Source organism: Pleurodeles waltl, chromosome 1_2, assembly GCF_031143425.1.
Source record: "Pleurodeles waltl isolate 20211129_DDA chromosome 1_2, aPleWal1.hap1.20221129, whole genome shotgun sequence".
Classification (NCBI taxonomy): Eukaryota; Metazoa; Chordata; class Amphibia; order Caudata; family Salamandridae; genus Pleurodeles; species Pleurodeles waltl.
The window spans coordinates 443,021,328-443,165,506 of NC_090437.1; positions in this window are offsets into that span (position 1 = coordinate 443,021,328).

Here is a 144,179-nt window from a genome sequence, read left to right on the forward strand (position 1 = left end):
TTTCATAGAGGTGACAACTATTGGCAATGAGCGGTGGAGAAGAATAGCCACCCTCCTCAGATGTTCCTTTAAGGTTCTTTTGGGGTCCACAGCTCACCGCAAGGGTCCAGAAGCTCTGAGATGAGCCTTGGGGCTGTGGACTACAACTCCCAGAATACACCTGGTGCAAACTCCTTTTTGGCCACTAGGCAGTGGTCAGCTGGTTGATTTCTTCAGGAGTTGGTGCAGGGGACTCTGGTTAGCAATTTTTTACCTGTAGCAAACAGGCAGTCCCTCCTTAAACCAGTTGAAGCCAGGCAAAGTCCTTCTTGTGGAGAATCCCAAGTGTGCAGTTGTGCAGTCCTTCTGAGTGCAGGTTCCAGGTGCAGGCCAGGAGCCCAGCAGGGCAGTCCTTCTTCTCCTTTGGTTCTTCCTTGTTGGAATCTGATGGGGATCTGAGGTGTGGGTGCAGGTCTGCCAGTTTTATCCTTGCTCCTGGGTGAAAAACAGGGGGGTCCTGATTCTCCAATCAGGTGCAGGGTCCTTCCCCCTGTGATGACCACTTCCTGGGAAGTGTGGCAAAAATCAATCCCAGGAGGCAACATTCTTCAAAAATCCATCATGGCCGAAAATGATTTTTGGAGGTTACATCTGGCTGAGCCCACCCACTGGTGTGGCTAAAAATCATAAACACACCCCTCTCCTGCCCTCTCCTAATCTAATCAATGGGGCACCTAGTTGTCTGGGGTTGCAAGATGTGGGGGTGTTGCTGGGTTGCTCCAAATGTCTTTCTCTGCCTTTGAAGACCAGTTTGGCAGCCCTCCCCCTTCCTGCCTCACCATCTGCTGAGGGGAAATTCCCTCCCACAGGCACATCTCTTTGTGTGAAGCAAGGCCACTTCACACCTCATCAAGGCAGCCTGGCCAATCAGAGCACAGCAGCAAAAACAATGCAGGGCTGAAATTGACAACTTTTCAGGTAAAGTTTAAAACTCTTTACCTGAACAAGTTATATTAAATCCCACAACTGGAAGTTGTGGGATTTATTATAACAATTAATTTGATACCAAACTCTTGGTATCTGTCATTTAAGGGGACTTTTAAAATTAAAATAAAGTCTCCCCATTCTAGCCTATGAAGGCCATTTACTACAATGAGGGAAAGACTAATTTGGCTGTTTTTACCTCACCAGGGCTTATAAAACTATTTTTATAAGGTCCCTACTTATAGTTACATGGCACCCAGCCCTAGGGGCACATAGGGCACACCTTAGGGGTGACTTATATGTAAAAATAAGGTAGTTTAAGACTTTGGAACTACTTTTAATTCCAAAGTCGAATTTGCATATAACTTTAATTTAAAAGCAGCCAGCAAGGCAGGCCTGCCTTTAAAATGACACTGGGCACCTCAGCAGTGCACCTATGGGTGCACTACCTATGCTGTGGTCCCTAAACCTACATGTCCTACCATATACTAGGGACTTATAGGTAGGTTGACTTAGCCAAGCCTAACTTGCATATTGATTTTACACAGAGCACAGGCCCTGGGACTGGTTAGCAGTACCCAGGGCACCATCAGAGTCAGGAAAACACCAGCAAAAAGTGGAAAATGGGGGCAAAAAGTTAGGGGGCCTCTGCAATCAGCCCTGTTTTCTCACACTGGTGGCATCAGTAATTCTGGGTCTGCTAACCCCAGTAATTTCCCATTTTGGACTATATGTTCACACAGATATTTTGGGTGCTTTTAGCAAACAAAGGGGCATATTTAAGTAAAGTGGCGCTGCACCTGGTGCAGGGCCACTTTCCTCCGCCCCATAGCGCCCCCTACCGCCACCATGTGTGTGCTGTATCTAGGATACGGCGCCCCATGGCACAGGGTAGGGGGCAATAGCGTCATTCTTATTGAAGCTAAAGATGTACTCTTCAGGAGTAGCGCCAAAATATTGGCGCTACTCCTGCAGAGTACATAGGGGCCCATTATAAATAATGGAAGCCCCCTTTTAACGGATGCTCTGAGCAGGCGTTAAAAGTGCCGTAAAAAATGATGCAAAGAAATCTGTTAAATTTTCTTGCACCATTTCCCCCACCATTTCCCCCCCCCTCCCCCAAGGGGGAAAGCCCCCTTGCATACGTTATGCCTGGCGCAGGCATAATGTAGCACAGAGGGGTACAAAGTGGAGCAAAGCATGCATTGCACCACTTTGTAAATTTGGCACGAGGATTTTGGCCTGGTTGGGCCACATTAGCATAAGAAAATGACGCTAATGTGGCGCTAGGGGCTTATAAATATGCCCGAAAATCTCCAGGTGAAAGGAACTTTCTCTACCTGGAAAAATATTTTCCAGGTGCAAGAAAACAAACGTACATGTTAATGCCCTTGTCACCAATATATATTCCTACGTACACACCACAGGTGTAAATATGTGGCTGTTGGAGTGCGCATGCCATGTTATATTTGCATAACTTTTTACTAGTACTTCTAGGATCTTTTATCAATGTCCTGAAAATCTGAATGCATGCAAATCTTAAGCAGAAACTCCAATGCATATATTTCCTACTTTCAATCTTTTGCTGCGACTTGGACCATTCACACAGTGAATCCCTCCCATAGGCCCACAATCATTGTGCTGTAAACACGATCCAGTCCAAGAGATCGATTCGATTCGTATCTATGAGCAGAAGGCAAATTTAATGCATATTACCCAATCAATGTCAGCTTCTCCTTTTATCTTCCATGGTAGCCTGAAAACTGATAAAACAATAATAGCTGAACATTATGTATCTAATGATAAAAATGATCAAATAACAGCATATCATTTTTCTGTGATTGCTGTTTCTTTGTAGCAGATTAGTGTGTAGCAGGACAAGCCAAAATGTGTGAATGAAGATAGATTATTCTCATGTGCACAAGCACAACAGATGTGCCTTTAATCCTTTTTGAAACATGACATATGGGAGGTTAAATACAGAAACACGCTGAACTATTTGCTTTTAACATGTTACTCAGCACGGGCATGGTAGATACATCTCGAATGAAAATCTAATTTAAAGAGAAAAAGTAGAGTATGCAGAGTGTTAGGGTATTTTAAATGCATGGTATACACATGTTCAAGAAGCCACTGAGCGAGAGGGAGAACACACAAATAAATACCACGTTTCTTCTTTGAAAGACACCAAATAGCGTGAGCTATGCCTGAGAGCCTACAAGCTCGTTTAGGGACACAAACGTTTGATCTCTAATTAATACCCAGGGATTCATTTAACTAGATTGGGATATTATCGCCAGATGCGAGACCTTATTTACTTCACCGCTTTGCAAAATGGATGTCGCCGTATGTAAACTATTTGCAAATAAGCTTGCTATTTATAATATCGCGCAGCCTATATCTGGCAGGCTGGCGGTAATCTATCACAATAGGCCCAGGCCGTCGGCCCTGTCTTCCATGATTCGCCGTCACGTGCGCAGATTAGTAAACCTACGCCTGACTGTTGCTGACACTAAAACCAAATAACATTTCCCAGCAATTCACCCGCAGTTTAGAAACACGCGTGCACAGTGCGTCAGGTCTAATATCCTGTTGGGAATCCGGGGCGCCGAGCAGAACACAAGCACACGCTGCAATTCGAGTGAACTGTCACCTCACATTTAGAGCGGCTTCCATTTTCACCACGGCCCTCGCAGAGCAATTGCCCGGCCTTCAGTGGATCTGGCAGTATCAATCACATTACGCTTGCAATAAAGCGGGTGCACGGCTGCTTAGCTCCGCGCGATGGCCTACCTGGCATTAGCGGATGCTGGACATGATAAGCTCCCTCCGATGTTTTCCTATCAGAGATGTTTAATGAGAGGAATCAGCCAACAGAGGTACATGTTGTAAAGCCAGCTTTTCAAGCTGAGCAGCTTGATTCGAAAACAAAACTCTACTTGACGGCCTCATTACTTTTATAGAGGACTCAACGTACTGGCAGTAGTAACAATCATTTGGGATGAGGATTGGTGTTCGACAGAGACAAACTGACGTTATCAGTTTAAGGGTAGGTTGACTCGGCTACATGCTGTTGTGTAGGTGTAGAAATCACCCGGTTACTTACGGATAATCTTCGAAGCTCCGAGTCTTCCTCGTCACAGTCCTCACCATCTGAGCCCTGCGCTTGGCCCCAGAGAGAGTATCTTTTACCCAAGTAAAGTGAAAAAATACACAAGAACTACCATTTACGTCTACTTCCTGCTAAACTTTCCATTTCCTACACAGGAAGGAAAATGGATGACCATGACCTCTTCCTGTTTTCCCCAAGGTCCTTGGACCCCGCCCAGACCCTCAGACAATCTAACACAGGGAAAAGGGATTGGAAATTAGGACTGTGAGGAGGTGATTTCATTCTTCTCCATATTTCCTACTTCAGACTATACCACATGAACTAAAGCCAAGTTAATTAAACTTGTTACAGGGAACTAATGTATGAAAGGAACGAAACAACCACAACTTCTTGTTTTGAAACCTCTTTATTCTACATTTAATCACTCCTCTGTTTGACCCCCTATTTTTCAACAGAAGACAAAAACAAAATATATAACAAATTTATGTGCTGACAGCAGTCACAACATGATTATCAAAAACAGTAGAATGGTCCAAGTGGCAGCAATAGATTGTCTCTCAAGGATACTCTCTTGAAGACCGCCCCAGAAGCAGCCATCCCTCTGGTTGACTTTGATAGCTTCCTTGTCAAGTTATATGGGAACAGGTGCCCTGATTGTCCATCCTGACACACACAATCTGACCCTGAACTGGAACATCCCATGATTTAGTGCAGCCAATTTTCTCTTAGGCTCTCCCCTTGTGGCCAAAGACCTTCAACAGCAGAGTCTCCCCAAATCGCCTTCCAAATCCTGCTGCTGACATCCGTTGCTAGAACGACTGGGGTTGGGGGAAATACCCCTGTCCATGTTCCCCAGGTGAATCTACCAGTGTATTACTTGATGATTGTTTGAGGCCACTAGACCTAACTAATTAACGTTTCATAGTCTGTCGAGGATGGATTGCAACAAGCTAACAGATGTTGCACCAGAGGTTGCAGATAACTATGGGACCAGTGAATAACGAATGGGGCAGAGGCCATCTCCACCTGTGACCCCTGCCATTCTCTGACTTTCACACAAATCTTCTCTAATAATGCAGAAAGATGAAGGGTTAGCTTTTCCTCTCTTGACTGAGGAAGACCCATGTCTGTGAAAAAGTTGTTCTGCTAAATTGGTAGTCCTGAGATGTCAGAAAATGTGATTTCTTGAAGCTAATCTTCTATCCACAGGACTGCACCATCTGGCATTCTTGTTGAACAGTCATGATTGCCTTGGAAAGAGAAGACAGAGAAATTAATGAGTTGTCAAAATAAGGAAAAAGGTGAATTCCTTAAATACCCTTGGGTTGATGGTAGGCTGAATGGTTAAACAATGAACTGATACCATGACCCATGGTGCTGAAACACAGAAGTCTTTGAGAGTTTGGACGCATTGGGACATGTAAATAAGCGTCTATAGGTACAAAGATGCTAAGTTATCTCTCTGCAGCACAAGAGGTAGATGGATTGCAGTACCTTAAAACTGAATGAAACACAAGGGACGTAAGAGTTCACTTCTATCAGATCTAATAGACAATGGTAACTCCGTCAACTGTATCTTGACCAGAAAAAGAATGGAGTAACATTCCAGTTTTTGTTCTGCATCCAGAACTGGAACAACGTTTAATTTCAGAAGTAGCTTCTAAACTTGCAAAAGAGTCTGTAGGTGGAACAAAATGCGAGCACAGGAGTAAGTCTGAAATTGTCTGGAGGATAATCTAATAATTAAATCGTGTCTCCACAATGAACTGTTTGGACAGCCCATGAATCTGAAACCAAACCATCCCAAACTTTCACAAAGTTTTTCCAATGAACACCCTTTGGGGCATCTTTGAAAGACATTAAAGACAGATAGGATTTGGTAGTATTAGTTGTCAAGGAAGCAGCTCTGGACCAGGATTTGTCAGCGATAGGTGTTCCCCAGTCTCGTTCCCTATCTCAGAACCGCTGGCTCTAAACTATAGAAGCTGCAGAAGCACCAAAATCTTCTCTAGGACTAGAACCACAGCCCCTAAACAATGATCAACTTGTGCTATTACTTTTAGATCTTAAGTGGATGTCTATATAATTTCTTCCATTTGCCGAACAAACAGCTTTGTTTTAGAAAATGGATATGCAATAAAAGAGACTTTTATGTACTATCAGCTCTCCAAGATCTCATCAATAGCTGTATGTGTGCCACTAACGCAGATCCAGAGACTTCAGAAGTAGCACACAAGGAATCAAAAGACATACGAAGGAGGGATTTCTCATGCTGCTCTATTATGGATAAGATAGCGATGCAAATACCTCCCTGTTGTAAACAATTTTACAGAGTCTGAAAATCTCCCAAATGAGGTTGCACCATATTTGTTGCGTACATATTCACATGCACAGAAAAATTCAGGACTGCATAGGAATGTCTTACTGGAATCACAGCTTTACAAAGCCGGCCATCAGTGAGGTCAGCTTTTCAAGATGATGGAATTCTTCATTGAACCCCTGTAACGGATATTGTCAAGATAGGAATCTTGGACAGTTCTGCATTCTGACCTCTTGTCATTTGCGGGAAACCAGCTTTTAGAGGATGTTGTGCAAAGAGAGTTCTTAAGTGTCATTCCTTTCAAATCTGTCTTTTGAATATAAAGGCTCCTGGTGGCATTGGGGGTCTGCCTTAGGCTTCCATCTTGGTTGTTTGGCAACTGGCTCCTTAGTCTACAAGACAGCTGCTAGTGCTTTATCAAGCATAGCCTGCAAAAGCACCGTACTAGGCAGCTCTAAGAAAACATCAGCAGCATTTTCTTCAACTTCTCCACCAGGAGAATTAAGTTGAGTGATTTGCTGATGCTTTCTTTTTTGGTCCTATGAGTTTAAGAGTATCCAGGAATGCAACAAAGTTTTCAATGGCCACCAGCCTTGGGATCCCCCCATTACAAAGTCAGGTGGATGGCAGCAGCTCCACGCTAAGGACGAAGCAAAGTAATTAAAGGCGCCATGCCCTAACAGGCCGCTGTGCAGGCCATTTCCAAAAGGAGCATGATACAGGCATGTCGTGCTCCCTTGGGCAACTGCTGCTCTGTCCACATACAAAAATTGGAAAAAGATCACTGAAACAGATCCAACAATAAGGCGTTAAGATAAATAAAAGGAGATAATACGACTTACATAAACAACTGAGTCAGTTCTCCATCCTCGAGGCAGGAATCACAAAAACAGGAAGAAGTCATGGTGTCCTTTTTGGCCACAGGGAAGTGGTCAGCTGGTTGATTTCTTCAGGAGTTGGTGCAGGGGACTCTGGTTAGCAAGTTTTCACCTGTAGCAAACAGGGAGTCCCTCCTTGAACCAGTTGAAGCCAGGCAAAGTCCTTCTTGTGGTGAATCCCAAGTGTGCAGCTGGTGCAGTCCTTCTGAGTGCAGGTGCAGGCCAGGGGCCCAGCAAGGCAGTCCTTCTTCTCCTCTGGTTCTTCCTTGTTGGAATCTGATGGGGATCTAAGGTGTGGGTGCAGGTCTGCCAGTTTTATCCTTGCTCCTGGGTGAAAAACAGGGGGATCATGATTCTCCAATCAGGTGCAGGGTCCTTCCCCCTGTGAGGATCACTTCCTTAGTTCCTCAGTAGGAGATGGAAGATTTATCAATAAGCAAACAGGATCAGTAGTTCTTTTTGTGTATTTTATTTACTTTACGTGGATGGGTGAAACTCTGGCCCAGATCTACAAGAAAGTGGCGCATCGGTTCCGGTGCACCACATTTTTTTCACCACCCTTGCCCCACCTAACAACATTGTGATTGTGCTGTATTTACAAAACGGTGCACCATGGTGCTCATTTCCACAATAGTATCATAATTTATGAGGCTATTGTGGCGCTTTGGTGGATTAGTACCATAAATTATGGTGCTAGTGCAGCAAAGCGCTATGGGGGCCCATAGGTTAAAATGGGCCTGTCACTTTAACTCCTGCCCCAAACAGGCTTGGGAACGCTCTCCTTGTATACATTATACCTTGTGCAGGTATAATGTGGTGCAAGTGGCGTAATGCTAGCATTGCACCACTTTGTAAATATGGCACAGGGAAATGGCCTCATTAACACCACATTAGTGTAAAAAAAAGTGATGCTAGTGAAGCACAAGGAGGCAATAGGGCCTAGTAAATCTGGCCCTCTGTCTGGGGCGGGGCCCGGAATTATACGATAAGAACTGGACCGACCAAGGAAAATGGATGAGGAGCTAACGAACTGTAGTGGAAATCTGCATGCCACATAAAAAACACAAAGATTATATCTTCTCATCTACATGTGCGCTTTATGATGTAGGTTTTGCACACACCAGCTCATAAGGCAGAATTAGGTCATTTTAAGTAACTCAGTTAGAGTTATCTCTTCCACTTGGCACACCTCTGAAAACACACTTGCATAGTCACACACAAAGACATATATACGCACTCATTTTACATCTATTTACTTCGAAGTTTTGTACTGCACTGCTTGTCACCTAAGCCACTTGGCGATCCTGCACCAGGAAAGAAGAAATACAATAAAAACGTAAAGTTTTAACAAAATAGAGTTATAGCCAAGATAGATGCATAGAATGAGCCTAGATCTTTAATTTTTCAAGAGCGCTCAAACTTGTATTGGTGATTAAGTCTAATGTACAAGAACTTCACAAAGCCTTTCTGAAAACAATAGCATAGACACAGTCTAGAAACCTGTCATTTCTAGAGGCAAGCACGTGCACAAAACATGTTCACAATACACCTGGAAATTTAGATAGCTTCTAATGTCAGGCTTGTTTGAAATATTCTATAAAATGTCTAGCTGGGAAGAGGCATTAGGGGCGTGTCCCCTACTCTGATGAACACTGGTGGGGTTTGGATAGTGTACGAGACACTGTTTCTTTGCTTTAATGAGCACTGATTATGAAGGGTACCAGCAGCCTGAATATTTATCTGTCCTTTGAATGACTTTTTTACTGTCTCATGTAACTATGTGCAATGTGTTTCGGTACAGGGGCCATATAACTGTGGGCTTTGCTGACTTAGGGCAGAGACAAGTGTCTGTTCAATGCTTCTGCAGTGCGCAAAGTGAATTCTTTCAACCCAATACTTCTCTGAGTTGGTGGTTTATTTTCAGACCATTGAGCTCAGAAGTGAGCAAGGTCTGCCTCTTTCTGTATTGTGCTGTCTGAAAATAAAGCACAAACTCCGAAAAATATCGGGTTAGCTGAGTTCACTTTATGGACTACAGGCACATAAAAAGTTAATGTCATTTTCTGGATGCGTGAAACCATCTTGCGTCAATGAGATGCAAGGTGGGCGTTCCCGTCCAAAAAATGACTCAAAGCCCCTAGCGCCTTATTTAGCCTCCCAAGCAAAAAAGGTACACGGGTGGGAGGCGGGCCTAAATAATGGTGCTAAGTCTGCTTAGCGCCATTATTTAACACCTGGGTCATGGCAGGCGTTAGGGGACCTGTGGACTCATTTCCGTGGTCAAACACCATGGAAAGAGCCCACAGGTGCCCACTCCAAACCCCCACCCACACCAGAGGGTGAGGGGACCCCATCCCAGGTAAGAAGGGTAAGTAGAGGTAAGTATTTTAAGATTTTTTTGTAAGTGCCATTGAGGCCCCTGAAATGGGCCCCCCTACATGGCACTGGGTGCAGTGGCCATGCCCAGGGGACTCTTGTCCCCTGTGCTGGCCATTGGGGTGGTGGACATGACTCTTCTCTTTTGTGAGACAGGAGTCATGTGGTATGGATGGTTTTGCATCAGGAAATGACGCTATGCTGGTTAAAGGCATTTTTTGCCTCTAACCAGCATAGTGTCATTTTTTGGAGCAAAACCCCCTTCCCCGATACCGCCAGCCCCACCCGGCTAACGTAATTTTCCCAGATGCTAGCCCATCCTTTGTGTCGGCGTGCGGGATTCTATAAATTTGGCACCCGACTGGCACTCTGGAATGATGCAAGCTGGCACTATACTTTTTGACGCAAAACTGCGTTTGCGCAGTTTTGCATCAAAAAGTATAAATATGGGCCTAGGTGTTTTTTTATTACAGTAACCTTGTGATAGAATAATACCCAAATGGACTTCCTGTTATGCAAGTAAACATAAGTAAAAAAAACACAGATTGCTATGGGACGATTTGCATCATTAGACTAAAATTGTTTCTCTTTCAAAGCCAGATTGAAGTGAAACACGATTTTATGGTTATAGGAAGCTGACGTGGTCTGCGGTGGGTACCTAACGTACTTACACCTTATACCAGTTACAGGTATCCCCTATTAGTGTAGTGTAGGCAGTGTCTAGAAGCCAGGCTCTCCAGAGGTAGCTGTGGATGAGCAGCCAGCTTTATCTTGGAGACATGCAAAGCTCATGCAATACCACCGTAGTCACAGAGCACTAATACACATGAAAGAAAACACTCAGTGTTACAAAAAATAAAGGTACTTTATTTTAGTGACACAATTACCAAAAAGTACCAGTGAGGCAACCCTCCAATAGGAGGTAAGTAACACACTAGATATGTACACTAGTAGTCAGCAATAGGCAGAGAAAGTGATAGAAAACAGTCAAATGCAAATAGACAATAGTGACCATAGGGGGAGCCCAAACCATATGCTAAAAAAATGGAATGCGAATGCAAGGCCCCCACCTAGGTAAGTGGAATGTGTAGAGGGGAGCTAGGAGTACTAGGAATCCCCAAAGGTAAGTACCACAGTGGCCGCTAGCAACCAGGAAAAAAGGAGTAAGTTACTGGATTTTCCCCAAACCACTCAAAAGGAAGGAAAAGAAGAAAATGCAACACCCAGGCAAGACTGCAAGAAACAAAAGGTGGACTCCTGAAAAGGAAGACCTGTGAAAGAAGGGGACCAAGTCCAGAAGTAACAGAAGAGTCAAGGGGGAGCAGGAGCTACTACCCACCCAGCTGTGGTTGCAGGAGTTGTTCAATGGTAGGACGAAGATGGTCAGGAATGCAGCCCTGAAGCAGGTGAAGAGTTCCTGGAGGATGGAGTCGATGTCCCACGCCAGATGGATGATTGCAGTCGGTCAGAGGCGAGGAAGAGCCACCAACAAGCCTTGGTGAAGGCAGACGTAACGATGAAGCAAAGGTGGATCTGCTGTGGACTAGCAAGGACCAAGAGGATGCAACCTACAGGGGGAGTCCTAAGGGGACCCTCAGTAAGGTAGAGAGTCCACAGAAGAACAGGCAGTCCTCACAGGAGACACACTGGATGAGGAACCAGGAGCTGCAGAGGAGCCCACGCAGCACAACTGGAGAAGGGTCCCACGCCGCAGGAGAAGCACGCAAAGGACTGCTGGGGGCAGGGGCTACAAGGAGCCTGAAGATCCCTTTGAGGAGATGCCAACAAGTCTTGGTAGCTGCAAGTGACGTGGTGTATGGGGTACTGTCCTGCATGGGAAGGCAAGGTCTTTCCTCCGCTAAAGTTAGACAGCTGGCAGAGAGGACCAAGAGGACTACTCCAGACCAACACCCGTGATGCAGGATTCACACAGCTTAGAATGAGAGGAGTTCCACGCAGCCGGTCGTCATTACAGTTGGTGCCTGCAGATGCAGGGGAGAGACTCCTTCACTCCAAGGGAGATTCCTTCTTCCTCCTCATGCAGACTGAAGACTTGCTGCCCTCAGAGGATGTACAGCTGGGAAAATTCTGCAGAAGCTGGAAGGAGTCGTGGAAACAATGTTACAAACAGAGTCTTCATTATGGATGCAGAGTGTCAGTTCCAGGTGGGTCCAGTCACGGTTCCAGTGGCTAGAATTCGAATTAGAGGTTGCAGAGGAGTCCTGCTGGAGTCTTGCAGGCTGAATCTGACGACCCACCCAAGAGAGAGAGCCTAAATAGCACTGAAAGGAGGATTGGACACCTTGCCAGGTGACCACCTACCAGGAGGCAGCTCTGACGTCACCTGCCTGACCTGGCCAATCATATGCTTCCAGGGGTCCCTGCCAACCTTGGATTCAAGGTGGCTGAACACAGGAACCGTCTGGAGGAGCTCTAGGTACCATCCCTGGGGTGGTGATGGACAGGGAGTGGTCACTCCCCTTTCCATTGTCCAGTTTCGCATCAGAGCAGGAACTGGAGGTCCCTGAACCGGTGTAGACTTCAAAGCATACCAGTGGGTTGGGAGGCTACCCCTCCCAAGCCATGTAACACATATTTCCAATACTGGCCTACCTTAGGAGTGACTTACAGTGACCTGGTGCAGTGACGTGTAGTGAAAAGGGTTCATGCACCCTTTCACACAGGCTGCAATGGCAGGCCTGCAGATACACTTTGCATGGGCTCCCCAGGGGTGGCTAATACATGATGCAGCCCATGGGGATTCCCCTGCTACCCATGCCCTGGGTACCTGGGTAGAGTTAGAAATGGGGTCTTTGGTTAGCAGTCAGGTTGCCCCCTGTCCAAGAAAGGACCCTCACTCTAGTCAGGATAATGTAAAACACACTTACATAAGCCCTGCTTACCCCCTTGGCAGCTTGACACAAGCAGTCAGTCTTATCTTAGAAGCAAAGTGTAAAGTATTTGTACCAACATACACAGTAATACAGTGAAACACTACAAAATGAACGCCACATTCAGAAAAATAGGTCATATTTATCTAAATCAAACAAGACCAAAATGACAAAAATCCAACATACACAAGTTAAGATCTGAATTTTCAAAAGAATAAGAGCCTTCCTCCATGGAAAACAATGAAAAATATGACTTTGTACAAAGTCCCTGGTTAGCGTAAAAAATAAAGTCACACGGGTGAGCGTGTGTCGGAAAATGCAGCGATGCATCGATTCCTTCCTCACAAGGGAAGCCGTCCGTCATTTCTTCTCTGGTTGGGTCGGTGATGCGTCGTTTCTTCTCCCTCACAAGAGAGTGATGCATCGATTTCCCGCCTGGGCGGCACGGATCCGTGCAGAGTCGGGTTGACTTTGACGTCCAGGGTGATGCATGGAAAATCCTGCCGCAGGGTGTAAGAAAACCGCACTGTGTGGGGTTTGCGTCTTATCAGCAGCCGCAAGCAGGTGTTGTGCATCGTTTTTCCAGCTGCGATGAGTCGATCTCCCAGCCGTGATGCAGGTGAAGCATCGATTTTAGCTGCGAAGCCGGTGGAGCGTCGTTTATCAGCCACAGTGCAGATGGTGCATCGTAAATTTCCCCGCACAGCGCTTTGTGCATGGATTTTCAGCTCTTATCCGCCAACTTGACCTTTCAAGGGCCTAGGGACTGGATAGGATACCACTTGGCAGGGCAAGAGTCTCAGCAGAGAGTTCAGGTGTTAGCAGAGGAAGTCTTTGATAGCTCTGAGGCTTCAAGACAGGAGGCAAGCTCACCTCAAGCCCTTGGAGATTCTTCACAAGCAGGAATGCACAACAGAATCCAGTCTTTGTCCCCTTTCACAGGCAGATGCAGCAACTGCAGGATATACCAACAAAGCACAGTCACAGGCAGGGGCAGCACTTCTTCTCAGCTCTTCAGCGCTTCCTCTTGGCAGAGGTTCCTCTTGGTCCAGAAGCGATCTATTTTTCAGGCGTTTTGGGTCTAATACTTATACCCCTTTCTCCCTTTGAAGTGGGCCTACTTCAAAGGAAAGTCTCTGTTGTTCACAAGATCCTGCATTGCCCAGGTCAGGCCCCATTCACAAACCAGGGGGTTGAAGAATGCATTGTGAGAGGGCAGGCACATCCCATTCAGGTGTGAGTGACCACTCCTCCCTCCTCTCCTAGCACAGATGGCTCATCAGGATGTGCAGGCTACACCCCAGCTCCCTTTGTGTCACTGTCTACAGGAGAGGTGCAAACAGGCCAACTGTTAAACTGACCCAGACAGGGAATCCACAAACAGGTAGAGTCACAGAATGGTTTAAGCAAGAAAATGCCCTCTTTCTTAAAGTGGTAGTTTCAAACTAACAATCTAAAAACCAACTTCACTAAAAGCTGTATTTTTAAATTGTGAGTTCAGAGACCCTAAACTCCATATTTCTAAAGCTCTCAAAGGGAATCTGCACTTTAAAGTTATTTCAAGACAGCCCCCATGTTAACCTATGAGAGAGATGGGCCTTGCGACAGCAAGACTGAATTTAGCAGTATTTTACTGTTAGGACATGTAATACACAGCAGTACAAGTCCCACCTTTAACATACAGTACACCCTTCCTATGAGACTACCAAGGGCCTACCTTAGGGGTGCCTTACATGTATAAAAAGGGAAGGTTTAGGCCTGGCAAATTGGTACACTTGTCATGTCGAATTTGCAGTTTGAAACTGCACACACACACTTCAGTGGCAGGTCTGAGCTATGTTTACAGGGCTACTAGTGTGGGTGACACAACCAGTGCCGCAGTCCCACTAGTAGCATTCGATTTACAAGCCCTGGGCACCTCTAGTGCACTTTACTAGGGACTTACTAGTAAATCAAATATGCCAATCATGGATAAGCCAATTTACAAATACATTTGACATAGGAGCACTTGCACTTTGGCACTGGTTAGCAATGGTAAAGTGCCCAGAGGTTCAAAAACAGCAAAAACAGTCCAGCACACATCAACAACCTGGGAAGCAGAGGCAAAAAGTTAGGGGAGACCATATCAAGGATGCCAAGTCTAACAGGTACCATATACTAGGCACTTACATGGGGGCACCAGTATGAGATATTAAAAAGGGAAGCATGGGGGGGTCAAGATGGCGGCCGTGTCAGACGCTTGAAACCGAGCTCCGATTTGGGCCCTTGCAATCATCCTGTCTGATGCTTCCACAGCACCAGCCTCACAGTATAAATGTTAGCAGAAGCGACCTGGAGGTGCCCGGAGCGGTTGGTGCGGTATACAGTGATTCGAGCGGCGGCCGGGACCATTGGGGGAGCTGGACTGAGAGGCGGAGCGACGCTGCAGAGGGATCAGTGCCGCAGAGACGTAGCGGAGTGCTGTGGCGGCTGTTCGGGCGTTCTTCCACCTGTCAGCACCGCCTTACGCGTGCTGCTGGAGAAGGAGGCCATGAAGAATGAGGAGTGCGTTTTGCGGGCCTTGGGACCGCTGGGCACTTTAGGTGGTTGCTTTGGCTGCAGGGGCCGTTCCCCCCCTTTGTCCCCCAGGCCTTGCCCTACAATATTGATGTGTGACCGGTTACGGGGGACCATCCCCAAGGCATATCGCACCCAGGAAGTAAAGGGTGGCAGTGAATAAAGATCCATGAGGCTGTGCCTGGTGACTGCATATTGTTGAGTCTGATTGGAGGAGGCAGAGACAACTCACAAGGAGGTACCATTGCTGGGAAGCCCAGAGATACTGCTCTAAGGGGGTCATTCTGACCCTGGCGGTAAAATCCGCCAGGGCCAACGACCGCGGGAGCACCGCCAACAGGCTGGCGGTGCTCCCTTGGGCATTCTGACCGCGGCGGTACAGCCGCGGTCAGAAACGGAAAACGGGCGGTGTACCGCCGGTTTTCCGCTGCCCTGGGGAATCCTCCATGGATTCTGACCCCCATACCGGTTTTGGCCGCCAGGCACAGGATGGCGGTATGGGGTGTCGTGGGGCCCCTGCCATGCAGACACTGAAAATCGCGACGGGTGCAACTGCACCCGTCGTACCCCTTCCACTCCGCCGGCTCCATTCGGAGCCGGCATCCTCATTGAAGGGTGTTTCCCGCTGGGCTGGCGGCCGGCCTTCTGGTGGTCGCCCGCCAGCCCAGCGGGAAACCCAGAATACCCACGGCGGTCTTTTGACCGAGCAGCGGTATTCTGGCGGTTCCAGCCAGGCCGGCGGCTTCTGCCGCCGGCCGGGGTCAGAATGACCCCCTAAGTGTGGTGAGCCCCACTGACTATCTGCATTTGAGCACTCAAGGGGTGAACAGAAGCGTACTGCACAATAATACCGATACACTGAATAAACCTGCGCCTGATTATTGACTGATTGAGGGATGCTTGCCCCTGGAGCCGGGGATGGTACTGGTTTTCTAGGGTATTCATGTGGAACTGAGGTTACTCATATAACTAGCAAGAGGATATTGGCCCATGTGGCAGCGGTGAGTCGTGTGGTCTTTTTGACACGGCGGTGGAGTGGAGAGCACATTGGGTGTAGGCAGCCCACCCCGCAGGAGTGACATACTGTGCTGATAGAATGATGGGGAAATCTAAGACACGTAAGCCCTAGAAGATTTGCAGGCAATCATGGACACTAAACTGTCTCTCGAAAACAGAATAGACACGGTCTCCCAAGACTTTAACCTACTCAGAGTGGATCATCACACCCTGGCAGAGAGGGTTGGGGTGACGGAAACCACCCTAGGCATTGTGGATCCTATTGTATCCGAAAACCAGAGGCAGATACAACGATTTGATTTGGAGGTGAAAGCCCTACAGAGACGCGCTGAGGATGCTGAAGGAAGATCTCGCCGAAACAATGTGCAGTTTCTGGGGTTTCCAGAGAGAGTGGAGGGGCACAGTGCAGAATTGTTCCTGGAGCAATGGCTCATCAAAGAGGTGCTGAATGGCACAGCACCAAAATTATTTTCTGTGGAAAGGGCACACAGAATTCCGGGTAAGAAGCCGGCTCCGGGGCCACCACCCTGTCCGCTAATTGCATGTTTTCTCAACTTCTCAACTACAGAGACCTTGACACGATACTGCAATACTTTCTAAATAATGGCCTGATAAGACATGAGGGGCTTCCATTACGGCCCATCCAGACTTTACAGCAGAGGTGGATGCCAGCGCTACTCCTACATGAAGATAAAACAGCCTCTCTGTAAACACAATTTCAAATACGCCCTGATGTTCCCTGCTAAGCTGCTAAGCTCCAGGTGATCGCGAAGGACCGCACTTATGTCTTTACTATGCCAGCTGATGCCTGCACGTCGATGCATGCCAAGGGTATTGCCCAGCCATCAGAGGAAGATGGATAACATGGAGAATGGCTGAGCTCGCCGGCTCGCAGGAGACCCAAGAGGAGATCAAAGGCGCAGTCTACGAAAACACAAGCAGCTGCAGAGAGGGCAAGGTTACCGAGGGACACAACGCTGCACACTCAAAATTCTTTCACTCTGCTCCGGCCCACCTCACAGGAGCAAACAGACTCGGACTCTGGTGGATCTGACTCGACCATCACAGGTGTGACGAAAGGACCGGCGATTACACCCATGACTGCAGATGAGCTTTAATAACTGAACAGTCACTTCTGGATCCTGTGGTGATCTGATATGGGACTCTGGCTGTTTTTGTGGTGCCATGATGTGTGTTCTGGCTCAAGAGGCATGAGGATAGGTATGCCACTCAATTGGCCTTTGGCTGGAATCCATGACACCGTAATGGTTTTTGGCTTTGTGTGCTGGTAGAGGTTTCTTTTTGTTCCACAGAGTCAAAGAGTCCTCATGGTAATGTGGCTGTGGCTGATGGATGCATTATTATGAATATCTTTTATCCTGCAATAGGGGCCCTAAAAAACGGGCTTCCAAAGACAGTTACCATGCTCCCCCAGGTGGTATCCAAATGGACAAAGTATTTTTGCAATCGACTTATGTTTTCTTTTTTGTTATTATTGGAGGTGACTAGAGATGTGCAAGCGCGTCACCATTTTTGAGGGTTGCGGGTGTTATTGGGGAGTTCAACATGTTTAAATGGGTCACAACGCATGCTCACACAATTGCCAGGCAGATATTTTCTTCAAGGTTGCAGTTGCGTACCCTCTCCGGGGTTAGACACAAGATAAAACAAGCACAAATGGATTGCTTACTGTGTTACAGGTTCACACAAACCGTACAATATGCAGGAATATAATATCATAACATGGAACGTGCGCGGGATGGCTGCGCTGGGTAAGAGGCATCGTATATACACTTACCTCAAACCAGAGAGGGTACATTTTGCCATACTACAGGAAATGCACTTGCTGAGTGTTGATTTGTAGATTCTGAGGAAACGCTGGCGGGGACAGATATATGGTACGTCTTTCTCAGCATACGGGAGGGGAGTACTTGTGTGGATAGCTCCTGGGGTGCCATACGTTCAGCATACACACAGGATAGATGAGGGGGGCAGATATATAGTGTTAGATGGACAGCTCAATGGTAGACCATTAACTATAGTGGAGGTCTATGCCCCCAATAGCGTCTTAAGTGAATTCCTTTAAGTGTTGACCCCTGCGCTGTTGACTGACCCTGCTGTGCCTTCCATTTGGGGTGGGGACTTTAATTGTGTCCCAGATGTACTGGTGGATCATTCAGCATTGCAGGGTGCAATGAGTAGACTTACTCTAATTTGTTAACAGCCAGGGCTGGGGACATCGGGATGTATGACATGTGGCACATGGGTCACCCGACACACAGGGAGTATTCCTTCTACTCCTCACTACACAAAATACATACTAGAATAGACTTGTTGTGGGGAACTCCAACTGTGTGTTCTTTGATTAAGGATTTGGGGTACCTTGCTGAGATGTTGTCCGATCACTCCCCATTGCTGCTGACTAAAATGGGGTAGAAAACGTTCCATAATACCCACCTGGCATCTACGAAGGGAAGCACTGTTGGATCATCCCTTTAGAGAGGAATTAAACACTTGTATTAAGCAATATTGGGAATTAAATAATGGGTCCACTGACTTGAGGGCTATAAAGTGGATTGCATATAAAGTTGTGGTGAGGGGACATTGTCTCTCGGCCTCCTGGGGGGCGCAGCGGTCTCTGCATGTTGAGATTGCCACGCTTGAAAAAGATATGCAAGCCTTGGAAATAGCAGTTGCACAGAATAGGGCGACATTTGAATCCCTTCGTGCCAAGTGCGAGATGTACGAGGAGGTGGATCAACGCCTCCGTCGTCATGATTATAATTATCATCTCATGCAATTACAGGCAGAGGTTGACAGATCGGGGAGGCTTTTGGCATGGTTGTTGTGAGAAGACCAGCAACACACCCCAATTGGGGCTATACGTCTGATTGATGGAACTATGGTCACTTCGCAAGAAGCAATTAACAATGCTTTCAAGGAATATTATATGGGGCTGTATCGTGGGCAAGCGATTTGCGACACTCAGCGATTGGAGGCCTTCCTTTGTGGAGCGCCCTTCCTGAAGTTATCAGCAATGAATATGGCAGCACTGGATGAACCCCTCAAATTAGAGGAAATTAGTGGAGCGATAGCACAAATATCCCGCAATAAAACCCCAGGCGTGGATGGCCTGCTGGTCGAATACTATGCCACTTATGCGCAACACTTGTCGCGGAATTTGTTGTCAGTGTTTGAAGAAGCATGGACCTGCGGGTTACTTCCACTATCTCAGAGAGAGGCGCTGATTGTCGTGCTCCCCAAACCTAGCCGTGATCCCATGGATGTGAAGTCCTATAAGCCGTTGTCGCCTCTTAATCTAGACTGCAAAATTTTAGGCAAGATGTTAGCAAAAAAACTCACCCCTCTAATGCACACTTTGATTCATGAAGATCAAAATGGCTTCATGCCACGGTGGAACACGTTCTTGAATATCCGTAGACTATTAAGCATAATTGGCGATACTCCGACAGAGGCATATGGAAACGTGGCAATGTCATTGGATATAGAGAAGTCATTTGACACATTAGGCTGGGACTTTTTGTTTGCCAGCCTAGATCGCATGGGATTCGGTCAGGGTTTCATGCGATTGGTGCAGACCTTGTATGCTGAGCCCACGGCTAGGGTAAAAACGGGAGGAGTAATATCATACAGCTTCACTATTGGTAAAGGGACGAGACAGGGGTGCCCACTATCACCTCTGATATTTGCCATTGCAATGGAGCCGCTTGCAGTTCGGTTGCGTGCGTTGGCCGAGCAGTGGGGGATATATCAGATAGGGACACACCATATTATTTCATTATATGCTGATGATGCATTAATTTTCTCGGACAACGGTTGGGCCACACTGCCTGCAGTGATGTCCTTATACATACTGAGAGGTCTCGGGGTTGAGGGTCAACTGGTCTAAATCTTGCCTGTTTCCCTTAGTCGACCTGCCTGCGAGGATGAGGGAGGCGCTTCCTCCGGGAAGGCTGAGGTGGTGTTTGGACACTTTTAAATACTTGGGATTACAAATATACCACAAAACTGAAGACTTGAGAGATGAAAATCTGAGACACGCGATTGACTCTATGAAGGGCTCACTTTGGTTTTGGTGCTCGCTTCCTCTTTCTCCCCTGGGTAGAGTGGCAGTGGCAAACATGCTGGTCCTCCCTCGGCTCCTTTTTTACTTCGCCGCATTGCCCTTAGTTGTACCTAGGAGTTTTTTCTGTGAACTGAACAGATTATTGTTGGGACTTATCTGTGGGAATGATAGGCCCGAGGTGGCACTCACCACTCTGCAGCGCCCGCTGCGCGAGGAAGGGCTCTCCATACTCACCCCTCATTCCCCTGGACCAGATACCGGGAGGTACACAACTGCTCAAAGCTCACTCCCTAACACCATGGGTGGAAGCAGGGATAGAGACAGTGGGGGATTGCTTTGACTATGATGTTCTGATGTCTTTTGAAACTATTAGGGACCTTGCCTCGGTGGGATCGGGTCACTTTATGTCGTACTATACTATATGTCATTTGATTAAAAAAGCATGGGTGGGGGGAGACCAGGAGCCCGTAACTTCTCCCACACTACACTTTTTGCTTTCAGATAGTGGCCTAGCAAAAGTAAATATATAAAGCTCTAACTAAAGTGGATGAGGATAGTCTTGAGGCAGCAAGGCAGAGATGAAATGCAGTTCTCCCTATACCTCTGACCCCTGAGACATGGTCTGTGGCCCTTCAACAGGTGCAGTGAGTATCATGAAATCCTAGGTTCCGTTATACCCAGTTTAACTTTGTGCACCAGACATATCTATCCCCATCTCGTACTCAGCGCATGTACCCTACATCTAATCCGGCAAGCCCCGATGTGGACATCAAGCAGCACACTTTTCCCATATGGTGTGGGATTGTAGGCCCCTCAGAAAGTTTGGCATGATATAGTGACAGATATCACTGACATTACGGAACATGCGTTCCCATTGGAACCAGAATCTTGTCTTTTAGAGATATGAATCAGAGCCAAGCAACATATATACATTCACAGGTTTGCTGACTTGGCATTCATTAGTTACAAACGATTGATTGGTATGAACTGGAAGGCGTCCAGGGTGCCAGAACTGCATAAATGTCATGCTATGACATTGCGATGGGCACGAACGGAGATACGAGTGTTATGAGCCTTGCGGGATAAGGGACAGGCACGCACAGGCTATGACACTTGGGAGGAGCTTGTTACTAAGCTGGAAATTAAAAATGACGAACGCCCGCCGTGACTCACGGAGTTAGGGGAGCCATATCTGTATGGTATTAAGCTCTGGAGTTTTCCTGTGATAAGGGGGGGGGGCGCATTGGGAGGGTGGGAGGGACCTTTGTTTACATGAATGTGTTGGTAATGAGCGCACATGAATGACACCAAAATTGATTTTGCCTAATTGTTCGGACCTCCATCTGTGACCAGTAGAGAATTGGACTAGATATACGTAGCTCCATGCTTGTAATATGTTATGAAAACTAAGCCAATGGGTGAGAGGTGAAACAGGCTGGACCCATACAGAGCATTCAGGGGTGACACATGATATCGCAATGAACTATGTAGCTATCGCTTGCCTATATTGCTTGTTGTCTACTGATAAATCTGTACTATGAATCAGCGAATAGATGCTCTGTTAACCTATGGAATATGGTATGCATTGACCCAGTTTCTGTATTTGTGACTGACAATATGTGTTGGAATTAATGAAATAGATATAAAAAAAAAAAAGGGAAGCATGGGCCCACTTTGCAAGTATATGCCAAAGCATACATTACGCATAGAGTATACATTATGCATACAGTGGTTGCCAACCTTTTGACTTCTGTGGTCCTCCCCTTAATTGATACTGGAACTCGGGGACCCCCACTGAATAATTATTGGAATTCGGGGACCCCCTCTGAGTCATTACTTCATTACTGAATGCTGGGGACCTAGTGTGTTAACATTACTGAATTTTCTAAGCATCGCAGACCCCCTAAGGAGGCTCCACGGGCCCCCAGGAGTCCCCAGACCACAGCCTGGGAACCGCTGTGCTAGTAAATATGGAAAGGTAAAGTAAACAAAGCTCCTTTTCATATTTTCCCTGGGCTAAGGGGAGAGAGGTAAAATAAGACTTCAACAAGCCAAACAAAATTGATTTAATGCAACAGTTCTGTCAGTCTCTGTATCTCGCAGAAGCACTACCTTCCGCGGTCTCTGCTTTGCCTTTTAATTTCTCCATCATGTATCATAGTAGTGCATGAATATTGTTTGGAAAAGAAACATAGACAGGTTTTGTGAGAAAGTGGGTTATTTGTTTAGGTTGATGTTAGCCAATCACAAGTAATAATGGTGCTGTTCTTGCTAGGTCCAGTAAAGGTTTCAGTAATTTTAACCTAAGCTTATCTCCTTGTAGCTATGGCACAGAACAGGTAGGCTTAACTCAGGAAAATGTGTAAAGCATTTAGAAGTACCAAATCAGTTAAAAAGTCAAAAACACAAGACAATAGAAATCACCATTCTATTTGTAGAAATAGAGAATATTTTATTAAGTAAAATCACACCAAACAACACAAATCCAACAAGAAGACTCTATGATATTAACTTTTTAGGGGCATATTTACAAGAAGGTGGTGCATCAGCTATAATGTGCCACTTTTCTTGTGCCTACCTAATGTCCCCATCATAGCGCCATGTTTACAATAGGGCGCACCATGCTGCACGTTAGCACAATAGCATCAACATTTTTTGACAAAAATGATGGTGCTAGTCCAGCAGTGTGTGGGGAGGCCTATTGGAAACAATGGGAGTGTCACTTTAATGCTTGCCTTGGGCAGGCATTAAAAATGATGGGAAAAATGGCGCAGTGAAATCTTGCAAATTCCACCATGCCATTTTTCTGGGCCTCCTAACGGGGGACTGACCTCCTTGCATACATTATGCCTGGTGCAGACATAATGTGGTGCAAGGGGTTACAAAGTGGTGCAATGCTTGCATTGCACCCCTTTGTAAATCTGGTGTGGGGAAAAGACCTCCTTGATGCCTCCTTAGTGTAGAAAAAAATTATGCCAGGGAGGCACAAGGAGGCGCTAGGAGCTTGTAACTATGCCCCTTAAAGTTTTAAATAAAAATAGTGCCAAAAAGCATTATGCTCCAACTACGGTCATCTGGTTGCGATTGGCAGGTACCTAAGCATGAGTTAAGTCTGACTGAGATGCAGTGCAGGTTAGATACAGAGACCAGGCTCATCCCGGTCGGATGTTGTACCTTCTGGCTTAGTAATGGAAGTCAAAAATCCAAGGCAAGGCAAGACAGCAGGCTCTGGCTGAGGTGGGCTTCCAAGGCTTTATATATATATGAATATATATATATATGTGTGTGTGTGTATTATCTAGTGGCAATCACCACCAGGTACTTATAGTTGGGACATATTTCTATAGAAAAAGCTGTTTTTTACTTACCTATATCGTTGATGCCACTTGATGAATCTTCACAAAAATATCCAATAAAATTTGATAGTCGGATGAGCTGCTCTCTGGAAAGTTTTGGGGTGATCTGTCAAGTGAGGGCTAAGATAAAGGGGGGTGAAAATTAGAGTCTTTCCCATGTTAATTCCCATAGGAAAAATTGAACAGCAATAGTGTCAAAACCACTGGACGGAATTACACCAAATTTAGCAGAAAGGTAGCTCTTGGTCCAGAAAGAGCCCTTTTTGTTATTTGGTGTTAATCAGTTCAGTAGTTTTTGAGAAATTAAAGAAAATCCAAATTTGTACATATATGGACGTGAAGGATTTGCGACCCCTCCCGATCTCATGCTGAGATCTGATTGCCTGTTAACACTTTAACAAGGAAGTGTTCCAAGCCATGTTAGGACTTGACTTGAGCCGAGACTCAGACAATAATGTAAAAAAAAAAAAAAGAGGCCAGTATACAGACACCCTGACCCTTAGCTCTGGTAATGTAGTCCCAGAAGTAGCATCTCCATAGCTAAAAAGCATTTTTTTTTAGCTTTATGACGGGAGTTGCAGCAGATCCATATATCTGCTGGGAAAAAAAACAAAGCACAGGCTCCCACGCTTCGTCTTCTTTAAGCCCCCAGATGAACCAAGTCCTGGGAGCATTGTTTATTTGTAACTGGGGGCCGCCAGACCCCAAGTAGCCTCGAGGACTGCCACCTCCCTCGGGCGATGCAGAAAATATGTGTGGGGGGCTGCATGGCCCCCCAGCACCATGGGGACAACTACCTCCCCAGGGCTTTAATCAACATTAATGCGGGGAGGCCACCCGCCACCCCCGCACCCTGGGGACCACTACCTCCCTGGGCTATGATAAAAATAATGATAGGGGGACCGTTTGGGACCCTGGTAGCCCCTGGGACCACCACCTCCTGGGGGCATTGTTCACAGGAGGCATTGCTAATTACCCCACAAATTACTGCACTCATGACATCTTTGATAACATCATTGGTAATATCAATGTAATTTGCAGTAACATTTTCGATTAAAAAACTGTGCATGGCGAAGGTACGAGTTATAGTTACCTTAGGGCATGAGTTACAGTTACTTGAGATAACTCTAACTATAAAAGGTGAATTTCTATTGTTTTGTACATTTGAAATGTGAGCCTAACTATAACGTCCCTGTAACCTTTTTTTTTCATATATATATATATATATATATATATATATATATAGCTTTTTAATATATATATATATATATATATATATATATATATATATATATATAGTTTTTTCATATATATATATATATATACATACATATACACATATATTCATATTAATCATCAAAGCAGGTCACTCACTAATGGAGAATTGCTATATTCAAAGTTTATTCGCCATAGAACACTAAAACACAAAGAAGAACTTTGACAAATGCATTTTGGTGCTCAGCCTTTATCACTGTCAAGGCGACCGGCGTCCTCTTCCCATTTAAATACACAAATCAATTTCATTGGGCAGCAGAGACAGTTCATAGTCAACACACTCAGCAAACTGGCCATCAGTGGCCCATAATGATACAGTGGCGACCATCTTAACATACAGAAATTTCTTCCCATTCAATCAATCAATCAGTTCATTTGTAGAGCGCGCACTGTCACCCCTGAGGGTCTGTGGTCACTTTTGTGCCTTGTCTCCATGGAAAAGCCAGGTCTTGAGCTTTTTCCTGAACACTGTCAGGATTGGTGCTGTTTGGAGGTGGGAGTTCCAGGTCTTGGCGGTGGTGTAGGACAATAATCGGCCTCTGGCTGCGGCAGAAGCAGGGTGTGTGTGTGAATGCCAGAGTGGTGGAGTACAGGTGTCTTCTGGGCTGGTGGAAGTTTATGTGGTCCTTGTTCATGCAGTGCTTGTAAGCGTGCATGAGGGTTTTGAACAGGCATCTCTTCTGGATGGGGAGCCAGTGGAGCTATCTGCGGTGGGGGATGATGTGGGTCAGTTTTTGTAGCTCCAGGATGAGCCTGGCTGAGGTGTTCTGAATTGTCTGGAATGTTCCTAGGAGTTGAGTATGCAGTCTGGTGTAGAGAGCGTTGCAGTAGTCAAGGCAGCTGGAGAGGAGGACCTGTGTAACCGTTTTTCTGGAGTTGATGGGGATCAACCTGAAGATCTTGTAGAGCATACAGAGGGTGTAAAAGCATGCGAGGTGACTGTGTTGATTTAGTGTTTCATTGTCAATTGGCTGTTCAAGATTATGCTGAGGTTGTGTGCCTGGGTTGTTGGTGTCAGCGTGGGTCTGAGTTCCACTGGCCACCAGCTGCAATCACAGGTGCCAGGGCTTTTTCCAAATATCAGTACTTCGGTTTTGCTGGAGTTAAGCTTAAGGCAGCTGTCTCCCATCCAATTGCTTACACCCGTCATGGCCCTGCAGAAGTTGATTTTGGAGTTTGTTGAGTATTCAGTGAAGGAGAGGATGAGTTAAGTGTCATCAGCATAGGAAATTATGTTGAGGCCGTGGGATCTGACGATGTCCTGGAGAGGGGTCGTGTAGAGGTTGAACAGGGAGAGACTGAGGGAGGATCCCTGAGGAATGCTGCTGGTTATGTCTTTGGGTCCGGAGGGGAAGGGCGGCAGTCGGATGCTCTGCGTTCGTCCAGATGATCCATTTAAGGGTGTTTTTTCCGCTATGCAGATGGAGTGGAGTCCGTTGATGTGGATGTGGTGGGAAATGGTGTCAAACACCGCTGAAAGGTAGAGGAGGATCAGGGCCATTGCTTCTCTGTGGTTGAGGAGAGCTCTTATGTCATCTGTGGTGGTGATAAGCACGGTCTCCATGCTGTAGTGCATGGAATCTAGATTTAAATGAGTTCTGGAATTGGTTGAGTTTTAGGTATTCAGTGAGTTGTTTGTTGATGGCCTTCTTAAGTACTTTGGCGGAGAAAGGGAGGATGGCAATTGGTTGGTAGTTTTTGAGGTTGCTGGGGTTGACTGAGGGCTTATTCAGGAGTGCTCTGACCTCTACGTGTTTCCATTTATCTTGGAAAGTTGCTGTGGAGATGGAGATGTACTGATAGGGTTGGCAGCGAGGTTGAAGATATAGTGGGGGCAGGGGTGAGTCAAGGTTCTGGGGAAGATGGACGACATGATGGTTGTGGTGGTCTTGGTAGTGAGAGGGGTCTAGGTGGTGAGCGTTTGGTTGGCGTTGCTCCCCGTTCATGAGACTAAGGGTACGGGGTTGAAGTTGTTGTAGATTGTGGTTGTCTTACTGTAGAAGTAGTCCAAGAGGAAGTCACAGAGTACCTGGGGAGGTTGAATGGTATTCTTTGTGGCAGGAGGGTTGGTGAAGTCCTTGACGATCTTGAAGAGTTCGTTAGCGTGGTTGGCCACTGAGTAGATGCGGTTGATGATGGCTGCTTTGATGTGTAGGTGGTATTCGCTGAGGGCTGTCTTGTATGTGGCTTTGTCGGAGGGGTCTTTGGAAGCTCGCCATTGTTTCTCGAGTTGGTAGCAACTGTGGTTGCCAGTTTTGAGCTCTGGGGTTGTGGGGGTTGATCTCTGCCTGTGAAGGTGAAGTGGATGACGTCGTGGTTGGTCTAGGTGAGCTCTGTGGTGTGGGTGAACTTGATTCTGTTTCTGGAGCTGAAGATGACATTGAGTATGTGCCTGGCTTTGTGCGTGGATGTGGTGACTAATTGGGTGAATCTGATGTTATTGAGGTTTTCAAGGAGGGTGGCAGTGTTGGTGTTTTTGGGGTTGTCGATGTGGAAGTTGAGATCGCTGAGCAGGGTGTAGTGCAGGGAGTCTGTGGCTGGGGGGTGATGAGGTTGGGGATGGCATCGCAGAAAACTGGACGGGGTCACGGTGGTCGGTAGATGAGGGTGCCTCTTAATGTGGTCTTGGTGTCTATATGTAGTTGGAAATTGAGGTGTTCCATGAGGGGTGTGGGGTCATTATTGGTCATGATGCAATGGATGGTGTCCTTGAAGATTATGGCAATTCCTCCACCGTGTTTGTTTGCACGGTCTTTGTGGAGCATCTTGTAGCCACTGGGGGTTGCAACTGTGATGTCGGGGTTCGCGGTTGGGCTGTACCAAGTTTTTGTGATGAATGCCACGTCGGGGGCGATGATGGAGATGGTGTCCCAGACCTCTATGGAGTGCCTGCAGAGGGAGCAGGCATTGAGCAGGATGCAGGGTCTTGTGCAAGCCAGAAGTCTTGTGTGGCAGACGTAGCCAGAAAAGTGGCACTTGAAAGGTCCTTTGGTTGAGTGTGGCGAGGCAGTGAAGCAGTTGTTGTTCTGGCATACGGGTCTAGGGCCAGGAGATCCTTGGCAGTGTAGCAGAGGAAGGTGGAAGGGCCAGGGGTCCTGGCACTGGGTGCAGTCCCAGTGCGGATGGGCGCAGATGGGCTTGACTTTGGTGCACCTTCAGCACGACAGCGGTGCACCCTCTGCACATGGCTGCACAGCTGCCTTCATAAGTAGTCCTTGGGTTGGGTGAGAATGTGCAGGAGACAAGGGACATGGTGGGAGAGAAGGCAGAAGCAGGAAGCAGGGAGGTATACTGAGGGCGATCAACTTAGCTTAAAGGATAAAAACCTAGAATAAAACAAAACCAAGGTAACTAAAACAAAACCATTAAAACTTAAAACAAAAAAACTAAGAGGCAGATTTAAGGACAGCGCAGCACCACTTTCCTTGCACCCCTTAGCGCCCCCCCTACCGCCACCATGTGTGTGCGCCGTATCTAAGTACGGCGCAACATGGCGCAGGGTAGGGGGCAATAACGTCAACATTTTTGATGCTATTGATGTACTGTTCAGTATTAGTGCCAACATTTCGACGTTAACCCAGAACAGTGCATGGGGGCCCATTGTAAACAATGATGTGCCCCCTTTTAATGTCTGCTCTGAGCAGGAGTTAAAAGTGCTGAAAAAAATGACGCAAAGAAATATCTTAGATTTCTTTCGCCATTTTTCCGACCCCCAGCGGGGAAAAGCTCCCTTTGCATACATTATGCATGGCGCATGCATAATGAAGCGCAAAGGGTTGCAAAGTGCCGCGATGCATGCATTGCGCTACTTTGTAAATTTGGCACATGGAATAGGCCACATTAGTGTCACCTTAGCATAACAAATGACTCTAAGGCAGCGCTAAAGTGGCGCTAGGCCCTCTTAAATCTGGGCCTAAGTCCCCAAGGTCAAGCACCTGCACAGCTGGGAGCGCACTCAGGGCTGGGAATACCTTGAGTGTTTCTCCCGTGAGATGGACAGCAGGCAAGCAGCAGGCTTGAGCTGGGGGACTCAGAGGTCGGAAGCAGAGTCTCTGGAACAGGGAGCCAGGCGGGGGAGTGCCACAAAGACTAGGGGTCAATATGCTACTGATGGAGCCACGCAGCAGGCTCCATAAGTAGTCTTGGGGGTCGGTGGGGCTGTGCGGGAGGCGGGGGATGGGGTGGGAGAAAAAGCTGGAGCAAGAAGCAGAGCAGCAAACTGAGGACTAGGGACCAAGCTTAAAGGATAAAAACCAAGAATAAAAAAAGACCAAGGTAATCAAAACAAAACCATTAAAACTCAAAACTAAAAAACGAAGGGGCAAATTTATAAAAAGTGGCGCATCATGTCATGATGCACCACTTTTCTTGCACCCCCGCAATGGCACCACGTGTGTGCCGTATGTATGATATTTTTCACCCTGGCCCACGTTAGGGAGCTAGCGTCAGAAATGTTGCCATTAGTTTGGGGCTTTGCAGGATTAGCGCCAAAAATATTGACACTAATCCTGCAAAGTGAACGGAGGCCCATTGAAAACAATAGGGGCCTTATTTTAACAACTGCCTTAGGCAGGCGTTAAAAATTACACTAGAAATGGCGCAGCGGAACCTCAGAGATTCCACTGCTCCATTTTTCTGGGCCTCCTAACACTGGAACGCCTCCTTGCTTACATTATGCCTGGTGCAGGCATAATGTGGCACAAGGGTTTACAAGGTAGTGCAATGCATGCTTTGCGCCACTTTGTAAATATGGTGCTCTATTTTTGCCAAAATAATGCAACATCAGCATAAAAAAAAATGACACTAATGTGGCACAAGGTGGCGCTAGGGCCTTCTTGAATCTGGCCCTAGGTCCCTAAGAACAAGCACCTATGCAGCTGGGAGTGCACTCAGGGCCGGGAAGACCTTGAGTGCCATTCCAGTGGGACAGACAGCAGGCAAGCAGCAGGCTTGAGCAGGGTGCTCAGAGGTCAGAAGCCAAGTCTCTGAAATGAGGAGCCAGGCAAGGAGCGGCACAGAGACCAGGGGTGAATGGGCTACTGATGGAGTTGCTCAGCAGCCTCCATAAGGTCCATAAGTAGGGGACGGGCAGGGCTGTGCGGAAGGTGAGGGACGGGCGGGAGAAAAGGCTGGAGCGAGAAGCAGGGCGGCAAACTGAGGGTGGAGTGACTAAGCTTAAATGATAAAAACCAAGAATAAAGCAAAATCAAGGTAACCAAAACAAAACCCTTAAAACTTAAAACTAAAAAAGTAAGGGGCAGATTTAAGGAAAGTGGTGCTGCACCAAGTGCAGTACCACTTTACTTGTGTAGCAACACTTTCCTTGTGTCCCTTAGCACCCCCCTACCACCACCATGTGTGCGCCATATCTAAGATATGGTGCACCATGGCACAGGGTAGGGGGCAATAGCATCAAAATGTTTGACGCTGTTAGTGTACTGTTCAGGGTTAGTGCCAAAATGTTGACGCTAACCCTGAACAGTACATAGGGCCCACTATAAACAATGGTATGCCCCTTTTAATACCTGCTCTGAGCAGGCATTAAAAGTGCAGAAACAAATGATGCAAATAAATCTTTAAGATTTCTTTATGCCATTTTTTTCAGCCCCCTAACTCCCCCTTCACATACATTATGCATGGTGCATGCATAATGTAGCGCAAAGGGTTACAAAGTGGTGCAATGCATGCATTGCGGCACTTTGTAAATATGGCGCAGGAAAAAAGGGAGGGGGAAGCAGGATGGCAAACTGAGGGTGAGCAACTACGTTTAAAGGATAAAAAACAAAAATAAAACAAAACCAAGGTAACCAAAACAAAACCCTTAAAACTAAAGACTAAGGCCCATATTTATACTTTTTTAGCGCTGCAATTGCGTCATTTTCTGACGCAAAAACGGCGCAAACTAGCAATTGTATTTTGTAAGTTTGTGCCATTTTTGCATCAAAAAGCGGCGCAAATGCGGCGCAAAAAAAGTATAAATATGGGCCTATGGGCCTCATTACGAGGCTGGCGGTCCAAGGACCGTCAGCCTTGTGGTGACGGTCGTACCCCCGCAGCTGTGGCGGTCCGACTGCCACATTACAACCCTGGCTGGCGGACCTGCCAGGAGACCTCCATTCCCGCCAGGAACATTGTTCCCGATGGGGTGACGGCGGTCTGATTTGTACTCAGCATGGGGACGCCGAACTCAGCACTGCCTGGCTGATTATACCTCACTTTACCATCAGCCTTTTTATGGAGGGCATCTCTCCATGGAAATTCTCATGGTAAGGGTGTGCCGGTGGCCCCCGTGCCCAGCACCCTCGGAATGCACACTGTTTGCTTTACAGGCAGTGCGCATTCTGAAGGTACTGTGTGCTATGATATTGCCCTCCACTCCCTTATGAAGCTGAGTGAGAACACATTTTACAATGTTCCTGCCAGTCAACCAAGTGGGAACATTGTAACACGCTTGGGGGGAACGGCACCGCCATGGTGGTGGCATCCTCCCTGCAAGTTTGTCGGTCCTGTGGTGGGACCGCCAAACTCATTATTTGTCCCTAATTACCCAAGGACAAGCACCTATACATCTGGGAGTGCACTCAGGGCCGGGGAGACCTTAAGTGCTTCTCCAGTGAGACGGACAGCAGGTGAGCAGCAGTAGAGCAGCAGTTGGATCAGAGGTTGAAAGCCAAGTCCCTGGAACTAGGACCCAGGTGGAGGAGTGGCACAGAGACCTGGGGTGAATGGGTTACTGATGAAGCCGCGCAGCAGCCTGCATAAGTGGGGATGGGTGGGGCTCTGCGGGAGGTGGGGGAAAGGGCAAGAGAAAAGGTGGGAGTGGGAAGCAGGGTGGAGAACTGAGGGGAAGGGACTAAGCTTAAAGGATAAAAAACAACAAAAAAAACAAAACCAAGGTAACCAAAACAGAACCCTTAAAACTAAAAAACTAAGGGCCATATTTAAGAAAATTGGCACTGCACATAGTGCAGCGCCACTTTTCTTGGACCCCTTAGCGCCCCCTAACACCACCATGTGTCTAAAATATGGTGCACCATGGCAATAGTTAGGGGACTAGCACCAGAATTCTTGATGCTAGTCCAAAGCTTTGCTGGATTAGCATCAAAATTGTTTACTCTAATCCTGCAAAGCACTCAGAGGCCCATTGTAACCAATGGGAGCATCCTTTTAACTTCTGCTCTGAACAGGCATTAAAAGTGGCAAAACAAATGACACAAAGAAATCTCTTAGATATCTTTGTGCCATTTTTTGGCCCCCTTAACAGGGAATGCCCCCTTTGCATACATTATGCCTGGCGCAGGCATAATGTAGCACAAGGGGTTACAAAGTGGTGCAATGCATGCATTGTGCCACTTTGTAAATTTGGTGTGACGTTTTTGGCCTGCTAATGCCACATTAGCATAAAACAATGACGCTAATGTGGTGTTAGAATGTTGTTAGGGGCTTTTAAATATGCCCCTAAGTCCCCAAGGACAAACACCTATGCAGGTGGGAGCGCACTCAGGGCTGGGGAGACCATAAGTGGCACTCCAGTGAGATGGACAGCAGGTGAGCAGCAGACTCGGGCAGGTGGCTCAGAGGTCAGAAGCAGAGTCCTTGGAATGAGGAGCCAAGCAGGGGAGCAGCACACAGATCAGGGGTCAATGGGCTATCCATTGAGAAACTTATTTTACCATTGGATACCCTCAATAATTCTCATGAAATCCATTGTGTCCTTTATATAGGAACTTAAGTCCTTGATGAAGGGAAACAAGGAAAAATCAAGAAATATTGAAGCATTTTCCAAGAGACTTCCCTTGGATGACACAATCAGACGTAAGCCAACAGTGGTCAATTCCATTCTGCACGCCAAAAGCCAGCAAACCCCACAGCCTGCCGCCAGGCAGCAGAGAAGTTGCATTCCCCTCAGAGGTAACAGCTGTTAATGCAGCGTTACATTGGTAGAGAACAGGAGGATGATGTTTTATGGCTGATTCCACACACCTTTACAACATTCTCAAAAAGAACTGGAAGATTTTACAGACCAACCAGGTGATAGGTCCAAGCCTGCCATCCGCACCGTGGGTTACCTATAGGAAAAGCACCTCTCTCAAGGATTTGTTGATCCATAGCCATTATAGTGACATCACAAAAGAGAAACCTAGGACCACAGTATTTTTTCCCCACAGGGCATGAGTTATAGATATTTGAAATAACTCTAACTATAAAAGCTGAATTTCTGTGGTTTTCTGCATGTAAAATCTGTAACCTAATTATAATTTACCTGGAACATTTGTTTTTTTAGTGAATTTCTACGTTTAAAAAAAATCTTTTTCCTAACTAAAACATATCTATAACCTTTGTTTTTTCCAGGGAATATCTTGGTTTTTTAACATTAAATAAGATGAGTGAGGGGGGAACGCAGGGCCTGGGATTGTTCTGCCCCACTTAAGCTTGCTGCTTATGCCCCCCTCCTCCTTGCAATCCATTATCCAAGTCAACACCCCTGCTCTCTCATTACAGCTCTGTGTGGCCATTGTTCTGCCACTGCCCTTCCCGCCTACCCTGAATAATTAGCTTGCTGCCCCATCCACCTCCTCCCTACCCTCTGTCGTCCGAGTCCATGCACCAGCACCCCTCTCCCCTGCCATGTATGGTCCGATGTTCTATCACTGCCCTCCATTTAGGTTCATGTCCCTACGCACTCCTCCTGCCTTCCATTGCACAATTTATTGCCCTCCTGCTTAACCTCTGTGCTTTGGGGAACTGTAGGGTGGGAAGGGGGAGGGGGCAGGGAAAACCCATAAAGGAAACATTTCTTAGTGGCACAAGGGTGGTCATGGGGAAAGCATTTGGGAGTGAAGGGAGAGGGAGTGGTTGTAATATGTGCACCTTCTCCTCTGTCTGATGATGCCAATGCACACAAAGAGAGAGAGAAAGAGAGGGAGGGTGGGAGGGAGAGAGAAAGATAGGGTAGATAAGGGTCAATACATACCTCCCATAGACACATATCAACATGTACATCTCTGACATAACCCATCATGGCAGGGCATGCCATTACAATTGCACTCCAAGTTTGCTACTACCTATTGGCCAAGGCAATCTGTAATGATAATTGAACTACAGATTTGCACACAAGTTGACAATGTGACATCATGAAAGTTGTGACTCTGCATAGCAGCATTGTAATTGCCAGGGCTATGCAATACATGACATGTGAACACAATGGTAAAACATCAGGGACCTCCCAGGGGACTACCCACATGTAGTACCACCCCATTGTTGAAAAAGCAAGTCCAGACAATGATGGGTTCTAAAACAGATATTGCTGTGCAATCTGCCCTCATTTTATCACATGTAGCAGTATTCCATTGTTGTTTCCCTGCACATTTCCTACACTCTGAAGTTAACATATGACTACATAGTCAGCTATCATGGCAATACTCCTGTCCCATTGAGGCCCTTCATGATACCAGCCCCATAATAAGTCAATGGCAGCTACAGTACAATATCCAGATTGTTTCACTTTTTGCAGAAGACAACTACTGATGGGATTGCACTCACACCTCTGATACACTGATGCAGATGGATTGTGCTGGTTAGACACAATGCTTAGGGTGTCCAAACCCACCCAACCATGGAAAGTCTGAATAGTACATCCCCTGACAGAATAGAATTGTCTTACAACAATGATAGTGAGCCTGCCAGGGTGACTGATACCCATGGTCAATTTGGATGTACCAATGATCACAAGCACATCTTGCCAGTAGTAAGCCACCCAATCCTAACCAAGGCCTGTCATGTTTGTGGTAACAGTCAGTACTTTCCCCCTTGTGGCTGCTGTGCTCCCTCAAGCGCAATCCACCTCAGGATAGGCCACCGCCAAAATACAGGCCATTAGGGGTGTCAGAGTCTGATGGGCACCCCTCCCTCATTGGGAGAATGTCCCCAGCTGGGCCTCTGCTGTCTTCTGGGCCCAGCATCCCAGGTCCACCCACCGCTTGCAACAAATGGGTGCTCTGCCTGATATGGACCCCCAGGGTTCACACTTGCTTGGCGATGGTACGCCAAATCCCCTTCTTCTGAAGGGGCGCTGACCTGCATGGGTGACACAGACAGAAGGAAAAAGTCATGTAGAGTGGCACCATAGCAACAGCAGTGGACTACAAACATCAAACACACGACATGCCCACACAAACCTATTGTCACTATACAAACGCTTGTACTCCATGGACCCTGCATGCATCCACTCCTTGTCCAGTGTGACAACACCTTTCACCCTCACACATACCCATATCACACAGGATGATGGCATCAGGCTCACCTGCTCCTCTGGTGCCCCATACAGCTGTCCATTCAGGGGTAGGACCACGTCCACAAGTTTCTCCAGCTCCGCCTGGGTGAATGCTGGGGCCCTATCACCTGCAGCACATGGCATGGTGGCTCCCTGAGACAGTACACATAAGCTCATGTCGGGGAGGTCTTGCTTGCAGGAGTGTCAGGAGTCAAGCAAGCTAGGTGGCAGAAAATGGCAGTCACGGCTAGCGCATAAATGACTGTCACCACCTGAGGTGATCACCATTGGCCCCAGTCTCCCATAGGCAGCAATGTAATTGTAATTGTAATTGTAATCGTATTTATATAGCGCTTACTACCCCTGACGAGGCGTCGAAGCGCTTTTCGATGAGTAGCACGCTACTCCGGTACCCAACAAGAATTAGTGATGCATTAGTATAATTTAATAAGGAGTACAGTTTTAGTATTATTATGAGTTAATTTGAGTTGCGGATATGAGAGTTTGTTAGTTAGATTGACTGGAGTAATGGAGGGGTGGAGGAGGAAAGAAATCCAGAAGTGTTAATTGGGAGTTTGTCCTTCATTTGCTCAATCCAAAGGCTTGAGATGAATAAAAGGGGGGCGGAGGGGAAAGAGGATGTGGAAGGGTTAGGGAGAGCATAGTAGCAGGGTGAGATGAATGCAGGAGAATTTAGTAGGGTTGTGTGGGAGGTCACAGAGGTAGAGTGAGGTTTGGTGAGTTAGATGTGGGGGTGGAGGGATGAGCTTAGGCAGAGATATTTAGGAGATGGAAGTGGTCGAAGGGATTTGGGATGAGTCCGAGTGAGAATGGAGGATAGTTTGATAGAGACATGACATAAGAGCGATGAGTAGATAAGTGTGATAAAAAGAGAGCAGAAATTCATAGAAACATGCCAGGCACAGAAACAACATATACACATATATATATATATTTATACACACACACACACATGACTATACACACACATCTGCACATACAATACATAATTAGAAACATGGGTAAAAAATACTTAGTCGTCCATCCATCATCCTGGTAAAAAGGCGGGAACTCCCCCACCTACCTCGAGGGTAGACGGGGCGTGGCCCAGCGGGCGGAGCCCACAGGTGCTCCACAAAGGGAGAAACCCTCCACTCTGTGTCTCCAGCAGAGGAAGACAGAAACCGCGCGTCCCAGTCAGACACAGACCACGCTCCAGCACATCATCAGCTCACCTCCAGGAAGGATTCCAGATCCCCTCCGCCATGGGATCTCTGAGCGCACAGCCCCGCCCCGCCCCATCCCTGCTAAGCCCAAGAGCCAGGGTGGGCCGTCCTTTCCAGAAGGTGAGCTTCAACCGCGGCATCTGCCGCGTCCACATTGTACACTAGGGTACGTGATGGGCCACGGGGGCAAAACGTCTTCAGCAACCTTGTGTGCCCCCGGCAATGTCATTGCCACTAGTGCGTCCCCGCGGAGATGTCCTCGCGCCCCTGCGCATCAACAACACACCACGCGAGTCGGCGGCAAACGCAGTGGGGTCGCCTTGGAAAGCTGTCCATCATTCTGGCAAGAGGCGGGAATTCCCCTACCTACTTCGAGGGTTGACGGGGCGTGGCTCAGCGGGCGGAGCTTACAGGTGCTTCATAAAGGGAGAACCTTCTACTCTGTGTCTCCAGGAGAGGAAGATAGAAACCGCGCGTCACAGTCAGATACAGATTACGCTCCAGTACATCATCAGTTCACCTCCAGGAAGGATTCTGGATCTTCCTCTGCTATGGGATCTCTGAGCGCACAGCCTTGCTTTATCTTTGCCAAGCCCGAGAGTTAGGGTGGCTTGTCCTTTCCAGAAGCTGAGCTTCGACTGCGGCACCTGCTACGTTTATATTGGTAAGTGCTTCCTTTGAGGTTTAGTTTCTGTAAAATGAGCATCGTGGCCTACACAACCGGAGTATTTTCTACGAGTATGTCAGTAAGAGTTACCTAGCATGTTTTATATACCCTGTTTATATTGTACACTAGGGGTACGTGATGGGCCACGGGGTAAACGTCTCCAGCAACCTTGTGTGCCTTTGGCAATGTTATTGTTACTAGTGCGTCTTTGTGGAGATGTCCTCGTGCTTCTGCGCATCAACAACACACCACCGGAATCGGCGGTAAACGCAGTGGGGTCGTTTTGGAAAGCTGTTCGTCATCCTGGCGAGAGGCGGGAATTCCCTACCTACTTCGAGGGTGGACGGGGCGTGGCTCAGCGGGCGGAGCTTACAGGTGCTTCATAAAGGGAGAACCTTCTACTCTGTGTCTCCAGGAGAGGAAGATAGAACCCGCGCGTCACAGTCAGACACAGACCACGCTCCAGCACACCATCAGTTCACCTCCAGGAAGGACTCCAGATCTTCCTCTGCTATGGAATCTCTGAGCGCACAGCCGTGCTTCATCCTTGCCAAGCCCAAGAGCCAGGGTGGCTTGTCCTTTCCAGAGGCTGAGCTTCGACTGCGGCACCTGCTACGTTTATATTGGTGAGTGCTTCCTGTTGAGGTTTAGTTTCTGTAAATGAGCATCGTGGCCTACACAACCGGAGTATTTTCTACGAGTATGTCAGTAAGCGTTACCTAGCATGTTTTACACACCCTGTTTATATTGTACACTAGGGGTACGTGATGGGCCACGGGGTAAACGTCTCCAGCAACCTTGTGTGCCTTCGGCAATGTGATTGTTACTAGTGCGTCTTTGTGGATAAGTGTTTCTGCGCATCAACAACGCACCACCGGAAACGGCGGTAAACGCAGTGGGGTCGTTTTGGAAAGCCTTCCATCATCCTGGTAAGAGGCGGGAATTCCTTTACCTACTTCGAGGGTGGACGGGCGTGGCTCAGCGGGCGGAGCCTACAGGTGCTTTATAAAGGGGGATCTTTCTACTCTGTGTCTCCAGGAGAGGAAGATAGAACCCGCGCGTCACAGTCAGACACAGACTACGCTCCAGCACACCATCAGTTCACCTCCAGGAAGGACTCCAGATCTTCCTCTGCTATGGGGTAATTATGCTACATGCCCTTGCCTCAGGCTCATTCCAACTTACAGTGGGGTTGGCAGCAGGGATGTCGCAGCCCATGTTCAGTGTTGTGTTGAAAGATACACTGTCTGCTTTACTGATTACCGGGATAGCAACATCAGGTTCCCCCAGTGTGTGGATTTGCCTACTGTTAAGGCTGACCTCTATCATATGGGACATATCCCTCATGTTATAAGGCCCATAGATGGCACCCACATTGCTTTGGTCCCTCCCAGGGCCCATGAACAAGCCTATAGGGACAGGAAAAACTGCTACTCCATCAATGTACAGGTGCGGACCAGTACATCTCCCAAGTGATGGCCAAGTTTTCAGGATCTGTGCATGATTCCTTCCTTCTGGAGAACAGCAATGTCCCACACATGATGCCACAACTACAGAGAGAGAGAGCTTGGCTCATTAGTATGTATGCATCAGGATGTGTGTCACTGTAATGTCAACTGTCATCCCATTCTGCCCTGTGCCTATACCGGTATTGTGAGAGGTCCTACCTTTGTGCATGAAAAAAGCTAAGTACACTGTTCCATAAATAAAGAATATAGATACACAAAGGGCTAGAGATAGTCAGTAGTTAGGGAGAGCCCTCACACACACAATAGGATGTCAAGCTTCATCACTGGGCAGTCTCCTCGTCAGACCGGCGCTGCAATGCCTGACGGGCCACCCCTATTACAGGGGTGGTACTTAGCCAGAGGTCATCTACTAAAATAGATCAGACCTAGGATGAATATTGACTATCGGAGTATGTAAGAGAGAAGGAAAAAGTTAAAATTGGCCCAGAACCATCAGCATCACATTTAATAAGTCAGGGATAGGTTCAGGCCAAGATTAAAAGTAAAAAGGGGGGGAGTGCTGATGGGAATAATGTTCCACTGCACTTCACGCGAAGGAAATAGGTAGTGCCCTAAATCCTAAATAAATGTGGTCAACATGTTTCGCGTCCAAGTGGTCGTTATGATCACGTGATGCTTCTTCAGGACCGTTGCTACTACTTCTCCTATACTAATATGAAAAAATAAGTGCTGGATGGTCACTTACTTAATAAAGACTGCCCGTCAAAGTCAGTTGGTCAGCCAGTCGGCCATCCCATTGCAGAGTATGGACTTCATAGGAATGCGCAAGCCTCAAACCAAGGGAGCAAGTTTGAAGTCCCTGGTCTGCGGAGTAGACCTACCCTGGGCCGCGCTCCTGTAGACACACGGTCACTCTGACTATCCTAATCTTCGCTGGCTGCAGCCACCAGTGAGGTACCCTACCACGGAGGGGGAACACAAGGCGTATTATTGAAATAACTTTTCGGCCTACTGAAGGTCAGATTCAGGTGCCTCCACGTCTCTGGAGGTGCCCTCCTCTACACTCCACAAAAGGTATGCCAGATTATAGTTGCCTGCTGCATGCTACACAGTCTAGCCCTGACATGTCAGATTCCATTACTGGCTGATGAGGAAGAGGCATCAGGACCGGTGACTAATGGTGGTGACATGCAAAGTGATGAGGAGGCTAATGAGGAAGGTGCAGCTGATTCTAGAACTGAGCTGATCAATCACTACTTCCAGTAACATCCAGATATGTTGTGTGTGTATTGTTAGGTCCTTTATTTCCAAATTGCCTTCTGACAATGCTCCTCCTGGTCAGGTACATCAGTGGAGATGTTCAGTGTACCTATCCCTCGGTGTGACTTGTGGTTGGAGACAGATTGCCTATCAGGAGCTGTGTTACTGATGTCATCTCTCTGTCAATGCAAGTTGATAGGTTGACATTTCGTATGTTCAGACATATGGCATGTCATTTGTCCGGCAATCTCCTGTGCCGGATTTTTTCCAACTATAGATTGTGTAGTATATATCAATCTCTAGCCTAACTGTTGGCATTATCATTCATGGACACTGACCTTTCCTAACAGTAGTAAGTGTAGTTTTTACCCCATGTCAGATGTGAGCTACTGCGTAATTGTCATGTGATTACTGAGATTGTGGATGTTGCATTGTCTTCTGTTTTCCCCTGTGTTGTAGCCAATCCACACTGGCACGACAACAATGTACTACATATGTGCTGTGACTTCCACCATACATACTATCCTGATGTGAGTCCCTGTCTTGGTCTATTTTCTGCGGATCTACTCAGGTGTGTGGCTGGACTAGTGACTCCCTTGCCTGGATTTTGGAGCATGTCTCCATGTACTGTGTCGCCTTCAGGGAAAGCCCCCCTCTGCTTTTAATATAACAGACTTTTGGTGAAGGGGGATAAACACACATTACATTTTGGTAAAAAAATACATTCATACATGTAACAATAAAGACACGAAGGCAGTTCCTGTGTTCTATGGTGTTTATGGTGCACAATGTGTTGAACAGTTGATGAGTGGGGTCATGGTTGAAGTAATCATCAGAGTAGGTCGCCTAGCTGTAGGTAGTACAGGTCCAGTATCCAAGGGCCATGTGAAAATTGAGGCATGACATTGAATAGCCAACAGGGTGTCACAGTGGCACACAAGGTAGAATGTCCAGGAGAGGGTCACTTCTTGGCAGTGGGTTTAGTCTTGGCATCTGCTCCTGCAGGATGTCTGGATGGACAGCCATATTGACGGGGGAGGGTCCTCAGCTACATAGGGAAGCATGCCAATGGCCTGTGGTTTCTCTGGCAGGGCCTCCATTCCACTGCTGAGGCCGAGGCTGATGTTGATGGCTCTGTTAGTATCTGGCTAGTGGAAGGGGCCTGCTGGTGGGTGGAAGAAGCAGGCAGGATGGTGGTGAGCTGTTTGAGCACCCCTGCAATGGAGGCCATGGTGGCATTGTGTGTCTGCCACTGCTGCAAGACCTCCTGGTAGTATTCCCTCAGCAGCCTTTGGTTTTCCTCCAAAGTGGTGAGTATTTGGCCCATCTTGCCCTGGGATTGCTGGTATACTCCCAGGACTTTGGAGATGGTTTCCTGACCAGTCAAGTCCCTTGGGGGCCCCATCCCCTGGCCCACAGGTGCTCTCCCACAGCCCCTGGCCCCTGTGCCTGTGCCCCTGGCACGGTGTGTCTACTTCTGGTTATACCAAGACCTTCATTGTCTTGGGTGTGAGGGGTCAACTCAGGTCCCGGTACTGTGGGGCACACTACTGATTGACCAGGCTTTGGGACACAGGTTTGGGGACGAGGCTTTGGCTGTGATGTTGATGCCACTGGTTGGGGGGGATTGGATGTGGGCAGAGTGAGGCTGGGAGTGGTGGACTGACTAGGTCTCCCAGATGGGCCAGGTAAGTTGTCAATGTCCAGACACCCTGAGGCGTTGTCCTCACTGGGGCCTTCATCCTGGGTGGTGGTGTGGCATGCAGGGGAGGGGCTTTAAATGATTGTGTGTGAGATGTAGTGGACGATAGTATGTCTCGGGAGTGATAAGGTGGCGGGGTAGCATGCTGGACCAGAAGAATTAGTGCTTGGGGAGTGTTACTTACTTACTAGAGTCCAGTCCTCTGGGTATTCCAGTCAGGCCCCTAGGATGCAAGACCTTTTCCTCCCACGATAAGAACCCTGGGTCTTCATCACAGCAATTTGGTGCCTGGATGTCATGGAACACACCATCCCCTGTAGGTCGTTCCACCTCTTCAGAATGTCCTCCTTGTACGTGGATGGTTGCCCACTGAGTTGACCCTGTCAATGATTCTCTGCCATAACTTCATTTTCCTGGCTATGGATGTTTGCTGGACCTGTGCTCCAAGCAGTTGTGGCTCTACACTGACAATTTCATCGACCATGACCCTCAACTCATCGTCTGGGAAGTGTGGGTGTTTTTGACGGGACATGGTGGTTGTGCTGTGAGTGGGGGTGTGCGTAGTGTGCAACACTGCAGTGTAGGGTGCTTGGTGGGGTGGGGGGTGCTTGGTTGTGTGTGCTGGTTGGTGTTTGTGTGATGTAATGATGTGTGTCTTGTGTCAATGATGCAGCTGTGTGGTGTATGCTGAGTGTTGTGTGTATGGTGTACAAGTACAGTGTCTTTAGTTTGTGTGATCCTCACTGTCAGTGAATGTCGTGGAGGTGTGTTTTTGACCGCAGTAGTTTGCATTGCCAATGGTTTTCTGCCATGCAATGACCGCTGTGCTGATTTGTGGGTTGTAATCTGGAGGGCGGAATGTGGTCGGTGTGGTGGTGGAAATGCCTCTCTCCTGCCCTCGGTCATCCTGACAGTCTTGGATTTATGGCTGGATTTTGGCAGTGTTCAGTGTGTGACTTGTAATACAGCGGTCAGATTACCACCTCCAATACGATCTTTTGGCAGTCGCCACCGCTTCAGTTTTCGGTAAAGACCACCAAACTCATAATGAGGGCCTCACAGTTGCTCTACATAGTGTGTTGTTCTGCCAGTGCCCATCCCACCTGCCCTCCATGGTCAGCTTGCTGCTCCTGCCCCCTTGCTCCATGCCCTTCATTGTCCATGTGCAGACCACTATCCTGTGCCTCCTGCCTTGTCTGGTCCATTGTCGTGCCCCTGTCCCTACCCACTCCCTCTTGCTTGTTTATGGTCTGTTATGTTCTTGTCTGTCTGGTACAATCAGCTTGCTTTTTCCCCCTCTGCTCGCTGTTGTCCATGTGCTTGGCCCTGTCCTCTCCCTTTTGTTTTTCATGGTCCATTGTGCTGCACTGCATTCCCGCTTGCCCTGGGTGGTGTATTGTGCTGCTGTGACCCCTGATGTCTGCCCTGTTAGGTCAGTTTGGTGTACCTGCCCTCAATTATCCAAGTCCATGCCCCTACCCCATTTTTCATGCCTTTTTTGATCCAGCATACCATACTTTCCAATATTTTGAACTTGGTGGGAGGTTTTGAAAAAAAACTTGAGAATTGATTTTACCCTTTGAGTTACATTGAAAAAAGAGAAGATTTTAGGGGTGAAAGACAGATAAAATAAAGCCCTTTAAAAAAAAACTTGATTATATATTACACTTAGGGGAGAGGATGTGACGTTATGGCCAGAGCTGCAGACTTTGCAACTGGCGAATCAGGTTTGAGTTTCAGCGTCAGCTCGACATCCTGTAATTCTGGGCAAATCACTTAGGGCCTGATTCTAACTTTGGAGGACGGTGTTAAACCGTCCCAAAAGTGGCGGATATACCACCTACCGTATTACGAGTTCCATAGGATATAATGGACTCGTAATACGGTAGGTGGTATATCCGCCACTTTTGGGACGGTTTAACACCGTCCTCCAAAGTTAGAATCAGGCCCTTAATCTCCCCATGCCTAAAACCAAAATGGAAGTGTCCTTGTGTAATATAACTGATGCTCATGTAAAGCACTCCAGTACTTTGGGTGAAGTCTGTACTATAACTGTTTTGCAAGCGTCTGTCATTGGGCTATACTGGGCTACATTTGGGTGATATTTGGGCTACATTTCTTGCTCTTTTATCTCTGGTGGCCATCTTGAGAGACTAATTTGCTATGAAGCTCCCTAATTTCCTCACTTTCTGCAGTATTCTCAGTAGAAAATACTTTTAGTTTTCCACTTTCATTCCACCAAGATGGTGTTCAGATGTGCCACACTTTTGACATATATTCAGAATGTTAGCACACTAGATGTTCATCAGAACACTGTAGTAAAGCTGCTGATCAACAGTCTGCCGCTGGTGTTGAAAGTGCATGTTTCAGTCTGCATGTCAGAATGTTTTAATGAAACAGAGGAGGAAAATATTTGCGAACTCACTTAAAAGGTGTCCTAATTTTTCTTTCTATAGCACTAATCACAATTTCCATGACAAAATGGACCCCATCATTTTGTTCCTTTCTAAATTAAATGTTTTGCCTGCTCGATTCAATTAAGATGGCTTCAGATGTGCCACACTTTTGTCACAAGTAAGATTGTTAGAGCTCTAATTGTTCTTTTGAACTCTCTGGGAGCTGCAGTAGAACACAAGGGATCAACTTACAGGCTGCTCCTCTTGGATGTATATGTTTCACTGAGAATGTCAGACTTCATTCTCAAATGGCAGAGAAAAGTAGGGTGAATTTACAGAAAATATGCTTTCATTGGAGCACCTTCGTAACCTTTATGGGAAAATCATGAGGAAACTGTTTTTTCTCAAATATGATTCATGAAATTCCAGCATCAGGTTTTTTCACAGGGTAAAATCACCTTAGAACACAGCACAATTCGTAAAATAAGTATGGTACAATCAACTAATGATTTATATTGTAACTAAAATCTGTTATCACCATTTTTATGTTCTCCTTTTTGTGACCCTTAAAACCTGCCTTTCACTACAGTTCATTTCAATGGGGACCATGCCTCAGAGTCCTGTAAGTGCCCCCACAGCATTTTGTCCATGTTGTGGCCAGACAATTAAGGAAGGGTCAATTTGGGACCCCCATATATGCCCCTTGGCATCTGGGTGTGCTCACCCTGCCCACTTACATATTTTTTTAATTCATTTTCAGGACACAGGGACCAAGTGCCTGAGTCTTGTAATGGTTGTCTAAAAACATATTGCTTAGGTTGTCACCAGCCAATCAGAATTGACTGGCCTTCTTTAAATTGGCCAATCAGAGCATATCTCAACACCATCTGTCCAGATATCTACATTTATTGTTCCTTTAATATCTCAAAATGTACCTAATTGATTTACCCCAAATAACTAAAAGCCCAACCTGTGCAATGAGATCTACCTTTCTGCCAAATTTGATGTAATTCTGTTCAGCAGCTCAGGCTGTAGTCATCCGTGCTTCCCATGCCACTGGATTCAAGCTAGCCTGGCTGATGAGGGGTGAAACCCCGAAACCGGTCCCAGGATGCTTGTTTCCAGTCCAGGGAAGACCTGGCCTAGCAGTTCGGGCTGGACTGTTCCCATGGGGAACAGGGTCAAGACTGATTTGCATATGGCTGGGTCCAAACTGGAATGGCATGGGCAGCAAAAAAACGATGGATTTAGGCCCAGATCACTGTACTGGGGGTGAATGTTTGACAATGTTCAACATTCCGTCCATCACTTGTTGTTTTTGCTTTGTCGCCCTAAGTGGGAAGGGTATGCCCAGACGTGGGTCCCGTGCTTCCCATGCCACTGGATTCAAGCTAGCCTGGCTGATGAGGGGTGAAACCCCGAAACCGGTCCCAGGATGCTTGTTTCCAGTCCAGGGAAGACCTGGCCTAGCAGTTCGGGCTGGACTGTTCCCATGGGGAACAGGGTCAAGACTGATTTGCATATGGCTGGGTCCAAACTGGAATGGCATGGGCAGCAAAAAAACGATGGATTTAGGCCCAGATCACTGTACTGGGGGTGAATGTTTGACAATGTTCAACATTCCGTCCATCACTTGTTGTTTTTGCTTTGTCGCCCTAAGTGGGAAGGGTATGCCCAGACGTGGGTCCCGTGCTTCCCATGCCACTGGATTCAAGCTAGCCTGGATGATGAGGGGTGAAACCCCGAAACCGGTCCCAGGATGCTTGTTTCCAGTCCAGGGAAGACCTGGACTGTTCCCATGGGGAACAGGGTCAAGACTGATTTGCATATGGCTGGGTCCAAACTGGAATGGCATGGGCAGCAAAAAAACGATGGATTTAGGCCCAGATCACTGTACTGGGGGTGAATGTTTGACAATGTTCAACATTCCGTCCATCACTTGTTGTTTTTGCTTTGTCGCCCTAAGTGGGAAGGGTATGCCCAGACGTGGGTCCCGTGCTTCCCATGCCACTGGATTCAAGCTAGCCTGGCTGATGAGGGGTGAAACCCCGAAACCGGTCCCAGGATGCTTGTTTCCAGTCCAGGGAAGACCTGGCCTAGCAGTTCGGGCTGGACTGTTCCCATGGGGAACAGGGTCAAGACTGATTTGCATATGGCTGGGTCCAAACTGGAATGGCGTGGGCAGCAAAAAAACGATGGATTTAGGCCCAGATCACTGTACTGGGGGTGAATGTTTGACAATGTTCAACATTCCGTCCATCACTTGTTGTTTTTGCTTTGTCGCCCTAAGTGGGAAGGGTATGCCCAGACGTGGGTCTGCTTCTCATGCCACTGGATTCAAGCTAGCCTGGCTGATGAGGGGTGAAACCCCGAAACCGGTCCCAGGATGCTTGTTTCCAGTCCAGGGAAGACCTGGCCTAGCAGTTCGGGCTGGACTGTTCCCATGGGGAACAGGGTCAAGACTGATTTGCATATGGCTGGGTCCAAACTGGAATGGCATGGGCAGCAAAAAAACGATGGATTTAGGCCCAGATCACTGTACTGGGGGTGAATGTTTGACAATGTTCAACATTCCGTCCATCACTTGTTGTTTTTGCTTTGTCGCCCTAAGTGGGAAGGGTATGCCCAGACGTGGGTCCCGTGCTTCCCATGCCACTGGATTCAAGCTAGCCTGGCTGATGAGGGGTGAAACCCCGAAACCGGTCCCAGGATGCTTGTTTCCAGTCCAGGGAAGACCTGGCCTAGCAGTTCGGGCTGGACTGTTCCCATGGGGAACAGGGTCAAGACTGATTTGCAAATGGCTGGGTCCAAACTGGAATGGCATGGGCAGCAAAAAAACGATGGATTTAGGCCCAGATCACTGTACTGGGGGTGAATGTTTGACAATGTTCAACATTCCGTCCATCACTTGTTGTTTTTGCTTTGTCGCCCTAAGTGGGAAGGGTATGCCCAGACGTGGGTCCTGTGCTTCCCATGCCACTGGATTCAAGCTAGCCTGGCTGATGAGGGGTGAAACCCCGAAACCGGTCCCAGGATGCTTGTTTCCAGTCCAGGGAAGACCTGGCCTAGCAGTTCGGGCTGGACTGTTCCCATGGGGAACAGGGTCAAGACTGATTTGCATATGGCTGGGTCCAAACTGGAATGGCATGGGCAGCAAAAAAACGATGGATTTAGGCCCAGATCACTGTACTGGGGGTGAATGTTTGACAATGTTCAACATTCCGTCCATCACTTGTTGTTTTTGCCTCATCTCTAAAGACCCTATAGGAAAATGCATAGGGAGAATGTGTTTTGTGACCCTCCTTTTTACTCAGTCCCCGTCTTAGAAGTGGGGTCTCTGGTTGGCAGTCAGTTTACACCTTGTCCAAGTAGGAACTCTCACTCCAGTCAGGGTAAGGGAGTCACGCACCTAAAATAACTCCTGCTCACCCCCTTGGTAGCTTGGCACAAGCAGTCAGGCTTATCTCAGAGGTAATGTGTAAAGTATTTGTACATACACATAAAGTAACACAGTGTAACAAAACAAAAGGACTCCACACCAGTTTAGAAAAATAGCCAATATTTATCTAAATCAAACAAGTCCAAAACAACAAAAATCCAACATACGTAAGTAAAGATATCACTGTTTAAAATTAAAAGAGTCTTAATCCATGAAGGTCAATGGTTGCGTTGTTTTAGCACAAAAAACCTGTAAGAATCAAAAATAAAGCTGCAAGGGAGACAATGCGTCAGAAAGGCAAGTGATGTGATTCCTTACTCGCAAGTGAGGCCATGTGTTGATTCTTTCCCCGCCGGGCAGGCGATGCATCATTTCTTTTCCCACAGGAGGGTGATGCATCAATTTACGGACACACAGCCTCGTGTCCGTACATGTGGTAATGTTGAAGATTTGACACCCAGGGTCGATGTGTGGAAAATCCAGATGCATGGCAACCATGGAACCGTGCTTAGGCAGGCAATGCATTGATTTTTCACCCACGAGACAGGCGCTACGTCAATTTTTCAGCCATGGACAGCTGCTGCATCCATTTTTCATCCATTTTTCTGCTACAACGGCTCCAGTACATGGATCTGCACTCTGATTACCAGCATCTTTTTCAAAGTGTCCAGGGACTGGATTGCCACCACTTAGCAAGTCAGGACTCTCAGCAGAGGGCCCAGGCACTGGCAGATGAAGTCTTTGACGTCCTTGAGACTTCACAGCAGGAGGCAAGCTCAGTTTAGGCTCTTGGAGAACCTTGGAAAGTAGGATGTAGAAAGCAAAGTCCAGTCCTTTCACTCCCAGGTAGAAGCAGCTATACTTATACTCGTTTCTGTCTTTGAAGTAGGCAAAGGAATGTTTTTGCAGTGCACAAAACCCTGCCTCTCTCTGTCCTGGCCCCAGACACATTCTAGGGGTTTGAAGACTGCTTTGTGTAAAGATAGGCAAAGCCGTATTCAGGTGCAGGTGTCAGCTCCTCCCTCCACTCTAGCCCAGGAAGATACATCAGGATATGCAGGACACACCTCAGCTCCCTTTGTGAGACTGTCTAGAGTGAATTCACAAACTGCTCAACTGTCAGTCTCACCCAGACGTGTATTCCACAACCAGGAAGAGGCACAGAATGGTTAAGCAAGAAAATGCCCACTTTCTGAAAAGTAGAATTTTTAAATTTACAATCCAAAAGCCAACTTCACAAAAATATGTATTTTTAAGTTGTGAGTTCCAAGACCCCAAACTCCAGATCTCTATCTGTTCTCAATGGGAAACTGGGCTTAAAAATATTTCAAGGCAATCCCCACCTTGCAATAGTGAAAAACAAATTTAGCAGTATCACTATCAGAACATGTAAAACATATTAGTACATGTCTTACTTTTTAAATACACTGCACCGTGCCCATGGGGCTGCTTTGGGCCTACCTTAGGGGTGACTTACATGTAGAAAAAGGGAAGGTTTGGGCCTGGCAAGTGGGTACACTTGCCAGGTCGAATTGGCAGTTTGAAAACTGCATACACAGACCCTGTAGTGGCAGGTCTGAGACATGTTTACAGGGCTACTCGTGTGGGGGGCACAATCAGTGCTGCAGGCCCACTAATAACATTTGACTTACAGGCCATGGGCACCTCTAGTGCACTTTACTAGGGACATACTAGTAAATCAAATATGCCAATCATGGAGAAAACCAATTACCATCCTAATTTAGGCAGAAAGCACTTGCACTTTAGCACTGGTAAGCAGTGGTAAATTGCCCTGAGTCCTTAGGCCAGCAAAATCAAAGTTCTGCACAATCATAACAGGAGGTCAGAAGCCAAAAAGACAGGGGCAATGATGCCAATAGCTGACAGGTACCTGAATCGTTCAAGACAGCAGCTGAAGTAAGTGGCATGCTAATTTTGAAAAGATTTTAAGGATTTGTCAAACGTTGCCAAAGCTATTGGTCAAAAAACCCAACTTTTCCCATGGAAACAAGGGACCCGATTTAGAGTTTGGGGGACAGGGTTGCTCTGTCACAAATTTGATGGATATCCCGTCCGCCGTATGGCAATTCCATTATAGACTATGAAACTTGTAATACAGCCCTTTTACCTAACTAAAAACGAAAATTATATATATATATATATTCACTGAAGAAAACAAAGGTCACAGGGACGTTATAGTTAGGAAATAGAATAAAAAAAACAGAAATTCAGTTACAAAATCAAATGTGACAGGCACGTTATAGTTAGGCTCACATTTTAAACATACCGAACCATAAAAGTTCACCTGTTATTGTTGGAGATATCTCAAGTAAGTATGTGCTTCATTATGACTTTGGAAATCAAAACAGCTGACCGTCAAAGTCACGCTGGCCAGGAGACTGCCAGTCTTGAGACTGACATATTATAACTCCTAACAGTTCTCTGCCATAAATTGGGTGGAGAACCACCACCAGCCGCGGACTAGTGGAGGCTGTTCCGCAGGCACTGCCACGTCATCACAACACCGCCCGGCATATTACAACTTTGTAATCAGCGTGGTGGTGTTGTGGTGACAGGGCGGTGCCGGCGGAGCAGGCCCCGTTGACCCTGTTCCCTCTCGGACGACCACCGCGAGCAGGTAAGGTGATCATCTGTCAGGGGAGGGTGGTGGGGGGGTGTTGAGTGTTGCGTGCGTGAATGGGGGTGTGTATGAATGGAGGGGAGGGTGTTTGTGTGCATGTGTGTGCATGTATCTGTGTGAATGTGTGAATGCGTGTCAGCGAGGGGTTGTGGGTGTCGTGGACGCGTGTATGTGTGTGAATGTGTGTGCGTGGATTTGTGAGTGTGTGTGTGGTGTGTGCATGCTTGGATGGGGGTGCAGGGGTATGTATGGGATTCGAGGGTGGGGGAAGGTGGTGTCTATGGGGTTTGGGGAGAGGGAGGGGGGCCGTGGCTGTTTCGGGAGGTGGGGAGCCGCATACTGGTGGCAGGAATGTTAATTCCTTTCGCCAGTATCCTTTCCGCAAGGGATTTCCTGGCGGAAAGGAGACTCATAATACCGTCTGCGGTATAAGGTGGTCCGCCAGGCCGAAGGTGGTCACCTTCGGCCTGGCGGTCCCACCGCCTTAGCGGTACAGGGGCTGAACTGGCTGCTTTGTAGCTCATTCACTGCCGTGATCGTAATTTGGCAGTCCTGGCCTGCCACGCTGTTGGCAGTGTTACCATCGGGGTGGCAGAGCAGGACCACCAAACTCATAATGACCACCTATATCTTGAGCCCTAAGGTAACTATAACTCATGCCCCGTCATGCACAGTTTTCTGCTAAATAATGTTACTGCAACTGTTACATTAATAGTATCAATGATGTTATCAAAAATGTCATGAGTGATGTATTATGTGGAGGTAGTTAGCAGTGAATTTTGAACATCTGACTCGGGAGGTGGCGATCCCCGGGGCCTAAAAAGAAGTGCCCCTGCATTGTGTTTTATTAAAGCCCCGGGGAGGTGCTGGTCCCTGGGGCTGTGGGGGCTGGGCTTCCCCGGGATTCAATATGGCAATGTCCCAGGACCGGGATCACCCGGGGGCTTCATTAAAACAAGCGCTGGAGCACACATGGTTTTTTTAAATAATTTGTGGTGGGTCCAAGGATCTGCCATGACCCATAGAAAAAATGTAATAAAACTGCTTTTTTTCCTTGTGAGGGAGGGTCCCTCTGGGACCCCAGCACCATTTCTAAGGAGTCAGGGTGTCCCTACCCTGGCCCCTTTTCTTATTTTTAACATTTTTGTCTGAGAATCGTCTGTATCCAGTCACAAGGTGGCTTACAACACTTCCTTGTTGAAGTGTTACCAGCCAGTCAGATCTCAGCACAAAATCGGAAGGGTTTGCGTCCCTATATGGACAAATGTAGATTTTCCTAAATTTCACAAAAACTACTGAACGGATATACACCAAAGAACAAAAAAAGACGCTTTCTGAACCAAGAATTACGTTTCTGCCTAATTTGGTGTAGTTCCGTCCAGTGGTTCAGGAACTATTGCTGTTCAAAATCCCTATGGAAAAATGCATGGGGGGAAAAAGTGATTTGGGACCCTCCCTTTTTTCATCAAACGACATCAAAGTTATTAGCAAAACAAAAAAAAGCTTTTTCTATAGAAACTAGGTCCTAACTATAACTGCCAAGTGGCAACTACCTAGTGGCGATTGCCACTAGGTTATGTATAGTATATAGATAGTTATAGTTAAGACCATGTTTCCATAGAAAAAGCATTTTTTGACCTGCCTATATCTTTGGCACCGTTTTACAAATCTTCATGAAATTTTCTAAAAAGGTGGCCCAGTAATTCTTGAGGTGCACAGGAAGTTTTGGGATGATCCGTTAAGCGAAGGCAGAGAAAAAGAGGGCTATTGTTAATTCCCACAGGATCTATCAAGACATCTACAGACCGAACCACTGGACGGAATTACATCAAATTTGTCAGAAAGCTAGTTGCCAGTACATAGATTTTGCTTTTTGTTATTTGGTATACATGAGTTTAGTAGTTTAGGAGTGTTGGTAGCTTGGCAACGAGCGTCAAGGCTTAACTTAGGAGACAAAGTGTAAAGCATTCAAATATCACAAAACAGTAATTAAATAAAACACAGGAAACAGTTTAAAAATCCAAAACCAATTTATAAAAATAGCTTATATTTTTATCTTTAAAATGACACAAAAACGATTAAAATCGTTTCAGGGGAACCGGAGATATGAATTTTTAAAGTATTATTATTTTCTAGCGCTTAGAAACAAAAAGCGCCAATCGGGTCATCTGGTTGCACCGGGGCAAAGTCAAACTTTCAGGCCGACCGCGATGGAGCCCTGCTCGGCTACAAGTCGCGGGAGGCCTCGGTTAAAAAGTTACCTTCTGACTTAGTCTCTTTTTTGATGTTTTTCTTCCCCGGGACGAACCTGCCAGTTGAATCCGACCTCCTGGAGCCCTTGTCCGGATACGCGAAGTCGGTTTCCTCGGTGGTGATTTTTACCTTCGGACTTAGTCGTTTTTTCGAGATGAAAATCCTTCGACCGGGGTAAACCTGGATCTTGATCCGACGTCCATGGAGCCCTTCTCGGATACGATGGCTGGGAGGTCCCGGTCAACTTTTTACCTTCGGACTTAGTCTCTTTTTTGGATGTTTTTCTTTATCGGGACGAACCACGAAGTCAGGCCGGGTCGCGGTTGAGGCAAGCCGGCTAGAATTTCCGCGTCGGGTCGGTCACTTTATGGAGCTTTTTTTCAAAAATTCTCCAATCTTTTCCAAACTTCTGGGGCTTCACCCAGATGTTCTTTTAAGGTTCTTTTGGGGTCCACAGCTCACCCCAAGGGTCCAGAAGTTCTGTGATGGTCCTTGGGAAGTGCGGACTTCAACTCCCAGAATGCACCTGGCGCAAACTCCTTTTTGGCCACTGGACAGTGGTCAGCTGGTCACTTTTTCAGGAGTTGGTGCAGGGGACTCTGGATAGCAATTTTTCACCTGTAGCAAACAGGGAGTCCCTCCTTGAACCAGTTGAAGCCAGGCAAAGTCCTTCTTGTGGTGAAGCCCAAGTGTGCAGCTGGTGCAGTCCTTCTGAGTGCAGGTTCCAGGTGCAGGCCAGGGGTCCAGCAGGGCAGTCCTTCTTCTTCTGTTGTTCTTCCTTGTTGGATGTGGTAGGGAACTGAGGTGTGGGTGCAGGTCTGCCAGTTTTATCCTTGCTCCTGGGTGAAAAGCAGGGGGGTCCTGGTTCTCCAATCAGGTACAGGGTCCTTCCCCCTGTGATGGCCACTTCCTGGGAAGTGTGGCAAAAATCAACCCCAGGAGGCAACATTCTCTAAAAATCCATCATGGCTGAATCTGATTTTTGGAGGTTACATCTGTCTGAGCCTACCCACTGGTGTGGCTACAAATATTAAACACACTCCTCTCCTGCCCTCTCCTAATCTAATCAAGGGGGCACCTAGTTGTCTGGGGTTGCAGGATGTGGGGGTGTTGCTGGTTACTCCAAATGTCCTTCTCTGCCTTTGAAGACCAGTTTGGCAGCCCTCCCACTTCCTGCCTCACCATCTGCTGAGGGGAGATTCCTTCCCACAGGCACATTCCTTTGTGTGAAGCCAGGTCACTTCACACCTCATCAAGGCAGCTTGGCCAAGCTACTAGAGGCTGGCCAATCAGAGCACAGCAGCAAAAACAATGCAGGGCTGAAATTTGCAACTTTTCAGGTAAAGTTTAAAACTCTTTACCTGAACAAGTTATTTTAAATCCCACAACTTGAAGTTGTGGGATTTATTACAACAAATAATTTGATACCAAACTCTTGGTATGCATCATTTACTGAGACTTTAAAAATTAAAATTAAGTGTCCCCATTCTAGCCTATGAAGGCCATTTACTACAATGAGGGAAAAACGAATTTGGCTGTTTTTACCTCACCAGGGCTTTTAACACTATTTTTATAAGGTCCCTGCTTATAGTTACATGGTACCCAGCCCTAGGGGCACATAGGGCACACCTTAGGGGTGTCTTATATGTAAAAATAAGGTAGTTTAAGACTTTGGAACTACTTTTAATTCCAAAGTCGAATTTGCATATAACTTTAATTTAAAAGCTGCCAGCAAGGCAGGCCTTCCTTTAAAATGACACTGGGCACCTCAGCAGTGCACCCAGGTGCACTACCTATGCTGTGGTCCCTAAACCTACATGCCCTACCATATACTAGGGACTTATAGGTAGGTTAACTTAGCCAATTATAATTAGACTAATTTGCATATCCATTTTACACAGAGCACAGGCCCTGGGACTGGTTAGCAGTACCCAGGGCACCATCAGAGTCAGGAAAACACCAGCAAAAAGTGGAAAATGGGGGCAAAAAGTTAGGGGGCCTCTGCAATCAGCCCTGTTTTCCCACAACAAGCAGTCAGGCTTAACTTAGAAGGCAATGTGTAAAGCATTTGTGCAATAAATCCTACAATAACATAATATAGCACCACAAAAATACACCACACAGTGTTTAGAAAAACATATAATATTTATCTGGGTATTTGCAGGTCAAAACAATCAAAGATGCAATATGAATTTGTAAAGATATCACTAAAAAGTGATATGAAGTGTCTTAAGTCTTTAAAAAGTAAACAAAGTCTCTTTCAAGCACAAAGTACCTGGTTTGGAGTGGAAAATCTCTGCAGAGGGCCGCAGAAGAGGAGATGCGTGGAAAAGTGGTGTGTGCGTCGGTTACTCCCCTTCACACACAGACTTGTGTCGTTATTTTTCACACGGGGAGACATGCGTCGTTCTAGAGGAGGAAAAATGGTGTGTGCGTCGGTTGCGCCCCTTCACACACGGACTTGCGTCATTATTTTTCACTCGGGGAAGACGTGCGTTGTTTTCCGGCATGCGGACCGTCTCCTTCTAAGGATCGCGGGATTACCAGATGTCCCAGGGTCTGTGCGTGGATTCTTCGGCTTGTTATCCGGATGCGTGTCGTTCAGGGAGGCTGTGCGTGGAATTTTCTTTCTCATGGCAGGCGTCGCGTCGATTTCCCCTCTGGAAGTCGGGTGGTATTGTCCATGCGAGGCCGTGCGTCGAAGTTCCAGTCGCACCGCAGGTGTCGCGTCGAGAGGCGTCTTTCTGGATCGGCGTGCAGTGAATTTTTCACCGCGGAACAAGCTGTGCGTCGAAAAGTTCGGCGCATGAAGAGTCCAAATGAAAAAGAGAAGTCTTTTTTGTCCTGAGACTTCAGGGAACAGGAGGCAACCTCTATCCAAGCCCTTGGAGAGCACTTTTACAGCCAGACAAGAGTTCAGCAAGGCAGCAGGCCAACAGCAAGGCAGCAGTCCTTTGTAGAAAGCAGACAGGTGAGTCCTTTGAGCAGCCAGGCAGTTCTTCTTGGCAGGATGGAGGTTCTGGTTCAGGTTTCTTCTCCAGCAAGTGTCTGATAAGGTAGGGCAGAGGCCCTGTTTTATACTAAATTGTGCCTTTGAAGTGGGGGTGACTTCAAAGAGTGGCTAAGAAATGCACCAGGTCCCCTTTCAGTTCAATCCTGTCTGCCAGGGTCCCAGTAGGGGGTGTGGCAGTCCTTTGTGTGAGGGCAGGCCCTCCACCCTCCCAGCCCAGGAAGACCCATGGAAAATGTAGATGTATGCAAGTGAGGCTGAGTACCCTGTGTTTGGGGTGTGTCTGAGTGAATGCACAAGGAGCTGTCAACTAAACCTTGCCAGACGTGGATTGTAAGGCACAGAAAGATTTAAGTGCAAAGAAATGCTCACTTTCTAAAAGTGGCATTTCTAAAATAGTAATATTAAATCCGACTTCACCAGTCAGCAGGATTTTGTATTATCATTTTGGCCATACTAAATATGACCTTCCTGCTCCTTTCAGATCAGCAGCTGCCACTTCAACAAAGTATGAGGGCAGCCCCAATGTTAGCCTATGAAGGGAGCAGACCTCACAGTAGTGTAAAAACGAATTTAGGAGTTTTACACTACCAGGACATATAAACTACACAGGTACATGTCCTGCCTTTTACACACACAGCACCCCGCTCTAGGGGTTACCTAGGGCACACATTAAGGGTGACTTATATGTAGGAAAAGGGGAGTTTTAGGCTTTGCAAGTACTTTTAAATGCCAAGTCAAAGTGGCAGTGAAACTGCACACACAGGCCTTGCAATGGCAGGCCTGAGACAAGGTTAAGGGGCTACTGAAGTGGGTGGCACAACCAGTGCTGCAGGCCCACTAGTAGCATTTAATCTACAGGCCCTAGGCACATATAGTGCACTCTACTAGGGTCTTACAAGTAAATTAAATAGACAATCATGGATAAACCAACCAACAGTACAATTTACACAAAGAGCATATGCACTTTAGCACTGGTTAGCAGTGGTAAAGTGCCCAGAGTTCAAAAGCCAACAACAACAGGTCAGAAAAAATAGGAGGAAGGAGGCAAAAAGTTTGGGGATGACCCTGTCAAAAAGCCAGGTCCAACATGACCCCCCACCAGCCTAGAGCCAGGGGAGAACAATCACTATCCTAATGTACTTCCCTGTTTGAGGCGATAGAACAAGGACCAAGACCCACAACAGCAGGGGCATGCTCCAGTTCTTCGCCTTCCTGACTCCAATTGGATCCCTCTGTCTATACTCTCAGGGCCCACTAAGCCAACCCATGGGGAACCTTTCTCCTTACCTGCGGATACCATCTGTGCAGCACCTAACCTTATGTTGCTCACAGACGTATCCCAGGAGCAGGATAGTACCACCATGACCAACACAGTGGTGTTGCCCACTCTACCCCTGGGGTGTGACACTTGTCCCCTCCCCAGGGATAACTCTGTCCACCCGGACAGCAAGCCACAGTGGTTACTGACAGCTGTCAGGGGGGAGAGCCAGGCCCCAGGCCTCTCAAAGCTCTCCAACCACTGTGGCTGTGGAGAGTGGGGGACGGTAGCCCCAGGTGCTGGGCACCCTTTAACCACTCTCCCTTCCACCAGGTCAGGGATGAAAGCCTGAACCTGGTCCTCCCCTCTGAGGCTCTGTACCCTCCCTCCTGGACCGGTACCCCCAGAGTCCAACATGGTCAGGGTGCTTATAGAGGCCACCCCGCCCCATTCCTCCACCAGTGCACGGCTGTTAACCTGCAACTGACCCTCCAACCTGGGGTCTGTACCTTCAGGTTGGACTAGGGCCCGGGTGAGGCTTCCCTCCCCTGCCCTCCCTTCTGGGGTCCAGCACCCTCCAACTAGGAGTGGCCTCCTCAGAAGACAACATGGTAGGGGCACTGTTATCAGTAGCCCCTCCCTCCAGGTCTGGGGGGACACCCTGAACCTGGTCTTCCAGCCCAGGGTCTGTACCCTCAGACTGGATCACTGCTTGGCAACCCAGAACTTTCTGGGGGGCACACCTACCCCCCACCAGGTCAGAGTTTAACCTCTGAACCTGGCCATCCAACCCAGAGTCACCACCCTGAGGTTGAACAATTGCCTGGCACGGCAGGACTTCCTGGGGGGCACACTGACCCCCACCAGGTCAGAGTTTAACCTCTGAACCTGGCCATCCAACCCAGAGTCACCACACTAAGGCTGAACAATTGCCTGACACGCCAGGACTTCCTGGGGGCACACTGACCCCCCACAAGGGACACACCGTCCCCAAGGGCTACACAAGAGTCTGGTTGGCGCAGGTCTCCTGACCTCTGCCCATCTGGCAGAGTCTGGATCTCCCCTAAACCAGAAATGGTTTCACCTGGGTCATTCCTGGGGGGCTCTGCTCTCAGAGCTGACCCCTGACTCTCCAGGACCTCCACTGGGGTCCGCAACCCCCTCTCAACCCTCTGTCTGGACTTCTTCACCCCCTCACTAGGAGTGGTACTGCCAGACACCAGAACTGGTGGGATGCTGGCTACAGTCACCCCCCCCAAGTTCTTCTGACACTGCGGACCTCCCTCAACAGGTGGCCCTACGGTACAGGCTAGGCTTCCCTCCTGGCGTTCCCTCATGGAACCCTCTAGGACCTGGGACCTACCTGGGACACTACAATCCTCTACCACCTCACTTGGTTGGGAAACACCTAGACCACTCCCTTCAGGAGCACCCCCAAATGCCTCTTCAGACTCTCTGGTACTCACCCAGACGTCTGCCTCCATTGTAAGCTCCCTGGGGTCAGAGAACTCACACTTCACCTGGTGTTGGCGTAGCTCTGGAAAATAAGGACCATACATATGCTCTCTAGCAATTACATCACTCTGCCCTTCACATGTATTAACCACAGTACCCTTCACCCAACCATCCAGTGACTCAGCCTTGAAAAAGCACTCTACATCTACATCACCCTCCTGAGACTGGTGAGACAGTATCTGACTGTCCCTGACACTCAACCCATACTCTTTTGGGATGTCTCCACACTCTATATCCAGGACATTCACCAGGGGCGAACCCTTTTCCCTGTCACTCTCTTCTAGAGCCAGTAAAGTGTCCCTCCCCCCAGTAGCAATATGACTCCCTGTGCCAGTTCCCCAATCCTTCTCAGGGACCCTGTGCATACGGGAACTACCTCATACTCTTGAACTGCCTGGGGTGTGTCAACTCCCTTCTTCAAGTTGGGCACCACATCTCTGGGTTTGTGCCCTTCTTCTGCAGTACTGGATGCAAGATTTTTGCTGCCACCATCTGAACTGGACTCAGCCCATCCGGCCTCCAGTTTCAGCTCTTCACAGCTCAGCTCCTGAGCTGCAATCCTTTCTTTTTCCAGGGCTAAGGCTCTTGCTGCCTCAGCCCTTTCAATAAAGTCATCTAGCTCCTCCAGCGACTGCTCTGCCTCTAGGAGCCATTCATTTTTTACTGGTTCTCTTTCCTCATCTGAGTAGTCTTCCTCCTCATCTGAGCAGTCCTCCTCCTCATCTGAGGAGTCCTTAGTCATTTGGTTTTTTGCTGCCTCTTCTTCTGCCCATCTTTCTTCCCCCCAGGTTATGTAGGTATCTAGCAGTTCCATCTTAGTAGATCTCCTTGACATAGGAAGTCCCCATTTTCTGCAAAGCCTCCTTAGGTCAGCCTCAGTGAGGGATTCAGTAGGCACAAAGAATGACACACGGTAGATACCCATTCTCAATCTGATAAGGTATCACAGGCAAAAAACAAAATCCAAAGTCCAAAATATCAATAATATATCCAGGAGGGCATCAGAGAACAAAAAGCAAAAAGATGAAAAATCAAGTTGACCTTCAACTGTGGGTAGGTAGTGAAATACTTAGCTACTGTATGTCACTGCACAAATACAAGTCCTATCCTCACCGCTGATCACCAATTTTAGAAATGGGGTTTTTGGTTGGCAGTCAGGTTACCCCCTGTCCAAGCAAGAACCCTCACTCTAGTCAGGGTAAGTCACACACAATCCAAATTATCCTGTGCCCACGCTCTGGTGGCTTGGCACGAGCAGTCAGGCTTAACTTAGAAGGCAATGTGTAAAGCATTTGTGCAATAAATCATGCAATAACATAATATAGCACCACAAAAATACACCACACAGTGTTTAGAAAAATATATAATATTTATCTGGGTATTTGCAGGTCAAAATGATCAAAGATGCAATATGAATTTGTAAAGATATCACTAAAAAGTGATATGAAGTGTCTTAAGACTTTAAAAAGTAAACAAAGTCTCTTTCAAGCACAAAGTACCAGGTTTGGATTGGAAAATCTCCGCAGAGGGTCGCAGAAGAGGAGATGCGTGGAAAAATGGTGTGTGCGTCGGTTACGCCCCTTCACACACGGACTTGTGTCGTTATTATTCACGCGGGAGTTGTGCGTCGTTCTACGGGAGGAAAAATGGTGTGTGCGTCGGTTGCGCTCCTTCACACACGGACTTGCGTCGTTATTTTTCACTCGGGGAAGATGTGTGTCGTTTTCCGGCACGCGGACCGTCTCCTTCTATGGATCGCAGGATTACCAGATGTCCCAGGGTCTGTGCGTGGATTTTTCGGCTTGTTATCCGGATGCGCGTCGTTCCGGGAGGCTGTGCGTGGAATTTTCTTTCTCGCGGCAGGCGTCGCGTCGATTTCCCCTCTGGAAGTCAGGCGGCGTTGTCCATGCGAGGCCGTGCGTCGAAGTTCCAGTCGCACCGCAGGCGTCGCGCTGAGCGGCGTCTTTCTGGATGGGCGTGCAGTGAATTTTTCACCACGGAACAAGCTGTGCGTCGAAAAGTTCGGCGCATGAAGAGTCCAAATGAAAAAGAGAAGTATTTTTGGTCCTGAGACTTCAGGGAACAGGAGGCAAGCTCTATCCAAGCCCTTGGAGAGCACTTTTACAGCCAGACAAGAGTTCAGCAAGACAGCAGGCCAACACCAAGGCAGCAGTCTTTTATAGAAAGCAGACAGGTGAGTCCTTTGAGCAGCCAGGCAGTTCTTCTTGGCAGGATGTAGGTTCTGGTTCAGGTTATTTCTCCAGCAAGTGTCTGATGAGGTAGGGCAGAGGCCCTGTTTTATACTAAATTGTGCCTTTGAAGTGGGGGTGACCTCAAAGAGTGGCTAAGAAATGCACCAGGTCCCCTTTCAGTTCAATCCTGTCTGCCAGGGTCCCAGTAGGGGGTGTGGCAGTCCTTTGTGTGAGGGCAGGCCCTCCACCCTCGCAGCCCAGGAAGACCCATTCAAAATGCAGATGTATGCCAGTTAGGCTGAGTAGCCTGTGTTTAGGGTGTGTCTGAGTGAATGCACAAGGAGCTGTCAACTAAACCTAGCCAGACGTGGATTGTAAGGCACAGAAAGATTTAAGTGCAAAGAAATGCTCACTTTCTAAAAGTGGCATTTCTAGAATAGTAATATTAAATCCGACTTCACCAGTCAGCAGGATTTTGTATTACCATTCTGGCCATACTAAATATGACCTTCCTGCTCCTTTCAGATAAGCAGCTGCCACTTCAACAATGTATGAGGGCAGCCCCAATGTTAGCCTATGAAGGGAGCAGGCCTCACAGTAGTGTAAAAACGAATTTAGGAGTTTTACACTACCAGGACATATAAACTACACAGGTACATGTCCTGCCTTTTACCCACACAGCACCCTGCTCTAGGGGTTACCTAGGGCACACATTAGGGGTAACTTATTTGTAGGAAAAGGGGAGTTTTAGGCTTGGCAAGTACTTTTAAATGCCAAGTCAAAGTGGCAGTGAAACTGCACACACAGGCCTTGCAATGGCAGGCCTGAGACAAGGTTAAGGGGCTACTGAAGTGGGTGGCACAACCAGTGCTGCAGGCCCACTAGTAGCATTTAATCTACAGGCCCAAGGCACATATAGTGCACTCTACTAGGGTCTTACAAGTAAATTAAATAGCCAATCATGGATAAACCAACCAACAGTACAATTTACACAGAGAGCATATGCACTTTAGCACTGGTTAGCAGTGGTAAAGTGCCCAGAGTTCAAAAGCCAACAACAACAGGTCAGAAAAAATAGGAGGAAGGAGGCAAAAAGTTTGGGGATGACCCTGTCAAAAAGCCAGGTCCAACAAGGAGATATTTAAGGGCAAATAAATTTGCATATCTCTGGCTGTGATTAATCGAGGAATTTGCAAATTTTCACGATTACGGTTGCAAAAAGAAGCGTTGCAATTGGCTGACTGCAAACTGACTAGAAAGTTACAGCTTCCATTTTATTTCACAGGACACGGTCCCCGGGGGGGTGAAAATTGAAATTGAAAGTGGCAAAAGGGGTCAGGGTGAAGGTACCCTGACCCCAGGGGTGTGATATAGGTGTGTTTTTGGGGCAAATTATAAATGTAATAGAATTTTGCGTCACATTGTGTGATATTCATGAAAATTTGTGAATTTCCACTATTTATTTGCATGATATTCATGATTATGGAAAATTTTAAAGAAAAACCACAGACTAATTCATACACTAATTAATTCACTTATAGATGCTCTCAGAGGCTCATGGGTCCACTGACCCACTCAGACATCCACACACCTACTCACACATCCTCTGACAGAGACAGGCCCAGTGGCCAACCTGTGCTGCGCATGTCCAAAGGCCATGCGTGGGGCAGGGTTGGGTGCTTATAAGGACTTGGCTGCAAGGCCTGGCTGCAAGGCCAGGCTTTGAGATGAACCCTCGCTGCGCATTGCTGAAGTTTCGAATAATGTATTGTAAATAAAATTACTTTACTTTAAAAAAACCTAGAAATTCACTGAAAAAATAAAGGTTACAGGAACGCTACAGTTAGGTTCTGAATGTAATCATACAAAACCATAGAAATTCAACAGTTATAGTTAGAGTTCTTTCAAGCGACTATAACTCGTGCCCTAAGGTAACAAACATGAGTGCAGGGAAAAAGATGAAAACATTGCTCCCACAAGCAGGGAGTTGCTATTTAAAATAGCTCCCTGCTTGTGGGAGCAATGTCCGCTGTCGCAGGAGCCGGGAGCCGGCTGAGACTGTGGGGCCTTGAGGCTTCCCCCACGGTCCCCCAAAAGTAAAAAAAAAAAGAAACATATGAATTTCACCTTGAATATTATCTCATGAATACACTTGAGGAACAATCACATTAGCAAATTTACAGCACACCAGGTCACTGGGGGCATTTCTTTAAAGTCCTTTATGCAGCTGTAGTGTAGGAAATGCATTATACTTTTACCCAATAAGATAGCGCTTACTAATTAGCCAGTAGAAGGTACTCCAGTTGGGTAGACATTTGGCACATGAATGGTGGCCTCTTCTTAGATAAATATGCAAGGAAGGATTCACTCTGGCACGATGCTTATCTCACAGAAATGAAACCTCAATGGGAAGCACTTACACATATAAACAAAGCAGGTGTCCACATTGATTCTCCACTTCTGTAAAGTACTAATCATCCTAACTTCATGAGCATGGCCAAGAAAAAGCATGTGTGTTTTTTCCTCCATTTCCACCTTGAAAAGTTATCTGTAAGACTTGAGGGAGGTGTTTGCATTCTTGCCTTTTTCAAGCACATTATCTCATGTAGTGACTGTGATGAGTGGATTCTTTCTTGCCAACTGGTGCTAAGACCCAACCCCAATGTGCATGGCCAAAGGCCGTGTGCAACACAGGGTTGGATGGTTATAGGGGGTTGTCCAACCCCCGCTGTGCACGTCCAAAGGAAATGCATGATGCAGGTTGGGTGATTGTAGGGGGTTGGCTGCAGGGTCTGGCCTCCCGAAGGCCATGCACGGTTGTGGTTGAGTTAATGTATAGTAAAAGGTTACAAGGGCGTTATAGTTAGGCTTACATTTTAAAAGTACAAAACCATCAAAAATCACCTGTTAAAGTTAGAGTTACTCCAAGTATCAATAACTCATGCCCTAAGGTAACTATAACTCACCCCCTTGCCATGCACTGCTCATTACCCCACAAATTAGAGCCCTCATGTCATATTTTATTACACCATTGATAATATCAATGTAATATTTGAAGTAAAATTGTTCATGAAAAAACTATGTATGGTGGGATCATGTTTCCATAGAAAAAGCATTTTTGACTTCTCTGTACCTTTGGCACCATTTGACGAATCGTTATGAAAATTTCCATAAAGTGTTCTCAAGAATCTTGTTGTACATGGTAAGCTTTGGGATGATCCGTTGAGCAGGGCCAAGAAAAAGAGTGTTTGAAAAAAGGGCATTTCCCATGTTAATTCCCGTAGGAGGTAACACAACTGCAGCCTGAACCACTAGATGGAATTCACCAAATATGGCACCAAATTTGGCAAAAACGTAGCTTTTGGTATGCAGAGTACGCTTTCTGTTATTTGGTGTAAATCCATTCAGAAGCTTTTGAGATATTAAGAGAAAAAATATGGATATCTAGAGGTGCAAAGACTCCGCAAACCCTACCGATCTCATGCTGAGATATGATTGGCTGCCAACACTTCAACCAGGAAGTATTGGCAACCATCTTGGGACTTGGCTTCGGCCAAGTCTCACAAAAAAAATTTAAAATAAAGAAAAGGGGGCAAGGTAGGAATACCCTGACCCCCAGGTGTTTTTCTGTGGTCCAGAGGGACCCCACTAGGGATTAAAAAATAATTGTTTTTGCAATTTTGCTGCAAACCGTTGGTGGATCCACAAGTTTGTGTCAATATTGAAAAAAACAATGCTGTCTCCTGGCTTGTGCATCGATGAGCCCCCGGGTGAGCCAGGTGTAGGGGGCAAAGTTGATTATTTTATTTAACAATGAGCTCACTAGCAAGTTGGATTGCCTTGGTACAAAAGTGGTGTGGCACTGAGGGGTGGTCCTTGCCACCCCCACTGAACTTTGGTGTCTCCCAGGTCCATTGGTGCCAAGCAACATGCTGGAACGCTATAAAGTGTATAGGCAGCCCTGTAGTGTCTCTTCTTTTCAGACATTTCCCAGTGCTGCAAGCACCCAGGGATGTGTAGCTGTTTCGCTCCCACTGAGGAAGCCAGGCTAACTAATGCCACGTATTTTGGGGTTCATACCTCTTGCTTACAATCCACATTATTATATATATTCTGAAAAGGAAAAGCAATTTTTGTACTCATATTTTTCACTCGTGCAAAATCTTCTGTAAAGTGGACTAGAACAAATATTGCTCCATTTCCTGTTAAGGTGCAGACATCAGTTTAAAAAACATTTCTTCCAGTGGAAGGTTTATGTATAATAAAGCAAAAACAACTTTTGAGGCCACGGTAAAAAGCATAGCTATGTTTGTCATTATGTTGTTATTCTCATGGGCACGTTAAAAAGAAAAGGTACATTTCAGAACGCCCACTGTTCCCTACACATTAAATAAATTACAAAACAGAAATCAAGGCACATGCCACTACCATCGCTGACATTAAGTGCAAAGAACAGAAAAGAGTAATCGCCGGTTACAAAGTTCAATGCGCAGAGCACATGTTGCTGAGATTCTAATCCTAAAAGAGAAGTCTCCGACTTCCTTCCACCAAAGGTTGTTAAAACTAGTGTGATTCATTGAGATAATGATCTTCTATATGACTTACGTAATAAAAGACAATTTCCCTTTATGATACAAGCAATATAAATTGTGCACATATATCAGCGTTATTACTGTTATTATTATCAATGTCTCGCACACCCCAGATGCAACTTGAACAGTGATTTCCTTCTAGTGACTGGTCAGTGGATTATGTTAGACATTTGGGAATTCCAGACCTGCTACCTTTTCGTTAATGTTATGCAGCGAACCTTTACTAAAACCATCATCACAATGTTGGAATTATCCACTCAGACACCCATTTACACCCATACAGCCACTCTCGCAACCACCCACACACCCACAAAACACTCATATACCGACTCATCGACCCAAACAGGCACTCACACACCTACTCACCCACCCAAAAAACAAAAAAAACAGAGGTTACAGGGACATTATGGTCAGGAAATAAAATTAAAAAAACATTAGAAATTATTTAAAGAAACAAAGGCTACAGGGGCCGCACAGCCCCCTCCTCGATTGAATAGTGGTGGACTCTGGTGGATGGGGTCCCTGGGGCCCAAATCAGCCTGGGGAATGGGGGCATGCAACCCCTCTCCCCCATTGAATAGTGGTGAGCCCCAGGTGTGGGGTCCCCGGGGCTGAAATTGGCTGGGGAAGGGGGTCACAAGGACCTTCTCCCCCTTTGAATAGTGGTGGGTCCTAGGGGATTGGGTCCCTGGGGCCAAAATCGGTCCTAAGCTAGAGTACATGGTTCTCCCTTTAAATTGCTACAAGTATGCAAATGTACAAATCACCTGGAAGGTGCACCCGTTTGGCCCTGCACTGTCCACCTTAGTAGAATTCAAAGGTCTTCCCCCTTTTTCCAGGATGATGTACATCTTCCCAAAGGGCCCCCCAGAGCGTTCCCCACCGATTTGGGTGGCACATTCTTGATGCCAAGGAAAATGAGGACATTTCCACAAAACAAAGAAGCACTTACTGCATATAAATAAGAGAAAGGACCTCATTTTGGTGGAGTTTTACATCTTTCTAGTCTTGTTGGCCTCTTTATAGGAGGATTTATTTTATCACACAATTCTAGAAAAACAGGCACAAACAGGTACCAGGAACAATCATGTTGCCAAAATGCACACGAGGTCACAGGTGACATTTGCTTCTGGTACATTACACAGCTGTAGTGCAGAATGCATACTGGACATTTACTGAAGGAGGCAAAAAGAACTCCACTTGGGTATATATTTCATGGAAAGCTGTGGCCTCTTGCTGGATAAAAGGGTTGGTGAGGTTCCTAATGGCAGAGTCACTCACACAGCTACTGACACACCCACACAGACACACACACACCCACTCACAGACGCACTCAGAGACTCATGCAACCCCTCACAGACCCACTCAGACACACAAGCAACCACTCAAAGACCCTCTTAGACACTCATACACCCACTCACAGGCCCACTCAGAGGCTCACATACTCATTCACCGAGCCACTCAGAAACTCATGCACTCACTCACAGACCCACTCCGACACACATACCCACTCACAGACCGATTCAGACCTTAATGCACCCACTCACAGACCCACTCAGACACACACATACTCACGGACTTACACACTGACACACCCATTCAGAGAGACACTCTCACACCCACAGTCACACCCAGAGATACCCTCTCACACCTACTCTCACTCCCAGACAGAGACTCTCACACCCAATCTTATACCCACATAGAGCCTATCACACCCACTCTCACAACCTGACAGACACTCTCACCCAGAGACACCTTCTCACACCTATTATTACAGACAGGCCCTGAATGCCAGCTCCGGCTGTGCTTTACCAAAGGCCGGGGTTAGGTGGTTATGGGGGTTTGGCAACACCGCACTGGGCCGAAGGCCATGCCTGGCGGTGGTTGGATAATGTATAGTAATGAAAATGACTTTAGATTAAAACATCAAATGGAATTCACTGAAAAAATCAAAGGCTGCAAGAACGTTATTGTCAGGAAATAGAATAAAAAAAAACATAGAAATTCATTTAAAAAAACAAAGGTTGCAGGGACATTATAGTTAGGTTCTGAATTTACTTGCACAAAACCAGAGAAATTCAGCAGTTATAGTTAGAGTTCTTTCAAGTAACCATAACTCGTGGCCTACGGTAAGTATAACTCACGCCCCCGCCATGCACTGCTAATTACCACAGATATTACAGCACTCATGACCACTTAAATCACATTAATAAAAATATCAATTAAACACTAGCAGTCAAATTATTGTAAAAGAAACTGTGCATGGCTGATGCCGGAGTTATAGTTACCTTTGGCCACAAGTTATAGTTACTTGAAATAACTCTAACTCCAACTGCTGAATTTCTCTGGTTTTGTGAGAGTAAAGAGAACCTAAGTACAACATCCCTGTAATGTTTGAATTTTAAGTGACTAATATATATAGGAGCTGTTTTCTACTTACTTTTAGAGCTTGAATGCTGTACCCGTTTTTAGAACAGTCTACAAAAGAAGCTTAGATGATATCATCAATGATGTCAACGATGATGTCTTTTGAGATGTCATCAGTGATGTCATAAATGATATAATAGAACATGTCATAAATGATTTAATATGTGAGGTAATAAGCAGTGCATGATGGGGGCACACGTAATATTTAGTGTTGTTAACTATAACTGGTGAATTTATGTGTTTTATTTTAGTTCAAAACATTAATGTTGTCACTGACATATTCACCTAACTATAACACTTCTTTAACCTTTGTTTTTTCAGTGAATTTCTAGGGTATTTTTTAACCCGAAACTATGGTGGTCATTATGACATTGGCGGTGACTGTTAAAGTGGCGGTAATACCGCCATCAGGCTGGTGGTAATTACAGCCAAATTAAGACCATGGCGGTGATTACTCCCATAGACAGCCAATGTACCACACTATGCGCCAGGGCGTGAACACCACGCTCCATGCCGGTAGCCATCGACAGCCAGGCGGAAGACAAGGTACCACTCACCATATTATGACTCTGCAAACCACCACGATTTCCAGGGCGTTACCAACACCATCAAAAGCCTGGCAGAAACACATCACAGAATACCAAAGACCCACCAACAGAGACACAGAGAAGATCAACGCTGGCTTGGAACTGCAACTGCAAGTCTTTCCTATGCTCTTCTACGCCATGCTCCTCCTGGAACACCAATGCCGACAAAGACGATGACGGTGAGTACAGCTGCGTAGCGCACAAAGGAGGGAGGGAGGAAAAGGAGAGTGACAAACACATGCACAACACACGCCAGACACACACACACCATACACACAATCAGCTGCAGAGTCAAACCAATGGCACAGGACACAGAGCATAATAATACAAGGACTACAGGTCAGCAGCACATAAATTGTAATTGCAAGGCAACAGCCACCATATGAACCAATTTAAGAACAAAGATACATGAACAATTGTCCAGAAAGGGCCAATGCCTGCTCCAAAGTACATAAGGCCCACATGGCCACAGGGCACAGTCCAAGCCCCAACTTGATCCTGACTAACTCTGCACAAAACTGTGCAGGGGCACCATCTCGGAAGTAGACAAGCACCTCAGGGGAAGAGGGGTGGGGGCACCTCAGCTGAAGACAGGAACTTTCCCACTACTTCTGGAGGGGACTCCATGCCCATTTCCCAATGCTAGGGAGTGGAAGGTCACAGTCTCTGAGGTGGGGAACATGCCCACTGCTTCTGGAGGGGGCTCCATGCCCAGTTCCCAATCCTGGGGAGTGCAAGGTCACAGTCTCTGAGGTGGAGAACATGCCCACTGCTTCTGGAAGGGGCTCGATACCCATTTCCCAATGCTGGGCAGTGCAAGGTCTCAGTCTATGAGGTGGGGAACTTGCCCACTCCTTCTGGAGGGGGGTCCATGCGCATTTCCCAATACTGGGGAGTGCAAGGTCACAGTCTCTGAGGTGGGGAACATGCCCACTGCTTCTGGAGGGGGCTCCTAGTACAATAGTCCCTGGAGAGTAGCCTACATGCCCTCTGCTGGAGGTGATGGCTACATTGTCTCTGTTGGGGGAGGTGTCTCCTGGGTAGCCTCTGCTGGAGGTAAGGGCTGCATTATTTCTGCTGGGGGAGGTGTCTCCTGGGCAGCCTCTGCTGGAAGTGAGGGCTGCATTGTCTCTGCTGGAGGAGGTGTCTCCTGACAGCCTCTGCTGAAGGTGAGGGCTGCTGTGTCCCAGCTGGAGGTGAGGGCTTCTTGCCTGTCATTGGTGGTTGAGTGGGAATCTTTTCTGTCATTGGTGGTTGATTGGGAACCTTTTCTGTCACTGGTGGTTGAGTGGGACCCGCTGCTGTGATTGGTTGAGTGGGAACCTCTTCTGCCATTGGTGGTTGAGTTGGGACCTCTTCTGTCATTGGTGGTTGAGTGGAACCTCTTCTGTCATTGGTGGTTGAGTGGGAACCTTACCCCTCCTGGCTAGTGGAGTGGGATCCTTTCCTTTCCTGGATGGTGAAGGGGGATCCTTTCCTTTCCTGGCTGGTGGAGTGGGATTCTTCCCTTTCCTGGCTGGTGGAGTGGGATCCTTCCCTTTCCTGGCTGGTGGAGTGGGATTCTTCACTGTCTTGCCTCCATGACTAAGAGGTGTCTCCACTGTCCCCTTGGACTGTTTGGCTGAGTTGCTGGGCTGTGTCGTTGGGACCCTGCTCTTTTGGGCAGGATGGGGGGAAGGAGGAGGGAAGAGGTCAAGTTGGGCAAGGAAAAGCTTCTTAGGGACGGTGGGTGGGATGAGGGAGGAGGGATGGAAGTGGAGGTTGAGGGAGTGGTTGTTGGAGGAGTACGTCTGCTGGACTTGGGTTTAGGTGAATGGGCAGTGTGCTGATGTGAGGTGGATGGCTTTTGGGTGTCTGAGTGCCTGCATTTGCATCCTTTAAAAGGGGGGGACAGACAGGGTGGGAGAGGACACAGGGGATGGGTGGATGGATGTTGTGGAGGTGTCTGCTAGTGAGGTGTGTGTGCTGCTTGGTGTGGGGATGCTGGTGGTGGCTGTTGAAGCAGTGCATGCAGGTGTGAGTTTGGACATGACTGTGAGGGAGGTGGAGGAGGAGGGGGAGACAGTGAAAGCAGTGGATGTGGGTGGGTGTGTGTGAAACTCTCTGTTGTTTGTGTGAGCACTTGTGGACTGAAGTGTGGTGCCTGTGTTTGACTGTGCCACTCTTGTGTGATGTCTTGTGTGCATGCTCATCTGTATGTGTGCATGGGATGGGTTGGGGTTGAGGAGACTGAGACTGGGAAGTGGTAGTTGGAGGGGGGACAGTAGGAACAGGGAGAATGACTGCCATCAGAGAGGAGGCCAGAGCCTGAATCGATATCTGTTGGACCGCCAATCCACCGTGGATGCCCTCCATGAATGCACCTCATTGCTGCATCTGGGATGCCAGCCCCTGGATGGCATTCACAATGGTTGCTGCCCTACAGAGATGGATCTCAGAAGGTCAATAGCCTCTTCACTGAGGGCAGCAGGGCTCAATGGAGCAGGGCCTAAGGTGCCTAGGGCGAAGGAGATGCCCACCTTCCTGGGTGAGTGGACACAGGCAACTCGCTGAGGGGCTACTGGCAGGGCGGTGCTGGTACAGGGGTGGCGGCTGTACCTGTAGCTGGGGTTGTCACAGATGTGTCTGCCACCACCGTGGAACTTCCATCGTAGGAGGACTCGAGTCTGTGCTGTCACCTCCTGTCTCTGCCGTGGTGCTCCCCTCGCCCTCCATCCCGCTGGTTCCCTTGGCGGTGGTGGACTCTGCCTCCTGGGTCCTGTGGGATGCAGCTCCCTCTGTCACCGGTGCCCCTGCTCCTCCGTCAGATGATGCTAATGCACACATGGACAGAAGGAGAAAGGGGGGTGAGAGAGAGAAAGGGAGCACTGGGTCAATTACAGCACCAACACCACAGTTGGCATACACAGCACCGTCACACACAGGGATCAGGATTGAACACTATGCATTGCACTGGCATTGAATTGGCTAGATGCCACAGCAAGATGAGGGCCAAACACCGCCAACTATATACCTCCTGGGATCCACAAAGCCCTGACTGACATGGAATGCAAACGAGGTAGGTTACCTGCATTTGCCATACACCGATTACCCTTGAGCTGGATCACACTGCAATGTCTGTCATGGCATTAAGGGGCACCCACTAACTCACACCCACCTCCCGGATCCCATGCCACCTACCAATTATTGTAGTAATGCCCACTGTACTCACCCCCATGTGGCTGCTGTGATGCCCTCAAGCGCCCATCCAGCTCTGGGTAGGCCACCGCCAGTATGCGGGCCATCAGGAGGGTCAGGTTCCGACAGGCACCCCTTCCTCGTTGGGAGGCCATCCCCAGCTGAGCCTCCACGGCCTTCCGTGCCCAGTGTCTCAGGTCCTCCCACCGTTTCCTGCAGTGGGTGCTCTGCCTGTTATAGACCCCCAGGGTCCACACGTCCTTGGCGATAGCACACGAAAGTCCCTTCTTTTGATGGGCGCTGACCTGTAGAGATAATACAGACAGGAGGACAGCATTACACATAGAATCCAGCCTGTCCCACATATGGCCCACAAATCCCGTTTCCAAATCCATTGGCACACATATTGCCCGGCGCACACCATCTACAGTACCACCAGTCACCCCACCCACGTATGACACGATGCCTGCACACACATCTCCATGCAACCCTCCCACATGTATCGTGCTCAAGGTGTACTCACCTGTTGGTCTGGAGGCCCATACAGCTGTCCATACTAGGGCAGGACCCCATCCACCAAGTGCTCCAACTCCATTGAAGTGAATGCAGGGGCCCTTTCCCAATTCACACGGGCCATGGTAGGTTCCAGACACGGGTCACAGCAGCACACTCAGTGTAGGTGTTGTCCTGTGGCAAGTCAGGAATCAAGTGAGGTTATAGACAGAAAATGGTGGTCACGTCTGCGGCAGTGTACACCGTCACCACCGGCCCCCATTGGCCACTGTACTCCATAGAGCCCCATATTAGCCAATGAGGAATTGCACGGTGGTGCAAGACCGTCTTCCGCCATGACGCCCAATGTCAGCGGAGTTACCTCACTTCCACCTGTCCCTATACACAGGACAGGCAGTCGCCATTTCATGGTGGTGGACTACATACAGATCTTCTATAACTGCGTCTTTGCCGAAAATTGCACATACATTGCCATTTCCACTGTCCCATCACATTAATGCTGAATGCGCACTGAGGTGATGGTTCCATTGTTGAAATTGTGACAGCCTACTCACTCTTGTGTCCCTTAGATACCTACCACTGTGGATGAACAGGAGGAGGAGCCTGACCCCCATGTACAGACCCCTTGTGGACTTGGATACACTGGAGGACAGGCACATAATGCTCACCTATAGATTGGAAAGGGCCACAATCACAGAGCTGTGTGCTCAATTGGAGCCTGACCTGATATCAGCTATCCGTCATCCCACTGGGATCCCCCCTCTTGTGCAGGGTCGATCAGTGTTCCATTTCCTGCCAACAGGTTCTTTCCAAGTGACAGTGGGCTTGGCAGCAGGAATGTCACAGCCTATGTTCTCAGTCGTGCTGGCAAGGGTAGTGTCTGCCTTGGTGAAACACATGTGCAGCTACATTTTTCCTGGGTGGAAGATGTGGCCACTGTGAAAGTGGGATTCTATGCAATGGGACATATACACAATATTATTGGGGCAATTGATGGTACACATATTGCATTTGTCCTCCTCCCACCAGAATGAACAGGTGTTCAGGAATCGAAAGAGTTTCCACTCACTCAACGTGCAAATGGTGTGCTTGGCGGACCAGCATATCTCCCACGTCACTGCCAAGTATCCTGGGTGGGTGCATGACGCCCTTCGTTCTGAGGAATAGCAGCATCCCAAATGTGATGGCCCAACTACAGAGGCACAGGGTGTGGCTAATGGGTGAGCCAGAGTCCCCACCCACTGTATGTCAGTGTAAGTGTTATCCCCATAGCATTGTCTAAGGCTCCATTTTGTCCCTCAATACTTGCAGGTGACTCTGGCTACCCAAACCTATTGTGGCTCATGACCCCTTTGAGGAATGCCAGGACAGGGGCTGAGAACCATTATAATGATGCACATGGGCAAACCAGGAGAATAATCGAAAGGACCTTGGACCTCCTGAAGGCCAGGTTCAGATCCCTGCACCTGACAGGTGCATCCCTGTGCTACTCCCTGTGCTACTCACTTGAGAAGGTCTCCCAGATAGTAGTGGCAAGCTGCATGTTGCACAACCTGGACCTCAGACGACATGTGCCTTTTCTGCAGGAGGAGGGGACTGGAGATTACCCTGGGGCAGCAGTGGACCCTGAGGACAGTGAGGATGAGGAGGCAGAGGATGATGATAAGGACAACAGAACATCAGTTATACGTCAGTACTTCCAATGACACACAGGTGAGATAGTGGAACTGACCATTTCTCTGACTATTGACGTTTTCTGTGTGGCTGTAGCAAGAAGCCATCCACTTCCTTTGCATTTCAACTTACTCTAACCTATGGCTAGTCCTTTTACAGATGTTGGTGATCTGACAACAGTGTCCTGATGTGTTTACTACAGACAGCTACAGGTCATTATTTGTATGCTATCACAGTGTTCAGATCATTTGCACTAGATGTGACTGTTCCCATAAATGCACATTTTCAACACATAAAACTGTGTCACTGAAGTTGTGTTCAAGGGTGTTCATTGCAGTGCAATTAATTGACTGAAAGGTGCAATGGAATAGGGTCATAGTAGAGGAAAGTCCAGGGTATATTTCCAGTCAGTTTGTAGCACAGGTACAGAGCCCAAGGGGCCATAGAAGGGGAGCAAAGGCAGTTCAAAGTGGACAAGGTGACAGGGTGGGACACCAGGGGGACAACCAGGAGAGTCTAATTTCCTGGCAGTGGTCTTGGTCTTGGCAAGTGTCTCTGACTTTTGTCTGGGTCGCAGGGAAAATTTGCGGGGTGGTTCACCTTCTGCAGGGGGAGAGGTGCTGGTGGCCTGTGGGTCCTGTGGCAGGACCTCCTGCCCACTAGCTGTAGCGGAAGTGGAGGGCTGGTCAATAGACTGGCTAGTGGTAGGGGCCCGCTGGTGTGCTGTCGATTCGCTCATGATGTTGACCATGTCTGCCAGCACCCCTGATATGGAGATTACGGTAGTGTTGAGAGCCTGAAAGTCCTCCGTGATCTCCTGATGTTAATCCTCCTGCAGCCGCTTGTTCTCCTACATGTTGTTAAGGATCTGGCCCATCGTGTCCTGGGATTGTTCGTAGACCCCCAGGATCTTGGGGAGTGCCTCCTGGACAGTCAGTTCCCTGGGCCTATCCTTCCCCTGGCACACAGCGGTCCTCCCAGTGTCCCTGTTGCCCTGTGCCTGTGTCCCCTGAACAGTGTGCCCACTGACACTGGGCCCAGGTCCCTGATTGTCTTGTGGGCAAGGTGTGGACTAGGGTCCCTGTACAGGTGGGCACACTGTTGATTGATGTGTCCTGGGGACAGATGTGTGGGGATATTGGGTGGGTGCTGTGGTGTTGGATACTGATGGGGGAGGCTCTATGGTTGACTGGGAGTAGGCTGGGGTGACTGACTGACCAGTTGTTCCTGATGGGCCAGGTAGTTCATCCAGATCCTTAAGTCCAGAGTTACTGTCATCACTGTGGGCATCTTCTGTTGGGGCACTAGTTTGTCGTGGCACCTCCTCTCCGCTGACATTGTCTGGGGCACCTGTGGGGATGTAAGTGATGTATTATACTTCATGTCTGTAATATATTTTACATCCCTAGCTTCCCCTCTATCGTCGCTGTTGCCCTGCCACCTTTGTTTGTGTATGGTGATGTATTGTGGGATTGTTATTCCCGTATGCTGTGCATGCTTTTGTGATGGGTATCAATGCAACTCTGGGAGGGCTGTCCATGCATTGGTATAGCATGCAGGGCTTGTCATTGGGGTTAGTCATATGTGTAGGTGCAGTGTGTGGGATGGAGTGTAGTGATGGGAGTGAGGATGAGGGGGTGAGATAGCATGCAGGTATGAGGTGTGATAAGTAGTAAATGTTGACTTACCAGTGTCCAGTCCTCCCGCAACTCCAGTGAGTCCCTCAGGATGCAGTATTGAAAGACTTTCTCCTCCTATGCTGTGAGCTGTTGGGGAGGAGTTGGAGGACCACCGCCAGTCCTCTGGATGGCGAGCTGGTGCCTTGCTGCCAAGGAACGTACCTTCCCCATTAGGTCGTTCCACCTCTTCTTGATCTCGTCCCTTGTTCTTGAATACTGTCCCACGGCGTTCACCCTGTCCATGATTCTCTACCATAGCTCCATCTTCCTGGCAAATGATATTTGCTGTACCTGTGCTCCAAGCAGCTGTGGCTCTACTCTGACTATTTCCTCCAACATGACCCGCAACTCCTCATCTGTGAAACGGGGTGCCTTTGTGGGGACATGGGTGTTGTCTGGTGTGTATAAGTGTATGGGTGTTGGGTACTGTGGTTGGTGTTTGAAGTGGGGTGCATGAGGGATGTATGGGTGTATGTGGTGTGTGTGTCTAGTTGTCGCAGTGGTCTTGGTGTCAGTCTGGTGGCAATAATTTGTATTCGTAAAGGGTTGTGGGTAATGTGGGTGTGTGTTTTATAGTGCTGTGGGTGGGTGGATGTGGTGTGTGTATCAGTGTCAGGTATGTGTTTTTGGTACTGGCCAATTAGTACTTGGGTGCCCATGTTGAGCGCACCAGTGTGTACCGTCAATGGTTTACTGACATTAAATGTCCGCTGTGGTGATTTGTGGATCCTAATGTGGTGGGCGTTGTTTTGTTGGCATAATGGTATGGGTGTTCATAGCACCCTGATCTTTGGGCTGGCGGATTTTTGTATGTGGCAGTATTCTGTCGGTTTGGTGTGCGTGATAATTTGGCAAACTAATGTTTGCCTCCTTGGTGGTATGTTGGCGGCCGTCACCACGGCAGTAAGCGGGATATACCGCCAATGTCATGATGAGGGCCAATGTTTTTATCACACCTAACTATAACATTACTTAAACTTTTGTTTTTTCAGTGAATTTCCAGGTTTTAATTAATGTAAAGTAATATTTTATTAACAAATGTAAAGCCATTGCCTCATGCATGGCATTTGGCTGGGTGTGGCGGTGGTTTGGCAACAAAGAGCTAATGCTTTTTAAAGGGGAGGTGTCCTCATGCCCCCTCCTTGAACCTCATTAGGCCCTGCAGATTCCATCCTCAGGTTCTTTTATTTCGTTAATGGGGAGGGGGACCAAGTGGCCACCCTCTCCCAGCCTTACAAGTCTCAGGGGACCCCATCTCCCCCGGGGCTTTTTTATAAAAGGGAAGGCACATGACCCCCCTCACTGAGCCTTATTAAGCTGTTGGAACCCCATCCACCAGGTCTGTTTTTATTTAATTAAAGGGGAGGAGGGCTGCGTCGCACCCCTATCCCCGAATGCCTTATTTGGCCCCAGAGACCCCACCCCACCAGGCCACACTAAAATTAAAGTGGAGGAGGCCATGTGCCCCCCAAATGAGCCTTGTAAGGCTCTGGGGTCTCCATCCACCAGGGCCATTCCTAAACTTAAAGGGGAGTGGCTAAGTGGTCCCCCTTCCTGAGGACTCAATCCCCCAGGGTTATTTATTTTTGTTAAAGGGGAGGGGGATGTGTGCTCCCGCTCCCCGAACCTTGCTAAGCATTGTGGCCCTCATCACCAAGGAACATTACTCAAATATAGGGTAAGGGGACCTTTAGCCCGGCTTTGCGACCAACCCCTTATGGACAGTCACCCTCATGCCAGGCACTGTCTTCGGCCATGTGCAACACCTTTGGGCCACACTCTGATCCCAACTTTGCTGATCCTGGCACTTCAACTCCCTTGGACAAACATAGCTGAATATAAGGGGTGATCTTTTTATTATGGCAGAGCTACTGACTTTGTCAAAAGATCAGAACACCAAAATATAAAAAATGGGCCTAATGGCTTTATGGAAGGGTCAGAATAATATCCATTAATACTATGCACATGTATCATCTCTGTCAGAGAATGACCAATAATTATTATGAAATGCATATTTCATTAAATCACAAACAGTTAAATTTAAAAAAAGTGATTGTCATGAAAAATGTAATAGAGTTTTATTAAAAGAAAACCATTAACAGAGTTTTGAGTCTTACTTTTAACATTTTTCAAACTACAAAGTGCAGCCATAGAACCAACCACATAGGTACTATGTACTCCAGCAGAAGAGCATAGTACATTATGTAGCTCTCCTTGATAAGAGTAGTGAATAATAGCTGAAAATTAGCATCTCCTGCCTCTCATTTATTATTATTTTTTTTCATTTTTTTAAAAATATTCTGCAGGTCCTGATGCCCACCTAGGAAACCCAGATTTTTAAATTCTTTTTTGAGAACAGAAAGGCATGTTACCTCTCCTTCCTGAGCTTTTACAGGTCCTGGGAGACTCCATCTCTGGCCTCTTTTTTTTTTACAGGGGGTGTTTGTGGATCCCTTCCCTGAGCCTTTAAAGGCCCGGGGGGGGGCATTCCCTTGAGGCCGTAGTATTTTTAAATGGGAGGGGGGCCTGTGGCTACCTTCGCAGCACTTCTTAATCCTTTATGGCCATGAGGTCCAATTTAAATAATTAGGGGAGAGGGTGCATGACACCCCCTCCCGAAGCCACATTTAGCCCTGAGGATCATATTCCCTGGGGCCCAAAATATTTAATAAGAGGAAGGGGCCACGCAAGGTGACGCAAGGGAAATTCAAGCCCTTTAGTGAGATTTACTAAGCCACACAGAATCACCTCACATGGCTCTGCGTGGCATAGTAAATCTAGAGCAACACAAAGCAACACAAGTTGCTGCCTTGTGTTACTCTTCCCAGGGAAAACGTTCCATGGGTGGAGTGTGAGTGTTCCCTTGAGTCCATGAAGCTTAAACCCCAGGGTGGTGTACTAGATGGGTGAATTATTCCCTCCACAACTGAATCCCTTGATTCCCTGAAACTGGGGGAAGATACTACCCCATCTGCAGCTAAAACCCTTTGAGTCTATGATGATTACACCCAGTTTTGGAGTAACGGTTGGATAATACTAGACCCTCCACAGCTGGGCCCCATGTTCTCTGAAGCTGGCACTCTCCTCAGTATAATTGATGGGCTGTATCATTGGCCCTTCTACAGCCCATAAAGCTTGCAGTTGGTGGTGGTATACCAGGTGAGTGGAACTAACCCTCTGCTGCCAAACCCCTGTTGATTCTGTGAAGCTTGCACCCTCGGGCTTTTACCCACAGTACTAGCCACTCCACAGTCTGGCCCCTTAAGGCATTGATGCTTGCACCTGGTGGCAGTGGACAGGGCTGGAATAAATACCACCTCTGCTGATGGCACAATTGAGCTACCACTTCAGTCAATGAAGCTTGCACCTAGTGGTGGTGTCCCAAGTGTAACTATAGCTATTAAATTTCTTTGGTTTTGAGCGTGTAAAATCTGAACCTAACTATAGCGTCCCTCTAACTTCTGAATTTTTTAGTGAATTAAAAAAATAATTATTATATTTCCTAACTGTAGCAGTGCTGTAACCTTTGGCATTTTCAGTGAATTTCTAGGGTTTGAGTAATATTTAATTACATTATATTAATCTAACCCTACCACGGGTTAACGGCCATGGCCTGCGCCTAACACCCTGTAGGCACCGAACGACGCACAACATTCAGCAGTGCTCGACGGGGGTAGGCCGCAGGGTCTGGCCATATGTCAGGCCCTGCGACCTACCCCCTACAGGCACATAACTCAGCTCCACGCATGGCCTTTGCCCGTGCACAGAGGTGGGTCAGCCACGGGACCTGGCCTTTGGCCAGTTCCTGCAGCCAAGCCTCTGTACGCACCCAACCCCACGGCACACTTGGCCTTCGGCAGTGCATGGTGGAGGTTGACCACAGGGCAAGGCCTGTGGACAGGCCTTGCAGTCAACCCCCGCAGGCCCTCAACCCCACTCCATGCATGGCCATTGGCTGTGTGTGGAGGTAGGTCTGCTGCAGGGCCTGGCCTGCAGCCACTCCCTGCAGCCAACCTCCACAGGCACACATACCTGCACCTCGCCTTGCTCGACGATGGTTGGCTGCATATGGCCGACCCCTCCCATATGTAGGTAACACAGGAGGGAGTGAAGCAGCCCCCCTCCTCAGACCAATTATGACCTTGAAGAACCCTTCGCCCAAGGCAACCCAGTTTCTCAAAGGGGAGGGGGCTATGCAGCCCCTTTCCCCAGGTTGAATCCCGGGTGCAGGTACCCCATCCCCTGGGGCTCAGCCAGTTTACTAAAAGGAGAGATGACTATGTGGCCCCATCCCCGAGCTGATTTGGGCCCTGTGGACCCCATCTCTGGGGGTCCTGCCAATTACTGCAAAGAGGAGGGGGGCCACATGGCTCCCGTCTCTCTGCCTATTTTGGCCCCAGGGATCCCATCCGCCAGGGCCCTGCCAATTACTGAAAGGGCAGAGGGCCACATGGCCCCACCAGGCTGATTAGATCCCAGGGACCCCATCCCTTGGGGCCAGGCCAATTAGTGGAAGTGGAGGGGCCTGCAAAGGACCCTTCCCTGGGCTAATTTTGGCCCCAGGGCCCTTATTGCCTGGGGCCCAGCCAAAATGTAAAAAGAGAAAGGGGCCTCCTCTGGCTGATTTTTGTCCTGGGACCCCATCACACGGGGACCGGGCCACATGATGCTGGGTGTCCTGGCCCCACCCAGGACACCCAGTGTGCAGTGTTGGGGAACACTGGGGATCCTTAATGCCCTCATGGTCCCTGCCGGCTCTCCACCTGCAGCGGGGGCTGGCATTTCTTCTGCATGCAGAGAGCAGCACAAAATGCTGCTCCCTGCATGCGGGAGCAATTTTTTCATCTGTTCCTGCCCAAAACAAATTGGTGGTAGCGGTTTTCCTGCTTCTGCCCCTGAGAGTGGACTTATTGTTTGCTATCACTTGGGAGCTTTCAAAGCTCCTGCCAAGTGAAAGAAAAAATCTATGTCCTGTGGGTGGGCATCTCAGGACATGGGAAACTATCCCTGAGGGGTGGCGGTCCCCGGCGCCATTAATGGCTTCAGGAGCAGGGCCCCACAGCCCCAATCCTTTGTATTTGCAGGACCTGTTCCCTGGAAGTGGTGGTCCCCGGGACCAAAAATGGTCCAGGAGAAGGGCTGCCTGGCCCCCCTGTCCCTTTTGGCCCCAGGAAGATGGTGGTCCCTGGGGCCATAATGGGCCACTGAGGAGGGTCCGCGCTGTCCACTTACCTCTTAAAGATTGTACTTTCCATGGGGAGGTGGTGGTCTAAGGGGCCATAAACCCCATTTTTAGAGGGGCCCACATACCCCCCTCCCCTTAATAAACATTGTCCTGCCCTGGGAAGGTGGCGGTCCCTGGGGCTAAAATCAGCAATGGGGAGGGGGGTCCACATGCACCTCCCTCCCCAACACACGTATTTGAAACTGCCCCAGGGGCATATCCCACCCAGGGGCCAAGGTTTAAACAAGCACAGGAGACCATGCTTGCTTTTAAAAAAAAAAATTGCAGACATTCATGGAACCTCTGCGATTTTCAATGTCTGGACAGAAGTTGTTCTTTACAGCGTTGACAATTAGTTTTTCAAATGCTGACTGACTTGCAGTCTGGTACTGTAAGGTACACAAATCGCTCTGATTGAATGTCTGCTTTGCGTGAATAGTGACAATCGACACATTCATGTTTCCATGAGTAGCTTGTTGTAAAGAAATCATTTATTGCAATTTCCTTATTTTCTAACATATCTTGCATAAATGCAGTACAAATACACCTGTTTTTTTTCAGTGTGAACTAAATTGAACAGAGTTGTCAAAGTTTAACATAAAGGTTTCTCTTTGTTTTAAACCATGTTTTCAACCACCTGCTGTAGGTAGAATAGATCATTAACTACTTCAATAAAATAACATGAAACTCAGAAGTGTTAGAAAATGAAAAACCTACTACATTACTGAATTTATTCGTTTTTAGCATTTGCAAAGTTGTTGTAGTTTCCTATTTTTTTAAACAATGGGATATAAGTGAGATAAGGACCTAGATTCCTCGCAAACGATTGTGCTCTATCACACATGATGAGTCATCACTGACTTTGATCTCATCAAAATCAAGAAGTACAACCCTGTCAATGACCTCACCCTTGATAAAGCAACATAAGACATTCCTTCCTTAAAAACTGCATGACCTACATTTAGCATAGCCGCATCCAAACTTAATCCCTGAGATTTGTGAATGATGATAGAATAAGCCAAACACAGAGGAAACTATTGTCTTTTCACAAACAGATATTTTAACAGTAGAAATCTGGCAGTGCATCTTCCTATTTTCCTTTCTTTCTTCAATGTGATCAAATTTAATCAAAACATATTCATACTCTGTTTTGTTGTTGGTATATGTAGTGAAGTCTATCACATTCCCCATTGCACCATTCACTAATCCCTCCTCAACATTTATATTTTGTTGCAAAATTATTCTGCAATTTTTTACAGAGGTTTAGAGTCTTCTCCAACCATAAGTATGTGAAACTGTTTTCTCTATTGATTCCAGTTTCTTTACCGCTGATTGACACAGTGGTAAGTTTAAACCTTGATGTTCCATTTTTATCTTTACTAGTAAGAGTTACTATGTCACGTTTTTCTAAATGAAGCATTTCTAAGTTAAATTGTGCTCACTCGTCCAATGTTGCCATCAGGCACACAATCTGTACCTGAGTTTTCTTTCTTTTATTTGTCCTTGTTGCATCCTCAGTTTATTTTTTCTTCTGTTGAAAGACTGAATCACTGGGATAGCTGCCTTGAGTTTACTGGCACCCCCAGCTTAGCACAGACAACATCCAGGATAATCATTGGACAGGTTAGATTTTATTGCTTTTTGACAAAAGGTTTCCAGAACGTCTCATAACTACGTGGATCACATGTGATATATATATTTTAGCAATACAGTTAACATATTTCCATAGCTCCTCTATGGACAGGAAATCAGGAGACTTCCATTTCCTGCAAATCTCTTGCCTTGCAAGTAAAACTAGGTAAAAGACAAGCCTTGCTTTAATATCTTGTGCATCGATTACTGTTGCGTGATCTATACTAAAAAAGACCAGCTGAAGGCTTACCTGGACTTGATGGCTACTTATTTCACTGAGAGTCTTACTCACGGCATTCAAGTAAGATGACAGTAATGGACAGTCCATGAACATATGAAAGGCATGTGCTTCCAGTGATCCACATTTTGGACAGGAGGGGGCCTTGCCTTCCATTTGTGACAACTTGTTTGGTGTCAAGCCCTTTGAATGGTAAAAAGGTGATTCCTTTCAAGTGGTGCAGATTCTACTACAGAGTATAGAATACTTAAAGATACTTGCCACAGCGGGCCACGCCTGTCTCTGGTATGTGCTCCCTCCAGATGGAAGACGACACGAGCATCTCAAGGAGATCCTAGTACGAGGCTGCAAATTCTTTCTTTAAAGTTTCAGAGGTCTCTATCCTGCTCTACCATGTCCCCTCTATCTCCTCAACCCAAACCTTTGTTTTCCACCCAGAGTCTAATTGATAGTATTTGAATCTTGAAACATTTAACCCCAGTGGGTGATGTCATCTCCTCCCATCCCGTTAATTCTTCCCCATCTCACAAATCTCTCCAAAAAGCATAACCTGCTTGTTTCAGAGACATACTCAATGCATTATTTACAATTCCTGTGTCCTGGGGGAATCCCAGATTGGAGAAAAGGTTGCATGATAAGGAATACTAAGGATTGTCATAACACTCCACCAGGTCTTTAATGCAGCTATAAATACTTTCAACCTGACTCTCTTAAAGTACTTAGGGTCCCCAAACTTTTATAAAAAGTGACAACAACTAATACTTTCTAAGATAACCGCACATAGCGGGCCACCTGGTGTATTGTCTGGCTCAGTTCCTAACAGGTGAAAAAATTTAGGCAGGAAAGCATGACGATACATTTGAAAATCAGGAAGTGCCAGCCCTCCCTCTGTCAACTTCCTCCTAAGTTTCTTCCACAAAATACGAATACCCATAGATGCCAAAAGAAAGTTGCTGACTCTGCCCTGGATCTTGTTGATGTGTTTTTTGGGAAAAGTGAGAGGTATGGTATCAAATAAAAACAAAATTGTAGGTAATGTAACATTTTTCACCAAATTTACTCTTTTGAAGACGGCTAGGGGGAGATTATGCCATTTCTAAAAAAGTGTATCTAAATATTCACTGTCCTTCTTCAGGTTTACTTAGGGTATGTTTGCTAGACTATGAACAGTTTGGATCCTGAGCTATCTCATTTGGCTTTTAGTATCTTGGATCCCGCTTTCTTTCTCCAGTATCTTTTTCTCAGTTTTATACTCATTTATTTTTTATCCTGTGATCTCATCAAACTGCCTGCATATTCAATAACTTTAGTTAATGAGGAAAAAGCATCACTGGTGTATATGAGGATGTCATCTGCATATAAGGCCAACTTGACTTCAAAACCAGGGACATTGAAAGGAATGATAGAGGGATCTGACCTAATCGGCTGTGCAAAGGGCTCAGTATAGAGGTTGAATAAGAGTAGGGATAAAAGGTGTCCCTGCCTGGTACCCCTTGTTATGTTTAAACTATCTGATAGCCTCTCATTCACTAATACTCTCACTGTAAGTGATAGATATAAACTTAAGATTGTTTTAACCATCATATCAATAAATCCGAATTTCCTGAGGACTTTCCAGAGGTAGTTCCAATGAACTCTATCAAATGCCTTTGCTATGTTGAGGGCTGCCACCATAAGTGGAAACTGCAGGAAAAGGCAAAATCCATAGTATCGATCAAAGGATGGGTTAGCTCATTTATGTGCTGACCAGGAGTAAATCCCCTCTGATCTGGATGTATGATTGCCCTTGGTACACCTGCTATTCTACTGGCCAAAACTCTTGCAAAGATATTATGATCAGAATTTAACAAAGAAACTGGCCTATAGGTTTAAGCACTGGTGGGATCTTTTGCCGGCTTTAAAACCAAGACAATTGTAGCCTCTGAACAAGAGGGTGAGGCCTTTTCACCCTGGAGATAAATCATATTGAACGGAGCCTTCAGCATTTGCATTAGGACCTCCACCAAGATTTTGTATAGCTCAACTGGGATCCCATCGGGTCCAGCTGCCTTGGTGCCTTTTTATTTTATGATGTGGCTTTGAACCACCTCTTCAGTAATCTCCTTGTGAGGGAATCTACCTGCGCTTTGGTAACAACTGGGAGGTCCTTACCCATTAGCCGGTTCCTAATTTTCTCCCCATCTGGATGTATATCTTCTCTATATAACCAGCTCATATACTTTAAAACTTCCATTTACAATGTCTTTGTTAGTGCTTAGAACCTGACCGGTATCTGAATCCACTAATGAGCTGATAGCTTTCTGGTTGTATCTGTTTTTATCTTCCACACTTCCCCACTAGGAGAGAACTGCAATGCTCACCACATGCAAAATGCTGTAGTTTGCTCATATTCAATTTATCTTGTACTCTCTTATGCAGCTTGCATCTCTTCCAGTTCATGGCAAAGCACACCAAATTTAAATGGATCATTTATAGAGGTCATCTGTAATTCTGTCTCCTTCATTGCAGTTCTATGCTTGAGGCCCTTCTCTCAGCCTCTATTTTCCTGGTTCTACCTGGCAGAAAGTTTTATAATTATTCCCCTTATGTGTGTCTTAAATGTGCTCCAAATCATGGACTGACCTGCAGTTTCCTTATTTAATATGAAAAAGCCCTCTGTTTCCTTTGCCAGCTCTGAAAGCAGTATCTCATCTAAAACGAAAGTCCTATCTAATGTCCATCTTCTTGCATGTCACCTCCTAAGTAAACATAGCTTTAGGCATGCAGAGGAATGATCTGATGTTAGAGCCGGGGAGTGCATTACAGACTCAACATAATCATTTAACACCTGATCCATAAGAAAGTAGTCAAATATGGAATGATGACCATATTTTGTATCATAAAAAGTAAATCCTGTAGTCATCCCCGCTTACTTTGAGTTTTCATAATGTGTTGCATTATGAAGCTTGTGACTTCTTCTGTAGGAATGGAGATCTACCCCTGCGAAAAACAACAATTTGTTTTAGCTTATTATTCTCATTTTCACGTCTTCTAATATATTCTCATACTCCACATCTGCTGCCTGGCAGATATTTTCTGTCAACTCAGCGTACTGGAAATGTAACTATATATGTTAACATTTCCAATACTCAATAATGACTTTTAGTTTATTCATGACAAGTTTTTTGAAAACCGGTTGCCCTTTGACAGGAGTCAACTCTAGTAGGTCACCAAAAACTAATATGTGTTTACCATCAACTAAAACATTATAGTCAATTCTGAGGACCTCTTGAATCCTGAGATGAATGAAGGCTAACATAAGGTTGATACCATGCTAACCTCATCAATAATGAGAACTTTCAATTTCTCCAGAACTCTAGACACTTCATGATTCACATCACCAGATAACTTCAGATATCCTAGTTTATTGTCATGTTCCACAGGCAACATAATTAATCTGTGCAATATAATTCCTTTAATGTTGTGAGCAGCTAATCCAGTAGGAGCAGCCACAACACATGATAGCCCACATCAAGTTTTTCTCTGAACAAATGTAGTCAGCACTTTAATTAGAAAACATTTCCCTGTACTTGTCTGACCACTAACATAGAGAAGGGTATGCTTGAATGTTTTGCAAGTACATTCAGACTTATCATGTAGCAATCCATGTTCTACAGATTTCGTTATTAGCTCAAAAAATCCTTAGCTATTCTTCTTTTAGCTATGAGACCAAGTCAAGGGTCTCACTCCTCTCTTGACCCATAACATTTTCTACTTCATTCATAGCTAAAGACTTTCAATTGTAGACTGGCCAAGGGGATCTTGACGATTAGGTGCTGAGTTCAAGCTATCTGGTAAGCTGTCCTTTGCCACTTCTATAGCAATTGTTTCCTCCTATTGGATTTCATCTCTCCCTCGATACAGATTAATTGCGGCAGCTGCCTCTTAGACCCTTTCCCAGTCCACTGGGGAACACACAGGGGTGCCCGCTGTCTCTTTTGCTGTTCTTCCTCACCATGGAGCCCCTGGGGATGGCCTTACGGCAGTCAGGATGGGTAGTGGGCACCCCTACACCAGGGGGACACTTGATGCTGTACTCATATGTGGATGATATCCTGCTCACACTTTCCGTGCTACCCACCTCCATCCCAGCGTTGCTAGAGACTGTTGACGTTTCTGTGGCCATCGCAGGGCACAATTTAGTTGAGGGAAGAATGAGGCCCTGCCGCTCTCAAGGGTACCACTCATGCCACCCTTGACACGATCCTGTCCCAATGGAGAGGCTCCGATCTCAAATACTTAGATATCTATGTCAACAGGGGCTTGGTGTGAATGGTGGTGAATAACCTGGACCCGCTCCTGGAGCAGATGCCGCTTGATTTTGGGAAGTGGGCACACCTGAACCTGTCATTATAGGGAACCCTCCTGTGGTTCACCTATGTGTGGGGCATGGTCCCTCTGTTAACGCCCCTTACGGTCTTGTGGCAGATTGACAAGGACATCAAGTCCTTCATCTGGGGACCAATGAGACACCTTAAGTCCATTGGGAAACTTACTGCTCATAGATCCTCTGGAGGTCCTGGTCACCCCTCGGTTGAGCATTATTGTACTGCCCTGAACCTGGCGCAACTGTCATATATGCACAGCAGGGTTCAGGACCCGTCACTGTGGGTTATGATAGAGAATCATATCATGGATAGCCCTGCAGGGATGCTTTCCCTCTATATGACATCATACCCAAGGCTGGGTGGCGAACCCTATGTTCCACGCAATGTCCAGACATGGGTGGGGCTCACAGGCTCCTCTCGGTGGATGCTCACCTTCATGACAAGGAACTGGATGAAATTATGCCTTTTTAAAACCCTTCAGGTCAGGTACTGGATGCTGGTGAGAAACATTCTTCAGCACTGCTGCCCTATTCCTCTTGCTGGAGGTGTGGCCATGTACACTGCAACATTGCTCATCTGGTCTATGAATGCCTAGACATCTGTACTTTCTGCTCCAAGGTGGGATCTATGTAGAGGGAGTCAATAGCCGTGCCCATCCCATTGCCATCCCCACTGGTCCTACTACATGACCTGAAGGTCCTACCCAGATGACCCATAATGCCCATAGGTTGCTTATCACTATGACGGAAGGAAAGATTTTCATCCTCTGTCACTGGCATCCCCGCAGCTGCTGACACATGAGGAATGGCTCACAGCTATGTACAAACATACCTCTTTTGAGAGAATAATCTACTATTTGCTGGACAGGGCCAAACAAATTCTCCTTATCTGGACTCCATTCTTGAGGATGGGTGGATTTTGTTTGTTGTGTGCCTGCCTTGGAGGCAGTGTTCCTAGCCTGCTGCGCCTCATTTGCCCCCCAGTACTCCTTCCTTCCCCCTCCCCTTACCTGTACGATTGGGAATGCTGGCCTGGTGACCCCTTTCCATACCAGCCCTGCCTGGATGCAAGGAAGCTCACCACCAGGGTACCCCCCTCAGGGGGTGTCTTGTCCTTCCTCCCTCACGTATATGCTCCACCCTCCACATCCCACTCTTCCATCCGCTCTCATCTTCCCCACTCTCCTCCTTTCCCTCTCCCCTCCCTCCCTCTCACTCATGCTCCACTTTGCCCTCCTGTTGTCCCTCTTCATCCTGTCTCTCCATCCCTATCCCTCTGTCCCCTCTGTCCCCTCTCCTCTGCCACCTTTGTTCCCTCCACTCTGCTATCTAAGCTGGACGTATACTTATGCTGCCCTCTCCCACTCCCGTTCCCCATCCCACTGTAGGAAGCTGGCCTGGCTTATAATGGGTACCTGATGGTACTTACACCTTGTGCCAGGTCCAGTTATCCCTTATTAGTAGTGTTCTAGCAGCTTATGCCGATAGAGGTAGCTATAGCAGAGCAGCTTAGGCTGAACTAGGAGACATGCAAAGCTCCTACTATACCACTTATATCAAATAGCACTATATCACAAGAAAGCCAATACTCAGAGTTACTTAAAAAAAAAGGTACTTCATTTTAGTACCAATATGCCAAAAGTATCTCAGAGGATATACTCCCTTAGGAGGTAAGTAAAATACACAATATATACACAAAACCAAAAACAGGTAAATAAACAGTTAGAAAAGTAGTGCAAACACTGTAGAAAACAATAGGATGCAATAGGACACAAAAGGCCTAGGTGCAACACAAACATATACTCCAAAAGTGGAATTCGAACCACGAATGGACCCCAGGCCTAGTGTAGTGTGTAGAGAGTCGCTGGGAGTGGAAGAAAACACTAAGGGTGTCCAAGATACCCCACCCTGAGACCATGAAAAGTAGGAGTAAAGTTACCCACTACCTCAGAAAGACAGTAAAGTCGAGATAGGGGATTCTGCAAAGGCAACAACTGACTGCAAAGCACTGAAGACTGATTCCTGGACCTGAGGACCTACAAAGGAAGGGGACCAAGTCCAAGAATCACGCAAGTGTCCGGGGGGTCAGGAGCCCACTAAACCCCAGATGAAGGTGCAAAAGGGCTGCCTCCGGGTGGAAAAAGCTGAAGATTCTGCAACAACGGAAGGTGCCAGGAACTTCTCCTTTGGCCAGAAGATGTCCCACGGTGTGCTGGAGGATGCAGAGTTGTTTCCACGCAGAAAGACCGCAACCAAGCCTTGCTAGCTGCAAGAGTCGCGGTTGAAGAAAATGGGTGCTGCCTGGGCCCAGGAAGGACCAGAAGGTCGCCCCTTGGAGGAGGAGACAGAGGGGGTGCTCAGCAGCACAGAGAGCCCATGCAGAAGCAGGCAGCACCAGCAGAAGCACTTGAACAGGTGTTCAATAAATCTGAGCATGGTGGTCATCTCAACACAACAAAAGAGGGTCCCACAAAGCGGGTGGTCAAATCAGCGAGTTGAGCAATGCAGGACAGAGTGCTGGGGACCTGGGCTGTGCTGTACACGAAGGAATCCTTGCAAAAGTTCACAGAAGCCCTAGCAGCTGCAGATCATGCAGTACACAGGATTGCTGTCTGGCGTTGGGAGGCAAGGACTTACCTCCACCAAATTTGGACAGAAGGACCACTGGACTGTTGTTGTAACTTGGATCTAGCTCCTGTGTTCCAGGGACCACGCTCGTCAAGATGAGAGGGGACCCAGAGGACCGGTGATGCAGAAGTTTGGTGCCTGTGTTAGCAGGGGGAAGATTCCGTCGACCCACAGGAGGTTTCTTCTTGGCTTCCAGGGCAGGGTGAAGGCAGACAGCCCGCAGAGCATGCACCACCAGGAAACAGTCGAGAAAGCCGGCAGGTTTGGCGCTACAATGTTGCTGGTAGTCGTCTTGCTACTTTTTTGCAGTTTTGCAGGCGTCCTGGAGTAGTCAGCGGTCGGTCCTTGGCAGAAGTTGAAGAGCTAGATGCAGAGGAACTCTGGTGAGCTCTTGCATTCGTTATCTGAAGAGAAACCCACAGGAGAGACCCTAAATAGCCCTCAGAGGAGGATTGTCCACCTAACCAGGTAAGCACCTATCAGGAGGGGTCTCTGACATCACCTGCTGGCACTTGCCACTCAGAGGTCTCCACTGTGCCCTCACACCTCTGCATTCAAGATGGCAGAGGTCTGGGACACACTGGAGGAGCTCTGGGCACCACCCCTGGGGTGGTGATGGACAGGGGAGTGGTCACTCCCCTTTCCTTTGTCCAGTTTCGTGCCAGAGCAGGGTTTGGGGGATCCCTGAACCGGTGTAGACTGGCTTATGCAAGGAGGGCACCATCTGTGCCCTTCAAAGCATTTCCAGAGGCTGAGGGAGGCTACTCCTCCCCAGCCCTTAACATCTATTTCCAAAGGGAGAGGGTGTAACACCCTCTCTCATAGGAAATCCTTTGTTCTGCCTTCCTGGGACTGGGCTTCCCAGACCCCAGGAGGGCAGAAACCTGTCTGAGGGTTGGCAGCAGCGGTAGCTGCAGAGAAAACCCCAGAGAGCTTGTTTGGTAGTACCCGGGGTCCATGCTGGAGCCCCGGGGATGCATGGGATTGGCACCCCAATACCAGATTTGGCATGAGGGGGCAATTCCATGATTTAAGACATGTTACATGGCCATATTCGGAGTTACCATTGTGAAGCTACATATGGGTATTGACCTATATGTAGTGCACACATGTAATGGTGTCCCCGCACTCACAAAGTCCAGGGACATTGCCCTGAACAATGTGGGGGCACCTTGGCATGTGCCAGGATGCCCTCACACTTAGTAATTGTGCACCTAACCTTCACTAAGTGAGAGTTAGACATATAGGTGGCTTATAAGTTACCTAAGTGCAGTGTAAAATGGCTGTGAAATAACGTGGACGTTATTTTACTCAGGCTGCAGTGGCAGTCCTGTGTAAGAATTGTCTGAGCTCCCTATGGGTGGCAAAACAAATGCTGCAGCCCATAGGGATCTCCAGGAACCCCAATACCCTAGGTGTCTAGGTACCATATACTAGGGAATTATAAGGGTGTTCCAGTGTGCCAATCAGAATTGATGAAAATGGTCACTAGCCTGCAGTGACAATTTTAAAAGCAGACAGAGCATAAACCCTGAGGTTCTGGTTAGCAGAGCCTCAGTGATACAGTTAGGCACCACACAGGGAACACATATAGGCCACAAACTATGAGCACTGGGGTCCTGGCTAGCAGGATCCCAGTGACACAGGCAAAAACTAACTGACACACAAGTAAAAATGGGGGTAACATGCCAGGCAAGATGGTACTTTCCTACACAACCCCCCAAACGAGGGACAATAAGGCTAACCTTGCCCAGATGAGTCTTCATTGTCTAAGTAAAAATATCTGGAGAGTCCATATGCATTGGAGTGGGTACTCCCAGGTCTATGTTCCATTGTATAGTCCATTCTGTAGGAGGCTGGACTGGCTTGTAGTGAGTACCAAGGGGTACTTGCACCTTGCACCAGGCCCAGTTATCCCTTATTAGTGTATAGGGTGTCTAGCAGCTTAGGCTGATAGATAATGGTAGCTTTGCAGAGCAGCTTAGGCTGAATTAGGAGACGTGTGAAGCTACTACAGTACCACTTAGTGTCATATGCACAATATCATAAGAAAACACAATACACAGTTATACTAAAAATAAAGGTACTTTATTTTTATGACAATATGCCAAAGTATCTTAGAGTGTACCCTCAGTGAGAGGATAGGAAATATACACAAGATATATATACACAATAGCAAAAATATGTAGTATAGTCTTAGAAAACAGTGCAAACCATGTATAGTTACAATAGGATGCAATGGGGAAACATAGGGATAAGGGCAACACAAACCATATACTCCAAAAGTGGAATGCGAACCACGAATGGACCCCAAACCTATGTGACCTTGTAGAGGGTCGCTGGGACTATTAGAAAATAGTGAGAGGTAGAAAAATAACCCTCCCCAAGACCCTGAAAAGTGAGTGCAAAGTGCACTAAAGTTCCCCTAAGGACAAATAAGTCGTGTTAGAGGAATAATGCAGGAAAGACACAAACCAACAATGCAACAACTGTGGATTTCCAATCTATTGTACCTGTGGAACAAGGGGACCAAGTCCAAAAGTCACAAGCAAGTCGGAGATGGGCATATGCCCAGGAAATGCCAGCTGTGGATGCAAAGAAGCTTCTACTGGACAGAAGAAGCTGAGGTTTCTGCAAGAACGACAAGGGCTAGAGACTTCCCCTTTGGTGGATGGATCCCTCTCGCCATGGAGAGTTGTGCAGAAGTGTTTTCCCGCCGAAAGAACGCCAACAAGCCTTGCTAGCTGCAAATCATGCGGTTAGCATTTTTGGACGCTGCTGTGGCCCTGGGGGGACCAGGAGGTCGCAAATTGGACCAGGAGAGAGAGGGGATGTCGAGCAAGACAAGAAGCCCTCTCATCAGCAGGTAGCACCCGGAGAAGTGCCAGAAACAGGCACTACGAGGATGCGTGAAACAATGCACACCCGAAGTCGCACAAAGGAGTCCCACGTCGCCGGAGACCAACTTAGAAAGTCGTGCAATGCAGGTTAGAGTGCCGTGGACCCAGGCTTGGCTGTGCACAAAGGATTTCCGCCGGAAGTGCACAGGGGCCGGAGTAGCTGCAAAAGTCGCGGTTCCCAGCAATGCAGCCCAGCGAGGTGAGGCAAAGACTTACTTCCACCAAACTTGGACTGAAGAGACACTGGACTGTGGGGGTCACTTGGACAGAGTCGCTGGATTCGAGGGACCTCGCTCGTCGTGCTGAGAGGAGACCCAAGGGACCGGTAATGCAGCTTTTTGGTGCCTGCGGTTGCAGGGGGAAAATTCCGTCGACCCACGGGATATTTCTTCTGAGCTTCTTGTTGAAGAGAGGAGGCAGACTACCCCCACAGCATGCACAAGCAGGAAAACAGTCGAGAAGGCGGCAGGATCAGCGTTACAGAGTTGCAGTAGTCGTCTTTGCTACTATGTTGCAGGTTTGCAGGCTTCCAGCGCGGTCAGCAGTCGATTCCTTGGCAGAAGGTGAAGAGAGAGATGCAGAGGAACTCGGATGAGCTCTTGCATTCGTTATCTAAAGTTTCCCCAGAGACAGAGACCCTAAATAGCCAGAAAAGAGGGTTTGGCTACTTAGGAGAGAGGATAGGCTACTAACACCTGAAGGAGCCTATCAGCAGGAGTCTCTGACGTCACCTGGTGGCACTGGCCAGTCAGAGCAGTCCAGTGTGCCAGCAGCACCTCTGTTTCCAAGATGGCAGAGGTCTGGAGCACACTGGAGGAGCTCTGGACACCTCCCAGGGGAGGTGCAGGTCAGGGGAGTGGTCACTCCCCTTTCCTTTGTTCAGTTTCACGCCAGAGCAGGGGCTAAGGGGTCCCTGAACCGGTGTAAACTGGCTTATGCAGAATTGGGCACATCTGTGCCCAAGAAAGCATTTCCAGAGGCTGGGGGAGGCTACTCCTCCCCTGCCTTCACACCATTTTCCAAAGGGAGAGGGTGTAACACCCTCTCTCAGAGGAAGTCCTTTGTTCTGCCATCCTGGGCCAGGCCTGGCTGGACCCCAGGAGGGCAGATGCCTGTCTGAGGGGTTGGCAGCAGCAGCAGCTGCAGTGAAACCCCAGGAAGGGCAGTTTGGCAGTACCAGGGTCTGTGCTACAGACCACTGGGATCATGGGATTGTGCCAACTATGCCAGGATGGCATAGAGGGGGCAATTCCATGATCATAGACATTTTACATGGCCATATTCGGAGTTACCATTGTGAAGCTACATATAGGTAGTGACCTATATGTAGTGCACGCGTGTAATGGTGTCCCCGCACTCACAAAGTTCAGGGAATTGGCTCTGAACAATGTGGGGGCACCTTGGCTAGTGCCAGGGTGCCCTCACACTAAGTAACTTTGCACCTAACCTTTACCAGGTAAAGGTTAGACATATAGGTGACTTATAAGTTACTTAAGTGCAGTGTAAAATGGCTGTGAAATAACGTGGACGTTATTTCACTCAGGCTGCAGTGGCAGGCCTGTGTAAGAATTGTCAGAGCTCCCTATGGGTGGCAAAAGAAATGCTGCAGCCCATAGGGATCTCCTGGAACCCCAATACCCTGGGTATCTCAGTACCATATACTAGGGAATTATAAGGGTGTTCCAGTAAGCCAATGTAAATTGGTAAAAATGGTCACTAGCCTGTTAGTGACAATTTGGAAAGAAATGAGAGAGCATAACCACTGAGGTTCTGATTAGCAGAGCCTCAGTGAGACAGTTAGTCACTACACAGGTAACACATTCAGGCACACTTATGAGCACTGGGGCCCTGGGTTACCAGGGTCCCAGTGACACATACAACTAAAACAACATATATACAGTGAAAAATGGGGGTAACATGCCAGGCAAGATGGTACTTTCCTACACAACCCCCCCCCCCCAAACGAAGGACAATAAGACTAGCCATGACCTGATGAGTCTTCATTGTCTAAGTGGAAATATCTGGAGAGTCCATCTGCATTGGAGTGGCTACTCCCAGGTCTATGTTCCACTGTATAGTCCATTCCCTGTAGGGATATGGACCACCTCAACAATTTAGGATTTTCACCTTTCATTTGTTTTAGCCAAAGTAGAGGTTTGTGGTCTGTCTGAACAATGAAGTGAGTGCCAAACAGGTATGGCCTTAACTTCTTCAGAGCCCCGAACACAGCAAAGGCCTCCCTCTCAATGGCAGACCAACGCTTTTCTCTAGGGGTCAACCTCCTACTAATAAAAGCAACAGGTTGATCCTGGCCCTCAGAATTAAGTTGTGATAGGACTGCCCCTACTCCTAATTCAGATGCATCAGTTTGGAAATATAATTTTTTAGAGTAACAAGGGCTTTTCAGGACAGGTGCAGAGCACATGGCCTGCTTCAGCTCCTCAAAAGCTTTCTGACAGTTTGCTGTCCATAATACCTTTTTAGGCATTTTCTTGGATGTGAGGTCATTAAGAGGGGCTGCAATGGAGCCATAGTTCTTAATGAACCTGCTGTAATACCCAGTGAGGCCTAGGAAGGCTCTCACCTGAGTCTGAGTGGTAGGGGGAACCCAATCAATAATTGTTTGGATTTTCCCCTGTAGTGGTGCAATCTGTTCCCCACCAACAAGGTGTCCCAGATAAACCACCTTACCCTGCCCTATCTGGCACTTTGAAGCCTTGATAGTGAGGCCTGCCTTTTGCAGGGCCTCCAAAACTTTCCATAGGTGGACCAGGTGATCATCCCAGCTGGAGCTAAAGACAGCTATATCGTCCAAATATGCTGCACTGAAAGCTTCCAGCCCTTGCAGGACTGTGTTCACCAACCTTTGAAAAGTGGCAGGTGCATTTTTCAAACCAAAAGGGATTACAGTAAACTGGTAATGGCCTCCAATGGTAGAAAATGCAGTCTTAGGTTTAGCATCTTCTGACAATTTGATCTGCCAATACCCTGCAGTCAAATCGAAAGTGCTTAGATACTTGGCAGATGCCAGTGTATCTATGAGCTCATCTGCCCTGGGTATAGGGTGAGCATCAGTTTTGGTTACCAAGTTGAGACCTCTATAGTCTACACAAAACCGCATTTCCTTCTTTCCATCTTTGGAATGGGGTTTTGGTACCAGTACCACAGGAGAAGCCCATGGACTGTCAGAGTGCTCAACTACTCCTAGTTCTAACATTCTTTGGACCTCTTGCTTTATGCAGTCCCTGACATGGTCAGGCTGCCTATAGATCTTACTTTTGACAGATAAACTGTCTCCAGTATCTATAGTGTGCTCACACCAAGAAGTGGTACCTGGCACAGTAGAGAAGAGTTCAGAGAATTGATCTAGGAGGTTTATGCAATTGTCTTTCTGCTCAGCAGTAAGACAATCAGCCAAAACTACACCTTCCACCAGAGCATCTTGTTCTGTGGAAGAGAAGAGATCAGGTAGAGGATCACTGTCTTCTTCCTGTCCCTCATCTGTTGCCATGAGCAGGGTGAGATCAGCCCTGTCATAGTAGGGTTTCAGGCGGTTGACATGGAGCACCCTAAGGGGACTCCTGGCAGTGCCTAAGTCAACTAAATAGGTGACTTCTCCCTTCTTTTTAACAATTGTGTGGGGTCCACTCCATTTATCTTGGAGTGCTCTTGGGGCCACAGGCTCCAAGACCCACACTTTCTGCCCTGGTTGGTACTGAACCAAAACAGCCTTCTGATCATGCCATTGCTTCTGGAGCTCTTGGCTGGCCTGAAGGTTTTTGCTGGCCTTTTTCATGTACTCAGCCATCCTTGATCTGAGGCCAAGTACATAATCCACAATATCCTGCTTAGGAGCTTTTAAAGGTTGTTCCCAACCCTCCTTTACAAGTGTGAGTGGACCCCTAACAGGGTGTCCAAAAAGAAGTTCAAAGGGGCTGAAGCCCACTCCTTTCTGGGGTACCTCCCTGTAGGCAAAAAGGAGGCATGGTAGAAGGATATCCCATCTCCTGCGGAGTTTTTCAGGGAGACCCATAATCATGCCTTTGAGAGTTTTATTAAATCTCTCCACCAGTCCATTTGTTTGTGGATGATAGGGTGTTGTGAACTTGTACGTTACACCACACTCCTTCCACATGGCCTTTAAGTATGCAGACATGAAATTGCTTCCCCTGTCTGATACTACTTCCTTTGGGAAGCCCACCCTGGAAAATATTCCCAGGAGGGCCTTTGCCACTGCAGCTTCTGTAGTGGTCCTTAAAGGAATAGCTTCAGGATATCTTGTGGCATGGTCCACTACCACCAAGATAAACCTATTGCCTGAAGCAGTAGGAGGGTCAAGGGGGCCAACTATGTCAACCCCTACCCTTTCAAAGGGAACCCCAACCACAGGCAGTGGAATAAGGGGTGCCTTTGGGGTGCCACCTGTCTTGCCACTGGCTTGACAGGTTTCACAGGACTTACAAAATTCCTTTGTGTCCTCAGACATTCTAGGCCAATGAAACAGGGGAACAAGCCTGTCCCAAGTTTTCATTTGTCCTAGATGCCCAGCTAGGGGAATGTCATGTGCCAGGGTTAGGAGGAACTTTCTGTACTCCTGAGGAATCACTAATCTCCTGGCAGCTCCAGGTTTAGGATCCCTATGCTCAGTGTACAAGAGGTTGTCCTCCCAGTAAACTCTGTGAGAGTCACTGACATCCCCATTAGCCTGTTTGACAGCTTGCTGTCTGAGACCCTCTAATGTGGGACAGGTTTGCTGTGCCACACTCAGCTCCTCTCTGGCAGGCCCCCCTTCACCCAAAAGCTCAGCAGTGTCTGCTTCCAGCTCCTCTGGTGTAGGTTCTGCACAGGGAGGGAATTCTTCTTCCTCAGAAGTTGAATCCACTGTAGAGGGAGGGATAGTAGGAAGTGGTTTGCTTCTACTAGCCCTAGCTTTAGGGAGCACTTGGTCCATTGTTCCAGGATCCAAGCTTCCCTGTCCTTTTTGCTTTTTGGCCTGAGCCCTTGTCAAAGCAAAAATATGCCCTGGGATGCCCAGCATTGCTGCATGGGCCTCCAACTCCACATCTGACCAAGCTGATGTCTCCAAATCATTTCCTAATAGACAGTCTACAGGTAAATCTGAAGCTACCACAACTTTCTTTGGACCAGTAACCCCCCCCCAGTTGAGATTTACAACAGCCATGGGGTGGCTAAGTGTGTTGTTGTGAGCATCGGTTACTTGGTACTGGTGACCAAGTAGGTGTTGTTCAGGGTAGACCAGTTTCTCTATGACCATAGTCACACTGGCACCAGTGTCCCTGTAGGCCTGAACCTCAACACCATTTATTAGGGGTAGCTGCTTGTACTTATCCATATTAAGGGGACAAGCAACTAAGGTGGCTAAATCAATAGCCCCCTCAGAGACTAACACAGCCTCTGTGGCCTCCCTAACAAGGCCAACCCCAACTAAGTTACCAGTAGTGAGCCCAGCTACTCCCTTGGATTGGCTATTAGTAGGTTTGCTCCCACCACCACTGCTATTAGTAGGGACACTAGGTGTAGCAGTAGGGGTTGTAGTGGTAGGAGGCTTGGTGCCTTTCTTTGGACAACTGGGATCTGTTGTCCAATGGCCTTTTATCTTACATAAATAGCACCATGGTTTCTTTTCCTTGTTCTGATTAAAAGAGGATTTGGGCCCACCACCCCCACCAGAGTGTTTTTGTGGGCCTGATGAAGACTCATTTTTAGATTTGTCCCCACCCTTGTCAGAAGACTTACCATCCTTCTTTTTGTTGCCATCTTTGTCACCCCCTGTATGAACTTTTCTGTTCACCCTTGTTCTGACCCATTTGTCTGCCTTCTTTCCCAATTCTTGGGGAGAGGTCAGATCAGAGTCCACCAAGTACTGGTGCAACAAATCAGACACACAATTATTAAGAATATGCTCTCTCAGGATCAAGTTATACAGGCTGTCATAATCAGTAACTTTACTGCCATGTAACCACCCCTCCAAGGCCTTCACTGAATGGTCAATGAAATCAACCCAGTCTTGTGAAGACTCCTTTTTGGTCTCTCTGAACTTTATCCTGTATTGTTCAGTGGTTAAGCCATAACCATCCAGGAGTGCATTCTTAAGAACTTGGAAATTATTAGCATCATTTTCTTTCACAGTAAGGAGCCTATCCCTACCTTTTCCACTAAATGATAGCCATAGGATAGCAGCCCACTGCCTTTGAGGGACATCCTGTACAACACAGGCCCTCTCAAGTGCAGCAAACCACTTGTTAATGTCATCCCCCTCCTTATAAGGGGGAACTATCTTGTGCAGATTCCTGGAATCATGCTCTTTTGCAGGATGACTATGGGGAATACTGCTGCTGCCACCATGGGTTTCTAAACCCAGTTTCTGTCTCTCCTTCTCTACTTCTAAAGTCTGTCTATCCAAATCCAGCTGTTGCTTCTTGAGCTTCAGTCTGGTTTGTTCCACTCTCAATCTATTGAGCTCCCTTTCTAACAATCTGTCATCAGGGTGGGTGGGAGGGACATGCCTTGAAACAGAAGTATGGTGAGAATGGACAGAAGGAGACCTGTCCCTTATAGAAGCCACCCTAACAGCTTGGCTAACAGAAACATCACTACCAGTATGGTGAGAATAAATGCTTTTGCTATGATGTGAGACAACACTATTTATATGGTGTGGCTCATCATCATTACCAACTATGCTAGACTGTCTAGTAATGGGCAGGCTAGGAAGTTTCTTTCCTGAATCTTTTCCTGGGGGAGTCCCTGGATCAGATTGAGAACCATTAGCTACTTTTTCAACAGATGGGGCACTTCTAGCCTTATCCTGTTCTCTAAGCATGTTAAGTAACAATTCCAAGGAAGGATTCTTCCCTACACTCAAACCTCTCTCTACACAGAGACTCCTTGCTCCTTTCCAGCTAAGGTGGTCATATGCAAGTTTGGACAGATCAACATTTTGGCCTGTGCCAGACATTTTTAGAGAGAGTTAAAGTGATAGTAAAAGATAAAAAGTTTGTCAGAGCTTTTAGAAAGACAGAGAAAAAAAAACTTTTAAAACTTTTTAGAACTTTTTAGAAAGTTAGAAGTACTTTTCAGCACTTAGAAAAGAGTGAAAAGAGGAAATGCAAAACTTTTTGGCTATGTGTATATACACTGACCTTGTTTTGTATATTTTTCTCTTATGAAAAGTACAATGACAAGAGTGGTAAGTAGTCTCAAAGCACTTATCCCACCGCTGCACAACCAATGTAGCAGGCTGGACTGGCTTGTAGTGAGTACCAAGGGGTACTTGCACCTTGCACCAGGCCCAGTTATCCCTTATTAGTGTATAGGGTGTCTAGCAGCTTAGGCTGATAGATAATGGTAGCTTAGCAGAGCAGCTTAGGCTGAACTAGGAGACGTGTGAAGCTACTACAGTACCACTTAGTGTCATATGCACAATATCATAAGAAAACACAATACACAGTTATACTAAAAATAAAGGTACTTTATTTTTATGACAATATGCCAAAGTATCTTAGAGTGTACCCTCAGTGAGAGGATAGGAAATATACACAAGATATATATACACAATAGCAAAAATATGCAGTATAGTCTTAGAAAACAGTGCAAACAATGTATAGTTACAATAGGATGCAATGGGGAAACATAGGGATGGGGCAACACAAACCATATACTCCAAAAGTGGAATGCGAACCACAAATGGACCCCAAACCTATGTGACCTTGTAGAGGGTCGCTGGGACTATTAGAAAATAGTGAGAGTTAGAAAAATAACCCTCCCCAAGACCCTGAAAAGTGAGTGCAAAGTGCACTAAAGTTCCCCTAAGGACAAATAAGTCGTGTTAGAGGAATAATGCAGGAAAGACACAAACCAACAATGCAACAACTGTGGATTTCCAATCTAGGGTACCTGTGGAATAAGGGGACCAAGTCCAAAAGTCACAAGCAAGGCGGAGATGGGCATATGCCCAGGAAATGCCAGCTGTGGATGCAAAGAAGCTTTTACTGGACAGAAGAAGCTAAGGTTTCTGCAGGAACGAAAAGGGCTAGAGACTTCCCCTTTGGTGGACGGATCCCTCTCGCCGTGGAGAGTCGTGCAGAAGTGTTTTCCCGCCGAAAGAACGCCAACAAGCCTTGCTAGCTGCAAATCGTGTGGTTGGCGTTTTTGGACGCTGCTGTGGCCCTGGCGGGACCAGGAGGTCGCAATTTGGACCAGGAGAGAGAAGGGACGTCGAGCAAGACAAGCAGCCCTCTCAACAGCAGGTAGCACCCAGAGAAGTGCCAGAAACAGGCACTACAAGGATGCGTGAAACAGTGCTCACCCGAAGTTGCACAAAGGAGTCCCACGTCGCCGGAGACCAACTTCGAAAGTCGTGCAATGCAGGTTAGAGTGCCGTGGACCCAGGCTTGGCTGTGCACAAAGGATTTCCGCCGGAAGTGCACAGGGGCCGGAGTAGCTGCAAAAGTCGCGGTTCCCAGCAATGCAGCCCAGCGAGGTGAGGCAAGGACTTACCTCCACCAAACTTGGACTGAAGAGTCACTGGACTGTGGGGGTCACTTGGACAGAGTCGCTGGATTCGAGGGACCTCGCTCGTCGTGCTGAGAGGAGACCCAAGGGACCGGTAATGCAGCTTTTTGGTGCCTGCGGTTGCAGGGGGAAGAGTCCGTCGACCCACGGGAGATTTCTTCGGAGCTTCTGGTGCAGAGAGGAGGCAGACTACCCCCACAGCATGCACAAGCAGGAAAACAGTCGAGAAGGCGGCAGGATCAGCGTTACAGAGTTGCAGTAGTCGTCTTTGCTACTATGTTGGAGGTTTGCAGGCTTCCAGCGCGGTCAGCAGTCGATTCCTTGGCAGAAGGTGAAGAGAGAGATGCAGAGGAACTCGGATGAGCTCTTGCATTCGTTATCTAAAGTTTCCCCAGAGACAGAGACCCTAAATAGCCAGAAAAGAGGGTTTGGCTACTTAGGAGAGAGGATAGGCTACTAACACCTGAAGGAGCCTATCAGCAGGAGTCTCTGACGTCACCTGGTGGCACTGGCCAGTCAGAGCAGTCCAGTGTGCCAGCAGCACCTCTGTTTCCAAGATGGCAGAGGTCTGGAGCACACTGGAGGAGCTCTGGACACCTCCCAGGGGAGGTGCAGGTCAGGGGAGTGGTCACTCCCCTTTCCTTTGTCCAGTTTCGCGCCAGAGCAGGGGCTAAGGGGTCCCTGAACCGGTGTAGACTGGCTTATGCAGAATTGGGCACATCTGTGCCCAAGAAAGCATTTCCAGAGGCTGGGGGAGGCTACTCCTCCCCTGCCTTCACACCATTTTCCAAAGGGAGAGGGTGTAACACCCTCTCTCAGAGGAAGTCCTTTGTTCTGCCATCCTGGGCCTGGCCTGGCTGGACCCCAGGAGGGCAGATGCCTGTCTGAGGGGTTGGCAGCAGCAGCAGCTGCAGTGAAACCCCAGGAAGGGCAGTTTGGCAGTACCAGGGTCTGTGCTACAGACCACTGGGATCATGGGATTGTGCCAACTATGCCAGGATGGCATAGAGGAGGCAATTCCATGATCATAGACATGTTACATGGCCATATTCGGAGTTACCATTGTGAAGCTACATATAGGTAGTGACCTATATGTAGTGCACACGTGTAATGGTGTCCCCGCACTCACAAAGTTCAGGGAATTGGCTCTGAACAATGTGGGGGCACCTTGGCTAGTGCCAGGGTGCCCTCACACTAAGTAACTTTGCACTTAACCTTTACTAGGTAAAGGTTAGACATATAGGTGACTTATAAGTTACTTAAGTGCAGTGTAAAATGGCTGTGAAATAACGTGGACGTTATTTCACTCAGGCTGCAGTGGCAGGCCTGTGTAAGAATTGTCAGAGCTCCCTATGGGTGGCAAAAGAAATGCTGCAGCCCATAGGGATCTCCTGGAACCCCAATACCCTGGGTATCTCAGTACCATATACTAGGGAATTATAAGGGTGTTCCAGTAAGCCAATGTAAATTGGTAAAAATGGTCACTAGCCTGTTAGTGACAATTTGGAAAGAAATGATTGAGCATAACCACTGAGGTTCTGATTAGCAGAGCCTCAGTGAGACAGTTAGTCACTACACAGGTAACACATTCAGGCACACTTATGAGCACTGGGGCCCTGGGTTACCAGGGTCCCAGTGACACATACAACTAAAACAACATATATACAGTGAAAAATGGGGGTAACATGCCAGGCAAGATGGTACTTTCCTACACATTCCCTGTAGGGAGATGGACCACCTCAACAATTTAGGGTTTTCCCCTTTCATTTGTTTAGTTTTAGCCATAGTAGAGGTTTGTGGTCTGTCTGAACAATAAAGTGAATACCAAACAAGTATGGTCTCAACTTTTTCAGTGCCCAGACCACAGCAAAGGCCTCCCTCTCTGTGGCAGACCAACGCTTTGCCCTAGGGGGTCAACCTCCTGCTGATGAAAGCAACAGGTTGATCCTGACCCTCAGTATTAAGCTGTGATAGCACTGCCCCAACCCCCAATTCAGAAGCATCAGTCTGGACTCTGAACTTTTCGGAGTAGCAAGGTCTTTTTAGGACAGGTGCAGAGCACATGGCCTGTTTGAGCTCATCAAAAGCTTTTTGACAGCTAACTGTCCACAATACCTTAGGCATCTTCTTACTAGTGAGGTCATTAAGAGGATCTGCAATCCAGCCATAATTCTTGATGAACCTCCTATAGTACCCTGTGAGGCCTAGAAATGCTCTCACCTGGGTTTGAGTTGTAGGGGGAGCCCATTCCATAATGGGCTGGATCTTCCCCTGCAGTGGTGCAATCTTTTCCCCACCTACCAGGTGGCCCAGATAAACCACTTTCCCCTGCCCTATCAGGCACTTTGAAGCCTTGATAGTGATGCCTGCCTTTTGCAGGGCCTCCAAAACTTTCCACAGGTGGACCAGGTGATCATCCCAGGCAGGTGGAGCTAAAGACAGCTATATCATCTAGGTATGCTGCACTAAAAGCTTCCAACCCTTGCAGGACTGTGTTCATCAACCTTTGAAAAGTGGCAGGTGCATTTTTCAAACCAAATGGCATTACAGTGAACTGATAGTGCCCTCCAATGGTTGAAAATGCAGTTTTAGGTTTAGCATCTTCTGATAATTTAATCTGCCAATATCCTGCAGTTAAATCAAAAGTGCTTAGATACTTGGCAGAAGCCAGTGTATCTATTAGCTCATCTGCCCTGGGTATAGGGTGAGCATCTGTCTTGGTTACTTAGTTGAGCCCTCTATAGTCAATACAAAACCTCATCTCTCTTTTCCCATCCTTGCTGTGAGGTTTTGGGACAAGCACTACTGGGCTAGCCCATAGTGCTTGTCAGAAAGCCCTGGGCTTTCTGAAGGCTCAATCACTCCTAAGTCCAACATTTTCTGTACCTCTTGTTTTATGCAGTCCCTGACATGGTCAGGCTGCCTTTAAATCTTACTTTTGACAGGTAAACTGTCTCCAGTATTGATTGTGTGCTCACACCAAGTAGTGGTACCTGGTATCAGTGAGTAGAGTTCAGAAAACTGACTTAGGAGATTTACACAATTGTCCTTCTGCTCAGCAGTAAGGCAATCTGCCAGTACTACTCCCTCTACTAAGCCATCAGCTTCAGTGGTGAAAAAGAGATCAGGGAGAGGGTCACTCTCTTCTTCCTGTCTCTCATCAGTTGCCATGAGCAGGGTGAGATCAGCCCTGTCATAGTAGGGCTTTAGGCGGTTGACATGGTGCACCCTAAGGGGACTCCTGGCAGTGCCCAGGTCTACCACGTAGGTAACCTCACCTTTTTTCTCAACAATGAGATAGGGTCCACTCCATTTGTCCTGGAGTGCTCTTGGGGCCACATGCTCCAATACCCACACCTTCTGTTCTGGGTGGTACTGGGTCAGGACAGCCTTTTGGTCATGCCATTGCTTTTGCAGCTCCTGGCTGGCCTGAAGGTTTTTACTGGCCTTTTTCATGTACTCAGCCATTCGTGATCTTAGGCCAAGTACATAGTCCACAATGTCCTGTTTAGGAGCTTTTAAAGGTTGTTCCCAACCCTCCTTAACAAGTGCAAGGGGACCTCTCACAGGGTGCCCAAAGAGGAATAAAAAGGGGCTAAAGCCCACTCCTTTTTGGGGTACCTCTCTGTAAGCAAAACCAAGCAAAAAGGATGCAAGGTAACAGGACATCCCATCTCCTTCTGAGTTTTTCAGGGATTCCCATTATCATACCTTTGAGAATTTTATTAAACCTCTCAACCAGACCATTTGTTTGCGGATGATAAGGAGTAGTGAACTTGTATGTTAAACCACACTCCTTCCACTTTGCTTTGAGGTATGCAGACATAAAGTTACTACCTCTGTCTTACACCACTTCCTTAGGGAAGTCCACTCTGGAAAAGATTCCCAGGAGGGCCTTTGCCACTGCAGGAGCTGTAGTGGTCCTTATGGGAATTGCTTCAGGATACCTAGTGGCATGGTCCACTACCACAAGGATAAACCTATTCCCTTAAGCTGTTGGAGGGTCAAGGGGGCCAACTATGTAAACCCCTACCCTTCCAAAGGGCACCCCAACCACAGGAAGTGATATTAAGGGGTCTTTTGGTGGTCCACCAGTCTTGCCACTGACTTGGCAGGTCACACAAGAGCGACAAAACTCTTTAGTGTCCTCTGACATATGAGGCCAGTGAAACAAGGGAGCAAGCCTGTCCCAAGTTTTACTCTGGCCCAAATGCCCAGCCAAAGGAATGTCATGAGCCAAGGTAAGAAGAAACTCCCTGTACTGCAAAGGGATGACCAATCTCCTGGCAGCTCCAGGTTGAGGACCCCTTGACTCAGTATACAGGAGGTTGTCTTCCCAATACACCTTATGGCTATCACTGACATCCCCATTCTGCTGCTTGACTGCTTGCTGTCTCAAACCCTCTAGTGTGGGGCAGGTCTGCTGTGCCACTCTCAGCTCTTCTCTAGCAGGCCCCCCTGCACCCAAAAGCTCAGTAGTGTCTGCTGCCAGCTCCTCTTGTGTAGGTTCTGCACAGGGAGAGGATTCCTCTCCTTCAAAAGGGGAATCTTCTGGTGAGGGAGGAATAGTGGGCAAGGATTTACCCTTACTGCTCCTAGCTTTTGGGAGCACTTAGTCCATTGTTCCAGGATCGAAGTTTCCCTGTCCTTTTTGCTTTTTTGGCCTGAGCCCATTTCAAAGCAAATATATGCCCTTGAATGCCCAGCATTGCTGCATGAGCCTCCAACTCCACTTCAGCCCAAGCTGATGTCACCAAATCATTGCCTAGTAAGCAATCTACAGGTAATTCAGTGGCTACCACAACTTTATTTGGACCATTACCCCCCCCCCCCCCCCCCCAAGTTGAGATTCACAACAGCCATGGGGTGGCTAAGTGTGTTATTGTGAGCATCAGTCACTTGGTACTGCTGAACAAGTAGGTGTTGATCAGGGTGAACCAGTTTCTCTATCACCATAGTTTCACTGGCTCCTGTGTCCCTGTAGGCCTCAACCTCAACACCATTTATTAGGGGAAGTTGCTTGTACTTACCCATATTAAGGGGACAAGCAACCAAGGTGGCAAAGTCAATGCCACCATCAGAGACTAAAACAGCCTCTGTGGTCTCCCCACCAAGACCAACCCCAACTACACTGCCAATGGTGAGCCCAGCTACACCACTGGATTGGCTATTTGTAGTAGACTTCCCACAACCACTGCTAGTACTAGGGGCACTAGAGGTTGTAGTTGGGGTTATGGTAGTGGGAGCCTTGGTGTTTTTCTTTGGACAAGTGGAATCACTTGCCCAATGGCCTTTTACTTTACATAAATATCACCATGGCTTTTTCTGATTGTGAGAAGAGGATTTGGACCCACCACCCCAGAGGAATTTTGTGGGCCTGTTGAAGACTCAGAATGTTTTTTATCTTTGTCCCCACCCTTGTCAGAAGCCTTACCATCCTTCTTCTTGCCATCCTTGTCACCCCAAGTATGAACTTTTCTGTTCACTCTTGTTCTGACCCATTTGTCTGCCTTCTTTCCCAATTCTTGGGGAGAGGCCAGATCTGAGTCTACCAAGAACTGGTGCAACAAATCAGACACACAACTATTCAAAATATGCTTTCTCAGGATTAGATTATACAGGCTTTCATAGTCAGTCACCTTACTGCCATGTAACCAACCCTCCAAGGCCTTCAATGAACAGTCTACAAAGTCTGTCCAGTCTTGAGAGGACTCTTTTCTGGTGTCTCTGAACTTAATCTTGTATTGTTCAGTGGTTAAGCCAAATCCATCCAAGAGTGCATCTTTCAAAACTTTGTAGTTATTAGCATTGCTTTCTCTGACAATAAGGAGCCTATCCCTACCCTTACCAGTGGATGATAGCCGCAAGATAGCAGCCCACTGCCTTTGAGGGACCAACTGTACCATACAGGCCCTCTCAAGTGCAGCAAAACGCTTGTTAATGTCATCTCGCTCCTTGTAAGGGGGGACTATCTTATGCAGGTTTCTGGAATCTTGTTCTCTCACAGGATTGCTATCAAAAACACTGCTGCTGCCACCATGGGGAACTAACCCCAACCTCGGTCTTTCCCTCTCTACATCCAGAGATTCCCTCTCTAAGGCCAGCTGCTGCTGTTTTAGCTTCAGCCTGGCCTCTTCCAACCTCAGCTTTCTGAGTTCCCTTTCCATCAGGTTATCCTCAGGGTGGGAGGCTTGTGAATTGTGAGACACATAAGAAATGTGGGAATTGGCAGAGTGTGACCTGTCCCTAACTGGCTGGACTCTAGTAACCTGGCCTTTAGGAGTGAAAGGTGCCCTACTAGTGTGTGACCCCCTCCCACTACCAGTGTCACTAGATGGCCTGTCAGCTGGCAGGTCCTTGGAAGAACCCTCCCCAGCATCCTCAGGGGACTCCCCTGAGTCTGGTTGGGTACCCCCTCCTCTACCTTCTTCGGATGGGTCAGACTGGTTCTGATCACTTTCTAGGAGAAGGCTAAGGAGAACATCTTTTGTAGGATTCTTACCAATGCTTAAACCTCTTTCAGTGCAGAGTTCCCTCAAACCTTTAAAGTTTAAACTACCATATGTTGCCTGGACAACTGTGGGAGTGAGTTCTACTGCAGACATGATTGTTAGAAAGGGTTTAGGACAGTGAGGGAAAAATTTTGAAACTTTTAGAGAAAAGAGAAAAACTTTTTAAAACTTTTCAAAACTTTTCAAAACTTTTCTAAAACTTTTTTAGAAAGTTTAAAAAAAGAAAGTTAAACTGTTCAGGTTAACTATGTATATTCTGAAGTATTTGGTATATGTTTTTCTTATGAAAAGAACCAATGACAAAGTGGTAAAGCAGTTACAAGTACTTACCCACCGCTGCACCACCAATGTCTGAGGCTGGCCTGGCTTATAGTGGGTACCTGATGGTACTTACACCTTGTGCCAGGTCCAGTTATCCTTTATTAGTAGAATAGTAGTGTTCTAGCAGCTTAGGCTGATATAGGTGGCTTTAGCAGAGCAGCTTAGGGTGAACTAGGAGACATGCAAAGCTCCTACTATACCACTTATATCATATAGCACTATATCATAAGAAACCCAATACTCAGAGTAACTAAAATAAAGGTACTTTATTTTAGTGACAATATGCCAAAAGTATCTCAGAGGATATACTCCCATAGGAGTAAGTAAAATACACAAAAATACACACAAACCAAAATCAGGTAAGTAAACAGTTAGAAAAGTAGTGCAAACACTGTAGAAAACAATAGGATGCAATAGGACACAAAAGGCCTAGGGGCAACACAAACCATATACTCCAAAACTGGAATGCGAACCACGAATGGACCCCAGGCCTAGTGTAGTTTGTAGAGGGTCGCTGGGAGTGTAAGAAAACACTAAGGGTGTCCAAGATACCCCACCCCAAGACCCTAAAAAGTAGGAGTAAAAGTTACCCTACTACCCCAGAAAGACAGTAAAGTCGAGATAGGGGATTCTGCAAAGGCAACAACTGACTGCAAAGCACTGAAGATGGATTCCTGGACCTGAGGACCTGCAAAGGAAGGGGACCAAGTCCAACAGTCATGCAAGTGTCTGGGGGGGCAGAAGCCCACTAAACCCCGGATGAAGGTGCAAAAGGGCTGTCTCCGGGTGGAAGAAGCTGAAGATTCTGCAACAACGGAAGGTGCCAGGAACTGCTCCTTTGGCCAGAAGATGTCCCATGGCATGCTGGGGGATGCAGAGTTGTTTACACGCCGAAGGACCACAACCAAGCCTTGCTAGCTGCAAGAGTCGCGGTTGAAGAAAATGGGTGCTGCCCGGGCCCAGGAAGGACCAGGAGGTCACCCCTTGGAGGAGGAGACAGAGGGGGTGCTCAGCAGCACAGAGAGCCCTTGCAAAAGCAGGCAGCACCAGCAGAAGCACTTGAACAGGCGTTCAAGAAGTCTGAGCACGGCATTCATCTCAACACAACAAAAGAGGGGCCCATGAAGCCGGTGGTCAACTCAGCGAGTTGAGCAATGCAGGTTGGAGTGCTGGGGACCTGGGCTGTGGTGTGCACAAAGGAATCCTTGCAAAAGTGCACAGAAGCCCTAGCAGCTGCAGATCACGCAGTACACAGGATTACTGTCTGGCGTGGGGAGGCAAGGACTTATCTCCACCAAATTTGGACAGAAGGACCACTGGACTGTCGGGGTCACTTGGATCAAGCTCCTCTGTTCCAGGGACCACGCTCGTCAAGGTGAGAGGGGACTCAGAGGACTGGTGATGCAGAAGTCACAGAACCCAGATCTGTGACTGGAGGTGAATGTTTGATTTGGTCTACATTCGTCCATCAACTGTTGTTTTTGCATTTGTCACCCCAAGTGGGAAGGGTATGCCCAGACGTGGGTCCCGTGTTCACTATGACACCAGATTCAAGTTAGCCTGGCTGAAGCAGGGTGATACCCTGAAACTGGTCCCAGGATGCTTGTTTCTGGTCCAGGGGGGACCTGGCCTGACAGTTCGGGCTGGACTGTTCCCATGGGGAACAGGGTCAAGACTGATTTGCATATGGCTGGGTCCAAACTGGAATGGCATGGTGAGCAAAAAAACTGATGGATTAAACCCAGATCTGTGACTGGGGGTGAATGTTTCATTTGGTCTACATTCCGTCCATCAACTGTTGTTTTTGCATTTGTCACCCCAAGTGGGAAGGGTATGTCCAGACGTGGGTCCTGTGCTCACTATGCCACCAGATTCAAGCTAGCCTGGCTGAAGAGGGATGATACTCCAAAACCAGTCCCAGGATGCTTGTTTCTGGTCCAGGGAGGACCTGGTCTGACAGTTCAGGCTGGACTGTTCCCATGGGGAACAGGGTCAAGACTGATTTGCATATGGCTGCGTCCAAACTGGAATGGCATGGTGAGCAAAAAAACTGATGGATTAAACCCTGATCTGTGACTGGGGGTGAATGTTTGATTTGGTCTGCATTCCGTCCATCAACTGTTGTTTTTGCAGTTGTCACCCCAAGTGGGAAGGGCATGCCCAGAAGTGGGTCCCGTGCTCACTATGCCACCAGATTCAAGCTAGCCTGGCTGAAGAAGGGTGATACCCCGAAACCGGTCCCAGGATGCTTGTTTCTGGTCTAGGGAGGACCTGCCCTGGCAGTTCGGGCTGGACTGTTCCCATGAGGAACACGGTCAAGACTGATTTGCATATGGCTGGGTCCAAACTGGAATGGCATGGTGAGCAAAAAAACTGATGAATTAAACCAAGATCTGTGACTGGGGGTGAATGTTTGATTTGGTCTACATTCCGTCCATCAACTGTTGTTTTTGCAGAAGTTTGGTGCCTGCATTAGCAGGGGAAAGATTCCATCGACCCACGGGGGATTTCTTCTTGGCTTCCAGGGAAGGGTGAAGGCAGACAGCCCTCAGAGCATGCACTACCAGGAAATAGTCGAGAAAGCCGGCAGGATTAGGTGCTAGAATGTTGCTGGTAGTCCTCTTGCTACTTTGTTGCAGTTTTGCAGGCATCCTGGAGCAGTCAGCGGTTGATCCTTGGCAGAAGTTGAAGAGAGAGATGCAGAGGAACTCTGTGGAGCTCTTGCATTCGTTATCTGAAGAGAAACCCACAGGAGAGACCCTAAATAGCCCTCAGAGGAGGATTGTCCTCCTAACCAGGTAAGCACCTATCAGGAGGGGTCTCTGACGTCACCTGCTGGCACTGGCCACTCAGAGGCCTCCACTGTGCCCTCACACCTCTGTATTCAGGATGGCAGAGGTCTGGGGCACACTAGAGGAACTCTGGGCACCACCCCTGGGGTGGTGATGGAGAGGGGAGTGGTCACTCCTCTTTCCTTTGTCCAGTTTCGTGCCAGAGCAGGGACTGGGGGATCCCTGAACCGGTGTAGACTGGCTTATACAAGGAGGGCACCATCTGTGCCCTTCAAAGCATTTCTAGAGGCTGGGGGAGGCTACTCCTCCCCAGCCCTTAACACCTATTTCCAAAGGGAGAGGGTGTAACACCCTCTCTCATAGGAAATCCTTTGTACTGCCTTCCTGGGAATGGGCTTCCCAGACCCCAGGGGAGCAGAAACCTGTCTGAGGGTTGGCAGCAGCAGTAGCTGCAGAGAAAACCCCAGAGAGCTTGTTTGACAGTACCCGGGGTCCATGCCGGAGCACCGGGGTTGCATGGGATTTGCACCCCACTACCAGATTTGGCCTGGGGGGACAATTCCATGATCTTAGACATGTTACATGGCCATATTCGAAGTTACCATTGTGAAGCTACATATAGGTATGAACCTATATGTAGTGCACACGTGTAATGGTGTCCCTGCACTCACAAAGTCCAGGGAAATTGCCCTGAACAATGTGGGGGCACCTTGGCTAGTGCCAGGAAGCCCTCACACTTAGTAACTTTGCACCTAACCATCACTAAGTGAGGGTTAGACATATAGGTGTCTTATAAGTTACTTAAGTGCAGTGTAAAATGGCTGTGAAATAATGTGGACGTTATTTTACTCAGGCTGCAGTGGCAGTCCTATGTAAGAATTGTCTGAGCTCCCTATGGGTGGCAAAACAAATGCTGCAGCCCATAGGGATCTCCTGGAACCCCAATACCCTGGGTACCTAGGTTCCACATACTAGGGAATTATAAGGGTGTTCCAGTGTGCCAATCAGAATTGGTGAAAATGGTCATTAGCCTGCAGTGACAATTTTAAAAGCAGAGAGACAATAAACACTGAGGTTCTGGTTAGCAGAGCCTCAGTGATACAGTTAGGCACCACACAGGGAACACATATAGGCCACAAACTATGAGCACTGGGGTCCTGGCTAGCAGGATCCCAGTGACACAGGCAAAAACAAACTGACACACAAGTAAAAATGGGGGTAACATGCCAGGCAAGATGGTACTTTCCTACACCCACCCTCTTAGTGAATTCCTTTTCAGCATTTTGCCCTCGCTCAACCGAGTCGTTATCTGCTTGTCTGGCTGCGCTGTCATGGGTCCACTTTAGACAGTCACTTGGGCACAGAGATAGCTTAGCTTAGGCTTGCGACCTATGTCCTTTTACCTAGTTAGTATGCTCTGCTTCCCTGCATTCATTTTTATTCATTTTATTATTGCTTCTCTTAGTGGCAATGTTTTAATTTCATTATCAGCTGCTTTTCTGTGAAAGCGTCATTATCAGTGTTATGGATGACATACTTTGTATCATGTTCTTTTCCTCTGAATCACAAGAACAAAATGCGAGGAACACAGAACAATATTTTGGATTGCCAGCCCCAAGACTGCATAGACACAGTACATAACTGCGTCAGGCTTCAGTACAGAAACATAAACATGACCCCTATAAAAACATCTTGTGGGACAAAGGGCACTAGAGGGGGTTCCAGCCAGAATTTCCAACCATGCTGCATGCTGGTTTTTGGTAGACCTCAACCTTTGTGTCTCCACAGATGCTGATCTGGAGACTGGTGACCTGACCTTGTACCAAGGTAATGGAGGTGGGGTATGCTTCACATGGACACTGTACAGATGGATTTGTCTTACACCGCCATGATCTCACTTAGGGGCTAGAGATTAGGGTTTTAGGTAGGAATTGTGTACTCATATCAGGACAACAGGTTGGGGTTGTTTATATTGACATCTCTAATTTTTACAATCCTGATTTTGTTATTCCACATTAACCAAATCATTTCATCTCATTCATTGTATCATAGATTGCAGCCTTTTCAATAAACGTATTGAAAACTGTCCTGCATCTCTTTTATTGCCTCTGGGTGTGTAAGAGACTTATATTTGGAAAGAAAAGGGTAAGGCTTGCTTCCTGATGAGGGATTTTTCAGAGTTCCATGCAAGGCTGTCACAAATCACCTTTACTGGTTGGGTTTTGGTGAGGTGCTGCTAGGGAGCCAGGAGTGTTGGTCTGACAGCTGCCGACTGGTGTGGGAGTGACTCAGTTGCATAAAAAGAAGAGGTGCTGCCGCTCCAAATCCAACAGTCTCGTTGTAGTATGAGAGTCCTTATAACAGTGCTCTCCCTTATAGGGCCCTTGTATTCCCATTGACAGTCTTCAATGCACAGTGTATCTATGACTCTTTAGATTGCTATAACCAATTGGGCACTATTGGCATTGCTCTTTCTTGATGTCACAATAAAATATTACAACACAAAAAAGGATTTCATCATTTACCATTTTCTGATATGGGAGAAACACTTCACAATGAATGCCAACTTCATAGCTGTCATAGTCACCTAGCATTTTACTTGCTGAATGCCAAGGTTTAAAAAGTTGCAACACAGCCCGATAAATTAATTATCTTTTCTCTTCTGTTTGACAGCTCATTTTATGATTAATGACACTTTATTTTCCATGTCTCACTAAACATCTGTTACAGCCAGTCACCCCAAACTTTCACTGCCTAATATCCTCATCTACGCTATTTCTGCATGTATAGTACTATAGTACTTCATACAAACACCTGTCTTCTAGACAGATGCTTCAATTAGGGTAGTAAGAGGCATATTTATACTCTGTTTGCAGCGAATGTGCATACATTTATGCAAATTTGGCACAAACCTAACTCCATATTTATATTTTGATGCTAGACACTTCTAGCGTCAAAATATTGGAGATGGAAGGTAAGCGTTTCCATCTAAAAAATGGTGCTATCCCCAAAGCCCCATATTTCTCCCCCATGCTAAAATGACACATGGGTGGGAGAACAGTACATATTAGAGTGTAAGGGGGCACTGAGGTCTCACTGCCACCTCTCCACAGTCTAACAACTGTGTACTGTAGAGTATTGGGAGATACTGGCCTCTCCACTGAGACCATCCTTGAAGGTAACCAGTGTGTAGCGTAGAGTGTAAAGAGACACTGGGGCATATTTATACTCTGTTTGCGCTGAATTAGCATTTTTTTTTCACACTAATTCAGTGCAAACTCAACGCCATATTTACATTTTGATGCTAGACAAGTCTAGCATCAAAATATTGAAATTAACGTAATTTTTCGGATGCGTGAAACCTCCTTGCGTTAATGAGATGCAGGGTAGGCGTTCCCGTCCAAAAAATGACTCGAACACCCTAGCTATGTATTTATCCACCTGGGCAAAAAAGACGCATGGGTGGGAGGCGGACCTAAAAAAAATTGTTAACACCGATTTGCGTCAACACCTGGGTCAGGTCAGACGTTAAAATGAGGCAAACACACCACAACCTAAGGAGAACACACAGAAGCAACATTACAACCCACAGGAGAAGATGGAGGTGATAATGATCCAGCTTGCTAGACGGCGCAGAGGACAGAAACAACTCCTGCACTCACCACCACGACAACGCGGCACACAAAGGCAACACAGAAGGCAGGAGAGTGTCTTCGGAATCAGGACAACCCTCCTTGGCCTCAGGGACCTGGACATTATTAGGACCTATAGACTGAACCGGCATGCCATACTACACCTGCTGCACCACATTGAGCCACAAATTACATTCAGCCTGCAGACCCCACACAACATACCACCCATGACAAAGCTGCCCGCTGTCCTGCACATGCTGGCAAGTGGTTCCTTCCAAACAACGGGTGCACTGGTTGCTGGTGTCTCACAACCGTCGTTCTCTGCATTCCTGCCAAAGCTATCATCTCCCTGACACCCCGCCACATCAGCTTCCCCAACACCCAGCAAAAGCAGCAGGAGAACAAACAGGGGATCTATTAAATCCATGGCTTTCCGCATGTGCTTGGTGCAATTGACTGCACCCATGTCCGGCTCGTACCACCTGCCGCAAAACAGCACTTATACCGTAATCGCAAGCATTCACATTCCATTAATGTGCAGGGCATAGTGGACCACCAGGGACTATTCATAAACATTTTGGCCAAGTATCCTGGGAGTGTCCATGACACCTACATATTCCAGCACAGCAGGATCAATGAACAATTCCAGGATGGACGATTTAGAAATGGCCTACTTGTGGGTAAGTCAACAAATCTAGCAATGTACACACAACACACCAACCCTGTTGGACACACAAGACATACACCACTACAGTAACATATGACCATGGTAACACACTTGTGCAGGTGATAACACATATGCACCATTCTGTAGTACAGCACAATCAGTGCACAACACTAATACATACACCCACATGTACGTACCGCACCCACAGCTTGACAGGCACACCACGGGAAGGACAGGTGCAGACATGTACCCTTTGCTAACAGCAGAACTACACAAACCACTACAAGTGCCCACAGGTTGCCAACTACATATACTTCACATACACTACACCAAAAAATAGCACAGACATGTCAATGGCATACACCATGCCCATGTCATGTAACTTCCAAATAGGCACACATGTCTCAAGTCATGCCGTGCAAATCACTGCCAGAACAAATATCAAACACTACTCAACTTGTGCCTATATCAACTGCATCTCATCAACACATACCTAACTTACCTGTAGTGTGTGGAGACATCTGCCAGATGCATTGGTTCACACACATAGGAATACAAGATCAAAGCCCACCACATACCATGTGCAAGATGTGTGACAAGTGGTAACGCACCTACTATGGCGCAACCTCACATGCAACACTCACTGACTCACAACACCATCATGTCTGTTCCAGGTACAATAAATGGCCCAACATGGGGCAGAGTCACTGTCAGACAGTGCAGATCATGGATGTCATAGTGGGACCCAGTAGCAGAAAACAGGACATCTCTGACCTCACATGCACTGTGCCAAGGTACACATTTGCTAAATAGCTGAGCTCCATCCCATAACCTGCACTGTGCATGTTTTGACAGTATAAATGGTTTGGAAGATAGGAGAGACACTGGTAGTAATGTTGATCATCCTGTGACAATGGGATCCACACCCTTGGACACCTCATGGCTGCCACAAAGATTAGCTACCACTCTGGAACACCAAAGGACCTATGTAACAGCCCACAGTTCCATTATCATGACCTGCACTGTATGTACAACTTGGCATAATGACTTGAAGCCACATTGTAATTTAGCCACCCTCCCATTCTGTATATAGTGTGGAAGGGGTGGGCAAAGTTTCTCGCTGCAGGTCTGTCACCACAAGATACATACCATGATGATGCTGACTCACATATAGCTGTCACCCAAAACCTGAGGACGTGCCAACAACAAACACCACCCCAGGGGTGCTTTATGCAGGTTGTCATAAGGAAGTAGACTGTGCTGTGAACTCAGATGATTGTGGCACCAATGCATGCTGCATACTCCTGCAAACACAGAAGGAGCCAATTGGCCATCAAAACAGTATATGTATAGGGTAGTGTACTGTCCTGCACAGATACATCCACCTCCACAAGGCAGTTAGCCAAGTACCCAGGTGCAGGGTAGGTAATGTCGGTGCACAGCTTCACATGATCAACTGGCACAGGGGACAACAAATGGTTGCCAAGTAACATGTCACACATGGGGCATTCTTGCATAGTGGAAATGTTGCAGGCCAGTGCAGCCAATTTTGGAGACATTCTCGCTTAATTCCAAAGGCCCTAATGATGAAGCAAGCCACAATTAGTGGGTGAGGACAGTTTTTCAAACAGTTGTTCTGTATCTACATTTGAGTAGTAGCCCACCCGTTGGGAGTGGGGTGATCTATTGTTATTTTCTTGTCCCTTTTGTGAAAGTGGCCAAACACAAAATGCCACACTGCAGCCCAGCCCATTCAATTTGTATGTTGATACAGGGTGCATCCATTGACAATGGACAAAATCACGCAATCATGAATAGAGTAAAAAACAATGATGGAAATGCATCGAAAGCATCCGCAAATGCAAAGTATATGACCCATGGGTCATTAGCATGATTTCCACCTTCGCACTCATGTCAATGCTGATTTACTGTTAAATCGACGCATAAAGGTAATGTGTCAATAAAAAAAGATACACATAAGTCAAGCATCAGAAATACTCACGCAAATATCAGATGCGTCAAATAAATACACGCATTACAGAAAACGTGACGCACGGGGACAGGAAGTGATATAATAGGAAATCCTGTTTACAGGCATGGTACAGTGGGTGTACTTTCACTTTCTCTTTACAGTCTGTGCCTCTTTTGACTGTGTGGTTGTGTCTTGGAGTTGGTGGTGTGTAGGTGCTCTGTTTTGCATCTTGAGGTGTCCCTCCTGTTGTGTTTTTCTGTAGTATTTGACTGTACTTTGTCCCAGTGTTAGTGATTTTGTGTGTTATTTGTATTTGTCCTTGTACCTGTACTGTTGGGTGTTGTTCCCTTTACTTAATTTTTTTTTACAACCTTTATTTTTTGTCAACCTGTACCCCAGTGATATGTCTGGTAGGAGGAGGCAGACTAGGATGGGGTAGGAAGAACTGGGAGGCTTTTGTAGCTAGTAGCCCTCTACCCCCCATTAATGTTGGAAATGGGGGGCCGTGTGATACAGGGCTAACGGATGGTGGCGAGGCGGCTGCAGTGGGACAAGGTGCTCCACCACCTGAAGAGGGTGTACCGCAGCAGCCACAACAAACCCCAGCTCAAGCATCACTGGGCAGATCTGGTGGCCAGGGAGCAGGATCTGCTAGACCATCTTGGTGTGGTGATCAGTGGCCCTGTTAGTGAGTCTCCCATTGGCAAACTATTTACTGTTCACCCACTTGAATGACAGCCGATGTGTTGGCGTGCTGCATGCAATGCTTGTGGACAGGTTGCATGTGACCAGAATGAAGTATCACTGCGCCAGTGTAGATATGGGGTTCACATATCCTACCATTTTACCAATGCAAGTCAGATGTTAGGTGAGTCATGCACAACCATCATTTAGTCACACATATCAGGGGCCATGGCAACATCTGTGCCTCAGTATTGAGTCATGTATGATAGGCCAAGACACCACCAGCATACCATATGTAACTGGATTGTGATTACAAAGTAGGGCAATCCATGTATGGCACTACATTGTCATAATTTCACATGCATCATCCCTACCATTATGTTTGCAAAGGGTGCATACCCGCCTTATTGGGTACTGGCAATGGGGCATTTTATACCATCAGACAACTGTAACACATCAATTGCAGACTAAGAATTGAGCCTCTTGTCCTTCACCAAAGTGCCTCTGTGTGCCTTGCAGGACAAGCCAGAATACCTGAGTCCGTTGTCTTGCAGAGCACCAGGGTAGTATCACGTATCTGTCACCTAACTCCCGCTCATTCCATGGAGTTCCATCTTCTACTGATTGGCCATGTATGGTTGTTGCAGGGTGTAGCACTACATGAGTCTCAGGCCCAGTGTAAGAGTGCAGATGTGTGGCTTTGACTCACCTGAGTGTTGTCTTATTGTGAGTTTGCAGTAGTGTGTCTGTTGCACTGTCCTCAACCTGGATAATTAGTTCACTCCTCTGAAATAGTACACACTGTAATATGTTGTCCACTAGTAGTGACAGTGATATGATACTAACCATGGTTTTCCATCCATGTCTTTCAGGTGGACCTGCCCCTATACCATAGGTGAACTGGCAAGATTTGAGGACCCAGATGTATCCAGTAAGTGTGATTATGTCTTTCCTGTGTATTGATTAAGGCTTTTGTATGAGTGAGTCATGTGTGTTGCACCCAATGCTAGAAGTTATGAGCTGTCAAATGATAAGATAGCAAAGTAAGCTGGATGGTGATACTGTATCACATTTTAGGGTTCCCATGCATGTGGAGTCATATCTTGTGAGGCTTGTGGCGCTTAATAGGCAGCTTTGTGTAAACAAGGTGATGGCAAGCCACATGTAGGTCCATATGTAACTTAGATGTGCACTGTTGTGAAAATATTGGCACTGGGACACACCGTCATTCTCACAACACAGTGATGTACCATTTTGTAGACAAATTGGTGCATCCCTGTATTGTAATGTAAATGTAGGACTAGGTGTGCAATTGTCCCCCAGCATGGTGCCACATATATTGTACTCCACGTGCGTGACACTTATATGGAATGTAATAGGCATGCATGCAGGTCAAGTCCAAATGTGTGCTGACACGGATATGGGAGTGTGAGGAATGGTATTGGCTGATCAAGTATTGATGGACGTTCTCACCTGGACACATGAATGTAGATGTGATAGACCTATGGATACCAGCTTCCTAGCTGCCAGCCCTCCTAATATATGGTCCACTCCTTGACTCCATGTATGAGTGGGCATGCCTTGGTGGATGACCTGGACAGCTGAGATGGTGAATAGCATGGCCATCCCCCTGAGGCACAGGGGGTTGGAACAACAAATTTGTAGGTAGATGTGATGCTCACAGTGTAGTCATTTTGATCAGGCCTGCATGTGTACCTATCAACACTGACCCCTTATGGTTACCAACTGCATCCCATACTCCCAATATCATATTCAAGTTACTGTTGATGTATGGTTCACATTTGACACAGATGATGAGGAATGGTGGCCCTGATCTATGTGAAGTTGACGCTGCCTTTGCATTGTTACACATGGCACAAAATCAATGCACATCTAATTTTGTTTGTTTCCTAATCTTGTTGTGGGTGGCTATGGTGTCAAGGAAATGATGCTAAGGCAGCGTTGTTGTTTCATCTATCAGGGCGATTGTATTATCCTGAATGTGGGTTAGAGTGCATGTGCAATTCAATGTAGAGTGTAAGGTAATATCTGTTCATACTTCACACAATACTGACACTGATGGTTGCCTGTCTCTTTTTAACAGCTGCCAACATGAACAATGAGGAACTGCGTGCCTTTCAGAAGAGGGCAGTCTGGTATCGGCACATACTGGCAGTGGAATCTGGGTTCAGGAGGACAGCACGCCGCTAGTTCATGGAGCGATCCACCGGTGAGTGGTGGGCTTCCACCCAAGGGGGACCCACACTCCCCACACAGGGAGGACCAAGCACCACAGCTGTGCAGTGGGCCACAGCTGCCATCATCACAATTGTCCTAGCTGCTGCACCCTAAACATCCATGCCACAGCCAACCACACCTGTTGCCATGAACATGAGTGCCATCAGGGAACTACAGAGGGATATAACACAGGTCCTCAAGAAGTTGGGCTCTATTGAGAAGGAGGTTGAGAAGAACACTAAAAGACTACAATTCATAAAGCAGAAACTCAAGAGGGCCAACCTGTGAATGCCAAAATGTCTCTCATCCCCAGTTCAGTCCCCTCCCTCTTTATTTGTTTTAATGTTTTCAGTGAGTATTAGAGGGTTAGTTGTAGGTTAGTGGTTTAGTTAGGATACGTAGGTTTGGTGGGTGGGTTTTCTGCTTTTTACATTTTACTATGTTTTGGGGGTGATGTTGGGCCTTTTATGTGTTATAAAATATTTTTCAAATAAAATATACCAAAACAATATATATTTGTTTAGTAATAGGTAGAATATGTGTAGTTTGGTATATGTTGTCCTGCACGTGTCTTGTGATATAAGGGAGGTGGGGGGGCCAATGTTTAGGGTGTGTCGTTAAATGTGTTAGTTAAGTGTAGCTTAGAGTAGTTAGGGTCTGTTATTGGTTATGTATAGTTAGGATAGGTTAGGTTAGGTTAGGATATGCGTTCTTAATTCTTTTTAGTTTTCTTAGAATCTAATTAAAACATTTTGGGTCCTCCCTTAGTTCATGTGCTTGGGTCTCAGGGTCTTCCCATAGGTGCACAGTGAAAATTGTGTGTTATCCTAGGCATTCCGTCCTGCCTCCAGATCTCTCTCTTGACATGTTCATCACCTTCTTACAACTGACCTATCACATTGGCAGCTACAACACATCTATTTGTCTGTGCATCTGCTATCCAGTGTACCCACCACTCAAGGTGACTATGTTGACCATGTATAGGACAGGTAGGTGTGGTAATTCAACGGTCATTGTATGGGTTTTATGTCGTAATGTTGGGCACTGTAGGACATTTGACAACATTCTGCATCCCTTTCAGATGGGCTTCAGACCATTACATAGTACAGAGTCTGTGCTAATCGCAGTTACTGAAGAAGCTAGGAAACATTTGGTATCAGCTATAGTGCTACTGGACCTCAGTGCTGCTTTTGACATGTGTGAGCACCGCATTCTACTTCAAAGAATGAGGGAAAGCGGAGTTTCAGGAAATGAGCTAAGTTGGTTCACTTCATTTTTAGATGCAAGATCTTTTCAAGTTTTGGATCGGTCCTTTTATTCCTGCTGCTTCAAGAGCGATTGGGGAGTGCCCCAAGCCTCTTCTTTGAGCCCTACAACATTTAATATATACATGGGTCCATTGGCTAAAGTAGTGGAACCCTATTGTCTTTCTTTAGTGTCAAATGCTGATGACACTCAGGTTGTGGTATCCTTTTCCACGGACCAGAATTCCTTTAATTCTCGACTCATTCCCTGTCTGTAGGCGATATCCAAATGGATGTCTGACTGTAAACTGAAGCTGAACGGAGATAAGACAGAGGTTATGATTTTGGGTACTCAGGCCAATCCAAACCTAACCTCCCCTGTTCTACAATCACTAGGAGACCTACCCTTGCCCAAAGCAAACATCAAGAGTCTTGGAGTATGGCTGGACCCATGGTTGACTATGGAGTATCAGGCAAAGACAATGGCCCTCATTACAACCCTGGCGGTCGGTGATAGAGCGGCGGTAATACCTCCAATATAGAATTATGACCACAGAAGAAACCGCTCAGACAGACAGCATCTTTAACACACCGACCACCAGGGCAAAACCAACAGGTACCACAGCGGTAACCGCTAACAGCCAGGCGGAAGACAATGTTTCACCTACAGTAATATGACACACCTATCTGCCACCTTTTCTGGGGTGGTACCAACGACATCAAAAGCCTGGTAGAAACAGAACACAGAAGGGAAATGACTCACCTCTGGAGACTCAGGGAAGACCCACGCCCCCATGGAGCCCGAGCTGCATGTGTTCCTCATGCTCGTCTACCTTCTGCTCCATTACGAACACCAACGGTGGCGAAGACGACCACGGTAAGTACTTCCGCCTAGCACACAGGGGAGGGGGAGGAAAGAGAGTGACACACACACGCCACCCCTCACCCCCACCCCATACATACAAGCAGATGCAGCAACATAACATATGTACCCCACACCCCTCAGGAATAATGCAAGGACAACACCATTAGATTAAAGTGAGTGTAATAACATAAAATAGTATAAATACGTGCATGCAAATCAAAAAGTATATACATATTTACAAATGTAGGGACACTGCCCAGTCCTCAATATCCGTGGTCCACAGGGCCACATCACATAGTCCAAGGCCCCACCTTACTCCTGCAACAACACAGAGAGAATACTGCAGGGCATCAGTTTGAAAATAGACGGGCACCTCAGGGGGATGGGGAACGGGGGGCACCTCAGCCAGAAGATGGTACAACGCCACTGGTCCTGGAGGGGGCAACATGCCCATTACTCTGTCCTGGGGAGTGCAAGGCCACAGTCTCTTGAGTAAGTGATTTGCCCACTGCTTGGTCCTGGGGACTGCAAGGCCACAATCTCTCAAGTGGATGGCTTCTCCACTGGTTCTTGAGGGGGCATTGTGGCCAGTGAGCTTCATCCTGGGAAGTATGGTGTTAGACCTGACAGCCTTAGGGTGGTCACCCCTAACTTTTTGCCTGCCTCCCTCCACTTTTTGGACACTGTTTTTGCTGGTTTTAGGACCCTGCGCACTTTACCACTGCGACCCAGTGCTAAAAAGCATATGCTCTCTCCCTTCAAACATGATAACATTGGCTCACACCCAATTGGCTTATTTAATCTACTTATAAGTCCCCAGTAAAGTTCACTACATGTCCCAGGGCCTATAGATTAAATGCTACTAGTGGCCCTGCAGCACTGATTGTGCCACCCACATAAGTAGTCCCTTAACCATGCCTTAGGCCTGCCATTGCAAGGCCTGTGTGTGCAGTGACACTACCACTTCGACTTGGCATTTAAAAGTACTTGCCAAGCCTTAAACTCCCCTTTTTTCACATATAAGTCACCCGTAAGGTATGTCCTAGATAACCCATAGGGCAGGGTGCTGTATAGACAAAAGGCAGGACATGTACCTGTGCAGTTTACATGTCCTGGTAGTGTAAAACTCCTAAATTAGTTTTTGCACTGCTGTGAGGCCTGCTCCTTTCATAAGCTAACATTAGGGCTACCCTCATATATTGTTTGAGTAGTAACTTCTGATCTAAAAGGAGTACAAAGGTCATATTTAGTATGGCCAGAATGGTAATACAAAATCCTGCTGACTGTCGAAGTTAGATTTAATATTACTATTTTTGAAATGCCACTTTTGGAAAGTGGGCATTTCTCTGCACTTAAATCATTCTGTGCCTTACAATCCACGTCTGGCTAGGTTCAGTGACAGCTCCTTTGTGCATCCACTCAGACACACCCCAAACACAGGATACTCAGCCTCACTTGCATACATCTGCATTTTGAATGGGTCTTCCTGGGCTGGGAGGGTGGAGGGCCTGACATGTGCCTGTTAAAGGACAGTACCCTGCCCTCACACAAAGGATTGCCACACCCCATACTGGGACCCTGGCAGATAGGATGGAACTGAAAGGGTACCTTGTCCACTTCTAAGCCACTCTTTGAAGTCTCCCCCACTTCAAAGGCACATTTGGGTATTTAAACAGGGTCTCTGCTCCTACCAACTCAGACACTTCCTGGAGAAGAGAACCTGAACCAGAACCTGCAACCTGCCAAGAAGACCTGCCTGGCTGCTCAAAGGACTCACCTGTCTGCTTTCTGTGAAGGACTGCTGCCTTGCTGTTGCCCTGCTTCCTTGCTGCTCTCTGGCTGTTGTAAAGAAGTGCTCTCCAAGGGCTTGAATAGAGCTTGTCTCCTGTTCCCTGAAGTCTCAGGACCAAAAAGACTTGATCTCTACAAGAAGGACTCCTCGTGCTGTGAAATTCGACGCACAGCCTGTCAGAAACGACGCACAGCCTGCACTGTGGTGAAAATTTAACTGTACACCAAACTGGAACGTCGCAGCACGACTTCGCAATGAGAAGATCGACGCAGCACCAGTATAGTGACCGGAAGTTCGATGCACGGCCTCACCAGATCGACGCACAGCCGAGCCGGAACTATGCAGCCCGACTTCCAGAGAGGAATCGACGCAGCGCCTGCCATGAGGTAGAAAATTTGATTCAACGCCCACCGGATCGACGCAGCTCCTGTGACTTCGTCCTGCCAGTGCCGGAAATCCACACATCATCCCCGGGGCGTCTGAAAAACCCCGCAACCCGAAGAGGATCCACGACCAAACACCAGAAATCGACATACAGCCGTCCTTGCATGAAAACTAAACAACGCATCGCTGTGTGCGCCCGAGAAATCGACACACACCCCTTTGTTTCCACGCATCTCCTCTGCGGTTCTTTGCTGAGAGTTTTCATACAAACCAGGTACTTTGTGCTTGAAAGAGACTTTGTTTTGCTTTTAAAAGACTTAAGACACTTTTTAACACTTTTCAGTGATCTCTCAACATATACTTATTGCATTGTAATCGTTTTGACCTGCATTTATCCAGATAAATATTACATATTTTTCTAAACACTGTGTGGTGTACTTTTGTGGTGCTATATTGTGTTATTGTATGATTTATTGCACAAATACTTTACACATTGCCTTCTAAGTTAAGCCTGACTGCTCAGTGCCAAGCTACCAGAGGGTGGGCACAGGATAATTTGGACTGTGTGTGACTTATCCTGACTAGAGTGAGGGTCCTTTCTTGGACAGGGGGTAACCTGACTGCCAACAAAAGACCCCATTTCTAACAGATGGGGTGAGGGGATGGCTTCTCCATTGGTTCTGGTGGGGGCATTGTGCCCAGTGAGCTTCATCCTGGGAAGGATGGGGTGAGTGGATGGCTTCTCCACTGGTTCTGGAGGGGGCATTGCACCCAGTGATGCAGATCTTGGGGAGTGCAAGGTCACAGTCTCTCAGATGGGTGTCAGACCCACAGGATTTGCTAGTGCCAGGCCGCACAACAGCCCATGGATGCAGGACTACACACTGTCCACCAGCAGTGACGGCTGCTCAGTGGTGGCAGTGGTGGTGCTGCTGGTGGAGCTGGCAGTGGTGGGGAGAGGCTCCAGCCCATCCCCTGCAGCCTCAAACGGCTGCCCACTGGGACTGCTGCTACTGGTGGCGGTGCTGGTGGAGGTGCTGGTGGAGGTGCTGGCAGTGGTGGGGGGAAGCTCCAGCCCTTCCCCTGCAGCCTCGGACGGCTGAACCACCATGGTTGGTGGTGGGGGCTCCTACTGAGTCTCAGCACCAGGCCTCTTGTCCTTTTTGCTCGCTGGTGCAGGCTGCTTTCCCTTCCTGGCAGCAGCTGGGGATGGCTCCTTGCTCCTTTTGGCAGCAGCTGAGGACTGCTCCTTATTCTTCCTGTCAGCAGCTGGGGATTGCTCCTTGCCCTTCCGTTTAGCAGCTGGGGGTGCCTCCTTGCCCTTCCTTTTAGCAGCTGGGGGTGCCTCTTGCCCTTCCTTATAGCAGCTGGGGGTGCCTCCTTGCCCTTACTTGCAGCACTTGGTGCAGGCACCCTTTCAGTGTGGCTGCCTGGTGCCCGGCATCCTCTACCACCTGGTGTAGCTGTGGACACTACTGTGCCTGTGGACTGGGTGGCTAAGGTGCTTGCCTGGGTTTTGACCAGCTTGGCCTGACATGAGGGATGGGGGGCTAGGGAAGAGGTCAATGTTGGAGAGGAAAAGCTTCTTAGGGACATTGGGGCGGGAAGAAGGAGATGGTTTGAGAGTGGAGGAAGAGGGAGCGGTGTAGGAGGTGTCAGTCTGCTGTGGTTGGGTGCAGGTGCATGGGCTGGATGCTGTTGTGAGGTGGATGGCTGTTGGGTGTCTGAGTGCTTGTGTTTGTGTACATTGGAAGGAGGGGACACAGACACAGTGGGAGAGGACCCGGGGACGTGTGCATGGATGTGGGTGTGGTGACTGCCAGTGAGGGGTGTGTACTGATAGGTGTGCTGGTGATGGTGGTAGTGGATGAGGTGTGAGTGTAGACGCAACTGGGAGGGAGGTGGAGGAGGAGGGGGCCACAGTGGAGGCAGTGGATGTTGGTATGTCTGCATCTGGATGGTGTTTGTGTGAGTGCCTGTGGGATGAAGTGTGGTGCTTGTGTTTGCCATGTCCACTCTTGTGGGTTGTCCTGGGTGCATGCTCTCCTGGCTGTGTGCTTGTGATAGGTTGGGGTTGAGGGGAATGGTATTGGGTAGAGGAAGTTGGAGGGGGGAGGTTAGAAACAGGGACAATGGCTGCCATCAGAGAGGAGGCCAGAGCCTGGATTGATCTATGTTGGGCCGCCATGCCAGTGTAAATGCCCTCCAGGAATGAATTTCTCTGTTGCATTTGGGCTGCCAGCCCATGGATGGCATTCACAATGGTTGACTGCCCAACATAGATGGATCGCAGGAGATCAATAGCCTCCTCACTCAGGGAAGCAGGGCTCACTGGGGCAGGGCCTGAGGTGCTTGGGTGAGCGGGTATGGGAAACTCGCTGAACGGCTGCTGGGAGGGCGGTGCTGGTACGGGGGTGGCAGCTGTACCTGTAGTTGGGATGGGCACAGAGGTGTCCGCCACAACCAGGGAGCTTCCGTCGGAGGAGATATCCATGTCCGAACTGCCCCTCCAGTCTCCGCAGTGGTGCTCCCCTCACCCTCCGACCCACTGGTGCCCTCACCGTCGGTGGATTCGGCATCCTGGGTCTTGTGGGATGCAGCTCCCTCTGCCGCCGGTGCCTCTGCTCCTCTGCCAGATGATGCTAATGCACAAAAGGACAGGGTGACAAAACAAAAAGGGGGAGGAAGAGACAAAGGATGGACTTGGTCAATGGTGGCACCAACACCACCGTTGGCGTACATGACACACACACAGGGAACAGCCCTACGCACTAGGCAATGCACTACCAGTCACAATGCTAGTCACCAGGCCATGGATAGGGACACCTAATGCCAATTGCAGCATACCTCAGACCCACAGACCCCTGCCCAATAGTGGATGCCTACCAGCTTGGTTGGAGGAATTTTACATCAGAACCCTGCCCAACAAGGGACCTACTCTGCAATTTCAGGCCTGGACTAGGTGCACCCACAGGCCCACATCCCCCACCCCGATACCACCCCACCAGGCGCAAGTTGTATATTGGGGCACTGTACTCACCCCTTGTGGCTGCTGTGACGCCCCCAAGCACCCATCCACCTCCAGATATGCCACCGCCAGTATGCGGGCCATCAGGGGAGTCAGGGTTTGACGGGCACCCCTTCCTCGTTGGGAGGCCATCCTCAGCTTGACCTCCACGGTCTTCCGTGCCCAGCATCTCAGGTCCTCCCACCGTTTCCGACAGTGGGTGCTCTGCCTGCCGTAGACCCCCAGGGTCCGCACGTCCTGGTGATGGCATGCCATATACCCTTTTTCTGATGGGCGCTGACCTGCAGGGAAATGGACACAGGGAAAGGTTTTAGTCCGACCGTCCTGCCTGTTACACTCATAGCCCACCATGCCCCTTCCCATCCCATTAGCACAGACATGGCCCACCATACATGCTGCACGCTGCCCAGGGCCCATCCACCCCCCTACATGAGGCCTTCACACACAGACCTCCATGCATTCACGCCCCATGCATCGTACTCACGGTACACTCACCTGTTGGTCTGGAGGCCCAAACAGCATTTGGAACTGGGGTTGGACCCCATCCACCAGTCTCTCCAACTCTGCCGAGGTGAAGGCAGGGGCTCTTTCCCCAGTCACACGAGCCATGGTCAGTTTCTGACACAGGTCACAGCAGCACATGCAGTGTAGGTCCTCTCCTGTTGAAGGTCAGGTTACAAGGGAGTGAACAGATAGAAAATGACGGTCACATCTGTGAGTACCATCACTGCCGGCGTACATCACCATTGGCCACTGCACCCCATAGGGCCCAATATAAACCAATGAGGAGTTGCACGGGGGTTCTCGACCACCTCCCGCAATGGTGCACAACTTCAGCGGAATTACCTCATTTCCACATGTCCCTCCATACAGGACAGGCGGGCACCATTGCAGGGGGCGTGCAGGCCATGGCTCCTAACTGCGTCACAGTACACATATGCACCCTTTGGCCCTCTTTAACAAAATACTGTTACAATGACAACATGCATTGAAGTGTAGTGGTTGGAAATAAGAGATACTGACCAACTGCTCACCATTTTGCCCCATAGATTGCAACTGCTGCGGATGAATAGGATATTGAGACATACCCCCGTGAACAGACCCGTGGTGGACTTGGCAACAATGGAGGACAGGCACATTATCCTCAGCCATAGACTGGACAGGGCCACAATCACAGAGCTGTGTGCCCATTTGGAGCCTGACCCAACATCTGCTATCTGTTACCCCACAGGGATCCCCCCTCTTGTGCAAGTGCTATCAGTGCTCCATTTCCTGACAACTGGCTTCTTCCAAGTGACAGTGGGCTTGGCAGCAGGAATGTCTCAGCCAATGTTCTCAATAGTGCTGACTAGAGTGTTGTCTGCCCTGATTAAACACATGCGCAGGTACATCGTTTTCCCCCAGGTGGAGGATTTGGCCACAGTGAAAGCTGATTTCTAAGCAATGGGACAGATCCCCAACATTATTGGGGCAATTTATGGTACACATATTGCATTTGTCCCGCCCCCTGGTGAAATGAACAGGTGCTCAGAAATCGAAACAGCTTTCACTCCAAGAATGTGCAGATGGTGTGCCTGGTGGACCAGTACATCTTCCACGTCAGTGCAAAATATCCTGGGTGTGTACATGATGCCTTTATCCTGAGGAATAGCATCATCCCACATGTGATGGCTCAAGTCCAGAGGCACAGGGTGTGGCTAATAGGTGAGCCTTGGTTCCCACCCAGTATATGTTGGTGTATGGGTATGGTGTGGGCCCTAAGGGTTAGTGTGTGGCTAACAGTTGTCCCTCAATATTTGCATGTGACTTTGGTTACCCCAACGTCTCATGGCTACTGACCCCTATGAGGAATCCCAGGACAAGGGCAGAGGAACGTTACAATGAAGCACATGGGCGAACAAGAAGAATTATAGAGAGGACCTTTGGCCTCCTGAAGGCCAGGTTTCGCTGCCTCCATCTAACAGGTGGAGTCCTGTACTACTCACCCAAGAAGGTCTGCCAGATCATCGTGGCATGCTGTATGTTGCACAACCTTGCCTTATGTCACCAGATGCCTTTTCTGTAGGAGGATGAGGCTGGAGATGGCCGTGTGGCAGCAGTGAACCCTGTGGACAGTGAAGATGAGGAGGATGGGGATGAGGACAACAGAAGTGCAATAATTCGTCAATACTTCCAATGACACACAGGTAAGACAGTGTAACTTCACATTTAATTGACAGTTTTGTGTTTGCAATTGTCACTGATAGGCTGATTTTCCCACTTCTATGGCCACTCACTATACCCTTTGTCATCTCTATTTGCAGATATTTGTGCCCCACTATCGCTCCTGGTGTGTTGACTGCAGCCAACTGCAGGTCATTCCTATGTATACATTACTTTACAGTTAAATTGCAATGTTTAAACCTTGTTAAACGAATACATACTTAAATCATTTGACATACTCCATACTTGTATTATTTCAAAGGGTGTATTTTTAAGTGCTAAGAAGTGGAGGGGGATGTGCAATGGGTTGGGGGGATGGTGGAGGAAATTCCAGGATAGAGTCCAGTCTATTTGTATCACAGGTGCATTGTCCAAGGGGGGATAGGAAGGGGAGCAATGGCAGTTCAAGGTGGACAGCGTGACAGAGTGGCACACAAGGGTGACAATCAGGAGAGTATTATTTCCTGGTGGGAGTCTTGGCAATAGTCTCTGGCTTCTGCCTGGATCGCAAGGAACGTTTGCGGGGTGGTTCTCCTTCTACAGGGGGAGGGGTGCTGGTGGCCTGTTGGTCCTCTGCCGGGGCCTCCTGTCCACTAGCAACAGTGGAGGTGGAGGGCTGTTCATCAGTTTGGCTAGTGGCAGGGGCCCGGGGTGTGCCACTGCGTCCCTCATAATGTTGGCCATGTCTTCCAGCACCCCTGCAATGGTGACCAGGGTGGTGTTGATGTCCTTCAAATCCTTCCTGATCCCCATGTACAGTCCCTCCTGCAGCTGCATGTTCTCCTGCAACTTGTCCATTACTGGCCAAGCGTATCCTGGGAATGTTGGTATGCTCCCAGGATCACGGCGAGTGCCTCCTGGAGAGTCAGTTCCCTGGGCCTGTCCTCCCCCTGTCGCATAGTAGTCCTCCCAGCTTCCCTGTTGTCCTGTGCCTCTGTCCCCTGAACCGTGTGCCCACTGCCACTGACCCCAGGTCCCTGATCGTCCTGTGTTTGTGGGGTTGCCTTGGGTCCCTGTAGTGGTGGACACACTGCTGATTGACGTGTCCTGGGGACAGAGGTATGGGCCCGCTGGGTGGGTGCTGTGTTGGTGTTTCCTGAAGTGGGAGGATCTGTGGTGGTGTGAGAGTGTGCCTGGGTAACCGACTGTCCGGAGATCCCTGATGGGCCAGGTTGGTCATCCAGATCCAGGCGAGCAGAGCTGCTGTCATCACTGTGGGCCTCTTCTGTGGGGGAACTGGATGTTGCTGGCACCTCTTCTCCGGTGACATTGGCTGGAGGACCTGTGGGGATGTAAATGCAGTGTTATTGTTTCTGCGTGTGACATCATGTGCATGGGTGTGTTGCCCTGTATGGTTGTTGTTGCCCTGGCAGATTTGCCTTTGTGTGAGTTGCTATTTGGTTGTCTAGGCGATTCTCTCCAGTGTGCATGCAGTGGTGATAGATGTCCATGCAGTCTGTGAGGGGATTCCAAGGGGGCTTGGTATTGGGATGTGTGGGTTGTGATGATGGGGTATGTGGGAGATGGTGATGTGATGGGAGTGAGGGTAAGGGTGGGGTTTGTGATGGCATGCAGGTAGGGGGGTGATAGTAATGGAAATTTGACTTGTCAGAGTCCAGTCTTCCTCCTACTCCTGCCAGGCCCTCAGGATGCATGATTGCCTAGATTTGCTCCTCCCATGTTGTTAGTTGTGGGGGAGGAGGAGGGGGTCCACCGCCAGTCCTCTGTACAGCTAGTTTGTGTCTTGCTGCTGTGGAACGCACCTTCCCCCGAAGGTCGTTCCATCTTTTCCTGATGTCATCCCTTGTTCTGGGGTGCTGTCCCACGGCGTTGACCCTGTCCATGATTCTCCGCCATAGCTCCATCTTCCTAGCAATGTATGTCTGCTGCACCTGTGCTCCAAATAGCTGTGGCTCTACCCAGACGATTTCCTCAACCAGGACCCCTAGCTCCTACTCAGAGAATCTGGGGTGTCGTTGTGGTGCCATGGGTGTAGTGTGAGTGGTGTGGGTAAGGGTGTGTGGGGTGATGTGTTGGGGTGTGTGATGTAATGTGCATGGGAGGTGTATGGATGATGATGTTATGTGGCTCTGGTTGTGTGGGTGCTCTTGCTGTATCTCTCTCTGGTGGCAATTCTTTCTAGTAGTAAAGGGATGTGGGTATTGTGGGTGTGGGTTTTATTATGGTGTGGGTGGGTGTTTCAGGTGTGTGTAGTTTGAATTGTACAATGTGGTGGTGTTTTGTTTGAGTGTGTGTATTTTGAGCGTGGCGGTATGTACGGCCAATGGTTTACCACCCTTGAATGTCTGCTGCGGTGATTTGTGGGTCATAATGTTGTGGGTGTAGTTCTGTTGGCGTCACGGTGTAGGTTTGGATACCCCCAGTTTATCACTGACCTTTGGGCTGGCGGACTTGTGTGTGTGGCTGTATAGTGACGGATTGGTATGTGTGTGTCATAATATGCTTGGCGGTTGTCTGCGGCGGCGGCGGAATGTTGGCAGCAGTCCGCATGGTGGTAAGTGGAACTTACTGCCAATATCATAATGAGGGCCAATATCCTCCTCCTGTTTTGGCATACTCAGACTTCTCAGAAAAATCTTCAAAATACTCCCGTTCATCGCAAAGAGACTTATCATACAGGCTTTAATAATATTGCAACTGGACTATGGGAACGCCTTGTTTCTTGGAGCACCAAAATATGTTGTGAAAAAACTGCAGGTGGTTCAGAATACTGCTGCCCACCTTCTCTTCAAAATACCAAGCTATGAATCAGCCAGATCAGCTCTATCCACTCTGCATTGGCTCCCCTTAGAGGAACGGATAAAATGTAAATCTTTATGTTACATCCATAGAGCCCTACATGACTAAGGCTCGCCACTTTTGAAAACCCTAGGCTCCTTCTATACCCCCACAAGATATCTTAGATCATCCTCCGCAGCCCTTGCTGCCATTCCCCTAATTAAAAAAGCTAATTGGGGAGGAAGATCAATATCCTGCCTTGGAGCCAAATTGTGGAACTCATTACCACTGAATCTCAGACAAACCAGTCACAAACTTTCATTCCGGAGGCTATTAAAAACCTGTTTTTTTTAGTTGTTGGTCCCCAAGGTTATGTCTCTGAAGATTTCTATATAGCGCTTGGAGGCCTTTGGGTAGCTATGCGCTCTATAAGTTTTCATAACATAACATAACAACAGCCTACATTTCATTCCTATCCTGCTAAACTGACCAGTGGCTATTACAGATGAGGTTGAGTCCCTCTGTTTCACATCAATGTGTTCTACTGGTACTCCAAGCTGTCTATATTGCCTGAGAACTGTTTCACAGCCATTCCTGACGTATGTTGTGGTTGTAGCATAAATGTATTCAACATGTTTTACATACTCAGTGAATTGCTTGTAGGGGATGACACCAGCGTCAACGTTCATCATGTATGTACTATCTGCATAGATATGCGCTCGCATATTCATGCACTCTTGTACTGACACTCTATGACTCAAGACATGTTACACACATCACAATTCCTAGGAATAGTAGATGTGTCACAACACTCAAAAATATGCTGGTTGTGTAGGTGGTGTTTAATAACAAATGTTATAGTGCAATATTTACAATCTCCAGGTCTGTGACCCCATTCGTGAAATCCATCCAATTGTGACACAACACAAGTCCACGGTTGAGAGACATGTCATGGGACATGCTTGGGTAAAGTGTCTTTCAGTGCAGGGGAACATAAATTGCCAATTGAAAAGTTAGAGACAATTGCAGTCCGTAGCAGAAAGGTCAACAGTGTGTTGAAGAAGAGTGTATATCTGGAACAGTGCTAACAGTGGCGTGATGTCAAGCACAGGACAAAGGAAAACACTGCCCATGTGGACTGGGCTGGTGCTACTGGGAACTCCTACGGGTGAAGATGATCTGTTCCACATCTTCATCCTCTGATGTGTGTGGTGCCTCCTCTACCCTTGATGGTGGTAGTGTGGAGGCGGAGGGGGCCACCCACACTTCAGTGGTTGGAGATGTGGAATCCCAATTCCTGGCAGCTGCCATCTGTGGTACTACATATGGCATCACTGCAGCAAGGAGGAGCTGCTGATTTTTAAGTATAGCAGCAACATCCCTGCGGTAGGCAGCCATGTCTGCCCTGAGGGAGACAATTTCCTGTTGCATGGAGTCCATCTTGTCGTCAAGCACGCTGCTGCCAGTTTGGGAGGGCAGTTGTTGTGGCCTCTCCCTCATGGCAGCAGCTATGTCCCTCAGAGACTCCAAGACTCCTCTCATTGGGGAGTGTGTGCGTCGGTTGGCTGCAGTCTGTTCTGTAGCCATAACCATGCACGTCTGCATCTCCTCAAAGCTGGCTGCCATAGTTTGCATTCCCATCCGTACATCCTTGGCCAGCTCCTGCTGGACTCCTAACACTATCCTCTCAAAGCTGGTGCCTGGGTCCTCGGAGTCCTCTGCTGTGTTGATGCTGGCAGGTCATACTATTGGGGTGCTAAGTAGGGCCTTTGGGATGTCTGCCACTTCAACACTCCTCCTTGCGATTGGAGGTGGCGTCTGGAGGTTTACAAGAACTTCTTGGAGGGTCTCTTGGCTGATAGTTGCCAGCTGGTCACCCAGGTCATCAGGGTACTCCAGGACAGGCACATCCGCAGGAGAGCCATCATCCTCTGCAATGAGAAGGTGTACAATCAGTCTATCTGTGTTGTGGCACTTGACATGTCACGTCACCGACTTGGTATTTGAGGCTCATTGTCATATTAGGGCCATAGTTATGTAAAAGTAGTGCAGCACGGTGGTGTGAAACTTTGGTAACACAAGGATGTGCTGTATCTAAGTGAATACGGCGCACCCCTGATTTGTCCCCCGCACTGGTGCAAAATTCAGCTTCCAGCGCCAACGCAGGCATCCGTGCACTATCGTGCAAGGATGTATGCATTGAGAGGTGTGATTGTTTATGTGCATTAACCCCTACGGTACCTTGGATGAGGTGATCTCGTCAAAGGCACCGGTTCCCGGGTGCCTTGGACGAGAACACCTCGTCCTGCACCCGGGAACCGGGGGGAGCGCTAGCGCTCTCCCCATGTGACCCCCACCCACACCCCCCGGTCGTGGATGGAAGGGGAATCCCTTCCACCCCGACCCCCCTGTGACGTCAGCGCGCATCCTTCCCATTCCTTCCCTTTGAAGTCTCTCGACGGTGTTTCAAAAGCCGGATTGCAGAGCAATCCAGCTTTTGAAACGCCCACTAGACACCAGGGATTTTATTCTTATATGGAAATTGTCATAAGGGAGCGACCCCTTGGGCAAGGGTCGCTCCCAGGGGGGGGCATTTTTTTGCAAGGCCTTTTCTGCCCCCCCTGGGGGCAGAAACCTCTAGGCACCAGGGATCTTTTTTTTTTTTTTTTTTTAGAGATGGGGAGCGACCCCTTTGGCAAGGGTCGCGCCCCTAGGGGGCAAATTACATTTAGGCCATTTCTGCCCCCCTGGGGCAGATCGGCATATTGTTATTAGGCCGATCTGCCCCCAGGGTAAGCAGAAACCTCTAGGCGCCAGGGCTAATATTTTTTTTGTGTTTTTTTTTTGTTTGTTTGTTTTTTTAGAGATGGGGAGCGACCCATTAGGCAAGGGTCGCTCCCCTGGGGGGGGCAAATTGTATTTAGACCATTTCTACCCCCAAGGGGGGCAAATCTGCCGATTTTAGGTCAATCTGCCCCCAAGGGGGGCAGAAACAACTAGGCACTGGGGATTTTTTTTTTGCGCCAATGTCACGCAAGGGGAGTGACCCCGTAGGCAAGGGTCGCTCCCGGAGGGGCTTGGGGGTGGTGGTGGGGGGGGGAATTTATTTTAGGCCATTTCTGCCCCCCGTGGGGGCAGATCAGCCTATTGTTATTAGGCCGATCTGCCCCCAGGGTAAGCAGAAACCTCTAGGCGCCAGGGCTAATATTTATTTTGTGTTTTTCTTTTGTTTGTTTTTTTAGAGATGGGGAGCGACCCATTAGGCAAGGGTCGCTCCCCTGGGGGGGGGCAAATTGTATTTAGACCATTTCTACCCCCAAGGGGGGCAAATCGGCTGATTTTAGGTCAATCTGCCCCCCAAGGGGGGCAGAAACAACTAGGCACCGGGGATCTTTTTTTTTTAGCCAATGTCACGCAGGGGGAGCGACCCCGTAGACAAGTGTCGCTCCCCAGGGGGGTTGGGGGGGCATATTTATTTTAGGCAATTTCTGGGTCCCCTGGGTCTGGCTGAGCTAGAGGCCAAAATCCACAGGTTGGCACCTCTGTTTTGTGTGAAAAAATGTGATGTGTCCAAGTTGTGTTTTGGGCCATTTCCTTTCGTGGGTGCTAGGCCTACCCACACAAGTGAGGTATCATTTTTATTGGGAGACTTGGGGGAACGCTGGGAGGAAGGAAATTTGTGGCTCCTCTCAGATTCCAGAACTTTCTGTCACCGAAATGTGAGGAATATGTGTTTTTTTTAGCCAAATTTTGAGGTTTGCAAAGGATTCTGGGTAACAGAACCTGGTCAGAGCCCCACAAGTCACCCCATCTTGGATTCCCCTAGGTCTCTAGTTTAAAAAAATGCACAGGTTTGGTTGGTTTCGATAGGTGCCGGCTGAGCTAGAGGCCAAAATCTACAGGTAGGCACTTTGCAAAAAACACCTCTGTTTCCTGTCAAAAAATTTGATGTGTCCACGTTGTGTTTTGGGGCATTTCCTGTCGCGGGCGCTAGGCCTACCCACACAAGTGAGGTATCATTTTTATTGGGAGACTTGGGGGAAATGTCCTCTCAGATTCCAGAACTTTCTGTCACCGAAATGTGAGGAAAACGTGTTTTTTTAGCCAAATTTTGAGGTTTGCAAAGGATTCTGGGTAACAGAACCTGGTCAGAGCCCCACAAGTCACCCCATCTTGGATTCCCCTAGGTCTCTAGTTTCAAAAAATGCACAGGTTTGGTAGGTTTCCCTAGGTGCCGGCTGAGCTAGAGGCCAAAATCTACAGGTAGGCACTTAGCAAAATACACCTCTGTTTTCTGTCAAAAAATGGGAGGTGTCCACATTGTGTTTTGGGGCATTTCCTGTCACGGGCGCTAGGCCTACCCACACAAGTGAGGTATCATTTTTATCGGGAGACTTGTGGGATCGCTGGGGGGAAGGAAATGTGTGGCTCCTCTCAGATTCCAGAACTTTCTTTCACCGAAATGTGAGGAAAACATGTTTTTTTAGCTACATTTTGAGGTTTGCAAAGGATTCTGGGTAACAGAACCTGGTCAGAGCCCCACAAGTCACCCCATCTTGGATTCCCCTAGGTCTCTAGTTTTCAAAAATGCACAGGTTTGTTAGGTTTCCCTAGGTGCCCGCTGAGCTAGAGGCCAAAATCTACAGGTAGGCACTTTGCAAAAAACACCTCTGTTTTCTGTCAAAAAAAGGGATGTGTCCACGTTGTGTTTTGGGGCATTTCCTGTCGCCGTGTCTATACCTACCCACACAAGTGAGGTATCATTTTTATCGGGAGACTTGGGGGAACGCTGGGTGGAAGGAAATTTGTGGCTCCTCTCAGATTCCAGAACTTTCTGTCACTGAAATATGAGGAAAACGTGTTTTTTAGCCAAATTTTGAGGTTTGCAAAGGATTCTGCTTAACAGAACCTGGTCAGAGCCCCACAAGTCACCCCATCTTGGATTCCCCTAGGTCTCTAGTTTTCAAAAATGCACAGGTTTGGTAGGTTTCCCTAGGTGCCGGCTGAGCTAGAGGCCAAAATCTACAGGTAGGCACTTTGCAAAAAACACCTCTGTTTTCTGTCAAAAAATGGGATGTGTCCACGTTGTGTTTTGGGGCATTTCCTGTTGCGGGCGTTAGGTCTACCCACACAAGTGAGGTATAATTTTTATCAGGAGACCTGTGTTTCCCCGTGCACCAGCACTAAATTAACTGCCTAGCGCCAATGCAACCACCCTTGTTCCATGGTGCAAGGATGACTGCGTTGAGGGGGAGATTGTTTTTATGTAGGAAGGGACACCTTCCTGCGCAAAAACAATCTTAAATGGCGATTTGCTCTCTGTGTGCTGCAGAATGCACACATGGTTTTCTTCAGCACACATAGAAAGAGCAAAAACAAGGAGAAATTAAAGCATTTCTCATTGTTGTGCCACTTGGGGTGGCATCAGATTTTGGCGCTCCCTCAGGTTTGCGAAAACTCATAAATCCGAGGCAGCGTCAAACTAGAATGGGTGTTGCTATGGCATGCCCACAGCAACACCCACTGCATGCCCCTTCCACGCAAAGTGCTGTGTGTGAAAGTGTTGTCTTTACAAGGTGGCATTTGTAAATACAGCGCAGGGCAATGTGTCACCGGAGTGCACAAAAAGTGATGCTCCAGTGGTGATAGGGCCTTGTGAATCTGGCCCTTAGTTCTTTAGAGACAAGTAGACATACACAGGCAAGCTTGTGCAAGATCACAAAAGTTCTCCTATGCAATGCCAACATTATCACTTCTCTAATTAATATTTTTTGCTCACTTTCCACAGAGTTAATTATTTCCTTCTGAAGAAGACTTTTCTATTTCATATATTTTCTCACATTGTAGATTTCTTATTCACAGCTTCAATTTTTCATTTTCCTCCTACAAAAAAGACAAAGGGTCTGATTTCAATCTTGATGGTATTACCACCGTACTGCGGTGGCAGCGAACCCAAGTCGGTAGAGTTCCGACTGCCATATTTAGATATACTGCAGCTCAGCTGCCAACCATCTCGACAAAGTGCACTCCTGACCCAACAGGCTGGCGGGTTCCCGCCCACCATAGTTAGATGGTATAGTTCTACAGGCATTGTACTGCTGGCAAATTCCTGATAGAGGGAGCCTATCACTGGAGCCATTGTATATTGTACAATGGCAGTGTACGTAGAAGATATGCAAGCAGTACACCTCCTTGTACTGTGTCCACCTGGAAAGTACACTACACACACACTACATTCACATTGTGATCCATTGCCATTATACCACTACACAACACATACATGCAGAAAATACTCCATGACACACATCCCACACGTAATATACACACACCATTGATACCACACCCACATACAACACAACCACAACAAGCAACACAATGAGACACTCATCCACACAAGCACACTCACACAAAAGCACAACTACACACATCACAACAATGACCACAACACAACAACACTCACCTGAATGTTTCACACAGCAACACAACCAAACATAAACAATGAACATCAGACCCACATATAAGTTGCATACATACAGACACAGTCACATTTCTCACTCCAGCTCCCTCTACCTCAATCAGCCAATCCACTTATACCCTTCCCAGGTAAAAGCTGTTATGTGCCAGATATGTGCCCAAGAGATGTCCATGTATGAGAAGAACACCCCTAAACTATAGGCAGGAGACAAGTGAAGGTCAACACAACCAGGAGCAGTTGAATCATCCAAACATTGGACACTGTCACATATGAGCCACATTGCCAAAACAATATACATGAGAGCAGGAGTACATGTATAATGACTTGAGTCCAGCTTGTACATTGTGTGTCCCACATTATGTATTAGTGTACAATTGATTGTGTCATTGGAATGGAATTGTTGTTTCAGTGACATATATTTACTGACTCACATACACAACTGAAAACATTATGTTACACCTATAGGTCCCATTGCAAACTGCACACATGAACAAAGGCCCTCATTATGACTTTGGCGGTAAATCCCGCTTACCGCCGCAGTGATGGCCGCCAACATACCGTCGTGGAGGCGAACATCCATTCACCATATTATGACACACACACACTAAACCGACAGAATACTGCCACAAACACATATCCGCCAGACCAAACGTTAGTGTTAAACTGTTGGTACGAACACCCATACAGTTACGACCAACAAAACAATGCCCTCTACATTATGACCCACGAATCACCACAGCAGACATTCAACGGCGTTAAACCATTGGTTACACAGAATGGCCACCCAAATATAAAACAACACAACATAGGCCAAAACACACACCTGACACTGATAAACACATCACACCCACCCACAGCAGTATGAAACATACACCCATTTTACCCACAACCCTTTCCTAACACGAAAAATAACCAAGAGATAGCCAAGCAAATAATAAACACAACTACACACACCACAAACACCCATTCATCCATCATGCACCCCACACCCCACCACATTACTCAACAACCACTGCACAACACACACCACATAACACCCATGCCTCCACAAAGGCTCCCCCGTTCCACTCCTGAGGAGTTGCGGGTCATGGTGGAGGAAATAGTCAGGGTAGAGCCATAACTGTTTGGAGCACAGGTACAGCAAATCTCCATTGCAAAGAAGATGGAGCTAAGGCAGAGAATATTTGACCGGGTGAACGCTGTGGGATAGCATCCACGAACAAGGGACGACATTAGGAAGAGGTTGAACGACCTACAGGGAAGGTACGTTCCATGAAAGCAAGGCACCAGCTCGCCATCCAGAGGACTGGCAGTGGACCCCCATCTCATCCCCCACAGCTGACAGCATGGGAGGAGCAAGTCTTGGTAATACTGCATTGTGAGGTACTCACTGGAGTTGCTGGAGGACTAGACACAGGTGAGTCAATATTTACTACCTATTCCCCCTATACCTGCACGCCACCACCACCCCTCACCCTGACCCCCATCACTCCACTCCATCCCACACAGTGTACCAACACAAACAACAATCCTAAATGCCAAGCCCTGCATGCCATACCCACTGCCTGCACATTCCTCCCAGCCCTGCATGTACACCCACCACCAATGCATGCACAGCATGGATAACTAACAATATTACAATACATCACCATACACAAACAAAGGTGGCAGGGCAACAGAAACAACATAGGGGAAGCCAGGGATGTGGAATATGTCACAGATATGTAGCATAATACACCACTTACATCCCCACAGGTGCTCCAGCCAATCCCAGCGACGAGGAGGTGCCCCGGCCACCCAGTCCCCCACCAGAAGATGCCGCCAGTAATGACAGCAACTCTGGACTACTGGATCTGGATGAACTCCCCGGCCCATCAGGGACCACTGGTCAGTCGGATACCCCAGCCCACACCCAGTCCACCACAGAGCCTCCCCCATCAGTATCCAACACCACAGCAGCCACCCACTGTCCCCACACCTCTGTCCCCAGGACACATCAATAAGTGGTATGCCCACCTGTACAGGGACCCTAGTCCAAACCTCAAAGCCAAGACAATCAGGGTCCTGGGGTCAGTGGCAGTGGGTACACCGTTCAGGGGATACAGGCACAGGGGGACAGGGAGACACGGAGGATAGCTGTGTGCCAGCAGGAGGACAGGCCCAGGGAACTGACTGCCCAGGAGGCACTCACCCATGTCCTGGGGTCTTACCAACAATCCCAGGACAAGATGGGTCAGGTGATGGACATCATGAAGGAGAACAAGCAGCTGCAGGAGGAACATCACCAGGAGATCAGGAAAGAATTGCAGGCCGTCAACGCCACCATGGTCTCCATAGTAGGGGTGCTGGGTGATATGGCCAACATAATGAGGGACTACACAGCACACCAGCGGGCCCCTGCCACTAGCCAGTCAACTGAACAGCCCTCCACATCTGCTGCAGCCAGTGGACAGGATGCCCTGCCATGGGACCCACAGGCCTCCAGCACCCCTCCCCCTGCAGAAGGTAAACCACCCCTCAAACGTTCCCTGCGACCCAGATAGACACCAGAGACACTTGCCAAGATCAAGACAACAACCAGGAAATGAGACCCTCCTGAATATCCCCCTTGTGTTCCACTCTGTCACCTTGTCCACTTTGAACTGCCACTGCTCCTCTTCCTATGGCCCCTTGGACACTGGACCCGTGCTACAAACAGACTGGACCAATATCCTGGGCTTACCTCTAGCATCACCCATTCCATTGCACTATTCCTTCTAAATTTTCACTTCAATAAACACCGTTGAACACAACTTGAGTGATAGTGCTTTATCTGACATAAATGTGCAATGTTTTGATCTGTTTCATCTTGTGCAATTGTCCTGAACTTTGTGATTCATCCAAAAAAAGGCCTGTAGCAGTTTGTAGTCATCATATCAGCACACAGTTGTAACCACACCAAAATCTGCAAAATGGGAAGGCATAGGTGACAGTTATTTTGGATGCTAAGGAAGTGACAGCCATCATGCTACAGCCACACAGAAAAATAAATAATCAGAGGAATGGTCAGTTCCACTGTCTTATCTGTGTGTCATTGGAAGTACTGCTGTATAACTGATGTCCTGTTGTCCACATCCTCATCCTCTGCCTCCACATCCTTACTGTCCTCAAGGTCCACTGCTGCCACTTGAGCATTTTCACCTTCCTCCTCCTGCAGATAGGGCACATGCCATCTGATGGCCAGGTTGTGCAACATGCAGCATACAACAACTATCTGGCAGACCTTCTCAGGGAGGTAGCAGAGGGATCCACCTGTCAGATGGAAGCATCTGAACTGGGCCTTCAGGGGACCGAAGGACTTTCAATTATTCTCCTGGTTCATGAGCATCATTATACCTATTCTCAGCCCCTGTACTCAGATTCCTTACAGGGATCAAGAGCCAGGACAGGTTTGGGTAGCCAGCGTCACCTGCAAGAAGTGAGGGACAAACATTAGCCTTGCACAATGGCATGGGGGATGACTCCTGAAGCCATACACTGACATGCATTGGGCGAGGACTCAGGCTCACCTATAAGCCACACCCTGTGCCTCTGTAGTTGTGCCATCACATGTGGGATGCTGCTATTCCTCAAGACGAAGGCGTCATGCACTGACTCAGGATACTCGGCAGTGACGTGAGAGATTTACTGGTCTGCCAGGCACACCATTTGCACATTGAGTGAGTGGAAGGGTTTCCACTCACTCAATGATTCCTGAACACCTGTTCATTGACCTGGGGGGGGAGGGGGGGAAATGCTATATGTGTTCCATCATTGGCCCCAATAACATTTGGAATATGTCCCATTACTTAGAAACCAGCCTTCAAATTGGCAAAATCATCCACTTGGGGGAAAGCGATGTACCTGCACATGTATTTGAGCAGGGCAGCTAAAACCCTTGCCAGCACTATTAAGAACATTGGCTGTGACATTCCTGAGCCAAGCCCACTGTCACTTGGAAAGAGCCAGTTGCCAGGAAATGGAGCACTGATAGGACCTGCACAAGAGGGGGAATCCCAGTGGGTTGATGGATATCAGATATCAGATCAGGCTAAAGTTGTGCACATAGCCCTGTGATTGTGGCCCTGTCCGGACTATGGGAGAGTATAATGTACCTGTCCTCTAGTGTAGCCAAGTCCACAAGGGGTCTGTACACAGGGGCTTGCCTTCTCCTCCTATTCCTCCGCAGTGGTAGGTACCTAAGGGGCACAAGAGTGAGAAGGGAGTGACAAACTGAACAATGGAACCACCACTTCAGTGTACATTGACCATGTATGTAACTGGTCTATGTAAATGGCAATGTATGTACAATTGACATCAATGACGCAGTTTTCCATTTAAGAATGTTGACCTGCACCAAAAAATTGTGACTGCCTGTCCTGTATGTAGGGACAGGTGGAAGTGATGTAACTCTGACGGCGTTGGGTGTCATGGTGGAAGGTGGTCTTGCATTGCCATGCTATTCCTCATTGGCTAAAATGGGGCTCTATGGAGTACAGTGTCCAATGAGGATCACCGGTGGCGGTGGCGGTGACGGTGTACACCGCCGCGGACGTGCCCACCATTTTCTGACTATAACCTCACTTGATTCCTGACTTTCCACAGGACAACACCTCCATTGCATGTGCTGCTGTGACCTGTGTCTGGATCCTGCCATGACCCGTGTGACAGGGGACAGGGCCCCTGCTTTCACTTCAGAGGAGTTGGAGCGCCTGGTGGATGGGGTTCTACCCCTGTATGGAGAGCTGTATGGGCCTCCATACCAACAGGTGAGTACACCATGGGGATGATGCATGCGACAATGTTGCATGGAGATGTGTGTGCTGGCAGTGTGTCATTTAGGTGGGGAGTATGGCTGGTGGTAGTGTACATGCAGGGCTCCTGGTGATGTGTGCGCCTGATGAGGGTAAAAGGTTTTTGTGGGCTGTATGTGTGACAGGCTGGATTGTATAGTTAATGGTGTCCTCCTGTCTGTGTGTCCTCTGCAGGTCAGTGCCCATCAGAAGAAAGGATAGTGGCGTGCCATCGCCAAGGACGTGCAGACCCTGGGGGTCTATAGCAGCAGAGCACACACTGCAGGAAACTGTGGGAGGACCTGAGACGCTGGGCCCGGAAGTGTGCGGAGGCCCAGCTGGGATGGCTTCCCAACGAGGGAGGGGTGTCCATCGGAACCTGACCCCCCTGATGGCCTGCATACTGGAGGTGGCCTACCCAGAGCTGGATGGGCACATGAGGGCAGCACAGCAGCCAGAAGGGGGTGAGTACAGTGTGTATAACACCCATGTTTGTTGCCTGGCATAGGATGCTGGTGGTGGGTTTCAGTCAGTGGGTGCTCCTTAATGCCAGCTCATACATTGCTGCGTGGTCCACCTCAGGGTAAATGGGTGAACAGCAAAATCTTGTTAGCTAGCTTGATGGCATTCCATGTCAGACAGGGCTTAGTAGGTCCCAGGAGGGGTGCAGATGGTGGTGGTTGGCTCTCATCTTGCTGTGGTACCTAGCCAATGGAATGCCAGTGCTCAATCTTGGTCCCTGTGTGTGATGGTAACATTTATCTGTGGTGTTGGTGCTGTATTTGACCCAGTGCTCCCTTTCTCTCCCGCCCATTTTCTTCTGTCAACCTGTCCATGTGTGCATTAGCATCATCTTGCGGAGGAGCAGGGGCACCGGCGAGTGAGGGAGCTGCAGCCCATGGGACCCAGGAGGCAGAGTCCACCAACACAGAGGGGACCAGTGGGACAGAGGGCGAGGGGAGCACCACGGCGGGGACAGGAGGTGACAACACTGACTCTGAATCCTCCTCTGATGGGAGCTCCCTGTTCGTGGGGAAAACCTCTAGAACCAGCCCAGCTACAGGTACAGCCGCCACCCCCATACCAGCCCCACTGAGTTGCCCATGCCAGCTCACCCTGGAGGGTGAGCATCTCCTTCACCCTAGGCACCTCAGGCCCTGCCCCAGTGAGTCCTGCTGCCCTCAGTTAGCAAGCTATTGACTTCCTGAGATCCATCTCTGTAGGGCAGTCGACCATAGTGAATGCCATCCAGGGGCTGGCATCCGAGATGCAGCAATGCCTACCTGGAGGGCATCCACAGTGGGTTGGTGGCCCTACAGAGATCGTTTCAGGCTCTGGCCTCCTCTCTGATGGCAGCCAGTGTCCCTGGTCCTACGTCCCACTTCTAACTACCACTTCTCAGTCCCAGTCTCTTCGACCCCAACTTATCCCATGCACACATACAGACAAGCATGCACACAAAACATCACATGGGTGGCACAGACAAACACAGGCAGCAAACTTCAAGCCACAAGCAC